Raw genomic sequence first — 119,567 nt, forward strand, 5'->3', positions numbered from 1 at the left:
AGTGTGAGACAGATAGTGCTCTTGATGTGGTTAATTTATTGGCTACTCTCCTCCGAGGCAGAAAATGGGTGCTGGGCCGTAGAGCATCCTGACAGCCACAAGTGGACACCTGTGGTGTGGGGAGGAGGGTGGGGGGAAGAGGAGAGGAGAGGAACAGGAGAGACAAATGCGACCTTCTGGGTCATTATTTTTCCTCTAGTCAGCCCCTGAGGAAAATAATTTGTCATCTAGCCTTCCTTTCAGGAAAACAGACTTCTTAAAAGAAGCTGCCAAGGAGGTAGCATAGAATTGTGGGGCCCAGCGGGCCCTAGTGGGTCCTGCTTTATGCTGGGTACTGGAGGCACTACCGGCTGTGGGTCACCGGGGCAGGGACGGGGGCATTCTCAGGACTGGACGCCTGGACTGTGTCTTCTGGAAATTCCTCCTTTTGTTTTCTTTTTTCTTTTTTTTCTTTCTTTCTTTCTTTTTTTTTTTCCTTTGTTGAGATGGAGTCTCGCTCTGTCACCCAGGCTGGAGTGCAGTGGCAAAATCTCGGCTGACTGCAACCTCCGCCTCCTGGGTTCAAGCAATTCTTCTGCCTCAGCCTCCCGAGTAGCTGGGACTACACGCGCGCGCCACCATGCCTGGCTAATTTTTGTATTTTTAGTAGAGACAGGGTTTTACTGTATTGTCCAGGCTGGTCTCGAACTCATGACCTTGTGATCTGCCCGCCTCAGCCTCCCAAAGTGCTGAGATTACAGGCGTGAGCCACCGCGCCTGGCGGATTCCTCCTCTTCATTGCTTCTGCTGTGGTTCCCTACCCTCTGGAGCCAAGCCCTACCCTACCGCCTGGCTCCTCAAAAGACAAGGGGCCCCTTTAGAACTTACTCCCCGGACAACCCAACCCAGGTCCCCTAGGCACAGGGGCAGTTAACTTCTGTCACAGCTGAGGCCTATGAACAAAGGAAGGGGAGGAGCCCGAAGCAGGCTGGCCTTCCTGTCTCGACCCTGATTCCACTTCCAGGCTCCACTTCTTGTCCATTTCTCATCCCATCTGAAGCTACTGCCCAGAAACCACCTTAAATTTGGAGGCTCTTCCCGCTCCTCTTCCCACTCTCGCCTCTGCCCCCACACCCCAGGAGCATCACACCTCACAGGGCCCCTGCAGGACACAACAAGGGCAGAGTGGGGCAGCTGACCCACCCCCCTGGGTGGACACTGAACCCTCACCTTTCCATGGGCCTATCACCACAGGGCCAAGCTCCCAAGACCCCACTCAGGATGGATGTTTCTTTTCTTTTTCTTTTTTTTTTTTGAAACAGGGTCTTGCCCTGTTGCCCAGGCTAAAGTGCAGTGTTGCAATTATAACTCACTGCAGCCTCAACTTCCCAGGCTCAAGGAATCCTCCCACCTCAGCCTCCTGAGTGGCTGGGACTACAGATGTGCACCACTACGCCCAGCTAATTTTTTCTATTTTTTGTAGAGACAGGGTGTTGCCCAGGCTGGAAGGATCTTTCTTTTTGAACAAGCCCCTGCCTGGCTCTAAAGAGAAAGACTAATAATGAACAGTAACTACTGTGAACTGAGAGTACCCGTCCTGGTGCTTTACATGCGTCGTCCTCTCCATTCTCACAACCCAGCAAGGTAAGTAACATTATTTCCATTTTCTAGATGAGGAAATTGAGCCTAAGTGACTTGCCCAAAGAGATGGCAGGGTTGGGATTAAAAGTCAGCTCCAACTAAGGTTTTTCTTTTTCTATTTTTCTTTCTAACTTTTAGGTTCAGGGGATACACGTGCAGGTTTGTTCCATGGGTAAATTGTGTATTGCAGGGGTTTGATATGCAAATTATTTCACTGCCCAGGTAATGAGCGTAGTACTCACTGGGTAGTTTTTGGATCCTCACTGTCCTCCCACCTTTCACCCTCAAGTGGTCCCAGTGTCCATTGTTTTCTTCTTTGCGGCCATGTATACTCACTGTTTAGCTTCCACTTATAGGTGAGACCATGAAGTATTTGGTTTTCTGTTGCTGGTGTTAATTTGCTTAGAATAATGGCCTCTAGCTCCATCCATGTTGCTGCAAAGGACATGATTTTGCTCTTTTTTATGGCTGTGTAGTTTTCTATGGTGTATATGTACCACATTTTCTTTACCCAATCCACTGTTGTCCATTTAAGGTTTGTTCCCCTCAAAATGAATATGCATTATAAACTACCCAGCTTATTGGATTTGTGATGTGCCTCATGTTCCTGTTCTCTGATTCATGTCCCCTTCTCCAGTCCTCCTTCTGAATACTGCACAAATGATTCTGTTCACAAGTCTCTCCAGCTATTAGAAAATCCCCTAGGTTTGCCTACCTGAAGATCAACTTTCCAGTACTGTTGGACCCAGACCATGAATGTACTAGACTATCAGTTCAGATCCTCTGAGAAGCAGATACAAAGACAGAATTAGATGTGCAAGAGATTTATTGGGGAAAACACCTGTGGAGGATAAAGGAGAAGGGAAGAGCAGGAGGCAGAAAGAGCCTACACTTGTGAAAGGAGAGAAGGAAGGAAGCATTGGGTAGGAAGAGTCTCAGATTACAGTGCAGCTCGAGAAAGTCTCTGAAAGGCCAGTGGAGAATCGCAGGCAAACATTGCCTATTAGAGGGGCTCTCTGTGGGCAGAAATGTTGCAGCGTTAGCACCCCAGGCATGTTCAGGCGTTGGGTAGAAGCAGCCAGGGGAAACCTGAATATTGAGCCAGACAGAAAGGTGTGGCAGCTGGAGGCTCTCAGCCAGCTGCACTTCTCCCAGCAAGTTCTCTTGAAGAACAAGCTGAGCAGTGCACCTCTGCGCAGACCTGGCATGTCTGCTGTGACTTATAGGTGTTGGCCCCCAGGGGTTTTGTTGACACAGTGACCTTTCAAACAACCAGAAAACAGCTGTGGGCCTAGCAAGAGCTCTAGGTGTCCTGGGGGTACTGAACTAAACTCTCCCCCATGGTCATCCCCTGGCTTTATAGCTGGACCACTGCCTCTGCCCTCCTTTTTTTTTTTTGAGACTGTCTTGCTCTGTCGCCCAGGGTGGAGTACAGTGGCATGATCTCGGCTCACTGCAATCTCCGCCTCCTAGGTTCCAGCATTTCTTGTGCCTCAGCCTCCCCAGTAGCTGGGACTACAGGCATGTGCCACCATGCTCGGCTAATTTTTGTATTCTTAGTAGAGATGGGGTTTTGCCATGTTGGCCAGGCTGGTCTTGAACTCCTAACCTCAAGTGATCCACCCACCTTGGCCTCCCAAAGTGCTGGGATTACAGATGTGAGCCACCGCACCCAGCCTCTGCCCTTCATTTGAGCATGGAAGACATGCGCCATCACTGTGCTGAAATGCTCATGCTATAATTTTCAGGACATTTTCTCTGCAATTTACCCAACTCGCTGCAGGTTTTGATTATGTTTGGTTTGTGTCTTTGTCCTTAATTGGTGGATATTGATGCTCGCCTTTGTCTACTTTCCTCTCTCATAGGCTCACATCCTTAGCTGGGGTGGAGGGAGCAGACTCACCCAGAGGCCGAATCTAGATGCTAGTGTCACGGACCTTTCCGGGATATCATCCAGTCTTCCTCTCAATGTGATTATCTGGCTGGACTTAAACTCCAGGGGCAGCCTGAGAGGGAAGGGAAATTCCCTCAAAGAGAGTGTCCAGGGACCTGCATGCATATGAATGCCAGATTTTCTGTAGCATCCTTCTACTGAGCTCTTCAGCTCATCACTGCCTGATCCTTGCTTCAACAGAGGATTCATCTACAGAGGAGAACTCATAGAGGCAAAGGGAATCACAGGATCAGCCCTGATCTGTCATTGTGAGGGGACAAGGAGGACCAATTTCAGGCAAGGTCATTTACTGCCCGCTGAACCCTCTAGCAGGAAAGCTGTGCCAGCCTCAGCCTGGGGGTAGGGCACTGGGGAGCAGAGAGAGATGAGGAGCTTCAAGGGTTCAGGAAGGAGGAGCCTGTGGTGCTATTCCTGCCAGTGGCCCAGCAGTGTCCCCAGACTTGGCTGGGCTGCTGCCTCACTGCTGGGTTGCAGATGGAGAAAAGCAGATATTCAGCCTCACAGCAGCCCAAGGAGCAGGAGCCCACCAAGCATCACCTGATTATTTTTCTGTTCTCAGTGCTGGAGAGATAGAGCTGCCTCTGTGACTCCTGCCAGAGCCCAGGGGCAGCAGAGTCCTCAGAATCCAAGCACCACGGCCAGAAGGGCCACCAGAGCAGAGGAGTCCACGGGAGGTGGAGATCAGGCTGGGCTCTTAATGTGCTGCTTCGAAGGGCCACAGGCTGCCTGGAGGAAGGCACTGGAAGCAGGCCCAAGAATAGTGGGGTTGGTTGGGTGGGGCCAGTCTTTCTGGTTGAGGAGCTAAGCAGAGTTGGGGGTCAGCTGACTCCTGGCAGCACAGGCATCTCTCTCTCCCCCATGAGAATTTATAATAAGCCTCTTCCATAGAAGCTGACAGACACAGTGGCAGGCCAGGCTCCTAGAAGTTCTGCTGCCTAGGTACAGGTGTCCAGTAATAAAAAAAAGAGAGCTGTTCTGACAGATGAAAGAGAATGAGCTGGCCTACCTATGGCAGGAAAGCCAGGAAGGAAAACGCTAGCCCCTGTGCAACTTTTGGGGAGGTGTCTTTGATTTTTGCCCGCTGAGACTATCCTCAGCCCAGGTACCAACAGATAAAAAAATGACTAGATGGAGGACTGGGGGAGCGATGGCCACAGAGGAGGAAGAGAAAAGGAAGGAGACTCATAATTGCAGCTCAGATGCTGGCCCTCCCTGAGACCTTTCTCAGCTACTGACTAGCTAGCCCTTTCTTCCTCTGAAGTCCCACGGTTCCTAGTGCATACTTCTAGGAGAGCTTTCAACCCATGCTGTTACTTGTCTGTCCTACAAACTGAGGCTTTCCAAAGGCAAGAGCCAGGTCTTGTTCCTCTTTGTACTTGGTACTTAGTAGTAGCAGGTGCTTGATAAATGTTGAATCAGTGGAGGGCCTAATGATTGATCAGATGGAGGGAGAGGTATGTGTGTAACATGTGTGAATGGAAGGACAGATGACCAGGTAGATAAGTAGTTGGATGGATAAATGGACGAATGGAATGATGGTTGGGAAGAGGAACTTCTGCAGGAAGAGAAATCGCAAATCTCAATGGACATCTGGCGGTTGGCATATTGCCTCTTAAAATGAGACAACTGGAAGGAAGGAGAGATGTTCCACTAAAGAGGCAATAGCAGAGGCTTGGGGTCCAGGATGGAAGAAGTGGTCAAGGCAGAGCTGGGTCCTGGGCTTGGCCTCTGATGGTTGTTAGAGTCTCTTGGTTATAAAGGAGACAGAGCAAGCAGATTCTGGCATTCTAGTCCAGGCTCTGCCACAAGCTTCTGATGATCTTGAGCAAGTCCCTTCTCTGAGTCTCAGTCTCCTCACTTGTCACCTTCACCACCTTATGTGATCTTGCAGACCACACAAGGAAGGGAGTTTTGCACAGCATAAAACTCCACACACAGAAGAATGGAGTGCAGCAGTGGCATGAGAGCTTAGGAGTCAGGAAGTCCTAGATTCAGATTCTTGCTCTTTTGCTCTGGCACTTATTGGCTGGGCCGGCTGAGCAAGCCTTTAAACCTTCTGTTTCCTCACAAGTGAAATGAGCAAAATAATATCTATCTTGATGAATTGTTGTGAGGTTTCAAAATAAGTCACAGAAAGTGCCTGACATTCAATAAATGGAAGCCAATATTACATACAATGGATTGATCAGGGCTGCTGTGTGTGTCTGTGCAGCCGATACCAGGACACAGGCTGGGTCTCCAGAGGAAGGAAGGAGCACCTCCTCATTCTCACAAAGGTATTATCTGCTCTCTGAATTCTGCACCTAGGGGGCTGCCTCCAACAGGGCTAGGATGCAAAGCATCAGCTTCAGCTCTAATTCCTTACCTTCCACAGAGAAGTCTGAAGGCCAGACTCTGAACTTGGCTGATGACCTAATCTTGTTGGGCTCAGACATCTTCCTCCCACAGTGTGAAGATCATGATGCCGCCATCTGAGGCGGGGGAGCCCTCTGTATCTGGGAGTACTGTTCATACTCCTTAAAGAGCCAGGCATAGTGGGAAGGCTCCAGCACCCAAAATCCTGCCACCATCCCACGCCAGAAGCCTGTCATTCCACTGTTCTACGGCATTGTTCTCTTGGTTTAGGAAATCATCCCCATGTAGATGCAAAAGCCAACTCATCATAGTAAGGAGCCACCACTTGCCAATTACTTCTTTGTGCCAGACCCTGTGCTAAGAGGGGTCAGTACACCTTTTTCCTTTTCTTTATTTTGAAGATGCCCATTGAACTACTTTTATAACTATTTTATGACAGTGAACATCCACGACCTAGATTCACCGTTGAACATTTGCCATATTTGTTTTGTCTCTATATATGTATGGTAGGCTAAACCTTTTGAGACTCCATTATAGACATCATGATGCTTCATCCCAAAAAACTTCTGCATGTGTCTCCTAAGGAAAAGAACACTCTGCTATCTAACTGAATACCGTACTCAAAACTAAGGCATTTTACATTAATACAACAGTATTATATAAGTCCACATTCAAATTTTCCCAATTGCCTGAACAATGTGTGTTATGACTTAAAAAAAAAATCCAGGAATTAGGCGGGGCACGGTGGCTCATACCTGTAATCCCAACACTTGGGGAGGCCAAGGAGGGCAGATTGCTTAAGGCCAGGAGATAGACACCAGCCTGGGCAACTTAGCGACACCTTATCTCTTAAAGAAAAAACAAAATTCGGCTTTCAATCAAGGGTCATGCACTACATTTTGTTGTCATGGCTTTTCAGCCTCTTCTAATCTAAAACAAGCTTTCATCTTATTATTATTTTTTTTTTTTGGTCTTTCATACCATTGCCATTTTGAAGCATTCAAATCTGCTGTTTTGCAGAATATCCCTTAATTTAGATTTTCTGGTGGCTTCCTTGTGTCAGATTCCAGTGGACCTGCACATTTCGTCCTCATAGTAACTCTGATAGGTTTTTTGACTTCATTTTATGGAAATGGGGGCTGAGGCTCAGAGAGGGCTGCCCCATAGCTATTAAGAGGCTGCCCTGGGACTGGATGCTGGTAGTTTGCTTTGTGCACTCATATCTCGTGCAGCTGTAATGTCTTAGCAGATGGGTTCTTTTTATGATGGCTTCATTTATCAGCCCCCTTTAGCACCTTGAACAGCCCCCTTTAGCCACAAACGAGCAGCAGAGCTTGACAGGGTCTGGCTTGGGAGAAAGAAGGGTAATCCAGGGGAAAGGACACCTGCAACATACTATCTGCAGTGAGCCCTGGCCTCCATAGTCAGCCCTGTCTGGAACCCCTCCACCCGAAGTGGTCCTTTTAGGCTATCTTAGAAATATGACTTTTTCTGCCCCTTCTAGACCTCCGGGAAAGTGATGCATCACATCACACACACATACCACACACACAACTTAGGATGTAACAATCCTCTGGGTACAGTCATCACTGAATTCTGTCCCGTTGCCTAGCAACCCTAGGACATTTCCGCCCTTTCCAGCCAGAGAGTGGTGGAGGGGGCATCCACATGGCTGGCTGGTACCTTCTTACTCTGGGGGGGTCTCCTCATGATCAGTTGCATAACAGCCACGGCGGTCCTTGCACTCTGGGGAGTTACCCTCCTATTCCCAGGGGATGAGCAATCTCTTTAAGGTCTTTCCTCCTGGGCTGGGAGCCACACAAGTGTGCCATGGAATGTGGAGCTCCTCCCTGGGCAGAGTGCCTGAGAAGTAAGGGGAGGATGACACCTCCCCCTGCAGTGACTCTTTAAGAGAAAAGGGTAAAAGGAGAAAATCCAGGTAAGAACCTCATCATGCCAGGAGAGTTAAGCTTCTCATAGAATGGTTCCACAGACGTTCAGAGACCTGCTGGCCAGGAGTGCTGGGTTTGGGGCCTGGCCATGCTTCTCCATGAAAGGAGAGAGATGGATGGTCCATATGCCTGGGCAGATCCTAATTATCCAAGCCTGCAGTTACTCTTGCATACATGTATATTACTTTAACCATCTTATTTGGGTAAGGTTTAGGCCAAGCATCATTACCTGGGGTGTTCAGGACCCCTTAGGGGTCTGTGGACAGAATTCAGGGCATTGGTAAAGTTGGGGGAAATGTTACCTATTTTCACTAACCTCTTCTGAAATATATAAAATATTTTATGAAATAGTAAAATCTGTGACTTTGTCATTTATAGAAATCATAGATATTTTTATATCACTTTACAGTTGTTGAAATGTCAATTATTCTCACCACCACTTAGAAAGTATGGAAATTAAAAAAAAAATTTTTTTTTTAATTTTTTAAAAAATTAAAAAAAAAAAGAAAGTATGGAAATTATTAAATCTGTTGCTAGATCCTTAATGCGTTCATAGGTATAGTAGTCCCCCTCTGCCCATGAGGGAAATGGTTCCAACAGCCCCAGTGGAACTGTGACTAGTACCAAACCCTACATATACCATGTTTTTTTCTATACATACATACATAACTATGATAAAGTTTAATTTATATATGAGACATGGTAAGAGACTGACAACTATAACCAATAATAAAATGGAGAAATTTTATTTATATATATATATATATATTTTTTTTTTTTTTTTTTTTTTTTGAGACACAGTCTCGCTCTGTTGCCCAGGCTGGAGTGCAGTGGTGCAATCTTGGCTCACTGCAAGCTCCGCCTCCCAGGTTCATGCCCATTCTCCTGCCTAAGCCTCCCAAGTAGCTGGGACTACAGGTGCCCGCCACCACACCTGGCTAATTTTTTGTATTTTTAGTAGAGACAGGGTTTCACCGTGTTAGCCAGGATGGTCTCGATCTCCTGACCTCATGATCCACCCACCTAGGCCTCCCAAAGTGCTGGGATTACAGGCGTGAGCCACGGTGCCTGGCCCCAGAGAAATTATATTGTAATAAAAGGTATATGAATGTGATATATCTCTCTTATTCTCAGAATATCTTATTGTACTGTATTCTTGTGTACTTTTCTTCTTGTGAAGAGAAAGGGATAGTGTGGGATGGTGCCAGGTTCCATCATGCTACTCAGAATGGTGTGCAATTTAAAATTTATGAATTGTTTATTTCTGGCATTTCTCACTTAATATTTTTGGACCATGGTTGACTGCAAGTAGCTGAAATTGCAGAAAGCAAAACCACAGATAAGGGGACGGGGAATGCTATACATATCAATATTGTATTATATAAAATATTTTTAATATTTTGATAACTCAATTTCAATATAATTAGTTTCATTTCAATATAATTAGTTTCATTTGCAATCTGATGTATTTTTTATGCAAAGCATTTTTCTGAGGCTTCACCAAACCACCAAAGGGGGCTGTGCTATAAAAAAAGGTTAAGAGCCTTGGGTTTAGGCTATGGAAGTTTTTGTTAAACAAGGAATCAAGGAAGTATTTTTGGAGTCTTCTAATTTTGAACTTTAAATATTGATGGTAATTAAACAAATTATTATATAAAATTCCTAGTGGCTGGAATGACTGCCTTATACAGAGCACCGCCACTCCATTGCAGCTTCTGGGTTGACATTTACAACAGAGGTGGTGCACAGCAGCTCCACCCAAATTGTTCCATTCTGATTAGGAAAAAAACAGGCTGACCTAATAAGTAATGGTGATGATATTTTAAAAAATGGTGGAGAAGTTGAGCCCTTAGTAAAATGAAGTTGCTAAACTCAAAAAACCTGTACTCCAGCAGGCGGCACCAGAGTCAGGTGCGTAGAATTCAGTTGCAGAAAACACAGTCGCATTTGCCATATAAAGTTAACGACGTTAATTTGAATTGTTTCTGTTGTAATTTTGTTTGAATTTGTAAGTTTTGGGTTTCTTTTACTTAGCATATGTGTCCTTAGCTTCATGTTTGTGCTTGCTTGAGTACATGCCCAGAGATCTAGGCATTTTTTCTTATTCTTTAATTGGGGGTACTTTACTCACGCACGAGAAATGTTGCGCTCTGTTACTTACTGATAACTCTTTATGTTTTCCTCTTTATTTATTTTTATTATTATTATTTTTTTGAGACGGAGTCTCGCTCTGTCGCCCAGGTTGGAGTGCAGTGGCGCAATCTCGGCTCACTGCAAGCTCCGCCTCCCGGGTTCACGCCATTCTCCTGCCTCAGCCTCCCAAGTAGCTGGGATTACAGGCGCGTGCCACCACGCCCGGCTAATTTTTTTGTATTTTTAATAGAGACGGGGTTTCACTGTGTTAGCCAGGATGGTCTCGATCTCCTGACCTCGTGATCCACCCACCCCAAAGTGCTGGGATTACAGGCGTGAGCTACCACGCCCAGCCCATGTTTCCCTCTTTAGTTCACCCCTGTTTCTTTTGAATGACTGAGTTCAGGTCTCAGACATTAGAGTGACTTGATTTCCAAGTCTTCCCAGATACAGGATTAAGTAGCAAATTACCTAGTAATTTCTGGAGATGTCAAGTGTGTGATTCCTGGGTTTGTCCCAAGTCACTTTTCCACATTATGAGAACAGAAGCATATTGGTGGTTTTATTACAGTAAGCCTTGTTGGACTGCTGTTTGAATTTCTCAAGGTACGGCTTCTTTGTCATGTAAGCACCAAGCAGGAGGTGAAGGGACCACAATGTCATGCTGCCAAGGGGACAAGTTGGGCTGAACATGTTGTACATAAATATTCCCCTTTCCTAGTCTACTTCTGGGAAAGCATTTATGTTTTCTATAATTATATTCATATATATAATATATATAATATATAAATATCTATGTGTGTGTGTGTGTGTGTGTGTGTATATATATATATATATATATATATTTTTTTTTTTTTTTGAGGCAGAGTCTCACTCTGTCACCCAGGTTGGGAGTGCAGTGGCACTATCTCAGCTCACTGCAAGCTCCGCCTCCTGGGTTCAGGCCATTATTCTCCTGCCTCAGCCTCCCGAGTAGCTGGGACTACAGGCGCCTGCCATAACACCTGGCTAATTTTTTGAATTTTTAGTAGAGATGGGGTTTTACTGTGTTAGCCAGGATGGTCTCAATCTCCTGACCTCATGATCTACCCACCTCAGCCTCCCAAAGTGCTGGGATTACAGGCATGAGCTACCACACCCAGCCGATAGATTCTTTCTTAAATCTGTGGCCAGGCCTATAATTGTTATAATGAAAATTAGAAAACCTACAAAATGTCACAGGATTAAACTTTAAAGTCTGTCTCAAAGGACTCACAAAGTAGTGATTCACTTTGACCCCCTCAAAGATCAAATATTAAGCAATTTACCAGTTAATGTTTTTAAATGATGTGTAGCCCTTATTGGACTCCAAGTTCCATTCAAGATGGCATTGTCATTCCCAGAATGGCAGACCTCTCTCTGTCCTGCTCCCCAACTAATCTTTTGAACATCCCAGCTGCTCACATTGCCCCTCCACAACATGATAGCTTTTCCAATTGTTCTGGTGACCTCACTGTATGTTTCCGTGTTACTCAACAGCCTGTGGAGTGGCGGCCAGCCTTGGACAGTGCTCTAGTCCCATGGCTGTGCCCTTCTTTGGGGGCAGCTTCCTCTTGGCATTGCCTCCTCCCTGCCCTCAGGAGACACTCTCTTCTCTGCCATCTTCCTCTGTGGTGTCGTGTCCTTACTCAAAAATACAAGTCCTTGTATCACCACACCTGACTCCTTGATATCGGGTGGTTTCTCTTCTGTCATTCCAGCTCTTGAAGTGTCTAGAAAGCTCAGTTTTACATTCCTTTTCTAGAAGAATCCTGGAAAATAAGTCTTCCAGGACCTGGCTGGAGGATACAGCTTGAGGAACATCACCCAGAGCAGCATTAAAGGATGTTTCTTTTTTTTTCCCCCCAAATCAATAGGTCTTTTATTGCATCATTTAAATATCACAAGTAGGTTTTAGGAGTCATCTGACATCTTGCTTCTGTAGCTGGACAACTCTTAGTCTTAGTCATCAGCCTGCTGAACAGTTCGTTTTTCAGAGACATATATGCCATCCAAAAATTTCCTGATATCCTTGTTTTTAACTGTTGTGGCTTGCTGAATTTGAAACAAGCTCAATGTTATTTTCTTCAAGGATTAATTCACCTTTTTGGGCTTGAGATACTGAACAAGCAACACCTGGTCTCATCTGAACCCTGTGGATGTATTTTTCACCCAAGAAATTTCGGATTTCAACAAGAGACCCATTCTCTTAGATAATGATGTTGATGGGGAAGTGAACATACACAGACCTCATCTTGTAACAGAAGCCCAGTGTCACACCCTTGATCATGTTCTGTATGTGACTACAAATAGTCTGAATGGTAACCAGTTCCTTTCTGTTACTGCACCATTTGTCAACCGGGAGCCTCTTTTTTTTTTTTCTTTCCAAGAAGATTGAGTTCTACATTGATGTGATTGAAGTTCCTCCACAGGGTTCCTCTGGGGCCTTTCACGATAACTGTGTCCTTTCAGAGTAATGTCGACATTTCTGGAATGTCGATAGTCTGATTGCTGAAAATGGTCTTCATTCTCACAGTAGATGCAGCAAAGAAAGAAAGGATGTTTCTAGACCATGGTTTTGTTTTTGTTTTGTGATAAAAAACACGTAACATCAATTTACCCTCTTAACAATTTTTAAATGTACAGCACAGTATTAACTACACACACACTGCTGTACAGTAGAGCTCCATAACCTTTTCATTTTGCATGACTGAAACTCTATTCCCATTGAACAATTCCCCATCTCCCCTCCCTCCCCACCATCCCCTGGCAACTACCACTCTACTTTCTGTTTCTATGAGTATGATTACTTTAGATACCTCATATAAGTGGAATCATACAGTATTTGTCTTTTTGACTGGCTTATTTTGCTTAGCATAATGTCCTCAAGGTTCATCCATGTTGTAATATGTACCTGAATTTCCTTCTTTCTAAGGCTGAATAATACTTCATTATTACACCACATTTTCTTTCTTTCATCCAACAATGGACATTAGGTTGTTTTCACATCTTGGTTATTGTGAATAATGAGGAAATGAATGTGGGCATGCAAATATTTCTTTGAGATCTTTATTTCAAGTCTTTTGGCTATATTCCCAGAAGTGGGATTATTGGATCATATGGTAGCTCTATTTTTAAGTTTTTGAGGAACCTCCATAGTGTTTTCCATAGTAGATGCACTATTTACAATCCTACCAACAGTGTGCAAGGTTTTCAATTTCTCTACATCCTCATCAATACTTGTTTGTGATGGGGTTTCCCTAGGTTGCCCAGGCTTGACTCACATTCTTGGGCTCAAGCAAACCTCCTGCCTCAGCCTCCTGAGTAGCTGGAACTACAGGCATGTGCCACTGTCGCTGACTAACACTGTTTTACAGTTTTGTTTTGTTTTTTATAGTGGCCATCCTAATGGATGTGAGATGATAATTCACTGTGGCTTATGATTTGCATTTCCCTAATTAGCCTTTTATAGGCTTGTAGACCATTTGTATATCTTCTTTGGAGAAATGTCTATTCAAGACCTTTGCCCACTTTTTAATCAGGGTTTTTTGTTTGTTTGTTTGCTACTGAATTGTAGAAATTCTTTATATATTCTGGGTATTAACCCATTATCAGATATATGCTTTGCAAGTATTTTCTCCCATTCCATAGGTTACCACTTCACACTATTGTTTCTTTTGCTGTTCAGAGGTTTTTAAGTTTGATGTAGTCTCATTTTTACTTTTGTGGCCTGTGCTTTTGGTGTTACATCTAAGAAACCATTGCCCATTCCAATGTCATGAAGGCTTCCTCCTATGTTTTCTTCTTGTAGTTTTATACTTTAAGTCCTTATGTTTAGGTCTTTAATCCATTTTGAGTTAATTTTTGTATATGACATAAGGTAAGAGTCCACCTACATTCTTTTACATGTGAATGTTGTTTCTCAGCACCATTTGTTGAAAAGACTGCCCTTTCCCCATTGTGTAGTCTTGGCATCTTTGCTGAAGATCATTTGACCATATATGTGTGGGCTCCCTATTTTGTTCCATTGGTCTATATGACTATCTTTATGCCAGCACCATACTATTTTGTTTACTATAGCTTTGTCATGTTTTGAAATCCAGAAGTGTGAGGCCTCTAGCTTTGTTCTTAGCTCTCAGATTGTTTTTTTACTATTTGGAGTCCTCTTAGATTCCATATAAATTTTTAGATGATCTTTTCTATTTCTGCAGAATATGCCATTGGTAGACCAGGGTTCCTTATCCTGTGGTCTCAGAATCCCTGGATGGCATTCAGGGTGCTGAGCGCCCCTGACACTTTGTGTTTCTACTGCTAAGCATTTTTGTCTGGTCTCTGCTGAGACATATGAGTGTTCCCAGGAGCCTACAGTCTAGGCTCCTAATTCCACACTTCACAAAGTCAAGAGTAATGGCCATGGGCAGTGGATTTGTCATGATGCAAGGGGGATTCACAAATAAGCATCAAATTCAAAGGAGCTCATGGAATACATATCCAGTTTTTTTTTGTTTTTTGTTTTTTTGAGACAGGGTCTCTCTGTCACTTTGGCTGGAGTACAGTGATATGATCATAGCTAATTTCTTTTTCTTTTCTTTTTTTTTTTTTTTTTTTGAGACAGAGTCTTGCTCTGTCACCAGGCTGGAGTGCAGTGGTGCAATCTTGGCTCACTGCAACCTCTGACTCCCTGATTCAAGCAGTCCTCCTACTTGAGCCTCCCAAGCAGCTGGAGTTACAGGCATGCGCTACCACGCCCAGCTAATTTTTGTATTTTTAGTAGAGACAGGGTTTCACCATGTTGGCCAGGATGTTCTCCATCTCCTGACCTCGTGATCCGCCCCCCTCGGTCTCCCAAAGTGCTGGGATTACAGGCGTGAGCCACCGTGCCTGGCTAACACTTGGCTAATTTTTAAAAATTGTTTTGTAGAAGTGGGGGTGTCTCACTGTGTTACCCAGGCTGGTCTTGAACTCCTGGCCTCAAGCATTCCTCCCACCTCAGACACAAAGTGTTGGGATTACAGGCATGAGCCACTATGCCCATTCAGTCTGACTTTATTATTACTTACTATTGTTGCTGTTGGATTCTTCAGTTAGCATTGTGATACTCTGGGGAAAATACTGCTGTCTTAATCTATACACTCATATAAGACTTTATTACATAGAGAACATTAACTGATTATTGCAATGGATAGTAGTTTGCCTAAAATGGATGTCCACTTTTCTCAAAATCTGACCTTCTCTGTTTGGCTCTCTGGTGGTGTATCATCATAGGCTATAAGTCCCACAGGAACTGGACAGTATCATTTTTATTTTTTTGTGTTTGTTTTTGAGACAGGATCTTGCTTTGTTAACAGCCCAGGCTGGAGTGCAGTGGCATAATCACCACTCACTGCAGCCTCAATCTCCCAGGCTCAAGCAATTCTCCCACAGCCTCCCAAGTAGCTGGGACCACAGGCATGCACCACCACACCAAGCTAATTTTTGTATTTTTTGTAGAGGCATGGTCTTGCTATGTTACCGAAGCTGGTCTTGAACTCCTGGACTGAAACAATCCACGTGCCTCGGCCTCCCAGAGCACTGGGATTATAGGTGAGCCACCTCTCTGGACCGCTAGTATCTTTTTTTTTTTTTTTTTTTTTTTAAGACAGGGTCTTGCTCTGTTGCTCAAGCTGGAGTGCAGTGGCATGATCTCAGCTCACTGCAACCTCTGCCTCCCAGGTTCAAGAGATTCTTGTGCCTCAGCCTCCCAAGTAGCTAGGATTACAGGTGTGCATCACCACGTCCACCCAATTTTTGTATTTTTAGTAGAGACAGGGTTTCACCATGTTGGCCAGGCTGGTCTTGAACTCCTGGCCTCAAGTGGATTTACCTGCCTTGGCCTCCTAAAGTGCTGGGATTACAGACATAAGCCACTGCGCCTAGCCCTGACAGTATCTTTTTTTTTTTTTTTTTTTGAGATGGAGTCTTGCTCTGTCGCCCAGGCTGGAGTTCAGTGGTGCAACCTCCACCTCCCGGGTTCAAGAGATTCTCCTGCCTCAGCCTCCTGAGTAGCTGGGACTACAGGTGTGTGCCACTATGCCCAGCTAATGTTTTGTATTTTTTAGTAGAGGTGGGGTTTCACTGTGTTAGCCAGGATGGTCTCAATCTCCTGATCTCATGAGCCGCCCACCTCAGCCTCCCAAAGTGCTGGGATTACAGGCATGAGCCACCGCATCCGGCCTGACAGTATCATTTTTAATTGTCCTTGCTCTAATCTTGTTAAGTGTAGGTGTTTGTGATGAAAATGTTACTTGTGTGTACGTTCCCTGGCCATGTCCAGCAGGTTAGGAAGCAGCTTCACAATGTGTTTACACATTTTGCTCAGTAGCTTGTATTCTTAAACTGCTATTGGAACAGTAACATTTTTTAAATAATTGTTAATTTAATAATTGTTAATGAGACTCTTGCTGGTTAAAACACAAGTGAAATAACAAGATCTTATGCTTTATTTTTCATAATTCAAGGCATCCCTTTCCTCCTGGAAAGCACCACCTGAAACATTAGGATAATGTTGCAAACATTAGGATGATGCCTCCTTGTACCCACAAAGCAAATTTGCCAATCTTGTGTTGGTTTTCCCCCTCTGCCCCTCTCTTTGACTACAGTGCTATGGCTTTGTCCTCATTCCTTTTCCCTCCGGAGCCACAACTTTTCTCAGGGGTGTAGATACTTTACCATTCAGAGTGTGCTGTCATGAGCATCACTGGTCAGAAAACCATTCATGCATTGCCAGGGTCATTAGTGAGTGCCTACCTTGAGCCAGGCAGGTGCTAGCATTTCCCCAGAGGAACAATACAAGTTGCATTCTGGTGACAGGCCTTGTGAAAATTTTGGTGGTCAAATATGTTAGGGAAATCCAGACTTACACAACATTTAAAAGATGACTGCAGAATGTTTATTTTTCCTAATACGTTAATGTGTCTCCTATATTTGCGTGAGAGGTGTAGACAACAGAACATACACTGTTCTTCTTCCCAACTTGTTTGACCAGGTAATCTCTTTTTCACAAGTGTGGAGATCCTCTGAATCCGCTTTGGGAAAGACAAGTTTCTAGCAGACTCACATCAGCTCTTAAACCAGCTTTGTTTATTGTTTCCTGTAGATAAACACATGTACCAAATGTTCTCACATACTTTTTTTTTTTCTTTTTCTGGTGAGACAGGGTCCCTATCTGCCACCCAGACTAGAGTGGCGCAATCACGTGCTCACTGCAGGCTGCGCAGTGGCGCAATCACGGCTCATTGCAGCCTTGACCTCCCGGGCTCAAGCGATACTCCCATCTCAGCCTCCCGAGTAGTTGGGATTACAGACGCGCGCCACCATCTGGTTAATTTTTGTGGAGACAGGGGTCTCTCCACGTTGACCATACTGGTCTCGAACTCCTGCTCTCAGGTGATCCTCCCGCCTAGGCCTCCCACATCGCTGGGATTCCAGGTATGAACCCCGTGGACGCCTCCATCTTCTAATTTCTGGCTGAGCCAGAAGATGACTCAGGAAAAAAAAGGGACTTCCGGTTTTAAAATGGCGACTTTACTTCCCCGCCCCCCAGAAAGCCAAAAACAAATATGCAGCCCCGAGATCTTCCCCAGCAACAATCTGGAGCTCAGATTTGAGGATGAGACAGATCCCGGGGGCACGGAGAAGTGAAAATCTTTCGAAAATCCTTCCGAGCAGGCGGTAGGAAAATCAGGCTTTCACATCCGCCACGCCCCTCCCCACCACTGAGTCCCACACCAGGCGCGGGGAAACTTTCCCTCCGCGCGCGGGTTCCGTGGTGAGAAGAGCGAGACCCAAGTGTCAACCAGGTTTCCCACCATGTTGGGTTTCCTGGCAGGAGCCGTGTCCTTGCCTCAGCCATGGAAAACGTGGTGCCTGCTGAGGGGAGCCACATCCCCAGGACTGGCAGAGACAAAGGGGACGGTGGACGGACCACCATCCCTGGCCCTGGAAATTGCTCTGTAGCCAATCAGAGCGGGTACTCAGCAGCGCCGAACTGGAGGAGGCCAGTCCCCAGGTGCTTGGGCGCCAACCCCTAGGCAGCCTTACCCCCAGGTAGACGGAGCGGGTGGGTACCGGAGCATTTATTGTATTACTCTTCGAACTGTGCGTATATTTTAGGTGTACTCCTTTGAATTTTTTTTTTCCAAAAGTTAGGTTTTCGGCCGGGCACGGTGACTCACGCCTATAATCCCAGCACTTTGGGAGGCTGAGGCGGGCAGATCACCTGAGGTCAGGAGTTGGAGACCAGTCTGGCCAACATGGTACAACCCCGTCTCTACTAAAAATACAAAAATTCGCTGGGCACCATGGCTCACGCCTGTAATCCTTGCACTTTTACTTTGGGAGGCCAAGGCTCGCGGATCGCTTGAATCCAGGACTACAAAGACCAGCTTGGGCAACATGGCGAAACCCCGTCTCTACCAAAAAAAAAAATTAAATTAAAAAAAAAATCCCAACAACAACCACCCAAAACTAAAAATTAGCCAGGCGTGGCTGCCCACACCTGTGGTCCCAGCTACTGGGGAGGAGGAAGGATTATTTGGGTCCGCAAGGTGGAGGGTGCAGTGAGCTGAGATCATACCACTGCATTCCAGCCTGGGTGACAGAGTGTGACCTCGTCTACAAAAAAAAATTGTTGGCTGAGCGCGGTGGCTCACGCCTGCAATCCCAGCACTTTGGGAGGCCGAGGCGGGCAGATCACAAGGTCAGGAGATCGAGACCATCCTGGCTAACACGGTGAAAACGCGTCTCTACTAAAAATATAAAAAATTAGCCGGGCGCGGTGGCGGGCACCTGTAGTCCCAGCTACTCGGGAGGCTGAGGCAGGAGAATGGCGTGAACCCCGGCAGGCAGAGCTTGCAGTGAGCCGAGATCGCGCCACTGCACTCCAGCCTGGGCGACAGAGTGAGACTCCGTCTCAAAAAAAAAAAAAAAAAAAAAATTCTTTTTGTAGAGGTGAGGTCTCGCTATGTTGTTCGGGCTGGTCTCGAACTCCTGAGCTCAAGCCTCCCGAGTAGCCGGGATTACAGACGCGCGCTACCGTCCGACTAATTTTTGTATTTTTTGTAGAGACGGGGTGCGAGGTACGGGGGGGCAGTGGGGTGTCTCTCCATGTTGCCGAGGCTGGTCTCGAACTCCTGCCCTTAGGCGATCCTCCCGCCTGGGCATCCCACATCGCTGGGATTCCATGCATGAACTCAGTGGGCGCCTCAGTTTTCTAACTTCTGGCTGAGCCAGAAGATGATTGAGGGAGAAAGAGGACTTCCGGTTTTAAAATGGCGGCTTGACTTCCCCGCCCCCCAGAAAGCCAAAAACAAATATGCAGCCCCGAGATTTTCCTCAGCGAGAATCTGGAGCTCAGATTTGAGGATGAGACAGATCCCGGGACCACGGAGAAATGAAAATCTTCCGAGCAGGCGGTAAGAAAAATCGGGCTTTCACATCCGCCAAGCCCCTCCCCACCACTGAGCCCTGCAGCAGGCACGGGGAAACTTCCCTCGGCGCGCGGGTTCCGTAGTGGGAAAAGTGAGGCCCAAGTGTCAGCCAGCTTTCCCACCATATTGGGTTTGCTGGTAGGAGGCCTGTCCTTGCCTCAGCCATGGAAAACGTGGTGCCTGCTGAGGGGAGCCACATCCCCAGGACTGGCAGAGACAAAAGGGACGGTGGGCGGACCACCATCCCCGGCCCTGGAAACTGCTCTGTAGCCAATCAGAGCGGGTACTCAGCAGCACCGAACTGGAGGAGGTCAGTCCCCAGGTGCTTGGGCGCCAACCCCTAGGCAGCCTTACCCCCAGGTAGACGGAGCAGGTGGGTACCGGAGCGTTTATTGTATTACTCTTCGAACCTGTGGGTATATTTTATGTGTACTCCTTTGAATGTTTTTTTTCCCCAAATGTTTTTCGGCCGGGCATGGTGACTCACGCCTGTAATCCCAGCACTTTCGGAGGCTGAGGCGGGCGGATCGCCTGAGGTCAGGAGTTCGAGACCAGCCTGGCCAACATGGCGCAACCCCGTCTCTACTAAAAATACAAAAATTTGCTGAGCACCGTGGTTCACACCTGTAATCCTTGCACTTTGGGAGGCCAAAGCTAGTGGATCGCTTGAGTCCAGGACTACAAAGACCAGCCTGGACAACCCGGTGAAACCTCGTCTCTACTCAAAAAAAAAAAAAAAAAAAAAAGAAAAAGAAAAAAAAAGTCCCAACAACAACCCAAAACCAAAAAATTAGCCAGGCGTGGCTGCCCACACCTGTGGTCCCAGCCACTCAGGAGGAGGGAAGATTATTTGAGCCCGCAAGGCGGAGAGTGCAGTGAGCCGAGATCATGCCAGTGTATTCCAGCCCAGGCGAAAGCCCGGGTGACAGACCTTGTCTCCAAAAAAAATTTGTTTTTGTAAGGGTGAGGTCTCGCTATGTTGTTCGGGCTGGTCTCGAACTTCTGGGCTCAAGCAATCCTCCCACCTCAGCCTCCCGAGTAGCTGGGATTACAGACGCGCCACACCATCCGACTAATTTTTGTATTTTTTGTAGAGACGGGGTGGGGGGAGGGGTCTTTCTATGTTGCCGAGGCTGGTCTCGAACTCCTGCCCTCAGGCGATCCTCCCGCCTCGGCATCCCACATCGCTGGGATTCGTCGTGAGCCAGTGCCGCTTCCATCTTCTAACTTCTGGCTGAGCCGAGATGATTCAGGGAGAAAGGGAACTTCCGGTTTTAAAATGGCGGCTTGACTTCCCCGCCCCAGAAAGCCAAAAACACATATGCGGACCCGAGATTTTCCCCAACTACAACCTACAGCTCAGATTTGAGGATGAGACAGATGCCGGCGGCACGGAGAAGTGAAAATCTTCCGAGCAGACAGTAGGAAAATCGGGCTTCCACATCCGCCACGCCCCTCTCCGCCACTGAGCCCTACACCAGGAACCAGGCACAGGGAAACTCTTCCCCGGGCGCTCGGGTTCCGTGGTGAGAAAAGTGAGGCCCAAGAGTCAACCAGGTTTCTCACCATGTTGGGTTTCCTGGCAGGAGGCCTGTCCTTGCCTCAGCCATGGAAAACGTGGTGCCTGCTGAGGGGAGCCACATCCCCAGGACTGGCAGAGACAAAGGGGACGGTGGGCGGACGGCCATCCCCGGCGCTGGAAACTGCTGTTTCCAGGAGAGGCTCCAGGGAGGATCGCCTGAGGGCAGGAGTTCGAGCTCAGCCTGCGGAGAGGCTCAATCGGAGCGGGTACTCAGCAGTGCCTCGCTGGAGGAAGCTGGTCCCCAGGTGCTTGGGCGCCAACCCCTAGGCAGCCTTCCCGCCCAGGTAGAGGGGGTACTTTTACCTCTACCTAAAGTAATACAATACCTTTATTGTACTACTCTTCGAACTGTGCATATATTTTATGTGTACTCCTTTGAATGTATTTTTTCTTTTTTCCAAAAGTTACGGTTTTTGGCCCGGCGCGGTGGCTCACGCTTGTAATCCCAGCGCTTTGGGAGGCTGAGGCGGGCGATCACCTGAGGTCAGGAGTTCGAGACTAGCCTGGCCAAGATGGTGAAAACCCATCTCTACAAAAAATACAAAAATTAGCCGGGCCTGGTGGTGGGCGCCTGTAATCCCAGCTACTCAGGAGCCTGGGGCAGGAGAATCGCTTGAACCCGGGAGGTGGAGGTTGCAGTGAGCCGAGATCGCACCACCGCACCCCAGCCTGGGCGACAAAGCAAGACATCATCTTAATAAAAAAAAAGTTTTGTTTTTGTCTTGCTTTAATATTAAGCATCGCAGCTTTTAGAATCCACATGCTATTGTTTGTGGACTTCAGAAATGTAGAACCAGGAGGGCACGGTGGCTAACGCCTGTAATCCCAACACTTTGAGAGGCCGAGGCGGGCGGATTTCTTGGGCCCCGGAAGTCTCATTTTTTTGTAGAGACATGGCAAAGCCCCATCTCTGCAAAAAATACAAAAATTAGCAGGGAGTGGTGGCGGGCACCTGTAGTCCCAGCAACTCAGGAGGCTGAAGCGGGAGGATTTCTTCAGCCCGGGAGGTCGAGGCTGCAGGGAGCCATGATCGTGCCACTGCACTCCAGCCTGGGCGACAGAGCATGACCGTATCTCAAAAAATAATAATAATAAATAAATAGAAATGGAGAATCAACTTCCTGAAGTTTGTTTTTGTTGTTGTTGTTGTTTTGAGATGGAGTTTCACTCTTGTTGCCCAGGCTGGAGTGTAATGGCGTGATCTCCGCTCATTGCAACCTCCACCTCCCGGGTTCAAGCGATTCTCCTGCCTCAGCCTCCCAAGTAGCTGGGATTAGAGGCATGTGCCCACCACTCCTGGCTAATTTTGTATTTTTAGTAGAGACGTGTTTCTCCATGTTGGTCAAGCTGGTCTCGAATGCCCGACCTCAGGTGATCTGCCTTCCTTGGCTTCCCAAAGTGCTGGGATTACAGGCGTGAGCCACTGCGCCCAGCCTCAAGTTTTAAATTATAATAAACATTGACCATTTTTGGTTTGCGCTAACAAAAAAATCCTTTGTCACTTATCTACTATTTTAAATTTTTTTTCAAACTATGCATAAGAAGATTTTGATGCTTGGAATGCCTGTAAATATTATTCAGTTTAGCTGTGTACCACATAATAGAACACTTCCTTCTCTATCCTTGTAAAGACATAATCTACTTGGGGTGTTTGGCATAGCGATTAAGAGCACAGAGTGGGAAATCAGGCAGACTTGTGTTCAGATTCACAGTTAATGACTTGTCTGTATGACACTAGGTAAATTGGTTCACTTCTTGCAGCCTTGGTTTCTGGATGTGTAGAATGGGGTTTGGAGACTTAGATTGGGATAATGCATGTCATACTCTATAAATTGCAGCCATTTGTATAAAGTACTTACTAGCACTATTGTTGGATGTAATCTTGTGAACTAGCAGGTGGAATGAGTGACTTGGTTTTAGGTGCAGCAGCAGGTCTTCCTGTGCTCTACTTTTGTAATGATTAATTTTGCATGTCCACTTGGCTGGGCCACGAGATGCCCAAATATTTGGCCAAACATTATTCTGGGTGTGTCTGTGAGAATGTTTTGGGAAGAGACTAACATTTGAATGAGTAGACTGAGTAAAGCAGATTGCCTTTCCTAACTTGAGTGAATTTCATTGAATCAGTTTAGAACCTCAGTAAAACCAAAATGCTAACCTTCCTTCCAAAGTAAAGGGGTAACTCCTTCAGCCCGACTGCCTTGAGTGGGATCCTGGTCTTTTCCTGCCTCAGACTTGAACTGAAACATAAGCTCTTATAGGTCTAAAGCCTGCTAGCTTTCAGACTAGAATTTACACTATTGCCTCTCCTGCTTCTCAGGCTTTTGGACTCCAACTGGAGCTATACCTTTGATACTCCTGGGTCCCCAGCTTGCCAACTACAGATCTTGGGACTTCTCTTTAGGATAAATCTTTCTATGTTATGTATATATCCCATTTGTCCTGTTTCTCTGGAGAACTGTGACTAAAACAAACTGGCTCCCACTCTGTCACCCAGGCTGGAGTGCAGTGACACAGTCTCGACTCCCCTGACCTCTTAGGCTCAAGCAGTCCTCCCACCTCAAGCAGTCCTCCCACCTCATCCTCCCAAGTAGCTGGGATCACAGGTACATGCCACCATGCCTGGCTTAGTATTATTATTATTATTATTATTATTATTATTATTATTATTTAATTTGTGGCCAGGCATGGTGGCTCATGCCTGTAATCCCAGCACTTTGGGAGGCTGAAGCAGGCAGATCACTTGAGTCCAGGAGTTCGAGACCAGCCTAGGAAATATGGCAAAACCCGGTCTCTATCAAAAAAAAAAAAAATATATATATATATATATATTCAGACGTGTTGGCTGGAATATGTGGTCCCAGCTAGCTACTAAGGAGACTGAGGTGGGAGGATTGTTTGAGCCTGGGAAATGGAGGTTCCAGTGAGCCAAGATCACCATTGTACTCCAGCCTGGGTGACAATGAGAAGACCTTTGCTCAAAAAAAATTTTTTTTTGTAGAGAAAAGGTCTTGCTATGTTGCTTGGGTGGGTCTCGAACTCCTGGGTTCAAGTATCCTCCCACCTCGGCCTCCCAAAGTTGAGATCACATGTGTGAGCCACCCCTGGTGTGTTTCTTAAACCCAAAGAGGAGCTTACAGATAGGGAGAAGCAAATACCTGATGTATGAATATAGATAGCTGTCACTGTCAAATAACTGTCTCTGAAAACCTTTCCCTTCAATATATGCTCAGTCTATGAGTAAATGTGTTTCAAGCATGCCCAAAGCCGTTTTTAAGTACCAACGCTCTTAATGCAAGGCATTGCTGCTGTCAATATGATGTACCAGTGAGATACTTGCCTTAATGAAACCAATTTGAAAGTTTCAAACACTCTCTATTCTCCTGACATGTATTTCAACGTTTCAGGATCTGCTTTCTAGGTTAAAAGGATAAAATAAAAGGAGGGGTGCCTGCCGCCAAAACAGAAACTTCAGATATCAGAAATTAGGGTTAGGAGATTTTTGCTGTATGCACACAGATCAGAAAAGTGTGCTGATGCCTATTCAGTACCAAGTGAATGTTGTCAGTGTCTTCAAATGGGTCAAAATGTCTCAAGTATTGAGATCCAGAATGACTGAAATAATCTGCTTCTGGCATGATCAGGTATCAAAGTGTGGGTTTTAGTGTGTGTTTCTGTCCCCAAATCTCCCATTCCCTCGTAGTTCTCATTTGTGGATTGAATGAATGCCGCATGCTTGTGTTTCCATAGCAGACCTTGCCTCTTGGTTTTGAAGTGGTCTCCATGCTGTTTGAAGTGCTACAGGCAATGGTGGCAAGAACTGGGTGCTGATACATGCTGTGAGTCAGTAGTTCTGATGAAACATCCATCACTGTGATTAGTCTCTTTTTCTGCCACTTCCTGTTCCTAGTAGATCAAAGGGCTAAAAATGCCCCTGTATCAGTAATTATCTACCAAACCATCTGTACACATAGATCATGCTGTTTAGGTTTACAGGTACGTACCCAAAATGAAGAATATTTGTCTTGTTGTTGTCAGGATATATGTAGCAGTCCTACCGGAATCAGTGCTCCACAGATTCATCAAGAGGGGCACCAATTCTATTTTAGTATGTGGGTTTCCTATTGACAAACAGTGGCTCTTTTTCCATTGAAATATGTTATTCGCCTCAGTGAATCCTAATACAGTGGTTTCAACGTCACAATTGCATGTGCTAATAGAATACCCAAGCTTCTAGAAAGAGTTATTTATATGCATTGTCTCCATTTCTGAACTTCCTATTCATTCCTCCACTCCAGCCCCCATCACTCCATAGAATCATTTTCCCCACAGTCACCAGTGACCTCTGTCTCACTAGATTCAATGGGCATCCTCAGGCTTCTTTCTTGACCTCCCAGCAGGATTCAGTCCTGAGAATCACACTCTCTCTGCTGAAACACCCTCCTCCCTTAGCTTTCTGGACAGCCCTCTCTGCTAGTGTTACTCTTCACTCTCTGACCCCTGCCTACTCTTCTAGCTCTTTTGTGGGTTATTTCCTACATTCAGTCACTGAATGTTGAGGCTTGTCAAGGTCTTCCCCAGTCCTCTTTCTCTTACTGTATGTTTTCTCCCAACTCTCTCATTCTTGCCCAATGTTTCCTTTTTCTTCTCTTTTTTAGAGATGGGGTCTCACTTTGCCACCCAGGCTGGAGTGCAGAGGTACAATAATAGCTCACTGGAGTCTCCAACTCCTGGCCTCAAGCAGTCCTTCCTTGGCCTCCTGAGTATTGGGACCACAGGTGTGCATCACCACACCCGGCTAATTTTCTTTTTCTTTCTTTCTTTTTTTTTTTTAAGAAATGGGGTCTTGTTTGGTTTCCCAGGCTGGTGTCAAACTCCTGGCTTCAACCAATCCTCCTGCCTCAGCTTCCCACAAAGTGTTGGAATTACAAGTGTGAGCCACCATGCCTGGCCAAATGCCTGATGTTTCAAGTACCATATATGCCAATGATCTCAAATACAGATCCCTAGCCCAGGGCTCACCCTCTGTGTTACCGAGTCATGTATCCAGATGCTAATTAGCACCACCATTTAGGCATCTCAAAGGTACTTACAATTAGACATGTTCAAAATTCATGCTTTTCTCCCCAGTAAAAAGGAGGAGAGGAAGAAGTGTGTTAGTCTGTTTTGCATTGCTTATAAAGGAACACCGGAGACTGGGTAATTTACAAAGAAAGGAGGTTTATTTGGGTCACAGTTCTGCAGGCTCTACAAGCGTGGCACCAGAATCTGCTCAGCTTCTGGTGAGGTCTCAGGAAGGTTTTACTCAGAGTAGAAGATGGAGGGGGAACACGCATGTCACATGGTGAGAGGGAGCAAGGGAGAGAGGAGGAGGTGCCAGATTCTTTTTTTTTTTTTTTTTTTTTGATATGGAGTCTTGCTCTGTCACCAGGGTGGAGTACAGTAGCACGTGATCTCGGCTCACTGCATCCTCCACCTCCTGGGTTCAAGCAGTTCCCCTGCTTCAGCCTCCCGAGTAGCTGGGACTACAGGCATGCGCCACCACACCTGGCTGATTTTTGTATTTTAGTAGAGACGGGGTTTCACCATGTTGGCCAAGATGGTCTCGACCTCCTGACCTCATGATCCACCCGCCTTGGCCTCCCAAAGTGTTGGGATTATAGGCATGAGCCACTGCACACAGCCCAAGCCTTGCTTTTGTACTCTATTCCTGTCATGATGAACAAGACCTCTATTCATGCAGTTCCACAGGCCACACACCTGAGAATCTTGCTTAACCCCTTTTTCTCCCCATGTTCCAGTCAGTCGTCAATCTTGTTTTATCTTCAAGATGCCTCCACTTCTCTGTATCTCTACTCCTTCTCTAGTGCCACAATTAAGGTGATGACTAATACTGTCTTGTGTCTGAACTATTGCAATACCCTCCTTTCTAGCTTCCCAAATCTCCATTGTCCCATTCCAGCCCAATTCCACTTACATCCTTCAGTAGCTTCCCTCCACTCTTAGGATAAGGACCCATATACTCAGCACAGCCATAGAATAAAGACCTACATACTCAGCACAGCCATAGACCATGCATGGTCCACCCTGTCTTCCTTTCTCACCTCCACTTCCCAGAACACTTTTTCTAGCCACATAGGTCTTTCAGGTGTCAGTTACACCTGCTTCCCTGCCTACCACAGAGCCTCTGCACATGCCGTTCCCTCTTAAATGCTTTCCCTCCTCTGCGTCTACCTTGCATTGCCTGTCATCCTTCAGACCTTCCCAGTTGTCACTTCCTCAGGGGAGCCTCCTTGACCCCCTCCAGTAGATAAGTTGGCCTGCTATAAGCTTTCACAGTGAGATGCACCTCATCTTTATGGCCCTCCTGTCTATGTGTGATTATGTATCTCCTAGGGCAATTATTTAATTAATGGCTGGCTCCCAATTAGCCAATGAATTTCAAGCAGATAGACACCATGTATCTACTTGTGCTTACCTTTGTGCCTTCAGCTTAGCTGTTGCAAATACTAAGAATGTTAAACTGTTGAACAATAAAAGCAGTTTTTCAATTTTGTTTTAAAGTATTTTAGTGGCTGTGCAAGGTGACTCATGCCTGTAATCTCAGCACTTTGGGAGGCAAGGTAGGAGGATCGCTTGAGTCCAGGAGTTCAAGACCAGCCTGGGCAACATAGTGAGCCCTTCTCTCTACAAAAAAAAATTAAAAAATTAGCCAGGTGTGATGGCATGTACCTGTAGTCCTGGCTACTCGGAAGGCTGAGGAGGGAGGATGGCTTGAGCCCAGGAGTTAGAGGCTGCAGTGAGCTATGATTGCACCACTGCACTCCAGCCTGGATGACAGAGCAAGACCTTGTCTCTAAAAAAAAATAAATAAAAAATGTTTTAGTGGGTTTGTATTTCCATTTCCTTAAGTAACTATAAATATAAAGGTTTTCTACTTGCCTCTTTTGATATATTTCTCAATCATGAATGGATCTACAAAAAGGGAGGAAGTGGTAGGCACCCAAAGAGCCAGAGCCTGCAGTAAATGAGGTTTTTGATGTCCCAGGTCTTATTTAAATCCTGAATGTCGGCCAGGCGCCGTGGCTCATACCTGTAATCCCAGCACTTTGGGTGGCCAAGGCGGACGGATCACGAGGTCAGGAGATCGAGCCCATACTGGCTAACACAGTGAAACCCTGTCTCTACTAAAAATACAAAAAATTAGCCAGGTGTGGTGGTGGGTGCCTATAGTCCCAGCTACTCGGGAGGCTGAGGCAGGAGAATGGCGTGAACCCAGGAGGCAGAGCTTGCAGTGAGCCGAGATCGTGCCACTGCACTCCAGCCTGGGCGACAGAGCGAGACTCCGTCTCAAAAAAAAAAAAAAAAAATCCTGAATGTCATGGGTGTTATTGCACTTCTGACTCAGTGCTGCTGAAAATGTCCCCCGGGAGACTGCCGCTTGTTTCAAGGGACTATGAGCCATGTTACCTCCCAATTCTGGACATTTTCTAAGCTGTATCATCATGTTTTCATAATCTGACAACCTGCAGCTCAGTTAATGACATAAAACAATTCCATGATCTCTAAGACAAGCCCCCAGCACATTGAAGTCACTGGATGAGACCTCAGCACCATGGGCCCCTCCTCTCCACTGGGTTGACTCTGCCAGCTCACTCTCAGCTGAAGCTGCCCTTGCTGCTCCTGCCTCTGCCATGTCTACCACTTTGTATAGCTGCCCTTTTCTTACTGCTCTGGCCACTGGCTGCCAAAAAGAGACACGGCCACTACCCTGGCCCTCGTGACATTCAACTGCAGCTGCCATCTCTGCTAATGCGAGGGGAGGGATGGTTTCTCCACTGACATCAAGCCCAGCTCTCTTGAGTCTGGGCCAGACCTTGAATAGTCTGGCTTGTGAACGAGACACCAGCTAGTTCTTCCAGATGGTGTTCATGTGGCCCAGCGCTCTCCTACCTTAGGACGAGTTCCTGCCCACCCAGCTTGCTTCTCTCAGAAGTTTGGGGCAGCATTTTTCTACCTTTCTTATTTAGGAGCCCAATCTTTTTTTTTGAGATGGAGTCTTGCTCTGTCACCCAGGCCGGAGTGCAGTGGTGTGATCTTGGCTCACTGGAACCTCCACATCCCAGGTTGAAGTGATTCTCCTGCCTCAGCCTCGCAAGTAGCTGGGACTCCAGGGGTGTGTTACCACACCTGGCTAATTTTTGTATTTTCAGTAGAGACGGGGTTTCACCGTGTTGGCCAGGCTGGTCTCGAACTCCTGACCTCAGGTGATCCACCTGCCTCGGCCTCCCAAAATGCTGGGATTACAGGCGTGAGCCACTGGGCCCGGCCCCCAGAGCCCAACCTTGAATCCCAGCATCCTCTCTGCCATTTCCTAAGACACCCAGTGGGCCTCTGGATAAAAGATGTTTTTGATAGAGAGTTCTGTTATCCCAGACCCCGAGGTGACCCTAGCATAATCCCTGAACACTTTCCCCTATGCTGAGGCTTCTCCCCTAGACCCCCATTCTATTACATAGTCTGTGCCCCCTCAGCTCAGTCATTAATTTTCTGGGCAGCCTCCTTTGACCTGCAGACCAGATCAGATCTCCATGGTTTGCTCCCTGATCACTGTGTCCCTCTCTTCTGTAGCTCTTACCACAGCTTGTAATTCTATATTTGATGCATGTCTATATCTCCCTCTATAAGGTGAGGTCATCAAAGGCAGCAGTTCTGTCTTTCTTGCCTACCACTCCATCTCCAGCATGCTGCTCATCTGGTCCATGGTAGGGCTCAGTATTTGTTGAAGGAGTGAATGAACTATGATTCACTTCATTATGTGTCGGTCTTTTAAAAACATTTATCTTCAATAAACCCGTTTCTCTGTGATGGCAAGTAAAACATTTTTGGAGGCAGTCACTAACCAGCATGCATTGCATGTGTGAGCACCACAATATTTTTATACTTGTGGGTTTGATAATCCAACCACATGCTTTATTAAAGTATTTCTTTCAGGGTTATAAAAAACATTTCATTACTGGCTTGTGGGCAACCTGGCTCTGGGGGAAAAGGGTCGTGTTACCACACTGCGGATAGGTGAGGATACCAGTGCCAGGCAGGGAGGAGGCTGTGAGGATGCCCAGCCCCTGCTTAGGGATACTGCTTCTCCCCCTTCACTTTTGCAGATTGCAGAGGGCTTGAAGAAGGGATGCAAGCAGTTTGAGCACTGAGTGGCACGTATTCCTGCAATCCCCAAAGTCATGAGGGGGCTCTTTGGAGGGGGTCTCAGAATTGGACTGTATGGTTTGACTTCACATATTTCTGGGTTTGCTTTGTAGTTTGTCAAGTCACCATACTATATGCTACTGGCAGATGATAATATGTTAACCAAAAACGACAACAAAGCAGTTGTGATGTGAAGGATGAGGCTAGACTTGGAGCCAGAACCATCATCCAGTACATTGGTTCTTGGCACATAGTGAGAAAGAACCCTTGTGGAATGGAAGGAGAAGCTCCTGGGAAGCAGTGTGTGAAGGTGGAAAGGGTCTTGTTGCCAAGGCAATAACCATTCACTTCCATGGAGCACTGGCCAGGGGCAGGTGCTGTGCTGAGCACTTTGCATGCATGATCTCATTTAACCCCACAGTAATCTATGAGGGGTTTTTTTTCTTTCTCTTTTTTCTTTTTTAGAGACAGGGTCTTTGCCACCCAAGCTGGAATGCAGTGGTGTGATGATAGCTCATGTGGTCTCAATCTCCTGGGCTCAAATCATCCTCCCACCTCAGCCTCCCGAATAACTGGGACTACATGTGTATGTCATCATGTCCAGCTAAGTTTTTTTGTTTTTGTTTTTGTTTTTTTTTCTGAGACAGAGTCTTACTCTGTCACCCAGGCTAGAGTGAAGTGGTGTGATCTCGGCTCACTGCAACCTCCACCTCCTGGGTTCAAGCGATTCTTCTGTCTCAGCCTCACAAAAAGCTGGAATTACAGGCGTGCACCACCACACCTGGCTAATTTTTTAATTTTTAGTAGAGACAGGGTTTCACCATGTTGGCCAGGCTGGTCTGCAATTCCTGACCTCAGGTGATCGCCCGCCTCGGCCTCCCAAAGTGCTGGGATTACAGGCATGAGCCACCGCGCCCGGCCTTTTTTAAAAAATTCTTGTAGAGACAGGTCTTGCTATGTTGCCCAGGCTGGTCTCAAACTCCTGGGCACAAGTGATTCTCCTGCCTCAGCCTTCTGAGTCCCTGGGATTACAGATGAGAGCCACTCACCTGGCCAGTTAGGGTTCTTATTATCAACATTTTCCGTAATGAAAGCAAGTGTCAGAGTGAAAAAATGTGCCTGAGGTAACACAGCTAATAAATGTCAGAGCCAGGATTTGAAGCTAGTTCTGTTGGACTAGACATCAATCCACTTAACCTTGGGATACACTGGTTATCAGGTAAGTTGGGTTCAAGCCCTTGCTCTTCCATTATGGCTGTGTGTCTTTACCTTATTTCTGTGAAAACATTATGTGCAAAATGTGAATAATAATACCTATGGCAGAATATTTCTGCAAAGATTAAGTGAAACTGTGGATGAATGCTTTAGAACTATACTGTCTGATACAGCAGCCATTAGCCACGTGTAGCTATTGAACTTGGAATATGGCTAGTCTGAATTGAGATGTTTTATAAGTGTAAAAAATACACTGGATTTTGAATACTTAGTGGGAAAAAATGTAAAATTTCTCAATAATTTTTCTGTATTGAATACATGTTGAAATGATAATATTTTGGATATACTGGGTTAAATAAAATACATTACTAAAATTAATTTCACCTGTTCCTTTTTACTTTTTAAATGTGATTACTAGAAATTTAAAATTACATATGTGACTCACATTACATTTCTATTGTACAGCACAGCTCTGGAGCCCTATAAATATGATTTATTATTGTTATGGTAATTTCACTCAGAACGATATTCTGTTTCGTCACTGAGGTCATCACCTAGACTGAGTCTCCCATAGAATGAGTCCCCATTTTTCTATAAATGTGAGTTTTAGTATATAAAAAGATTATAAGTATTCATCTTTTGAATCTAGTCTTTCTCGTATGTATTTTATTGTCGTTTTTCAAATACACAGAATCTTCCAAGGAGACAGAAGTCCCTATGTCTGGAGAAATTAACCCGTTCAAATATATAAATGACAATTTAAAACATTCTGACCCACATACTTTATTCAGGTAACTAGAGAATAACCTTCATCTTGTGGAGCACAGAATCACTTTTCCCTTGCACATGGTGGAAATAATTCCCTCCCTCCCCCCACATTACTCATCAAATGTTGCATCTTCCAATTCAAAACAATGCCTGAATCATTACTGTTTCAAACCACTATCTGTGAAAGCATATCATTTTAAGGCATGCATAAAGTTTGTGTTCTTACTTGACCCATCATTCCAGCCTGGATACTTTTGGATCCTGATTTTCTCAATGAACATAATACTGTCCCTTTCTACCTTATGTTTTTATGCAAATTTCATTTTAGACTTTCTGTAATTCCTTCAGGTCACTAAATGATAAAAGATGACACGGCTAAAGATAGACTAATTAACTAAATTATAATCTCCATGAGGACAGAAGGCCCAAATTTACATACCTGAAATAGAGGACTGGTCTACATTCCATATTGAAGTTAAATTCCAAGAAAATGCAATTTACAATGAAAGGATTTTTTGTTTTCTTTTGTGGGTAACACTAGCTATTGTAACACATAATCCCAACATATAACAGGTTTAATATAACAAGCTTATTTCTACTGCCCGTAACAATCCAGTGCTAATATTCCTGGTCAGTTGGGTGCCTTTCCTCCTCTGGTGATTCATGCCCAGGTGATTCCTCATCACACAGCTTCATTATCCCCTTGGCTTTGTCATCCATGCAGCCAGTCAGCAAAGAGAGAACTTGGAGAAGATACACATATTCCTTTTTTTTTTTTTTTTTTTTTTTGAGATGGAGTTTTGCTCTGTTGCCCAGGCTGGAGTGCAGTGGCATGATCTCGGCTCACTGCAACCTTTGCCTTCTGGGTTCAAGCGATTCTCCTGCCTCAGCCTCCCGAGTAGCTGGGACTACAGGCTCCCGCCACCACGCCAGGCTAATTTTTGTATTTTTAGTAAAGATGGGGTTTCACCATATTGGCTAGGCTGGTCTCGAACTCCTGACCTTGTGATCCGCCTGCCTTGGTCTCCCAAAATGCTGGGATTACAGGGGTGAGCCACCACGCCTGGCCCATATTTCTTTAAACTGGCCTGCAAGTGGTACACAATTACTTCTGTTCATATTCCATCATGCGAATTTATCACTTGGTCCCACCTAGACACAAAGGGAGCTGGAAAGACAGTTCCTGGATGGGAAGCTTTTTCCTAGCAATACACTACACTACAAAGAGGAGCATGAAGTCTGGTAAACAGCTCTCCATCCCTGCTACAACTTTTTTTTTTTTTTTTTTTTGAGTTGAAGTCTCACTCTGTTGCCTATGCTGGAGTGCAGTGGCATGATCTCGGCTCACCGCAGCCTCTGTCTCCTGGGTTCAAGCAATTCTCCTGCCTCAGCCTTCTGAGCAGCGGGGACCACAGACATTTGCCACTGCGTCTGGCTAATTTTTTATATTTTTAGTAGAGACGGGGTTTCACCATGTTGGCCAGGCTGGTCTTGAACTCCTGACCTCAGGTGGTCCGCCCACCTCGGCCTCCCAAAGTGCTGGCTTTATAGGTGTGAGCCACCGCGTCTGTCCTCTGCTACAACTTATACATGGAAATTATTTCTATAAGGATGAATGCAAAATGTTGAGATGTATTCCAGACTTCACCATCCAACTTACCTATCATTACTGCCCCTAAACACATTAAATAACACTTAAAATGCATTGCATAAAATAGGGATAATAAAAGATTGTGTAATCATTTATTGCACCAAAGGCAGTGGTCATAAAAGTGTACCCCCAAGATGGAATGAGGAGGCATAGGAGGATGAAGGAGTGGCAAGATGACCAATCTCCACATCCATTCACTGAATTGGGGGGCAGATGCAAAGACAGGGCAAGAGGATTCTATATGAGGGAGGCTGTAGTCTGGTCTCCTTATTGCTCTTAAAATTAGTAAAGAAGTATCAACTGTTTTCCTCTCAATTTTATTAACAAAAATCATATGGTTATTCGTATTTGCTCTCTCCTGGCCAAAGTTTCTAGATGACCAAAGTTGCTAGCTGAAAACCTTGGAAAGATGGCTTAACACCCACACTGTCATATGTCATATGATTATGTGCAAATTTACTTAAAATGAGAAAGGGTAAACGTGAACAATGACCTCTCATTTCTTTATATTCCCCACAGTGCCTAGCAGTGCCTTACCACAGCAGGCACCTGCTAGATATGTATTGATTTTTGATGGATTTAAGTGGATCCAGTTTGTTATGATTGTGCTTTGAGTCTTCTGTTCTAAAATATTCAAGTTTTGCATATGTTATAGGCATCAATCCTCTTCATGGATACTTCTTTCTTTGATGTAAAATGAGTGCATTCAATAAAAATGTCCTCTAAATTGAGGTGTCCCCATGTCTTTAGTTCTGAATCTGCTATCCAGCTCTGAATCTGGTGATTGGCTAAGGAATTAAATTTGTTTTTTATGTTAATTAGAACATAATAAAGAAAAGTATCTTTTAAAAATCTGAAGATGGACATTTGTTTAAAAAGGCAGTAACAGCCGGCTCATGCCTGTAATCTCAACACTTTGGGAGGCTGAGGTGGGCAGATTGCTTTGGGCACAGGAGTTTGAGACCAACCTGGGCAACATTGCAAAACCCTATCTCTACAAAAAACAAAAAAATTAGCCAGGCGTGGTGGCATGTGCCTATAGTCCCAGTTACTCCACCTACTTTGGAGGCTGAGGCAGGAGGATCACCTGAGCCTGGGAAGGTCAAGGCTGCAGTAAGCCATGATCATGCCACTGCACTGCAGCCTGAGTGACGGAGTAAGACCCTGTCTCAAAAAAAAAGTCACCTTGGATCATATTATCATATCATATGCTTATTTATTGTATGTACGAATGTAGGGCATGAAAAGTTTGGCAAACATCCAAACCTTTGATAACACTCTGTAGGTTAGGGCATAGGAGGGCGATGTGGGACAGCCTCTGCAGAGAGCAATTTGACATCTCAAAACTGCAAATGCACTTCCTTCTATCCAGCAGACTCCACTTTAGAAATTTACCTTAAAGATAAACTTATGTTTAAAATGACATGTATAATAGGTTATTCACTGCATTATTGTTTGTAATGGCAAAACATTGGAAACAACCTAAATGCCCACAGATAAAAGGACTGGATAATTAATTTATGGTACATTCATACAGTGAGATAATATCATATTATTTGAAAAATATTTTTTAATGAGAAGGCTCTCTGTAAGCTGATATGTAAAGATTTTCAGCTGGGCAAGGTGGCTAACACCTATAATCTCAGCACTTTGGGAGGCCGAGGTGAGAAGACTGCTTGAAGCCAGGAGTTTGAGACCAGCCTGGGCAACAAAGTGAGCCCCATCTCTACGAAAAAATAAAAATAGCTGGACGTGGTGGCACATTTCTGTAGTCTCAGCTACTCAGGAGGATGAGGTGAGAGGATCTCTGGAGTCCAGGAGTTTAAGGTTTAGGTGAGCTATGATTGCGCCACTGCACTCCAGCCTGGGCAACAGAGTGAGACCTTGTCTCTAAATAAATTTTAAAAATAAATAAATGAGAAGATCTTTAAAATATATTAAGGGGAAAAAGCAAGATATAGAGCAGTGTGAAGAGTATGCTATATTTTGTGTAAAAAGGAGGGGAGCTTATTCCTATGTGTGTATTGGTGCGTAAAGCAACTCTGGGATCAGATTAATAAAGTAGAAGGAAAACAGATGGGAAGGGTGGCTAAGAGATGCCATAGGAGGGAGACTTTGTGAAAATGTTTTAAATATCTCCTGACAGTTGAATCTTGTTAACATATTGCCTATGCAAAAAGTTAAATGTAAAAAAATTCACATGATTTCAGTGAACTTTTTTTGAGACGGAGTCTCACTCTTGTCACCAGGCTGGAGTGCAGTGGTGCAATCTCGGCTCACTGCAACCTCCGCCTCCCGGGTTCAAGCCATTCTCCTGCGTCAGCCTCTTGAGTAGCTGGGATTACAGGCATGCGCCACCGCGTCCAGCTAATTTTTGTATTTTTACTAGAGATGGGGTTTTACCATGTTGGCCAGCATGGTCTCGATCTCTTGACCTCGTGATCCGCCCATCTTGGCCTCCCAAAATGCTGGGATTACAGGCATGAGCCACTGTGCCCGGCTCAGTGAACTTTTAATTCTACTTTGGTAGGATGATGGTGGTCTTAGGAAAATTTGAATCTTCATGACTAGTGACATAATTACATGGTACAGACCATCCTGTATAGCTAATTGCTTCTTGTGCCTAAGTCTTGTCTTCCCAGTGAAATCAATCGCTGGCCCTCCTCACCTCTTTTGGAACCTCTGCAGTGTTTAACCTGGGAACCCAGTGAATATCTGAGGACAGACAACTGGTTGATTAGGCCTCTCAGACTTTCATTCCATTTCATCATGAACACTTCTCATATATTTACAACTTTTCCTTTCAAGTAAATCAAAATATTAACGTACAAGGACAAGGCAGACAGAAAGGCACATAGTTGCCAGGTAAATTGGGCCTCCTCAGAGTGTATCTTCAGGTTTTTAACAAAAGGCAGTTTCCATCTTATTGATGAAAATGTGTTTGCTTTCTATTTAATTACCCATTGTATGTTAGATGGTATTTCGTGGTTCAAATGGCTGTCTGTATAAAATGCCAACATTTAAAATCTATTTCCTCCACTCCTGTTTCAATGTCGACAACTCTATTGTTAGAATCTGCGAGTTGATGTCTTTGGAACCAAAGGAATATTCAGCTGAGATGTTTGATTTTACGATTCGATGCCATCTCACTTCTCCATGTAAGCAGCTTCCAACAAAATCACTTACTGGAGAAAAGAGAAAAGACCTAACAGTCCAGCGCGCTGTGTAGACCGCGGGGGCTGTGTCAGGGGAGCAGGCTCTGGAACACTCCCGCCAAGGCCAAGGGGGCTCCCGCCTCCCCTCCAAGCGGTGGAAACCCGCCCTCCGCCAGCCTCTGGCGGTGGGAGTGGCTCCCCCTGCAGGATCTGCGGAGACGCCTCCTGGGCTTTCTGTTCGGGCCTCGAGTTTCCCGGGCGCCTCGGTGTGAAGGCAGCTTAGTGCTGTGCCCGCCGGCCCACTGCTTCCCAGTGGGGGAGTTTGGGTGAGCAATGGCAAGCCAGGGGGCCCGAGAAGCTGGGGAGGAGTGATGTTGCCGGCCAACCCCCAGGCAGGACCCCAGAGCTCAGCCGGGACAGCCCTGTCTCCTACCTGTACCCGGGGCTCCTCCCCCAGCACACAGGACGGATGGTTCGAGGCTGGCTCTCCTGGGTTAGCATCTCCTCACTCCCACCTCACAACCTTTTCTTTTCCCAGCCCCAGGTAGAGAGACTCCAGAACACATATGCTTGGGCGAATTATTCTGAGGCAATTAACGTGGCTGGGTCTCAGCTTCCTTTTTTTGTGTAATAATACCAAATTGACGATCCCTTTAGAAAACTATTTGGTAGTTTCTTATAAAGTTAGCCTGGGTGCGGTGGCTCACGCCTGTAATCCCAGCACTTTGGGAGGCCAAGGCAATAGAATCGCTTGAGCCCAGGAGTTCGAGACCAGAGAGAGAGAGAGAAAAAGAGAGAAAGAAATTAAAATTTATGTCCACCGAAACACTTGCCCACAAATGTTCATAGCAGGTTTATTCATAATAGCCAAAGACTACAAACAACCAAACGTCCATAAACAAGTAAAGTCATAATACTTTGTGATGTATTCATATGATGGAATACTAAGCATAAGAGGAACAAACTACTGATACATACTACAGCATGAACGAATCTCAAAAGCACTGGATTAAATAAACCGCTCTACAATTCTGTATGAAGGTCTGAAAACACTAAGCTAATCTGTCGTATTAGAAATCAGAACAGTGGCTTCTTTGCATAGTACAGACTGAGAAGGGCACAGGGAACTTTCTGGAGTAATGGAAATGTTCTATATCTTGACTGAGGTGATGGTTACATGAGTACATACATTTGTCAAAACTCAGAATTGTACTTTAAAATTTGTACATTTTACTGTATGTAAATTAAGCCTCAAATTTAAAGTACATTTATTTATTGATTGATTGATTGATTGATTGATTGATTGATTGATTGCAGAGTCTTGCTTTGTTGCCCAGGCAGGAATGCAGTGGTGCAATCACGGCTCACTGCAGCCTCTACCTCCTAGGCTCAAGCAATCCTCAGCCTCCTGAGAGTAGCTGGGACTACAGGTATGTGTCACCACACCCAGCTAATTTTTTCATTTTGTTGTAGAGATAAGGTCTTGCTTAAAATACCTTTATAAGCCAGGCACAAAAACACATACTTGCATGTTCTCATTTGTGGGAGCTAAAAATTCAAATAATTGAACAACTCATGGAGCTAGAGAGTAGAACCATGGTAAGGGAGGTTAGGAAGGGTAGTGGGGAGGGTAGTGGGGTTAATGAGTATAACAATATACTTGGATAGAATGGATAAGATGTAGCATTTGACAGTACAACAGGGTAACTACAGTCAACAATAATTTATTGTACATTTAAAAATAGCTAAAAGAGGCTGGGCGCAGTGGCTCACGCCTGTAATCCTGGCATTTTGGGAGACCGAGGCAGGTGGATCACCTGAGGTCAGGAGTTCGAGACCAGCCTGGCCAACATGGTGAAACCCCATCTCTACAAAAATTAGGCCGGGCGCGGTGGCTCACGCCTGTAATCCCAGCACTTTTGGAGGCCGAGGTGGGCGGAACAGGAAGTCAGGAGATCCAGACCATCCTGGCTAACATGGTGAAACCCTGTCTCTACTAAAAATACAAAAAAAATTAGCTGGGTGTGGTGGCGTGCGCCTGTAGTCCCAGCTACTCAGGAGGCTGAGGCAGGAGAATCGCTTGAACCTGGGAGGTGGAGGTTGCAGTGAGGATCAAATGAGGCCATATACCTCAGCTACATTTGTATTTGATTAATAAAAGAAAATACGGGTGTAGATAGTTGTCATCCAACTTAACTTGCCAACATAATTTCTGTATCTGAGAAATGCTGCTTCAAGTCCAAAGCAGCATAAAATGATGCAAGAACATCACACATTCTCATGACCTGCACATCACATATGCAACAATTCCATGAATGCTCATAGATGCACCAGAAGATATCACGCAGACATGGTTCTTTAAACTGCTGCTCTGTGAGACTCTTTGGGGAGGGGAAAGAGCTTGACTGCCTGGGTTTGAATGCTGGTTCTGTCACTTATTACATGTGATATTGGAGGAGTTACTTAACCTCCCCAGGCTTCTGTTTCCCCATCTGTAAAATGGGAATGATATCTACCTCCTGGATTTCTGGGCAAGTTGGATGAGAAAAGCTATGTGTTTCAGAAATAAAAACTGTTGCTGACCTCTGCAGACTGTGGATGCTGGTGATGCAAGTACTCTTTGAGCAGGCTGTCTCCTGTGGGTGACAGTGTGTATTCCCACGAGCAGTCTTGGAGAGGCAGGACCTGGGTGATCTTCTTAGGGAAAGGGGAGAGATGGAAAGTCCAGAGGAAGATCCTGGAGGGAGCACTTGGGGCTGGGCAAGATTCAGAGACTGCTCAGAGAAAGGGTCCATGAGAAACAGCCAAAAAGGAAAACAAGGGAAGAGATGTTTAATGGAAAGAAATGCTTCACCCTACTGTATGTATGAAAAATCTCCTCTTTCCTTGGTCTCCTCTATAAGCCTTCAATAAAATCCACCTGTGTAGGTGGCGTCTTCTGGGAGGGGTGAGAGAATTGGTAAACCCTGCTTCGAGGATTCCTTAGGGAGGAAAGGTGTGCAAAACACTCACATCTGAGTTACTTCTGTAATGTGCCTTGCACAGTCCTAGGTTCAGGGTATGTGCGTAATAAGTGACAGACATTTTACGTCGTGTTATGTGTGTGCACACATTCTGGTAAAAACTTGCCTCACTCCACGCCGCAGGCTCATGTCAGCGGCCCAGCAGGAGTGTTTCTATGGCAACCATGGCGTCTCTGCGCCTTCAAGGTGAGCGCTCGTGAATGGGGATGTGGGTCTAGTGGGTTCCAGTTCCGCCAGTAGACCAGCAAATCCTCCCTCTTTTGGCAAATTATTCTCTTCCACTCGCCACTTAGCTTCACGCTGGTCGTAGGCGCCGGGCAGTGAACCGCGTCTCCGCTCTTCTGTCCCGCAGCGACCGCGCAGGTCCAGGGCCCGCTCCAGGGGACCTGGCCACGGTAGCTCCTAACCCGGGCAGATAACAGGCCTCTGTGCGCTCCGCTTGACCCCAGCGCGGCCCCAAGCTCCGAGGCGGGCTGGGGGCGTCCTCACTGCGCGCCCTCTGATCATGGCTCTGGCCTCACGCCTCTAGCCGCCGCGTAAGAGCCGAGGAGCGCACAGGGGCAGGTTCCCTGGCCGGACGCTCCCTCCCCAGGGCCCGGGTCAGGGTCAAGGTCTCGGCTCTGCCGGTACGCAGCACCGCCCCTTGGCGCAGAGCCCGCGGGAATGTGCGGGCCGCCCCAGCGCCGACCTCGCGCAGCCGGTTCCGCCGCCGCCGCCAGGGCGGAGACTGGCTGCCCGCTTGGACCCGGCGGCGGGGCGGAGCCAAGGCCGCGGGCTGGGCAGCCGCCCGGTGCGGACTGTATGTGCCTCCCACGATGGCCCGTGGGGCCTGCGCTCTGCCCGATCAGATGGAAAAGAACGTTTTAGATTGGAGTTTTAAGACGACTCTCCCGATGCCGCTTGAACTGGGTACAGGTGTGTGTAAAAACAGGGTCACGGGCTCAGTGCATTCAGTGGTGATGCAACTGTGACTGAACGCCAAGCCCTCCGGCAGGCAGCGCCGGACAGGCAGCCCTCCAAACCCACAGAGGAGCGCGACCCCTCCTCATGTCTGAACCCCACCCGCCTCTGTCCTCCTCTCTGCTCTCCAAACCTCTACTTTGGGGATAAGTGTTAACTCTCCTGGCTCTGACATCCCACCTGATGAATGTCCCTCTGCAAGGATCTGGGGTTGCCCTACACGTGTTTGGGCCCTCTTTTTTCGGGCCTCTGGCTTTAGCCATAGACCTTGGTCTTTGTCCTGCTTTCTCCTCCGCCTCACCATCACCCTGTTTTCCCTATGACCCAATCTCCTTCCAACACCCCCCGTCCCTTCATCAGCAGCCCCAATCCTGATGCCTGAGCAACTTCATTAAAAGTAACTACCATCCACCATCAGCCCAGGATCACTCAGCTCCTTCGACTGTAACCCTAGAATTCAACTCTCATAGCTATCCTTGCCTTCATTTCTTAGACTTCACAATTCTGTGGTTATTTCTGGCTCTCTATTCCCCATGCGCACTAATCTCCACCCTTAACATGCCCCCACATGCTGCCCTCCAGCTTTTTTGTCTCCATGGTCCCTGACTCAGACCTTCCCTCCTGAGTGGGGCCCCCACCTCTCTTGAATCTGGGATCACTGGCCCAGCCCAGCACAGAATCTTCTCCGGATGTTGGCCTGATGGAGTTTGTGTGTCCTGCTGGTGTCCGCATGTTGAGACTCCAGCTGCTGCCCTGCTCCAGGCCCCAATCCCAGCCTGCATCCTCATATGTGCTCCCAAACCTGTCAGTGGAGTCCGGAGCCTTGGCAGGACCCTCTTCTGTCCAGCAGGCCTGCCACAGTCCACAGAACAAATTCCAGCTCCTGCTGCTTCTGCTGAAGGAATTGGAATCCCATTTCTTTTTCTTTTTCTTCTGTGTTTGTTTGTTGTTGTTGTTGTTTTTGAGACAGAGTCTTGCTCTGACACCCAGGCTGGAGTGCAGTGGTACCATCTAGGCTCACTGCAACCTCTGCCAGCTGGGTTCAAGCAATTCTCATGCCTTAGCCTCCCGAGTAGCTGGAATTACAGGCGGGTGCCACCTTGGCCGGCTAAATTTTTTTGTATTTTTAGTAGAGACGAGGTTTCACCATGTTGGATAGGCTGGTCTCAAACTCCTGGCCTCAAGTAATCAGGCCACCTCAGTCCCCCAAAGTGCTAGGATTACAGGCGTGAGCCACCATGCCTAGCTGGAACCCCATTTCTTAATCTCACCTGCCATTAAAGGTCCTGCATCCTCCTGGGTCCTCCTGGAACAGAAGTTATACTAGCCTTCATGGTGAAGGAGGAGCAGTGCTTAGCCTCATCCTTCCTCCCGGCACACCCAGGGATGCTATTGGGTCAGCCAAACATTACCACCAGGAATTGGTAAAGGAAACAAAGGCTGGTTTGATCTTCAGAGTCTTGGCTGCTCCTGTTTCCTAAAATTGATAGTGACTACATCGTTACTCTCTGAGTACCAGCTGAGTATAGTAAGGGACTCCCAGAAGGGGAAAGCATCGTCCTCTCCCCTGGCTTAACTAAATCCTACCCCTTCCATCAAGTCCCAAGTCCTACACAGCTGAGGGCTTAATTAGAGCCTGCCTTTATCACTCGCTGTGGTCTTCTCTGTCATTGCTGTTTCCAGAAAGAGACAGTGATGTCAACTCCGTCCCTCTGGTCAGCTCTGGAGCATCCGCCACATCTTAAGCTGGACAGCCAATCACATGCCAAGGGAGGCTGGGCTCCCCCTTCCAGGGGTTCTCAGGGTATGTGCTGTGGATGTGTGCCCAAGAAGGTGTGTGCTCATGGGTCTCTCCTGCCCCAGGAGGCCTCTGCGGAGTTGTTCTTGGCCCATCACTGAGGACACGCTCTGTCCTGCCTCTGGATTCTGGATGAGAGCAGGAGTCCATCCTGTTGGGGATTCACACTAAAATACTGCTTCCCACATTTGAGGATTTCTTGCACCATGAAAGACTTCGTGGGGAGGGGCCAACAGGGGATGGCTAACTTTTTACTTTGCCAAGCAAGTTCATTCAAAATAATTACTATTGGCTGGGTGCAGTGGCTCACGCCTATAATCCCAGCACTTTGGGAGGCCAAGGTGGGCGGATCACTTGAGGTCAGGAGTTCGAGACCAGCCTGGGCAACATGGTGAAACCCTGTCTCTACTAAAAATACAAAAATTAGCTGGGCGTGGTGGCGTGTGCCTGAAATCCCAGCTACTTGGGAGGCTGAGGCACCAAGAATCGTTTGAACTGGGGAGGCGGAAGTTGCAGTGAGCTGAGATCCTGCCACTGCACTCCAGCCTGGGCAACAGAGCGAGACTCCATCTCAAAAAAAAAAAAAAAAAAAAAACCCAACAAAACAAAAAACCACCATCTACTATCCCATCAGTTCATAAATAAAGACTTTCTAATTCCCAAAATATGGAAATGACATCATTTTAGATTAATATCCATTTGTTTAACTTTTTGTTTTAGAATAATTTCACACATAAAATTTGCTACAATAGTACGATGAACTCCTATATACTCTTCACCCAGATTCACCAGTTGCTAATGTTTTGCTATATTAGGTTTATGAGTTTCTTTTTTTAAAAAAATTTTTTTAAGACGGAGTCTCACTGTGTCACCCAGGCTGGAGTGCAGTGGCTCAATCTCGGCTCACTGCAACCTTTGTCTCCTGAGTTCAAGCAATTCTCCTGCTTCAGCCTCCCAAGTAGCTGGGATTACAGGTGTATACCACCATGCCCAGCTAATTTTTGTATTCTGAGTAGAAACATGGTTTCACCATGTTGGCCAAGCTGTTCTGGAACTCCTGACCTCAAATGATCCACCACCTCGGCCTCCAAAAGTGCAGGGATTACAGGCATGAGCTACTGTGCACAGCCTTGGTTTATGATTCTCTCTCTCTACATTCATACACACAGAGAAAGAGAACACGTGCACAAGACAGAATACTCTCTGTTTATATAAATTTCTTTACTGAATTATTTGAAAGTAAATTATAAACATTGCACCTCTTTACCCTGAAATACTTATGTACTATCACCAAAACCAGGAAACTTAACATCATTGATATAATATTATAATCTACATAATTAAAATTTTGCCAATTATCCTAATAATGTCCCCTCTCCCTCCCCCTGCTGCTACTTCTCTCTCTTCTCCCCTTCTCCTCCTCCCCACCCTCCTTTTCTTCCTCCTTCTCTACACCCTCTTCCTCCTCTTTTTCTTTTCTTTTTCCTCTTCTAGGCATTGCTTTCTCTGGCCCAGGATCCACTCTAGGATCACACGTTGTTTTTGGTTGTCATGTCTCTTCAGTTTCCTTCAATCCGTTGACAGTTTCCTCAGGCTTTTTTTTGTCTTTCATGACATTGACATTTGTGTGTATGAAAAGTACAGGCCTGTTATTGAGTAGAAGGTCCCTCAGTTGGAGTTTGTCTGATGTTTGTTCATGGTTACACTCAAGTAATGCATTTTTGCCAAAATACCACAGAAATGATACGTCCTTTCTCAGTGCGTGACATCAGAAGGCATATGAAATTGGTTTGTCCTATTTAAGAGATGTTAACTTTGCTCTCTTAGTTAAAAGGGTGGCCACCAGATTTCTCCACTGTCAAATTACTATTTTCCCCTTTGTAATTAGTAAATAATTTGTTAAGTGGATTAATAAGTCTTTTAAAGGAAATAAAATCTTCATTTTACATCTTCCTAAATGAGTCTTTTTTTTTTTTTTTGAGATGGAGTCTCGCACTGTTGCCCGGGCTAGAGTGCGATGGTGTGATCTCGGCTCACTGCAACCTCTGCTTCCTGGGTTCATGCGATTCTCCTGCCTCAGCCTCCCGAGTAGCTGGGATTACAGGCACACCCCACCACACCCAACTAATTTTTTGTACTTTTAGTAGAGATGGGTTTTCACTCTGTTGGCGAAACTGGTCTCGAACTCCTGACCTTGTGATCTGCCCGCCTCAGCCTCCCAAAGTGTTAGGATTACAGGCGTGAGCCACCACGCCTGGCCAATAAGTCTTTTAAAGGAAAAAAGGCTTTTTGAAAAATTCATAACATAATCCTTATTTTGGACTGACTCTTAAAAACCCTGGCACAAGGATGCAAGCAAATTACTCATTTATCTATCAAATCCTTGAGTACTGCACGTGCCAGGTACTGCTCCAGACCCTGCCTTCTCCATCTAACTCCCTCTTTAGTCATCTTGGACAGAGTGGCCCCAGGCTTGGGTCCCCAAAGCCATTTCTTGAGCCGCTTGAAGGCAGGAGCTGATACAGAGACACAGTAGGTAGTGGTTCTGGAATCTAGGGTACCCAAAGTGTAACAAGGAGACCTGCTCTCAACTCTATGGATACAGCAAGGCTCTTCTGTGATGAAAGAAGTAATATTGCTGACATATGTGTTTATATTTTAATTAGCTTTCTCCGAGTTACACTGTAGTAACAAATAACCCAAAACTCTTAGAGGCTTACAGTAAGAAGGGTTTATTTCTTATGCACATTTTATGTCGGCTGTGGTCATTGGTGGTTCTGCTCTGTGTTGTCCTCTCCATTCTGAGATCTGGGCAGAAGATGTAGCCTCTGTTTGAAATATATCATCCTCATGGCAGAGGGAAAAGGAAAGTGATGGAAGTCTGCCATAGTTCTTAAACCTTCTGCAGGAAAAAGCATAGTCATTTCCACTTACATTTATTGGCCAACGCAAGTCGTGTGACCATGCCCGCCATTAATGGGGCAGTGAAGTGTATTCCTCCTAAAAAGGAGTGCCGCAAGTCATATAGCAAAAGGAGAGGACGTATAATCACCTCACAGGAAAGGATAGAATAAATCAGAACCAATAATGCAACCAACTATGGTAGAATTCTTTTTTTTTTTTTAATTGAAACAGAGTTTCACTCTTGTTGTCCAGGCTGGAGTGCAGTGGTGCGATCTCGGCTCACTGCAACTTCCGCCTCCCAGGTTCAAGCAATTCCCCTGCCTTAGCCTTCCGAGTAGCTAGGATTACAGGCACCCGCCACCACGCCCAGCTAATTTTTTGTATTTTTAGTAGAGACGGGGTTTCACCATGTTGGCCATGCTGGTCTTGAACTCCTGACGTCAGGCGATCCACCCGCCTCGGCATCCCAAAGTGCTGGGATAACAGGCGTCAGCCACCGCACCGAGCCAGTAGAATTATTTTATACAAGTTCTCTGCACCAACCTTCCAATTTACAGGAAACAGAGAGGGCCAGAGGAACAAGTTAAACAACACCGTGAAGAAACACTCACTCAATCCAAAATGTGGAACATTCTGTAAGAAAGCCGGCCTGGAGTCTTCAAAAAGACAATGTTATAGAAAAAGAAAGAAGTGACTCTTCCAGCTTAAAGGATACAACAATTCATAAGCTTGGATTGAATCTGATTTTTAAAAATCTATAATTAGGGACAATTGGGTAAAATGTTATATAAACTAAATATTAGATGATATTAGAGAATTATTGTTAACTTTTTAGGCATGATAATGGTTTTGTAGTTATGTAGGGGAATGTCCCTCTTTTAGGAGAGACATGCAAATATATTCAGAGGTGAAGTGACATAACATTTGCAATTTACTTTCAAAAGGTTAAGCAAAAACGTATTCATGGCTGGGCATGGTGGCTCATGCCTATAATCCCAGCACTTTGAGAGGCCAAGGTGGGCAGATCACCTGAGGTCAGGAGTTCAAGACCAGCCTGACCAACATGGAGAAACCCTGTCTCTACTAAAAATACAAAATCAGCTGGGCGTGGTGGCGCATGCCTGAAATCCCAGCTCCTCAGGAGGCTGAGGCAGGAGAATCGTCTGAACCCAGGAGGCGGAGGTTGCGGTGAGCCGAGATTGCGCCATTGCACTCCAGCCTGGGCAACAAGAGAGAAACTCCGTCTCAAAAAATATATATATATATTCATATATATATATTAAGAGAGAGAGCAAAGTTGTATAATGCTTAAAATGTTGAAGGTTGGTGGAGAGTGGAGGGGTGTTAATACTATTCTTTCAAATTTGCTGTTTTTGAAATTCGTAAAAATAAAAAAATAGGAGAAGTATATAGTTGTAGTTGTGATTAATAAAAATAAAGCGGCTGAGTGCAGTGGCCTCACACCTTGTAATCCCAGCAGTTTGGGAGTCTGAGGCGGGTGGATCACGAGGTGAGGAGTTTAATACCAGCCTGACCAACATGGTGAAACCCCGTCTCTATTAAAATTAGAAAAATTAGCCAGTCATGGTGGTGGGTGCCATTAATCTCACTACTTAGGAGGCTGAGGCAGGAGAATCCCTTGAACCCGGGAGGCGGAGGTTGCAGTGAGCCGAGAATGCACCACTGCACTCCAGCCTGGGCAAAAGAGCGAGACTTGGTATCAAAAAATAAATACATAAATGAAGCTCACTTTAAAATGTTTCTGAATTTATCTTAAAGTAACATGAGGAGAAAAAGAAAAATTATTTTAAAAAAGAATAAAATGTTTCTGAACTTATAGTATTTTTAAAATCATTATAAATTTCTCTATTGGTTTAATCTCCACTAACATATGAGGAGAAAGCCCTTAATTTTTATTTTATTTTATCTTAATTTTTTTAGAGACAGGGTCTCAGTCTGTCAACCAGGCTGGAGTGCAGTGCCACAATCATAGCTCACTGTAGCCTCAAACTCCCAGCACTTTGGGAGGCTGAGGCAGGAGGATCGCTTGAGCCCAGGAATTTGAAGCTGTAGTGAGCTATGATCACACTACTGTACAAAGTGAGACCCTGTCTCAAAAAAATTAAAAATAAATAAATAAGATAGAAAGCCTCCTAATTCAGCCTTTCTGGAAAGTCTTAAGTAATATACTGTATTATATGAAACACCTTACAAACTTCATATCCACTTTGTCTTGGGAATTTAACTAAGAAAATAACCGTGGATTTCTGTAAAGATTCAGCAACAAGGAAGTTCATCCCAGCATTATTTACTTCAGTGAAAAAAAATGGGTATAATTTAAAGTTCCAACAATAATTGGTTAAATAAACTATGGCCCAGTCACCCAAAGAAAGGAATACAATACAGCCATCAAAAATGATGCTGTGGGCCGGGCGTGGTGGCTTATTCCTGTAATCCCAGCATTTTGGGAGGCTGAGGTGGATCATTTGAGGCCAGGAGTTTGAGACCAGCCTGAGCAATATGCGAAATCCCGTCTCTACAAAAAATACAAAAATTAACTAGGTGTGGTGGTACATGTCTGTAATCCCAGCTAACTCAGGAGGCTGAGGTGGGAGGATTGCTTGAATCCAGAAGGCTAAGGCTGCAGTGACCAGAGACTGCACCACTGTACTCCAGCCTGGGTAATAAAGCGAGACCATGTCTCCAAATAATAAAATAAAATAAAAGGTATTGCAGAACAACAAGTGAAAGATACTCGTACAATGTATTTAACAAGTGGAAAGATACTCGTATAATATATTTAGTTTATGAAACAACAGTATGTACTGTATAATCCTGTTTTTGTTGAAAAAGAAAAAAAAAACTTAGAAAAAAGACTGGAAGAATATACACTCAAGTGCCTAATCTTGGTTATCTCTGGAGACTGGATTTACAGATAATTTTTATTATTTTATTTTTCCTTATATCTACTTTAAAAATGTTATAAAGTGAACATGAATTACTTTTAAATTAAAAAAAACATAAAAATGATATTTGAAGGAAGGCTACTGAATTGCCAAATATTTTCTTCTGAAGAACATGAAGGAGCCCCCTTGTGGGTCCCTGGACCCTTAATCAGAGCTGAGACCAACCCGAGCCGCAAGGTGGCAGTGCTGTTCGCTGAGGCTGCCCTGGGGCTGAGCACTGTTGGGCCACACCCTCGAGAGTTTCCCCTCCCCCAGCTTCCCTTTTACCCCAACACACATGGGCACCCCCTGAAAGAAGAGACAACTTGGTGTGCACAGCTGCTCTGCCTCTCTTTGCACCTAAGTCCAGGGTGACAGGGGAGCGGAGACGACAAATCGAGAATGTCCTTTCCTTGGAGGAAACTGGGAGGCTTCCCCCAACAACCATTGCCTCTAGATGTGGCTCCAGCTGCCAGATATTTTGTGTGTGTGTGTGTGTGTGTGTGTGTGTGTGTGTGTGTGTGTGTGTGTGTGTGTGTGTGTGTGTGTATTCTGCATGTTTTGCTTATTGTATCATTTTTCTTGGATGTTGTGTATTTGTTTTAATGTTTAGAACTTGTTCTTTTATTTCAGGACAATATGAACAGAACACAATGTTGAAGAAAATACATTTACTGTGTACCCAATTCTATGCATATTTTCTTCTGCTTTTCACTCCACACGTTGTTCATCATATTGGAAATCCTTTCTATACCTGCTTTGAAGCAGGATCAATGCACTATACTGATATAATTTCACCAAATAACTACTGACATGAATTCATAAATGGTATCATTTTGCATTCTGCTCTGTAGGCTTATAATAAAAGTACTTCGTCTACAAAGCAATAGTGCAACTTTATTTATAAAATCATTTTCCAATTAAGAAAATTTGCAATGATTTATAAAAGTGGACATTTGCACAATCTTTTTCATAATTCATGAAATTGTTTAAAGTGTAAAATTCAGTATTTTTTAGTATATTCACAGAATTCTGCAACATCACCACAATCAATTTTAGAATATAATTGAATCTTGAACAACGTGGAGGTTACGGGTACCAGCCTCCCTGCAGCTGAAAATCCATGTATAACTTTTGACTCCCCCAGAGCTTAACTATTAATAGCCTTCTGTTTACCAGAAGCCTCACTGATAACATAAACAGTTGATTAACACATATTTTGTATGCTATATGTATTATACTTTTACAATAAATTAAGCTAGAGAAAAGGAATGCTATCAGGAAAATCATAAGAAAGAAAAAACTATGTTTACTATTCATTAAGTGGAAGTGGATCATCATAAAGATCTTCATCCTTGTCATCTTCACGTTGAGTAGGCTGAGGAGGAGGAGGAAAAGGGGTTGGTCTTGCTGTCTTGGGGTGGCACAGTCAAAAGAAACTTTGTCCATCAGTGGACCAGTGCAGTTCAAACCTGTGTTGTTCAAGAGTCAACTGTATTTTCATCACCCGCGAAAAAGAAACCCTATATCCATTAGCAGTCACTCCTCATTTCCCCTATATATTTGCCTATTCTAGACATTGCATATAGATGGTGTGTCCGGAATTGGTGGGTTCTTGGTCTCACTGACTTCAAGAATGAAGCCGCAGACCCTTGCGGTGAGCGTTAGAGCTCTTAAGGTGGCGCGTCTGGAGTTTGTTCCTTCTGATGTTTGCTTGTGTCCGGAGTTTCTTCCTTCTGGTGGGTGGCGGCGTGTCTGGAGTTGTTCGTTCCTCCCTGTGGGCTCGTGGGCTCGCTGGCTTCAGGAGTAAAGCTGCAGACATTCGCGGTGAGTGTTACAGCTCATAAAAGCAGTGTGGACCCAAAGAGTGAGCACTAGCAAGATTTATTGCAAAGAGCGAAAGAACAAAGCTTCCACGGTGGGGAGGGAGACCCCAGCGGGTTGCCACTGCTGGCTCGGGCAGCCTGCTTTTATTCTCTTATCTGGCCCCACCCACGTCCTGCTGATTGGTAGAGCCAGTGGTCTGTTTTGACAGGGCGCTGATTGGTGCGTTTACAATCCCTGAGCTAGACACAAAGACTCTCCACGTCCCCACCAGACTCAGGAGCCCAGCTGGCTTCACCTAGTGGATCCTGCACCGGGGCTGCAGGTGGAGCTGCCTGCCAGTCCCGCACCATGCGCTCGCACTCCTCAGCCCTTCGGTGGTCGATGGGACTGGGCGCCCTGGAGCAGGGGATGGTGCTCGTCAGGGAGGCTCGGGCTGCACAGGAGCCCTTGGAGTGGGTGGGAGGCTCAGGCATGACGGGCTGCAGGTCCCGAGCCCCGCCCGGCGGGAAGGCAGCTAAGGCTCGGTGAGAAATCGAGCACAGCGCCGGTGGGCTGGCACTGCTGGGGGACCCAGTACACCCTCCGCAGCCGCTGGTCCGGCTGCTAAGTCCCTCATGCCCGGGGCCAGCAGGGCCGGCCTGCTGCTCCGAGTGCGGGGCCCGCCAAGCCCACGCCCACCCGGAACTCCAGCTGGCCGGCAAGCACCGCCCGCAGCCCCGGTTCCCTCTCGCGCCTCTCCCTCCGCACCTCCCTGCAAGCTGAGGGAGTGGGCTCCAGCCTTGACCAGCCCAGAAAGGGGCTCCCACAGTGCAGTGGTGGGCTGAAGGGCTCCTCAAGTGCCGTCAAAGTGGGAGCCCAGGCAGAGGAGGTGCCCAGAGCAAGCGAGGGCTCTGAGGACTGCCAGCACGCTGTCTCCTCTCAGTGGGATTATACAACGCGTGTCTTTTGTGACACTTTTCTCACTCGGCATAACGTTTTCAAGGTTCGTCCATGTTGTAGCATGTATTAGTACTTCATTCCTTTGTAGTGCCAAACAATATTCCATTGTATGGAATTTTATTTATCCATCCATCAATGGATGGATATTTGGGTTATTTCCACTTTGGGCTACTATGAATAATGCTGCTATGAATATTCATATACAAGTTTTTGTGTGGGATATACCTAGGAGTGAAATTGCTGCATCATATGACTGTTTTCCAAAGTGGGTGCACCATTGTACGTTCCCACTAACAATGTATGAGAGGGTTCCGGTTTCTCTACATCCTCGCAGACTCTTGTTACTGTCTGTCTTTTTGATAATAGCCATCCTAATGAGTGTTAAGTGGTATCTCATTGTAGTTTTGATTTGCCTTTCCATGATGGCTAGTGGCCATTTCCGTATCTTCTTTGGAGCTATGTCTACTCAGATCCTTTGCCCATTGTTTAATTGGGTTATTTGTCATTTTATGATTGAGTTGTTAAAGTTCTTCATAAATTCTAGATAGCAGTCCCTTATCAGGTATCTGATTTGCAGATATTTTATGCCATTCTGTGAATTGTCTTTTCACCTTCCTGGTGGTGTTCTTTGAAGCACCAAAATTTATAATTGTGATAAAGTCCAGTTTTTCTATTTTTTTCTTTTGTCACTTGTGCTTTGGCCAATCCCAAGGTCACAAATATTATCCCTATATTTTCTTCCTATATTTCTTCTAAGAAATATATGGTTTCTCCAAAGTAATGCAGATTATTAAAAAAAGAGAAGAAAAGAAATATATGGCATGTAGGGTGTCAGATAGGGCTCCGATTTCATTCCTTTGCAATTGGATATCCAGTTGTCCCAGCATCATTTGTTAAAAATACTATTTTTTTCTCCATTCAACTGTCTTGGCACTCTTGTTGAAAATCAATTAATCATAAATATAAGGGTATATTTCTGGACTCACAATTCTATTCTATTGCTTTATGTCTGTCCTTATGGCAGTACCACACTGTCTTGATTACCACGGTTTTATAGGAAGTTTTGAAATTAGGAAGTATGAGCCCTCCAACTTTGTTCTTCTTTTTCAAGACTGTTTTGGCTATTCTGGATTCCTGGAATTTCTATATGATTTTAGAATCAGCTTGTCAATTTCTACCAAAAAATCCAGCTGTGATTTTACTGTAGATTGCAATGAATCTGTAGATCATTTTGGGGAAAACTGGCATCTTAACCATGTTAAGTTTTCTGATAAATGAACATAAAACGTCTTTCCATTAATTTAGGTGTACATCTGCTTTTTAAATGTTACTGGGCAGGGAGCTAAAATATCAGAGGGTTCTAGTTTATTCTCAAACACTTGGGTACCTTGAGTAAAGCCCATTAAGCATGTAGATGTCACCCAGCAAAGCCTGAGGAGGACAGTCCCTACCTTTGCAGTACAGACAGTTGCTCAGCATAACTCAGAGTTGCTGCCACAAGCTGCTGATTTTCTTTTCTTTCTTTCTTTTTTTTTTTTTTTTTTTTGAAACAGTTTTGCTCTTGTTGCCCAGACTGAAGGGCAGTGGCGCAGTCTCACTCACTGCAACTTCTGTCTCCAGGGTTCAAGTGATTCTCCCGCCTCAGCCTCCCAAGTAGTGGGGATTATAGGCGTATGCCACCACGCCTGGCTAATTTTTGTATTTTTAGTAGAGATGGAGTTTTCGCCATGTTAGTCAGGCTGGTCTTGAACTCCTGAACTCACTTAGGTGATCCACCCACCTCGGCCTCCCAAAGTGCTGGGATTACAGGAGTGAGCCACTGTACCTGGCCAGCTGCTGGTTATCTGTTACAAGAAAAGGTGGATAAGGGCTGGGCACGGTGGCTCATGCCTGTAATCCCAGCACTTTGGGAGGCTGAGGCAGGCGGATCACCTGAGGTCAGAAGTTCAAGACCAGCCTGACCAACATGGAGAAACCCTGTCTCCAGTAAAAATACAAAATTAGCCAGGCATAGTGGCGCATGCCTGTAATCCTAGCTACTCAGGAGGCTGAGGCAGGAGAATTGCCTGAACCTGGGAGGCGGAGGTTGTGGTGAGCCAAAATCCCGCCATTGCACTCTAGCCTGGGCAACAAGAGCAAAACTCCATCTCAAAAAAAAAAAAAAAAAAAAAAGGAAAAGATGGATAAGTCTCTCTGGATTTATTTTCCTTACCTGTAAAAAGAAAACAACCATAATTACCTCAACTACTTCAGTAAAATTGTGTTGAACAAATTTTTTGAATTATAAAAATAAATAGGTAAAAGATAGTTTATTAAATAGGATATAAAAAGGGTCAATAAACAAATGAAAATATGCTCAATATCAACAGCCAACTGAGAAATGCAAATTAAAGCCACAGTGAAATACACACCCACCAGAATGGCTAAAATTAAAAAGACTGATACTACCAAGTCCTGATGAACACATGGAACAATTAGAACTCTCATTCATTGCTGGTGGGAGTGTTAAATGGGACAACCACTTTAGAAAACATATTGGCATTTTTCAAAAATAAAACGAACAGACATAACAGTAGTTCCATTTTGTGGTATTTACCCAAGATAAATGAAAACGTATATTCACAGAAAAGCTGTACATGAATGTTCATAGCTGTTTTATTCACAACAGCCAAAAACTGGAGACAAATATCAGTTGATGGGAGAATGGATAAGTAAATTGTGGTATATCCAGAACAATTAAAGACAAGTCAGTAATTTAAAAGAACAAATTATTGATACACACAACATGCATAATATTTTTTTTTTTTTTTTTTTTTTTTTTAGACGGGAGTCTCACTCTGTTGCCCAGGCTGGAGTGTGATGGCGCGATCTCGGCTCTGCAAGCTCCAGCCTCCCGGGTTCATGCCATTCTCCTGCCTCAGCCTCCCAAGTAGCTGGGACTATAGGCACCCGCCTCCATGTCCAGCTAATTTTTTGTATTTTTAGTAGAGATGGGGTTTCACCGTATTAGCCAGGATGATCTCGATCTCCTGACCTCATGATCCGCCCACCTCAGCCTCCCCAAAGTGCTGGGATTACAGGCGTGAGCCACCGCGCCCAGCCACAACATGCATAATCTTAAAAATATTATGTTGAGTGAAAGAAGCCAGACACAAAAGAATATGTACTGTATAACTGGATTTATGTAAAATTCTAGAATGGACAAAACTAAGCTATAGGGACAGCAGATCAGTGGTTGCCTGGGGCTTATGGGGGTTGGGGCAATTGGCTACAAAGATGCATGAGAGAACTTTCTGGAATGATGGAAAGGCTCTGTCTTCATTGGGGTGGTGGTTACATGGGTGTATACCTTTGGAAAAATTCATCAAGCTGTTCTTTTTCTTTCTTTTTTTTTTTGGAGACTGGGTCTTGTTCTGTTGCCCAGGTTTTCTACAGCCTCGACCTCCTGGGGTCAAGCAATCCTCCTGCCTCAGCCTCCTGTGTAGCTATGATTACAGGCCTATGCCACTATGCCCAGCTAATTTTTTAATTTTTTGTAGAGGCAGAGTCTCGCTATGTTGCCCAGGCTGGTCTCCAACTCCTGGGGCTCAAGCATTCCCGTCACTCAGCCTCCCAAAGTGCTGGGATTATAGGCATGAGCCGCCATGCCCAGCCAAGCTGTTCTTTTTGTTTTTTTGAGATGGAGTCTCACTCTGTCGCCCAGGCTGGAGTGCAGTGGCACGATCTCGACTCACTGCAACCTCTGCCACCCAGGTTCAAGCAATTCTTCTGCCTCAGCCTCCCGAGTAGCTCGGATTAACAGCCGCCTGCCACTGTGCCTGGCTAATTTTGTTGTATTTTTAGTTGAGATGGGGTTTTACCATCTTGGCCGGGCTGGTCTCGAACTCCTGACCTCGTGATCCACTCACCTTCGACTCCCAAATTGGTGGGATTACAGGCGTGAGCCACTGCACCCAGCCAATTTTTGTATTTTTAGTAGAGACGGGGTTCACTATGTTGGCCAGGCTAGTCTCAAACTCCTGACCTTAGGTAATCCGCCCACCTCAGCCTCCCAAAGTGGTGGGATTACAGGCATGAGCCACTATGTATGGCTGAGCCCTCTTCTTCTAAAGTCTCGCCAAACTATGTTATGTCTCCTAAATATTCAAAAAGTCCTTCTAAATATTCTAAAGCCACACTCTTTTAGACTTATTTCCAAGACCTCAGGGAGGCCTGCCAGTCCTTCTCAGGCTACTGTAACTGACCTGAAGTGTCCTCTTACCCAGACCTCAGCTCCTTTGACCTCACCCTGGCAGGCCACTGGGACCTCGCCTGCTCCTCAGAGCTGACCCTGCCTGACACCCCTTGTTTCTCCCTTAAGCTTTGAGTGCAGAGACCCAGGACATTCAGGATTCAGCCACAGGTGCTCAGGGAATACTGGGTGGCCACTGGCCTGGGTTCTCCAAGCCTTAGAAGTCACCTGCCCACAATGTCTGGTCCACCCAACGCCCTGGCCCTTGGGAGCTCATACTTTGGTGTCTCTCCTTAGGTATAAATAAAATAGTGTCAATAATTACATATCTTTGTCCTTGGCCTTTTTTTTTTTTTTCTCTCCATGACCTGCAAGTCACCATGGATGGTGGCTGGGGTGGTTGGGCTTTACTGTTCTTTCCCACTGAGAGTGCAGACGAAAGACCTCTGCGGCAACACCTGTGAACTGCCTGGTGCCTGCGTGGGCCCACTGCGGACTCACCTCACATAATGTGGGCTGTGTAGACCAGAGCCAGAGAAAGTTAAAGCTGCTCATGCACTAGGGATAAACACAATTGACAGTGGTCACTGTCCTTCCAGAACATTTTTTTCATGAAAATATGTGGACTTGTTTATAAGTGTGTGTTGGGGGGTCATTTGTTTTTAACAGGCTGGGCTCATGCTCTTTCAGCTCAATAAATATTTATTGATTAGCTACTGTATGCCAGGTACTGTTTTATATAACTGAAAATAATACTGTAACTTGCTGTTTTTTCTTAAAAGCATAAAATCTTTCCACATCAGTACATAATGATCTCCGTCATTATTATTGACAGTCACATGGTATTCTGTAGCATGGCAGTTTCACAACTCTAGAATTTAACTAATTTTAGACATTCAGATTGTCTCCATATACTTTTCCATTACAAATAATGCTGCCGTGAATGCCTTTGTCATATGACCTTGTACACATTTGTAAATATTTCTAATAGACTCCTATAAGGGAAACTGCTTAATTAGAACAAATGTGCTGGCTGGGCGCATTGGCTCACACCTGTAATCCCAGCATTTTCGGAGGCTAAGGCGGGCAGATCACCTAAGGTCAGGAGTTCAAAACCAGCCTGGCTAACATGGCAAAAACCCATCTCTACTAAAGATACAAAAATTAGCTGGGCATGGTGGCATGTGCCCGTAGTCTTGGCTTCTCAGGATGCTGAGGCAAGAGAATCGCTTGAACCTGGGAGGCGGAGGTTGCAGTGAGCACCACTGCACTCCAGCCTGGGCGATAAAGCGAGACTCTGACTCATAAAAATAATAATAATAAAGTAAATATACTGAATTTTTTATTTTACTTTATTTTTTGAGACAGGGTCTTGCCAGAGCAGCAGTACACCGAGACAGCAGTACAGTGATGTGATCTCAGCTCACTGCAACCTCTGCCTCCCAGGTTCAAATGATCCTCCCGTCTCAGCCTTCCAAGTAGCTGGGATTATAGGCGCAGGCCACCATGCTCGGCTAATTTTTGTATTTTTAGTAGAGACAGGCTTTCACTGTGTTACCTAGGCTGGTCTCGAACTGCTTTTTTTTTTTTTTTTTTTTTTGCGACATAGTCTCACTCTGTCACCTAGGCTAGAGTGCAGTGGCATGATCTCAGCTCACTGCAACCTCCGCCTCCCGGGTTCAAGCATTTCTCCTGCCTCAGCCTCCCGAGTAGCTGGGACTACAGATGTGGGCCACCATGCCTATCTAATTTTTGTATTTTTAGTAGAGACAGAGTTTCACCATGTTGCCCAGGCTGATCTCGAACTCCTGATCTCAAGCGATCCACCCGCCTCAGCCTCCCAAGGTGCTGGGATTACAGGCGAGAGCCACCGCATCCCACTGCATGTTCTTAATTGTTGTACATAGGTGCTATGGTTTGAATATTTGTACCCTCCAAAACTCTTGTTGAAACTTAATCCCCAGTGTGGCAGTATTGGGAGGTGGGGCCTTTAAGAGGTGATTGGATAATGAGGGCTCTGCTCTCTCACAGATGGGTTATTTCATTCATAAATTCGTGGATTAATGGGTTACTATGGGAGGGGAGCTGGTGGCTTTATAAGAAGAGGAAGAGAGACCTGAGCTGGCACATTAGCACATTCAGCCCCCTCACCATGTGGTGCTGTCCTCTGCCTTGGGACGCTGCAGAGAGTTCCCACCGGCAAGAAGCCTCTCACCAGATACAGCCCCTTGACCTTGGGCTTCTCAGCCTCCGTAAGAGTAAGAAACACACTTCTTTTCTTTATCAGTTGCTCAGTTTTAGATATTCTGTTATAAGCAACAGAAAACAGACTAAGATACCCGGTATCAAGATTGTACCCATTCATTCCGCTACTACTAGTGTACAAGAAGGCCCTTTCCCCTACTCCCTGTGGCCTATCTTCAGTAATTTTGTCAATTTGATAGATAAAAATGGGCAATAATCTTTTCAACAGAAATCAGCCTCAGCGGTCGATACTGACTGAGCAGTTTACAACCTTCAGCACAGGGCACTTCTAGAGTGTAAACTGAGAGAGGCGAAGCTCTGGCCACTTTCATGGGGAAGATTCGGATTTGGCTAACACTTGCACGGTCAGTCATGTACGTTCACACACTTGGTCTTCTTTCTCCCTCACCACCACCCTCTAAGGTAAATATCATTATCTCATTTTTTCAGATGAGGAAACAGGCCCAGAGAGACTAACTTCTCTAAATCAAAAAGTTAAGAAGTAACAGCCCAGGGGGTAGGGGAGTCTGAGAGTGAAGGGAAGAGTAGCAGGGGCAAGGCCATCATTAACCCTGGAGCTTGCGTGGAGCCAGGGCTGGGTCTCAAGGCAAGGCCAGACCAAGGGAGGAGTGGAGGATGGAATGACATGAAATTCTTTGCCATGGGCTGCAGACTGTGGAATCTGTTTTGCCTGTGCTCAAGGCTTGTTCTGGTTGGGCATGAGGTAGAGGCTGCAAAGAGTCCAGGGCCCTCAAATCCAGGGAGGGGAAGACCCCAGGTCTGGTAATGCAGAAGGCCTGAGGAGAGAGTGGGCAGGGATGTTACCCTGGTGATGTCGGAGGTGGGTTGGAGTTGATTATATGGGCGCAGGCCTTGTCCACAAGCGAATGGGAAACTTCTATCCTCCTAGCTGGCCTGCCCAAAGCCCTTAGCACAGATCCCATTTCTCAAAAAAACTATTAAAAAAGAAAAAGAAAAGTAAAAGAAAACCCGTCAACAGTCCTCTTTGCATAATGGTGGCTCAGAGCCTGGGAGTTCCAAGGACAGACTCGTGTGTAACCACCTCTGGCTCCAGCACGTGCTGAGTGGTATTCAGCGCTCAGCATTCTGAAGAAATATTTTCAGCAGTCTTTGGGTGGAGACCCAGTAGGCAGCTAAGTGCCTTTCTCTGGAGATTCTGTTCCCCGGTGAAGGTCAGCTCAGCTGGACAGCCTTCCAGGGTCACAGAAACCTCTGTGGACCCACATGTACACGAGAAGCAGCCGCTCTACAGGGGTGGCTTCATCTCAGCCCCTTTTCCCACACAACCTTGGTGCACAATATGCTACTCTCTGCCAGGGGTCTTAAGGGGAAGCTTAACACATTGCAGCATCACTGGAGTGGTGGTTTGCCAGTGTTTTCAGATGACAGAGGTCCGAAGAATACAGAAAAGGGCCTTGCATCCTGAACCTGGTGAAATTGTGGCCCAGGATCACAGGAAAAGGACACACATTTCCTTGGCCTTTTTATTTGTGAAAATAGTACAAATAATAGAAACTCTATTATTTGGTTGGTTATGTGTTTATTCTTAGGAAATGCATTTATATGCAGAGAGAAAAAGCAGAGGGAGAGAGAGCAAGCACATGCAAATGTGGTAACATCAGTGAATCTGGGGAAAAGGTATTTGGAAATTCCTTGTACATTCAACTTTTCTGTAAGTTTGAAATTGTATCAAAATAAAAAGTGAGTACTCTCTTCCGCAGTGCATATACTAAAATTGGAACATACAGAGATTAGCATGGCCCCTGCGCAAGGATGATCAGATGGTTTGGATGTTTTTTTTTTTTTGAGACGGAGTCTCGCTCTGTCACCCAGGCTGGAGTGCAGTGGCGCGATCTCGGCTCACTGCAAACTCCGCCTCCTGGGTTCACGCCATTCTCCTGCCTCAGCCTCCCAAGTAGCTGGGACTACAGGCACCCGCCACTGCGCCTGGCTAATTTTTTGTATTTTTAGTAGAGACGGGGTTTCACTGTGTTAGCCAGGATGGTCTCGATCTCCTGATCTCATGATCTGCCTGCCTTGGCCTCCCAAAGTGCTGGGATTACAGGCGTGAGCCACCACGCCCAGCCGGTTGGGATGGTTTGTCCCTTCCAAATCTCATGTTAAAATGTGACCTCAGGCCGGGCGTGGTGGCTCATGCCGGAAATCCCAGCGCTTTGGGAGACCAAGGTGGGTGAATCACCTGAGGTCAGGAGTTCGAGACCAGCCTGGCCAACATGGTGAAACCCCATCTGTACTAAAAATACAAAAAGTGAGCCAGATGTGGTGGCACATGCCTGTAATCCCAGCTACTCGGGAGGCTGAGGCAGGAGAATTACTTGAACCTGGGAGGTGGAGGTCGCAGTGAGCTGAGATCATACCACTGCACTCCAGCCTGGGCAACAAGAGCGAAACTACATCTCAAAAAAAAAAAAAAAAAAAGTGACCTCCAGTGTTGGAGGTGGGCCTAATGGGAGATGTTTGGATCATGGGAGCAGATGCCTTATGAATGGCTTGGTGCTGTCCTTATGGTAGTGAGTGAGCTCTCACTCTGAGTTCATGTGAGATCTGGTTGTTTAAAAGAGCCTGGCACCTCCTCTCTCTCTTTCTTTCTCTCTGTCTCTCTCTCTGGTTGTTTAAAAGAGCCTGGCACCTCCTCTCTCTCTCTCTCTTGCTTTGTCCCTTTCTTGCCATGTGACACACTGGCTCCGCTTTGCCTTCCACCATGATTGTAAGCTTCCTGAGGCCTCACCAGCAGCAGATGCTGGTGCCATGCTTCTCATACAGCCTGTAGAACCGTAAGCCAAATAAACCACTTTTCTTTGTAAATTACCCAGTCTCAGGTATTCCTTTTTTTTTTTTTTTTTTTGAGACAGGATCTCGCTCTGTCACCCAGGCTGGAGTGCAGTGGCACAATCTTGGAACTGACTCCCGGGCTCAAGTGATAACTCCCATCTTAGTTAGCTTCCTGGGTAGCTGGGATTACAGGTGTGCGCCACCACCCGGCTAATTTTTGTATTTTTTGTAGAGACAGGGTTTTGCCATGTTGCCCAGGCTGGTCTTGAACTCCTGAGCTCAAGCAATCCACCCATCTCAGCCTTCAAAAGTGCTGGGTTTACAGGCATGGGCCACTGCACCTGGCCAGATATTCCTTTAGAGCAATGCAAAGTGGACTGATACAGATGATATGCAAATTTGTGACGTGTTCCATATTTTTTACTGCATGTTCTCATTTATAAGTGGGAGCTAAATGTGTACACATGAACACAGAGTGTGGAATAGTAGACACTGGAGACTTGGGAGGGTAGGAGGGTGGGAGGTGGGTGAAGGATGGGAAATCAGGGGGTACAATGTGCATTATTTAGATGATGGTTACACTAAAAGCCCAGACTTCACCACTGTGTAATATATCTATGTAACAAAACTTCACCTGTACCCCTTAAATTTATATTTATATTTTTTATCTTTTTTTGAGACAGAGTCTCACTCTGTCACCCAGGCTGGAGTGCAGTGGCGGGATCTCGGCTCACTGTAACCTCTGCCTCCCAGATTCAAGCGATTCTCCTGCCTCAGCTTCCCGAGTAGCTGATATTACAGGCGTGAGCCACCATGCCTGGCCAAATTTATATTTTTAAAAAGTAACAAAAAGAATTACAAAAACCAGAGGAGCATTTTTAGGTAAATTAATCTTCATTCCCACAAGACTAGCGCAAGACTGGGTTTAAATTTTGCATAGATTTTGATTTTTGTTGTTGTTGTTTGAGACATGGTCTTGCTCTGTCACCAAGGCTGGAATGCAGAGGCATGATCACCGCTCACTGCAGCCTCAACCTCCTGAGCTCAAGCAATCCTCCTACCTCAGCCTTCCAAGTAGCTGGCACCACAGACACACATCACCACACTTGGCTAATTTTTTTTAGAGATGGGGTCTATGTTGCTCAGGCTGCTCTCAAACTCCTGACTCAAGCAATCCACCCACCTCAGCCTCCTAAAGATTTTGTGGGTTTTTTTTTAATATGAAAAGACATGTTATTATTATTATTAGTGCATACACCATATTGCACTTTCTCCAATGGCAAATGAGGCAGAGGATAATATTTCTCTTTAATTCCCCAAGAACCTCAATATCATCTGTCTTCTGGAGCATCCAGTTTCTTCTGACATCTGTGCTAATGTCCACGAAGATGCCAACCGTACTTAGTATAAAGAACATTTTGCTAAGTTGTTCTATTATGGGTTCTTGCTCAAGGTGTTCACTTTTTTCTTCTCTAGTTTTCAGCACTTGACCATGTGTTTCTTCATTATTATACACAGGATCTGGTCAAGGGATAGGTTTTGTGCGTTCATATGGAATGTCTATAGAAGGATGGTAACATACTATTGTCCTGGTATCAGGTGTCAAAGCAAAGTCTACTTTGCAATTGTAGTCACCTGGAAAAGAAGAGTACGGAGATTTATGACAAACATAAGGCTCCATTTTGGATTGAAGATAAATGTTTCCAGATAGTTCTCTTTGATACCACCCATCTTACTGCTGCTACTTCCATGTAGCAAGATGCTTATCAGGTAGTATGAAAAAAGACGCTTCAAAGAGAATCTGCTTTTAAAATCTGGTTCTGGGCACATCAATTTTCATCCCTGCTTAACAGCTGCTCACCATGAGCCCATCATCTTGTCTCCTTATTTTTGTATAGATCTTAAATTATTTTTACCCAGTTGCAATCATAGACAAATTTGTAGTCTGCTTTCCATACTGCTGCATATTCTTTGTAATTATCATTTTAATGATTTATAATTTAATTGTTTTACTTGAATTTGTTTTCTTTTTTTTTTTTTTTTTGAGAGAGAGAATCTCACTCTGTCACCCAGGCTGGAATGCAGTGGCGTGATCACAGATCACTGCAGCCTCAATCTCCCGGGTTCAGTTGATCCTTCCACCTCAGGCTGGCGTGTGCCACCAGGCCTGGCTAATTTTTTTGTATTTTTTATAGAAGGGATGTTTCACCATGTTGCCCAGGCTGGTCTCAAACTCCTGTGCTCAAGCAATCCTCCTGCCTCAGCCTCTCAAAGTGTTGGGATTACAGGCATGAGCCATTGCACCTGGCCAATTTATATTATATATCATAATTTCTATTCTCCTGTTGGTGGACATGTAAGAGGAATAGGATACTGGTTCATCATGAGCTCTGTACCAGGTGCTGCCCATCGCAGGCTACATACAGGCATTATCTTGTTTGACCCTCATGATCCTGCTATGCCCCAGGCTCTGTTCTAGTCTTGGGAACACATCAGCAAATTAAATAGACAAAATGGAACTTACATTCTAGTTGGGGTCAGGGTCAGGGGGAGATGTGCAATTAAAAGTATACATAATGCTGAAGAATTAAATGTTGAAGGAGTTTAAATTTTGAAAGTGTTTGCTATACATAATTGTCCTGCATTATTATTATTTTATTTATTTACTTATTTTGAGATGGAGTTTCCCTCTGTTGCCCAGGCTGGAGTGCAGTGACGTGATCTCAGCTCACTGCAACCTCTGCCTCCTGGGTTCAAGCGATTCTCCTGCCTCAGTAGGAGTAGCTGGGACTACAGGCGTGCACCACCATGCCCAGCTAATTTTTGTATTTTTAGTAGAGACAGAGTTTCACCATATTGGCCAGGCTGGTCTCGAACTGCTGACCTTGTAATCCACCCACCTCAGCCTCCCAAAGTGCTGGGATTACAGGCGTGAGCCACCGTGCCTGGCCATTGTCCTGCATTGTTATAAAGAGTTTTCAGCATGTTTTTAAAAAAAGGATATACATAATAAATAAGAAAAGTATGTGTTATAAGATGCCAAATAATGTGGAAAAATAGCAGAGTAAGGAGAGTAACGGGTGTAGGAGGAGGGAGTGTTTTCATTTGAAATAGAGTAGTTGGGGTAGACCACACCGAGAACATTTGAGCAAAGACTTGGAGGAGATGAGAGCAATCCCTGAATAACACATGAAGAAATCAAATGACTTTTACAGTATGTTCTCACTATGCCATTAGAAAGCAGGCATTAGAAGGGCTAAGATCCCAAGAGGGGCTGGTGAAACTTGTATATATCTACATCATTGGCTAAAATATAAATCAGCCCAGTTCTTTTGTGAAGCATTATGTTAATTCACACAGCCATTTAAAATATTAATGACTTTTGACCTGGTAATCCCACTCCTGGGAATTTGTCCTAAGGAAATTTTTGCAAAGAAGAGAAAAAGCTCTATGTGGAAAAATCACTGCAGCAGTATCCATTTCTCTTAGTCAGGTCTAACCTTAGTCAGGTTTATTTCTCACAGTTGGAGAAATAAACTGTGAGAGGTTGGAGTCTGAGATTTGGGGGCCAGCAGGGTCCAGTTCTGGGAGAAAGCCCTCTTCTGGGTCTCCAACTGTATTAGTCCATTCTCACACTGCTATAAGAACATACCGGAGACTGGGTAATTTGTAAAGGAAAGAGGTTTAATTGGCTCACAGTTTGGCATGGCTGGGGAGGCCTCAGGAAACTTACATTCATGGCAGAAGGGGAAGCAAATATGTTCTTCTTCACAGGGTGGCAGGAAGGAGAATGAGATCCAAGTGAAGGGGGAAACCCCTTCTAAAACCATCAGATCTCGTGAGAACTTACTATCACAAGAATAGCATGAGGGAAACCGCCCCCATGATTCAGTTACCTCCCACTGGGTCCCTCCCACCACACGTGGGGATTGTGGGAACTACAATTCAAGATGAGACTTGGGTTGGGACACAGCCAAACCATATCACCAGCTGTCCACTTCCCATTGTATCCTCACAATGGGAGAAGAGAACTAGCTAGGTCTCTGGCCCCTTTTTGTAAGGGCACTAATCCCATTGATAAAGGGCCCACTCTCATGACCTAATTACCTCCCCAAAGTTCCATCTCTATATACCATCACATCAGGATTAGTGTTTCAACATGTATATTTTAGAGGGACACAAACAGACAGTCCATTGCACCATCAAAGTGAGGAAGTGATGGGCTCAGAATGGTCTTGGAGTCAGATGTCGGGGTCTGAAGGCTTGGCTGTATGACCTGCCACTTGGTATCTGTGTGGTCTTGGGTTTAGTGACTTGATCTTCCCGAGCCCATGCCTGCCGTGATGGAAGGAAGGAAATCAGTTTGGGAAAGTCCGGGGGGACCAGACTGTGGAGGGTCTTGACTGCTAAGCCAGTGACTCCAGGCTCTGTGTAGTCAGCAGGAGAATCATTACAGGTATTTGATCAGAGCTGTGCATCAGGAAGATTAACGTGACGGTGGCATATAAGATGAATGGAACGGGGGAGAATGCAGAGGTGGGGAGGCCACTTAGGAGGCTTCTGCAGTAGTCTACATGAGAGGCAATGACTAATTAAATGAAACAGCCCAAATTGTATGAGCACCTCATAGGTGATGAGCCATTATCATAAATCTCCAGCCTCCCCATAGCATCTGTTTTAAAGTCTGCACTGAACAGAAATATTACAGAATAATGCTTTATATTTCTAACACTTTGCAGTTCAAAAAGTGCTTTCATGAGCATACTCTCATTTGATCTATGGTGTTTACAAATTGATATTTTGAAGGAGTTTTTCCAGATATTGAAATTGGGCCTATAGATTTATGGTTTTCAGGGCCCACCCCTTCTGTCCTCCTCCACTTAGCTTCCTTTCATTCAGTCTTAAGGCACTTCATGGTTCTTAATTCCTTTTCACAACCAAAAAAAAAAAAAAAAATAGTGCATGCTGAACAACACACCAGGCTCCTTGCTAAGTCCCTCCAAAAGCAGGGAAGTCATCAGTGTGCGGGATTTGAGCACATGTGGTTTATTTAATCATTCCTTCATCTTTCTCTGATTGCAGTGGAGTTTCACATGTTCCACCATATGCTGTCCCTGAAATGCTCTGCACACACTAGTGAGAGCCCACGACGGGGCCTAGCCTTTGCCTTCCCTCCTTGTCTGCCAGGATTGAAGGAGGAAATCTGGTTGGGAAAGTCCTGTGGGACCAGATTGTGGAGGAGCTTGACTGCTAAGCCAAGGACTCCAGGCTCTATGCTGTCAGCAAGAGAAACATAGGTATTTGATCAGAGCTGCCCATGAGGAAGGTTAATCCAGCAGCGACTCCCTTAATCCAGCAGTGACTCCCTCCAGCTTCAGCCCTTCCCCAGTCTCAGGGTTCGGGGGAGTGTCTTTTGCTGGAGTCCTCCAAAGGGGTCCCAAGTCACACAGACACAATTCAGGAGACACAGGACTAGCGATCACCCAGGAGGCCTGCAGCCTGGGTCTCCACTGTGATTAAGGCTTCCTAACTCTGGCTTCTTGGGCTTCCAGAGGCACTAATGAGCAGGGCTGAGCAGTAATTAAGACTGTGCTGTGTTCCACATCATCACGCAGCACAGCTGCAACTGCTGGGAGGAAGGGGAAGGAGAGAAGACCGGGAAGAGGCCTTTAGCCCTGTCTTACCACTCTGAACCTATTTGCTCTCCAGGCTCTCCAGTGCAGCAAGGGGGGTTGGTAAAGCCATGGGATGAGGGAACAGCTACAGGAGATCGCTGCCCAGGGCTGGGGAAATAGCGTTCAGACACCAGCCAGCTGTTGCTGCTCCATTCTGCATCCCAGGTGGGGTGCCAATGGACCAAGCCATGATTTTCTCAGAGGTGAGGACCCCCGTTTTGCAACCAGCCTGGCACTACAGGCCCTGCAGCAGGAGGGGGCTGTGATCTGGCCAGGGGGAGCTGGGTGGAGGACGAGTAGGACACATGCAGTTATGAGTCTCGGACCTTCTCTGGCTCACATCCCCGAACAGGGGCCTCTCTTGGTGAGGGCCCACTGCAAGAACAAGTACTCAATGAGCAACACAGAGCCACGCTCTGGAGATTCACAGGTCACACTACAAGCCAGTTCATTCCACAGAACACACTCTCCAGTGGAGAAGTGGAGGTCAAAACAGAGTCATGACTGCTACGACGGTGATGAGAAAAAGTTCCATGGGGCCACAGAGTCGCCTAGGGTAGACTGAGGACAGCTTCACTTATATGGTGGCACTTGAGCTGAACCTTGAAGTAGAAGAGGCATTCACCAGAAAATATGGTTTTGGCAAAGGGAATAGAGAACAAAGGCAGGTGGCATGAGATAGTCGGCTACCAGGAGACGTGGTGGGCCTGGCCCAGAGCATGAGTGGAGCGAGAAGGGAAGGATTCTGGAGAAAGGAACCTAGAGAATCTAGAATTCTAAAGGACCACCAGGGGCTCCAGGCCTGGCAGGAGCGACTAACAGGATGACCCACCTTCCCCAACTTACACCACCTCAGGCGCTGGGCAGATGCTCTGTGACTTTATCAGGATCCCTGTGGGGTGGTGCCAGCCCCAGGTGCTGAGCTGGAGCGGGGATCACAGAGAAATCAAGGGACTCAAGGAGGGAAGGCAGCTGGAGGGAAGGGGCTTGGCCCTGGGCTCTCATCCACTCCTGAAGCCCATGCAGGGAAACAGTGAATGATGCAGTGTGTATGTCCCGAGGTCCCAGCCTCGTGTGGGGCCATCGGGGCACCAGCAGCCTTCCTGTCTCCTGCCCATTGAGGTTTCCAGAACCCAGGGAAGAGGCCAGAGATTCAGTAATAGCTCTATAGGAGCACAACTAGAGAGTGATGACCAACTCCCAAAATATAGAACGTTTATTTTGAGCTCCACAATACATGTCAGTCAGTGAAAGAAAGGTTCGAGTCTCAAAAATGCTGGATCTTGGCCAGGCGCAGTGGCTCACGCCTGTAATCCCAGCACTTTGGGAGGCTGAGGTGGGCGGATCACTTGAGGTCAGGAGTTTGAGACCAACCTGGCCAACATGGTGAAACCCCGTCTCTACTAAAAATAGAAAAATTAGCCAGGCATGGTGGTGGGCACCTGTAATTTCAACTACTGGGGAGGCTGAGGCAGGAGAATTTCTTGAACCTGGGAGGTGGAGGTTGCAGTGAGCCGAGATGGTGCCACTGCATTCCAGCCTGGGTGATAGAGTAAGACTTCACCTCAAAAAAAAAAAAGCTGGAGCTTCAGTAATGCTGACCACTTTCAAATATATGTAATCAGCACTCATTTCAAATAGTCTTTTAGCAGCATGCTAACTTATGACTACAAGGTCTGTAGTCCCCTCTCCTGCCAAGTGTCCCCTTCCCCTGTACAAGTGGCCCAGAGGCAGTTCTCCAAGGGGATTTGGAGATTGTACTCCTGTATAAAAGAAAGCCTGTGGTGCTGCTGTGTTAAGTTACCCACCTATTGGCTAGTGAGTGCCCCCTTCATGTCTTTCCTGAAGGTGGATTTTCAGTAAATAAGAAGACCACATTTTTTATTCTGAGGCTGTGGTCTTGTTTTCCATAGCAGTGTGTCCCAGAAAGCTCGAGATCTCTTGCATGGCCATGATTTGAAAGTCTGGAAATGGGATCCACCGGTAAGCTGTGTTCTCCATGGAGCTCACCCGAGGCTGCCCTGCACCCCTCGCCTCTCCCTCAAGGGGTCACAGGGCACCTGTGGGCACCTCTTTCTGTTGCCTGTATGTCTGCCCCAATAGGAGAAAGAGGAGGCATAGAGGGAAATGAGTCTCCTTCACTGGTTCGAATTAGGGGGAAGCCTGTTAGTCCAAGCCCCCCTCAAATTCAGGCAACGACCAATCCGGCTTCCCTTCCTGTGTCCTTGTCAGAGAAGAGGCCGCTGGGCCCAGGCCTGTCCCTTTCCTCTAACCTGGCAGGCATGGGAAGCAACTGTGGAGGAATTTTAGAGCTGGGAGAAGCAGAGGGAGGATAGGAATGCCTTTTATTTTGTTTGAACTTTTCCATTTATAATATTTCTATTTTCAAAAGAATAATTTGGTACTTTTTAATTTAGCATATTTTCCTTAGAGCAATAAAGGCGTTTGCAATATGGCAAAGGTGACATTTGATCTGAAGGAGTCTGGGGGAGCTCTGAGTATAGGGAACTGACCTTTAATACCCACCCATGAGCGCTGCCAGCTGGGGGCCTGAGGTCTAGTGCTTGCCACAGGTCGGCTCACCGCAGGAGCCTGCCGGTGACCAGCCTGGCCCTCTTCCCATGGGTTCTCTAGCTGGCTCTGACTAAAGCCCCGTCTCTCTCGGCTCTCTCGCCAACTGTCCCACTTCTCAGCTTCTCCCTTTCTTCATTCAGCCCAGCCCAGAAGCCCTGAGGGCTGGGCCAGAGGGAAGCAGTTGTTGCTGTTTTTCCCCAGCTCCCGCTCAAACCTGACACCCACAGAAAGGTCAAGCCCACGTGGTTCTGCACATCCCTGCCTGGCCCGCCCTGGCTGTTACCATGACGACTGCTGGGCTGGAAATGTCCTTCGCCACCTCTACTCAGCACACTGGTGGCTGTCCCACGCTCCATCCTCAGAAAAGCTGCTCCTGCCAGGGGTTCTGGAGTTACAGGGCCTTTGGGAATAAGACAGACCGACAGACACCAGGAAGATAGACGGATACAGTCAGAGGCACACACTAACAGAGTCAAAGAGAGACAGACATACGTAGGAGCACGGAGAGTGCGAAGGTGCGAGGAAATGAGGTGGCGACACAGCCTCAGCCGTGCAGGACTGCAGGAAAAATAGAGCAAAGCGGAGCCTGAGACAGAGACAAGAGACAAAGGGAGGCACAGGGGACACGGGGGCCCGTGGCACCACAGCAAGAGGCCAGGCAGAGGAAGAGAGGAAAGGCAGAGACCAGGGCAGTCAGCTCTCCGCTGCCCCTGCTCCCATCCCAGGAAATTTCCTTGCCCAATAGGTCTCTCTTGGCCTCATCCTCTCTGAGATGTCAGGCAGGGCCTGTCTGAGTTGATTTGCTGGCCAGGCTGTTCTTCTGGCTGGACAACATTTGCCACCTTAAGAGGGGCCCTCCCCTAATAACAGTGATCAAACTGTTGCCACCCTGACACACACACACACACACACACACACACATCCCGCTCCTTGCCCTTGATTCCATGTCACCCCAAACTCATCATAAATACCTACTCAGCCTCACTTCGCCCAGGTGGTGAAATGGGCACTGGAACAGTGTGAAGGGCTGATTTTCAAATTGCGGCAAACTCTAGGGAATAAGTGTGAACCTCAGAGATGATGAAGCCCCTGGAGGTAATGAATGGGCAAGAGGAGGGAAAAGACAGACTGAACAGTGAGTACCAGACAAGAGTGTGGGGGCAGCAGGGTGGGAGAACGGATCAGGGAAGAGAGAGACGGGCTCAGAGCTCTGACTAGGGCAAGCCAGAGGAGCGGTAACAGGAGGGCTGGGCCAACTGGATTGGCCTTCAGGGCCTGGCAGGGAACCCTGCCTCCAACATCAGTGCCATGATTTCCCATCTTTGAAGTGTCTCCAAGGCTTTGAGGGAGGCTTCTCAGGGTCTTGGAATTCTTTGTCGTTCTTCTTAGCATTTTTTTTCTTTTTCTTTTTCTTTTTTTTTTTTTTTGAGGTGGCGTCTCGCTCTGTTGCCCGTGCTGGAGTGCAATGGCGTGATCGCGCCTCCCAGCTTCAAGCTATTCTCCTCCTTCAGCCTCCCGAGTAGCTGGGATTACAGGTGCCTGCCACCATGCCTGGCTAATTTTTTTGTATTTTTAGTAGAGACAGGGTTTCACCGTGCTGACTAGGCTGGCCTCCAACTCCTGACTGCAGGTGATCCGCCTGCCTTGGCCTCCCAAAGTGCTGGGATTACAGGTGTGAGCCACCGCACCCAGCCCAGCATTTTCTTCGTAGAAAATGATTAGGCTGTCAACACAGGAAACTCTGGGGCCGGGCCAGTCTCTCACATGTCCCAACCTTGACCACAGTGTGGAAGGATAGTAGAGTCAGTGCCCCTAATGTCACCATGTTCCAAGGTCACATATGAGTGTTGAACAGGTGCCAGCCTGGAGCATCCATTGCCCTGGTGCCCTCAGTCCAGAGAGCCCAGTGAGAAGCTGGGCCAAGAAGGAAGACTTGAACCCAAGAGAGCAGTGGGTGGACATTCAGACTAGGCTGGGCTGAACTCGCCCCCAGGGAGAACCACTTCCCACACTAGGCCACAGAGACCGAAATGTCAAAACCAAGGGTCCCGCACAGCCCTGGAAGGCGGATCCTGGCCTGGGCGGGAAAGGGACTGTGCCGGATGCTCACGCGCTGCCTCACATCCCTCCAGCCCATTTCTGTGACCAGCTGCAGCTGCAGCGGATGCTTCTGGTACATGCTCAGTTTCCCACCTCTCTCCTCTGCATGAGGCTTTTCTCAGCCCCTGCAGGGCTGCCTGAAAGTGGCAGGGGCTTAATACCTCCAAAGAGCAAACCTCAACCAGTGAAGGATGGGCATTGGTGGAACTGCAACCCAGATGTGCCCCGTCAGTCAGTGGTAAAATTCTGAGCTGTAATCTTTTTTTTTTTTTTTTTTTTTTTTGAGATGGAGTCTCGCTCTGTCACCCAGGCTGGAGTGCAGTGGCTTCATCTAGGCTCACTGCAACCTCCACCTCCCGGGTTCAAGCAATTCTCCTGTCTCATCCTCCCAAGTAGCTGGGACTATGGGCACAACCACCACACCCAGCTAATTTTTGTATTTTTAGTAGAGACATGGTTTTGCCATGTTGGCCAGGCTGGTCTTGAACTCCCGACCTCAGGTGATCCACCCGCCTCAGCCTCCCACAGTGTTGGGATTACAGGCCACCGCGCTCAGCCTCAGCCATGATCTTTATGTCTCCTCAGAGTGATCCCAGGGAGACAGCCCTAACTACCCACAGTGGACCTACTCAACACAGGGAGCTGTCTCATTCTCCTCACTCCCTCACTCCTGCTCACCCCCTAAAATCAGCCACCTACATACAGGTCCTTGTCTCATGGTACACGTTCAGAGTAACATAAAACAGCACAAGAGCGACCTTTTTGTGATCTTCCAGCCCAAGAGTCTGTCCCTCAGGGTTGAGCTAAGATAAGAACTGTTGGAGGGCTCCGCCTCTGACCACTGATTGGTAGGTGATCAGGTGTTTGTCATTATTATCTAGGGAGGAGAAAGAAGAACTCACCAGCTCTCCCTCCCAAATGCTGGGGAGACCAGGGCTGACTTACCAGCAGCAAGCCCCCATAGGTCTCCAGTGGCCAACCACAGATTTTCATAACTGGAAAGGACCTTAGGGGTGATCTGATCCAACTTTCTACACAATGCAGGAATCCCCTTTACAACCTCTCTGACATCTGCTTACACACCTCCAGTGACAGGGAATTACTATCTTCTACAAGGCCACCCTATTGTTGAACAGCTATTAGAAAGTTCTTAACACTGAATGGTAATTGGTCTTCCTGAAACTCCCTGCCATTGGTCCTAGTTTGTCCTTTGTACTTCAGTGTCTCAGCTTTCTACCCAATAATCCTCCAAATATTTTAAAGCCAACCGGGTCTCTCTTAAATCTTCTCTTTTCTATGGAAAACAATCTTATTGTCTTGTCCTGTCTTCAAATGACTCGATCTTCTGAGCCTGCTCATCCTGGACCCCTCCTCTAGGGAGCATTGCAGTTTGTCAATGTTCCTCTGTAGGAAAAGACCCTGTTGCATGGCAAGAATGGCACCATCTTGAAGCAAAACTGCCATAATGACTGATGTTTGACTCCTGCATACCAAGGCATTCCTGTGGCAAGAAACAATGCCTGAGCCGGGCGCGGTGGCTCACGCCTGTAATCCCAGCACTTTGGGAGGCCGAGGCGGGAGGATCACGACGTCAGGAGATCGAGACCATCCTGGCTAACACGGTGAAACCCCATCTCTACTAAAAGATACAAAAAATTAGCCGGGCGTGGTGGCGGGCGCCTGTAGTCCCAGCTATTCGGGAGGCTGAGGCAGGAGAATGGCGTGAACCCAGGAGCAGAGGTTGCCACTGCACTCCAGCCTGGGGGACACAGTGAGACACAGAGTGAGACTCCGTCTTAAAAAAAAAAAAAGAAAGATGCCTGGCCGGGTGGGGTGACTCATGCCTGTAATCCCAACACTCTGGAAGGCAAAGGTAGGAGGATTGTTTGAGCCCAGGAGTATGAGACCAGCCTGGGCAACATACTGAGATTTCTTTTCTTAAAAAAAAAAAAAAAAAAAATTAGCCAAGGGTGTAGTCCCAGCAAACTCAGGAGGCTGAGGAGGGAGGACAGCTTGAGCCCGGGAGGTTGAGGCTGCAGTAAGCTGTGATAATGCCACTACACTCTAGCCTGGGTGACAGAGCCAGACTCTGTCTAAAAAAAAACAAAATGGAAAAGAAAGAGAAAAAAGAAAAGAAAGAATGCCTGTAGCATAAATAACCCCTCATAAAGATGCTTATCTAACCCCCCCCAGTGGTCATGAAACTTGCAATAAAGTCTGAGGTGTGACCAGCTGCACATGTTTTCCCCTAAAAGCTTGTTATATAAAGGATACTTTCTGGAGGGCAGGCATGGAAAGCACCATCTCGTGATCACCCAAGGTATCGCTTCTGTGCATAAGTTTCTATTAAGTATTTCTCTCTGAGAAACTAGATTCGTCAGCCTCTCTCTCTGTTTTGTTTGTTGTTGTTGTTGTTGTTGTTGTTTTGAGACAGAGTCTCACTCTGTTGCCCAGGCTGGAGTGCAGTGGCATGATCTTGGCTTACTGCAACCTCTGCCTCCTGGGTTCAAGAGATTCTTCTGCCTCAGCCTCCTAAGTAGCTGGGAGTACAGGTGCACGCCACCATGCCCAGCTAATTTTTGTATTTTTAGTAGAAATGGAGTTTCACCACATTGGCCAGGATGGTCTTGAACTCCTGACCTCGTGATCCACCCACTTCAGCCTCCCAAAGTGCTGGGATTACAGGTATGAGCCACTACGCCTGGCCTTGTCAGCCTGTTTCTTTGGCCCCTCAGCTTGGCCTTTAGGGGTAGGTTTGCATAGACCCGCTCACTGCAGAACATCCTCTTACAACGTGGTGCCCAGACGATGCTTTCAGAGAGGCATGACCACTGCAGAATATATTTTTACACTACTATGTCCCCAGTACATTTCCACTGTTTATTCCTAGAATTATAACTTTTTTTTAGCAGCACATAACACTGCTGACTCCATTGAACTGTTAAGACACTGAACACCTGTTTGGGGTTTTCCATACCACTTTCCCCTTTCTTCAGCCAACAGCAATCCTCTTTCACTTCCCATTCTCATATGGTTCTGGTGGGACTGTTTACCACAGTATCCTGTACCCCTAAACCATAGATCTTGCCCTTGTCATAGTCAGTGCTCCAATGATGAGCATGTGACCCAGGCCAAGCCAATCTGAGTCCCTCCCCTGGAATGTATTTATTTATTTGAGACAGGATCTTGCTCTCTCGCCCAGGATAGAGTGCAGTAGGGCAATCATAGCTCACTGCAGCATCGACCTCCTGGGCTCAAGCAATCCTCCCACCTCAGCATCCCGAGTAGCTGGACTACAGGCATGCAGTACCACGCCAGGCTAATTTTTAATTTTTTTTTGTAGAGACGGGGTCTCTTTCTGTTGCCCAGGCTGGTCTCAAACTCCTGGGGTCAAGTGATCCTCCCACCTTGGCCTCCCAAAGTGCTGGGATTGTTAAGCCTAAACCACTGTGCCGAGCCCCCTGGGTATCTATTATATGGGGTTGGAAAGTGTTATCTTTCCTCTGGAGTTCCTAAACTGGAATGATGTCAGCCCAGAGCTCCCTGTGCTATACTAGCACAAAGAAAAAGTCAACAGTGGGAGGATGAGAGGCTAAAGATACTGCTGGAGTCCTGCGCTCCAGCTAGCTGAAGCCAGCTCTATATGTCTTAGGCTAGAATTGAGTCTGGCTTGGATTTTTTTTTTTTTTCAATAGCCTTGGAAAACTTTCCAGAGTCTGGCTTCTTGGCTTCTGTCACTAGAACAAACTAATAAATACTCTGTTCTTCTCTGTCCTCCAGTTGTGTAGTTAATTTCTGATCCCAAATGAAAGATTTCACGTTTATCTGTATTATGTTTCATACTTTGTCCCATCACTCTAGTCTAAGAAAAATTTTAGAATTGTTATTCTTTTATTCAATTACCTACTCCCTCACTTTTGATAAGGTTACCTTCTATTCACTCAGCCAAATCATTGATAAAAATGTTGAGCTGAACAGAGGAAAAAGAAACCAACAACATGTCAGTTTATCAATAAAAGAGTTTACCTTAGGGATGATTGTTCAAACAACTGTGAGTCTCCCCATCATACTCTTACCCAACGTACACTCCGCATCCTGTCTGACTTGATCAGGCACCATGCTGAAGACCACACTGTACCTTGGCATTCTGCTAAGCCAATATTTGATGGTCTCATCCCCAAAGGATGTAAGATTAAAGAACCAAAACTGGTCCTGGAGATATCTATTCTTTAAAATGCTCATAAACTCTCAGTAACCTATCTGCTTTCTTCTACACACACACACACACACACACACACACACACACACACAGTCCCTCTCACCTTTGCCTCCTCCCTTTCTACTTATCTGCTAAAGAAGTAATTTTTAAAAGTGGATTAGGTCAACATGAAGGGAGGAGAGAGTCAGTTTGTTTGGGAAAAGAAAACCTTTACTTTAGAGCAATGTGTGACAAAACACTTGAGACAGAGGAGGTGGAGAGAATGGGGGGAGATGAACATCTCTCTGCCACACATTGACAAATGGGAATAGTACATTGAGGGCTTAGGAAAGGCTGGGGCTGGAGGCTAGGGAATCCAGGAGCAGAGGCCCACTACCATTCCACTTTGGCCTGTAGGAGGTGGTGTGGGGTACCAGCAGAGAGCACAGGCGCTGGAGAGCTAGGCTTGGCTCTCCATCCTCTGGCACCACCACCTGCTAACCACCCACTACTACCTGCTGAGAGCCTGCAGCTCCCAAGACAGACACTCAGGTGCCACACTTTCCTCCACTCAGTGACCAAGCCTCTTGCAAATGCTCCCATATCCACTTCCCTCCAGCCTTGCCGCCACACCTCATTCATGTAACTATCATCTCTTCAAAGATTTATTCTGCCTCATTCTCTCTCTCTTCACCTTCTGAGACTGGAATCACACGTATATTAGACTGTTATTGTCCCACGGCTCTTAAAGGTTTTGCTTTGTTTTGCTTTTCCCCCATCACAGTTTCTCTTTGTGTTTTAGTTCAGAGAATTTTTATTGACCAGTTCAAGTTCACTGGTTCTTCACCTATGCCTACCTACTGAAAAGCCTGTGGAAGCAATTCATCTCTAATATCATGTTTATTTCTAGCATTTCCATTTGACTTTATTTTTCTTTTTCTTTACTTTTTTTTTTTCTGAGACAGGGTCTCACCCTGTCACCCAGGCTGGAGGGCAGTGGCATGATCTTGGCTCACTGCAACCTCTGCCTTCTGGGTTCAAGCGATTCTCTTGCCTCAGCCTCCCAAGTAGCTGGGACCACAGGCACGAGCCACCATGCCTGGCTAATTTCTGTATTTTTTGGTGAGATGGGGTCTCATGTTGCCCAGGCTGGTCTCAAACTCCTGTGCTCATGTGCTCCTCCTGCCTTGGCCTCCCAAAGTGCTGGTATTACAGGCATGAGCCACCACACCCAGCCCCATTTCACTTTCTCTTAGTTTCCATGTTTCTGCCAAAATTCCCTATCTGTTCATGCAAGTTGCCCACCCTTCCCCACTAGACCCCATAGTAATTATAATTATTTTAAGTCCCTCTGTGATAGTTCCAACATCTGTGTCATCTGTGAGTCTGGTTCTGTTGATTCATCTTCTGATAATGGATTGGGTTGTTTTCTTCTTGTCTTTTTGTGTGTTTTGCAATTTTTTTTTTTTTTTTTTTGAGACAGAGTCTTGCTCTGTTGCCCAGGCTGGAGTGTAGTGGGGCCATCTCAGCTCACTGCAACCTCACCCTGCCAGGTTCAAGTGATTCTCCGGCCTCAGCCTCTGGAGTAGCTGGGACTACAGGCACACACCACCAACACCTGGCTAATTTTTATATTTTTAGTAGAGATGGGGGTTCGCCATGTTGACCAGGCTGGTCTGAAACTCCTGACCTCAGGTGATCCACCTGTCTCGGCCTCCCAAAGTGCTAGGATTACAAGTGTGAGCCATAGCGCCCGACCTGTGTTTTGCCGTGTTTTAACTGAGTGCCCATGGTGTATAAAACAGCAGAGACTGTGGTAAATAGTATCTGTATCTGGGAGTGGGGCTGCCTCTTCTGTCAGCCTGTTGGTCTGGGGGGTTGGGTCAGTCTTGTTAGGAATTGGACAGGGTTTGGGTTTGGTTGTGCTCTCATTACCTTCAGTGCACCCCAGGTTTCAAATTCCTCTAGTGGTGGGCTGCTTAGAGTGGGGACTGGGATGTCAGGGCTTCCTCAGTGCTGCTGTCCCACACTCAGCTTTTCAGCTGGCAGAAGACTTCTGTTGCTTGTGATCTGGTGCCAGGCTCAGGCGGGGCAGGGCAGGGTTGATTCTGTTACCCTGGCCCAGCTTCAGTCTTAAATAGGTCCTAGGCACCTGAGCTTCAGCAGTGGGACTTTCTCAGTGTTTCTGTCCCTCTTCCCTATGGCAGCCAAACTCTGCCTTATATGTGGTTCATCTGGGATTAGCCAAAGTTCTTGCCCTCCCCACAACAGAGTGGACCTTCGCTTGAATCTTCAGCCCAGGACAGTTTCCTGCTTCTGCCCCTGGGTAGGGGGTTTCTGCTTCTAGTCCTAGGAGCAATGGGTCTTTGCCTGTTCAAGAAGGGCAAGAAGGTTTTGACGCCTTACCAGAAGCAGATAAGTTTTGCTTTTATTCCCCCAACTGAAGCAAAAGTTTGTTACTCCTCCTGCCGTGGCTTAAGGCTTTTGCTTAAAGGAGAGGGTTGTGGAAGTTGAGGCTTTTGCTTAAAGGAGAGGGTTGTGGAAGTTGAGGCTTTTGCTTAAAGGAGAGGGTTGTGGAAGTTGAGGCTTTTTGCCTTCCACCAGCAGCCGCCTTGATCAACCTCTGCATGCATGCATCACCAAGGAAGAACAGTCCCTCCCTTTCCTGACCTGTTCCCACTTTTCCCCATGAACCCCAGGGGAGGCCTGTAGAAAAAAGGTTGCCTTTGCATGCACTCTCGTGTCTAGAATCCTATTCAGCTATTCTAAACTGACGTGCTAGGCCACACGTGGACTTTACACATTTGTTAACATTTTTATTGTTTTTTTCTTACCCACTTGTAAGACAGCCACATCTTTGCCAAAGTTGAAACAGTTGATGGGTCACTATCTCTCCTTCTATTTCCTCTCACTCCTATTCATTTCTATGGACACAGCTCCCCTAATACTATCTCTCCTTTATTTGGTTGCCTTGTGGCCTTGGCTATCTGATGGGCTCAAGAAAAGTTATGATTTTGTACCTGCTTTTTCACATTGTTAGGACGGAAGGGACATTTTCTTGCAGTATTCTACATCCTAAGTGGAAAAAGTCCTGAAGTACTATCATCTCTTTCTTAGACAACTGCAACCACCTCACAGCTGGTCTCCTGCGTCCAATTTTGCCCCTCTCCCTACAGTAGCCAGCATAAGTATTAAATTCTGCAACCATCGCAGACTAGAGGGGGCTGCAAAATAAAATACTTAAAAATTAGCTACTTAAAACCTGAAGCTTAGCTTATGGTGCATTGGTTATCTATTGCTGAGTAACAAATCAACCCAAAACTTAGTGGTTTAAACCATGACATTTATTGAATCTGCAGGGCTTTGCAGGGACAGCTTGTCTCTGTACCACTTGGTGTCACCTGGGACAGCTAAAAAACTGGGGGATGAAATCATTTGAATTACTTACTTATATGTCTGATACCTGGGGTGGGAAGACTCAAACAGCTGGGACTCCCTGGGCTTCTCTACCTCTCTGGGGCTGACTTCTTACATGCCGGCCCAGAACTACCAAGGAGCATGCTGAGAGACAGAGAGAGACCCCAGGTGGAGTGCTTTTATGACCTTGCCTCAGAAGTCCCATTATTTGTGCTGTACTCTATTAGCAAGGCAGTTACATAGGTCTGCCCAGGTTCAAATGGAGGGAATATTGACCGAAGATCTCAGGGGAGGAGTGTCCACATCACACTGGAACATGAATAAGTGGGATGGGATACACTGATTTGGCCATCTTTGGAAAATACAATCTGCCATACATGATTCTACTTGTTCTGTAATAGTGAAAAAATAACAATAAAAATTGAAGTAGAAAATAAAAACAAAGAAAAACCATTTCACATAGACATGTATCACTGCCAAGTGTGAATAACTTGTCCACCCTCAATCACTTTAATTATGGCAAACCCATGGCAGCCATAACCTTCTAGATGTACATCTTATCTTGTCACTGCCCCTCTTAAAATTAGCCATTAGCTCCCTGTTCTCCCACAATAAACTCCAAACTCCTTAACATGGTTTATAAAACCCTTCACACCTGGCCTTGTTTAGTAATTTCCACTCTCACCTCTCGTCTGTCCCTCCTATGTTCTTTGTGCTCCAGCTACACTGAACTACCTTCCATCCTCCAAGTTCCCTTTTGCCTTTAGGCCTTTGCACATGCTGTTTTCCTCTTCCAGGACTCCTCTTGGTCCCCATGCTCTTACTCTTCTATTTCCTCTCATTCCTATTCATTTCTATGGACTCAGCTCCCCTAACACAGCCTCTCTCCTACCCCACTCCAACTAGTCTAGGGCTCTCATATCTCCTTCCCACGTGCTCTCAAAGCACCTTGTGCTTACAACGTCCACAGAATTAATGAGGTAGGCTCTATTCCCCCCTCCATCATTCTATGTGGGAAGATGCCGTTCTGCTTTATTTCACACCATGCACAGTGCCTGGAACATGGCAGGGGCTCAACAAATATTGGTTAGATGAATGAATCTCTGCCTTAAATAACCTATTTCTGGGTTCAAGTAAACAGCCCTCGCACAAACCTAACATCCCAATGGCAGTATCCTATCTTGAGTCTTATAACTGACGTAGGGCCAAAGCTGGTTGGGATAATTTAGAATTTTCAAGAAAACCTTGCCTGCTTCATGTGGCTGGGGCTGTTCTCAGCCTTGGAAGACTCCTTCCAAAACAGAGCCAGGGAGAGGCTCCAGGGCTTCCGTCTTCCAGCAATGGTCCTGGTGGGCAGGTCTGCCTGGAAGGGTGCACCTCGGCCACAGCTGGCGGGATGTTTGTTTACTTACTGTGCCTACAGCCAGGGCCTATTTCTGGATCAGGTATTGGATGCATGCCTGTGTCACTCCAGCCCTGATCTCGCCAGGCGCTGAGTGATGAGCATGTGTGCGCGCCAGGAGAGAACAGCGGCAGTCCCTTAGGTTATCTGCCTGGCTGCAGCCCAGCCTTCTCTGGGTGTACCAAGTCATTACGGCTTGGCCCCTGTTGGTGATTACCCTCCCCTGGCTCTAAGGCTTAGCACTAAATATTGCTCCTTTTGCTCTAACTTGCTGTCTGTTTCACTAAGGAGGAAGAAGGAAGAAAGTCAGGGGTGATAAATAAGATTCTACCAACTTACAAATCTTACTAGGTTGAGGAAGCCCTAACTAGAGTTCCTTGGAGTTTTCAGGGTCAAAGGAAACAGATCAGCATTTTGGGCCAATACTATTTTTTCCTATGGTTAGTCCCATTACTAAAAAGGAACTGGAACATGAAGAGGTCACTTGACTTATTTATGACCATTCAGTAAACCACAAGACAGATAAAAGACAGCACCCAAGACTCTCAGTTTCAAATTTAGTGCCACTTCACTAGCCTAAGATAAATCTATATTAACAAGTTAGCTTTGGGAGCTAGTGTCAAATTTGGTTTTGGTAAATGGAGTTTCACCTTTTTTTAGAGCCATTGTTTACACTGTCACCTCTAAATCAATTAAGAAACTATAGCTACAACTCACTGGGTTCCCTTCCGTGGAGTCGTGCAGAGCTCCTCTCACACCGCACCCAGGTTTACACATGGGCTAGAAACCGTTCAACTTACAACCCTGTTTCAGTTCCTCTAAAGCGATTCTCCACCCTCTCATATTCCAATTTCTGTTTCTGAGGTAGAAAATGGGAAGTAGGGAAAAGGCAAAGCTAGAATCTTGCCTGAATGACAGAAACACTATTTTCGGGTACAGAAACATTCTCTTACCGTCCCATGATCTGCACTTTGGGAGCGTGTTTTGGGACCTCATTGGTTTTTTCTTAAACTGTTGTTTCTGAGGAAGAATAATTTTTGTTTGTTTATCATGCAGGGAGAATAAAAATTTTAGTTTTTCTTTCTTTAAAAAATCTATCCTGGCAGGGCACGGTGGCTCACGCCTGTAATCCCAGCACTTTGGGAGGCCGAGGCGGGCGGATCACAAGGTCAGGAGATGCAGACCATCCTGTCTAACACGGTGAAACCCCGTCTCTACTAAAAATACAAAAAATTAGCCGGGAGTGGTGGTGGGCACCTGTAGTCCCAGCTACTTGGGAGGCTGAGGGAGGAGAATGGCACGAACCCGGGAGGCGGAGCTTGCAGTGAGCCGAGATGGCGCCACTGCACTCCAGCCTGGGCAAGAGACTGAGACTCCATCTCAAAAAAAAAAAAAAAATCCATCCTGAAAGCCATCGGATGGCCCTGGAGAGGAGTGAGGCCTGGCATCTGAACTCCAGGCGGAGATGGCAGCCTGCAAGCCTGGACCAGGGCTGGATGACCGTCAATATTCTGGCTTCCTCAACGTACCCAGGGGCCACAGAGAGCCACTCTCTGTGTCACATGTATCCTGCCAATAAAATACAGTAGGAATAAAGCGACTAAATCTACTAATAAAGGTGTTAACCCAGCCCGGACAACATGGCGAAATCCCGTCTCTACAAAAAATATAAAAAATTAGCCGGGCATGGTGGTATGCACCTGTAGTCCCAGATACTCGGGAGCCTGAGGCAGGATCACCTGAGCCTGGGAGGTCAAGACTGCGGTGAGCTGAGACCGTGCCACTGCCCTCCAGTCCACCTGGTGATAGAGTGAGACCCTGTCTCAAAAAAAAAAAAAAAAAAAAAAAGGTTAACCATTAGTCAATAAAAAGAGAGGAAAGGGCCAGGCATGGTGGCTTGCACCTGTAATCCCAGCACTTTGAGAGGCCAGGGTGGAAGGATAGCTTGAGCCCAGAGGTTCGAGACTAACCTGGGCAAAATAATGCAACCCTGTCTCCACAAAAAAAAATTTTTTTTTAAATTAGCCAGGCATAGTGGCACATGCCTGTAGTCCCAGCTACTCAGGGGAAGCTGAGGCAGAAGGATGGATTGAGCCTGGGAGGTTGAGGCTGTAGTGAGCCATGATTGTCACTACACTCCAGCTTGGGTGACAGAGTGAGGAGACCTTGTCTCAAAAAAACAAAAAAACAAAAAAAAAGGAAAAAAGAGGAGCAGCCAGACGCGGTGGCTCATGCCTGTAATCCTTGCACTTTGGGAGGCTGAGGTGGGCAGATCACCTGAGGTCAGGAGTTCGAGACCAGCCTCAACATGGAGAAACCCCAAATCTACTAAAAAAAAAATACAAAATTAGCCGGGCGTGGTGGTGCATGCCTGTAATCCCAGCTACTCGGGAGGCTGAGGCAGGAGAATTGCTTGAACCTGGGAGGTTCAAGCAAGAGGCTGCGGTGAGCCAAGATCGTGCCATTGCACTCGAGCCTGGGCAACAAGGGCGAAACTCCATCTCAAAAAAAAAAAAAAAAAAAAAGAGGAAAGTATATTTGAATACTACAATAAAAATATTTGTATCACTAAGCAAGTATATGGAACCACCTAATTGGTTCCTATCCTTTTAGGCAAGACAAATACTTGATTTAGAAATGAGGAAACAACAGCCGGGTGTAGTGGTTTGCACCTGTAATTCCAACTACTCAGGAGGCTGAGGTGGGAGGATCACCTGAGCTCAGGAGTTTGCGGTTACAGTGAACTATATGATTGTAACACCGCACTCCAGCCTGGGCAACAAAGTGAGACCTCAAAAAAAAAAAAAAAAGCAAATGTTCTCAGAAGATTTATTTATTCTATTTTTTCTTTTAGCTCCTCTCTCGATCGGAAGATTTTTACAGCCACCCTACTGATCATTAGGGATTTGTAAACTATTACCCAGGAAGAAGGCCCATGGAGCTAAGGCCTCAGAACACCGAAGTCTGGACTGTCTGAGGGCACATGCTAATAACAGGAGGCTGGCAAAGTGGCCAGCTCCCGTGCCTTTGCATGCATTTGTCTTTACCTCCTGCTGCCTGGGAAAATCCCTCCAGGAGCAATCGAGTCAACAGCACCACAGACACTGCTATTCCGTTGAGAAAAGTTTTATATGGAAACACATACTGATCATGAACATGATAAACAGGGAGGGAAGCTTGGGCTCAGCCAGGAAAGCTGCCACAAGGAAGACGTTTGGAACTATCCAGGAGTAGTGTCAAACACTAACACCATATTTACAAGTTTAATTTGGAACCTGGCCCTTTTTAAGTGCAGGAGGAAGTTGGAGGAGAAGCCGTGCATGAAGTAAAAAATATATATACACAGACATAAACACCCACATTTTCACACTTCTTTTGCCCATTTTCTCCACAAGGAACAAATGAGGGAAAGAAGCCCAGCCTCTCTCCCTGGAGTCCGTATACTTACTACAGATTCGTTAGAGAAGCCCCAGGTGGGGCTTGGATTCAAGGAGCAGACTTCACTCTTACTGGCCCCATTCACGTGACAATTCACCAAGGGAATGCTTGGGACACAAGCATGAATGTCCAGAAGAGGCAAGAAAATATATGGCTCACTTAACTTACACATTACACATAAGAGGCCTCAGTTTCTCCAAGTACTTTCACATTCGATCCTTAGCAGACTTCTAACCTGCAGTGACAGAGCTCAGCCAAGCTGTGAGACACAGAGGAAAGCAGCATTTTGATCCAGTGTGCACTGGGTCAGTCACTTCATCCAAGACAGTCACACATGCCAGCCCCAAGTAAGTCCCTGGGGGCTTGCAGCTGTTTTCTTCGTGGAGTGGAAATTTGGGTTTTTTCCTTCAGTGGATTTCTCCCTGCTGCTGTCACTGAGCTCCACGCTGCTCCCTCTGGACCCAAGACAGTTGCTCGGCGTGTGTGTGTGTGTGTGTGTGTGTGTGTGTGTGTGTGTAATTTACTGTTCTGCTGCTGCTGGCTTGTCCCCGGCTGCTGGCTCGTCCTCAGCCACTGGCTTCTCAACCTGTGACTCTGGAGGAATCAGATACTGGACCTCCTCTGTGCTGATGGCTACTTTATCTGGCTGGAGCCACCTCTTGAAATGTTCCAAGGTGCTATGAAAGGGCAGAATAAAAGGGTGGCTGTGTCAGACCTCACTGATTAATTACTTAATGATTATCTCAGTTACTCAAACACTACTTTCCCGCCCACCAGCAATTTCTTCCTACAATTGTTTTTCACTGCTAACCTGGGGAGTACAAGGATACTCCTATGGCAGCTGTGCATCCTGGCAGCTCTGCACATAATTTACCCCATAGTGGGCACTTTGGCTACAGGCAGCAGCAGGCCCCCTTCAAATGCAGAGCCTCTGAAGGCTTGATGAGAACCGCTGAAGAGTTTACGCCTCATTCCTAAAGACCTAAAGATAGGTCTTTTTTCACTCAAAACAGGAGAGGAGAGAAATTGTCAAGGGGAAGAAACACTCAAATAAATACCAAATTATTACTGAGGCAGAAATCTGAGTATCTTTTGCCTCTTATAGCTGAAGCAGTCTGGGACTCAATTATAGCACTTACTTGCACTAAGTGATTTTTTTTTGTGGGGTTTTTTGTCTGTTTATTTCATCCTATAGCAAGTCCCTAAGATCAAAACATCTGAGCAGCAAATATTCCCCACAAGAGAATGACCACTATGCCAGAAGGCTCTCTTTTTGTCTGGATCTGTAGGGAGAGGGGAGATGTAATTGTCAAGCTCAAGGTCCCCTACCCGCCTTCCTTACAGGACCCTATACCCTAAAGCTATTAGATATTCACAGTAAAATATAAATGACTAGAAATATTGTAAACCTTATTCTATGCTCCTCAATAGCACAAAATCTTAACCCAAGAAAGAATACCATAACAGCAGATTTTAGGCATCTCTTGGTGTATGGGGGAATTTATGTTTTGGATAGTTGGATTTCTCAGCCCATTACTCCCTTGCCAAAAGCATACCACAAGGAGGATCACCTACCTGGCCCTCACATACGTGAAGACCTATACAACCCCACTGTAAAATGGCCTCTGTTTAAAAGATAAACTTTGAAGAACTAGTGTTTCCTGATGTTTGTTCTGGATAATGATAGAAAAAAACATTCCCACAGATGTAGGCTCTGGGGAAAAATCTAAATGTCAGAGGGCAATGAGAGCAGCTGATTGACTGTAGTGCTCACAGCTCGGGGAATCAGGTGTGACACAGCATTTAATCTTCATTTACCACACTTTTCATCAAATTGTTCAAATTATTTCCATAGAGAAGGGAAATCCACATTATTTTACATATTGATAAATACATAGGAATATGCTGATCTGATTTCAGAGAAAGAGGATTTCTACTTGAAAATGACACAGGAGAAAGTTTTGTGTTTTCTTCTCAGAGCTGGAGAGAAGAGAGGTATTCAGGGGGAGAGAATATAAGTAAATACCAAATTATCAGTGGGTCAGGAGTCTGCATCTTCAAATCTCCTATGTTTGGAGCAATTTAAGACTTAATTAGGTTGGACCTTTAGAGATAGAAAAGAGCAAAATGTATATAATTTCCTGAACCCTCAGAGGAGAGTTGGCCTGACCTTAGATGCTACGCTGATTTCTGAAGCATCTAGAGGCATGCTGATTGAGCATTTGAGATAATGTAAGTGAAAGTATTTTACACATTTGCAAGTAAATGTACCTATGAAGTTTTATTCACATACTGTCCTGATTTCGGCAGCAGTACTTCTTCTGACATGATGGGACTCTCAACACCAATGTCCATATGTTGGAAACTCAAGTTAAATCACATTCCCCTAAGACCTTTTGTTAAAATTCAATTTTTTACTCCCCCCGTTGATTTTTACTTTGAATAATTTCTTACCAAACTCTAAAATTCTGTAGGAAGGATAATATTAGTAACAGCCAACACTTCTGTAGTGCTTACCATGTGCTAGGCATTGTTCTATACCCTTTACAAATAGTAACTCATTTAACCCTCATAACAACTTATGAGGTAAAAGCTGATTGCTCCCATTTCACAGATCAGGAAACTGAGGCACACACAGGTTACTTACTTACCCAAGAACATACAACCAGTAAGTGGCAGAGCCGATTTCCTGTGTCGAGCCCCATTCCTGCTCATTGTGGCAGAGTAGTATGCCCTCTCTATCTTTCTGGATCTAAACTACTTGCAGGTACTGTTCAAGTCCTGCCTCCCTCTATGGCAAAACACCAAAGCCAGGAGGGAGCTCAGCGGCCTCTCAATTCCCAAAGCACATTCTGTCACTTCTACTCAACTGGCCCTTCTCTTATTACTGCCTGGTATTGTTAGGTATGTCTTTATATATATTTGTCATCTGCCCTCAAGTAGTTTTGAGGACAAAAACAAATGGGTTTAAAACTTCCTTATACCATTCCCTCCATGACACCAAGCACAGTGCTATCACACAGTGGATGCTTAATAAATTCATTAATTTAGTCTACATAAATTCATTGAGTGGCTACAATCTGACAAAAATTCTGTAAGGCAGGCCGGGTGCAGTGGCTCACGCTTGTAATCCTAGCACTTTGTGAGGCTGAGGCAGGCAGATCACCTGAGGTCAGAAGTTTGAGACCAGCCTGGCCAACATGGTAAAACCCCATCTCTACTAAAAATACAAAAATTAGTCGGGTGTGGTGGCACACACCTGTAGTCCCAGCTACTCAGGAAGCTGAGGCACAAGAATCACTGGAACCCAGGAGGCAGAGATTGCAGTAAGCCAAGATCGTGCCACTGCACTCCAGCCTGGGCAACAGAGCGAGATTCCATCTCAAAAAAAAAAAAAAAAATCTGTAAGGCAGTGGAAATTCAGAGGTAAGAAGAGACGAAGAGATAGTTCCAGAAAATAATCTCTCTGAGGAGTAAATGGTTTTTCCTTTTGTTACAGTAACATGGTTTCCAAACCTCATGAGAAAGAATTCAAGAACATAAGAGCGATTGATTAGTTACTACTTTCTCAAGTTCATTGCATACTTAAAAATGAACACAATGGTTTATCCTTAACTCTATTCAATCTGTGACCAACATGTAGCTGCAGTATTTGCCTTTTGGCAAAAAAGTCTGTTCTTAAAAATCTACTGCTGGGCTAAAAACAAATAGAACAACTACATATAAAGGATGATTTCAGCTGGAACTAGACGGGGAATCGATTACCTCTCATCAGAATCAAGTCCATCCACAAAGAACTCTGAAGCTAACTTCTCCTGGAGGAACCGATCCCAGCATTCCTTCTTGGCTTGGGCCAGAGTTCGAAGCATGTCCTTGGAAGTCACTTCCTGATTTAAACCTTTGATTCTTCTTAGCTTCTTCTCTAGAGAGAGAAGTAGAGCTTAATAAGGAAAATGAGCATGACATGAAATTTTAACTAAATCTAAAACTCAAAATACCAACTTAAAAAATCTCTCACTGATGAGGACATCCACACTCCCTGCCAAAGAGGTCATTTTTTAAGGACAGATAAAAGGGAATTGAACATTCTTCCTTTTTCCTTCACAAAGTCCTCACCCTGCATTGTATCAAATAAATGTTTAACCCGAGAAAAGGGAAAAGCCATAGGTTCTCATAAATAAATCAATGGCATGTTTTCTTTGAAATCACGTCAGCCCAGCAGGTATCTCTCTAAGGAATGCTTGTTTTCCCTGGTTTGACATGTGTATACTACCGTCTTTTTTCAACTCCTTGAAAATAATCTCTCTGAGGAGTAAGTGGTTTTTTCTTTTTGTTACAGTAACATGAAGTGGTTTCCAAATCTCATGAGAAAGAATTAGAGAAAATGATGAAAGATCCAACGGTTCATTAGATATTAAAATTGACTTGATGAGAACTCAATAAGAGACCTTTAAAATCTCTATGTGTGATTAAATTCTTAATAAAAAGAATCTCCCAACATTTTTTAAAGTTGCTCAACTTGTGGCCTGGATGTTGGAGTCTAATAAAAACAAACGTCTTCTAATCCCATGACAGTGCTCCATATGGCTTCTTGATGACAGAGGTTACATTACTCTTGTTTGCATTTTAACTCTAATTGTTTAACAGATTTCCCCTTTCGAAGAATACAAGAAAGGACATCACCATTTACCGTCTGCCTTAATTTAGTTTGCCTTCAACCATAAGTACATAGGTAAATGATGGCATGGTGGGGTGGTGAACGTTAAGCTTACAGCCAATAGAAACTATGATTTGCAGTTCTGTTTTCATTTCTAAAAAAGTCACATCAGCTAACACCCACTGATCAAAACAAATACCTTTTGTTCCTGTTATTACTATCATGAGCTCACCCATGTAAAAAACCTTCAGTTGATAAGTGTTAAATATTTGCAGTGTTTGTTTTCTCCTTGAGGATATAAAAAGGGTTATCCATAGCATACATTTAAGTTTTTAATTATTGCTGTTATCAGTGGATTCTCTTTGATATAGGTTATTTAGCAATAAAAACAATCTTCATATTGTCTGGCCTCAGTTGTCAAAGAGGAAGGTACTCTTTTGGGCCGGAAAAGGTCTTTCTCTGTCTAAGTATGCTGAGTCCCTGGTCAGGTGTGATTTCAATAGGGCAGGCAGAAATAGGCACTAACGCGTCCTTGTCTGCCGCTGTCTCCCAGTCCGTGCCATAGGCAACAGAAATGACTCTTATTTTCTTCAGAGATGAAAACTTCTTAACTGACTTTAGAAAAGATCATTAACTTTCCAAGCCAGTCTTCACTAATCAAAATCATCACTGTCTTCATTAAACTTTTTCTTTCTTTTTTTTTTTGAGACGGAGTCTCGCTCTGTCACCCAGGCTGGAGTGCAGTGGCACAATCTCACTCAGCTCACTGCAAGCTCCGCCTCCTGGGTTCAAGCGATTCTCCTGCCTCAGCCTCCCAAGTAGCTGGGATTACAGGCGCACACCATCACACCTGGCTAATTTTTGTATTTTTAGTAGAAACAGGGTTTTGTCATGTTGGCCAGGATGGTCTTGAACTCCTGACCTCATGTGATCTGCCCGCCTCAGCCTCCCAAAGTGCTCTCTCTCTTTCTCTTCCTTTCTCTCTCTCTTTTTCTTCCTTCCTCTCTCTCTTTTTCAACAAGGTCTTGCTCTGTCACCCAGGCTGGAGTGCAATGGCATGATCACAGCTCACTGTAACCTCGAACAACTGCTAGGCTCAAGCAATCCTCCCATCTCAGCCCCCTGAGTAGCTGAGATTACAGGCATCTACCACTTCAGGCTAATTTTAAAAAATATATTTGTAAAGACAGTCTCACTATGTCGCCCAGGCTGGTCTCAAACTCTTGGCCTAAACGTGACCCTCCCACATCGGCCTCTCAGAGCGCTGGGATTATAGGTGTGAGCCACCATGCCTGACTTTCATGAAAGTTTCTTAGAAGCCCTTGTCATACAGCACCAACAAGCCAAGGGATCTGGTTCTGTAGCTTTATCCGATTGTTGCCTCTTCTCCTTATCATCATTAAACAGATGCTTTGGCTACCACATGCAGAATTTTCATCCCCTAGGCCATGGCTGCAAGCATTGCTATCCTATCTTTTGTGGCTTCCTGGCAAATTTCACATTACTCCCTATCTTTCTATCACTCCACCTATGTTTGTCTCATATCTTTTTCCTCCAGTACATCATTAACAAAATCCTTTTTGTTTTTGCAAGATATTTCTTAGCTATCATGCAAGCTCTCTTCTGACTCTTCTTTCCGTCTTTCCTCAGAAGCTCCTTCTACCTGAATTGCCTTTCCTTCCTCAAAAAATTATTCCCAGGTTTGTAGCTGATCTTCGACAAAGCATACAACAACACAAATTGGGGAAAGGACACCCTATGTAATAAATGGTTCTGGGAAAACTGGCTAGCCACCTGTAGAAGAATAAAACTAGATCCCTATCTCTCACCTTATACAAAAATCAACTCAAGATGGATATAAGACTTGAAATCTTCAAAATTCTAAAAGAAAACCTAGGAAAAACTCTTCCAGACATTGGCCTAGGCAATTTTTATTTTAAGATGGAGTCTCGCTCTGTCTCCCAGGCTAGAGTGCAGTGGTGCGATTTCGGCTCACTGCAACCTCCAACTCCTGGGTTCATGCGATTCTCCTGTCTCAGCCTCCCGAGTAGCTGGGACTACAGGTGTGCACCACCACGCCCAGCTAATTTTTGTATTGTTATTAGAGATGGGGTTTCACCATGTTGGCCAGGATGGTCTCGATCTCTTGACCTTGTGATCTGCCTGCCTCGGTCTCCCAAAGTGCTGGGATTACAGGCGTGAGCCACCGCGCCCGACTTAGGCAAAGAATTTATGACTAAGATCCCAAAAGTAAATGCAACAAAAACAAAAATAAATAAATGAGATCTAATTAAACTAAAAAGCTTCTGTACAGCAAAAGAAATAATCAGAGTAAACAGACAACCCACGGAATGGGAGAAAGTATTTACAAACTATGTATCTAACAAAGGACTAATATCTAGAATCTACAAGGTGCTCAAACAAATCAGAAAGAAAAAAACAATCCCATCAAAAAGTGTGCAAATGACATGAATAGACATTTCTCAATGGGATTTGAGAAGATATACAAATGGCTAACAAACATATGAAAAAATGCTAAAAATCACTAATCATCAGGGAAATGCAAGTCAAAACGGTGAGCTACCACCTTACCCCAGCCAGATTGGCCACTATTAAAAAGTCAAAAGACAATAGATGTTGGCATGGATGTGGTAAAAAGAGAATCCTTATACACTGCTGATGGGAATGTAAATCAGTACAACCTCTGTGGAAAACATATGGAGATTTCTCAAAGAACTAAGAGTAAATCTACCATTTGATCCAGCAATCCCACTACGAGGTGTTTACCCAAAGGAAAAGAAGTCATTATATCAAAAAGACACCTGCACGCATGTTTCACAATTCATAATTGCAAAGATATGGAACCAACCTAAGTGCCCATCGAGCAATGAGTGGATAAAGAAAATATGGAATATATACACCATAGAACACTACTCAGCCATAAGAAAGAATAAAATAATGTCTTCTGCAGCAACTTAGATGGAGCTGGAGGCCATTATCCTCTAAATGAAGTAACTCAGGAATGGAAAACAAAATGCCGTACGTTCTCACTTATAAGTGGGAGCTAAGCTATGGATACACAAAGGTATACAAAGTGGTATATTGGCCGGGCACGGTGGCTCACACCTGTAATCCCAGCACTCTGGGAGGCCGAGGCGGGTGGATCACGAGGTCAGGAGTTCGAGACCACTCTGACCAACATGGTGAAACTCTACTAAAAATACAAAAATTAGCCAGGCGTGGTGGTGGGTGACTGTAATCCCAGCTACTCAGGAGGCTGAGGCAGCAGAATTGCTTGAACCCGTGAGGCGGAGGTTGCACTGAGTCGAGATCGTGCCACTGTATTCCAGCCTGGGCAACAGAATGAGACTCCGTCTCAAAAAAAAAAAAAAAAAAACACAAAGTGGTATACTGGACTTTGGAGATTCAGAAGTGGGGAGGTTTGGAGAGGGGTGAGAGATAAAAAACTACACATTGGGTACAATGTCCACTACTTGGGTGATGGGTGCACTAAAATCTCAGACTTCACCACTATACAATTAATCCATGTAGCCAAAAACCGCTTGTACACCAAAAGCTATTGAAATAAAAAAATTAGGGCCAAGCGCGGTGGCTCACGCCTGTAATCCCAGCACTTTGGGAGTTCAAGGTGGGCCTTATTCCCAGGTTTGGTTTTGTGAAACATGGATGAATCTCATGGTTGTTCCACAATAAAAGGATATTACAATTCTAAAGACTGCCCATCACCGCCCTAGACTGATATTTATTTTTCCCCTAGCATGGGACAAGTTGAATCTCTTTCCTGTGTTTGGAATCTCTCTAGATACTTATACTATGGCCACAGGACAGGGTACTGAAAATGTGTTCAGGAAATATTTTTAAAATAAAATGGCTCACAAAAGGCAGAATGAATCTTATGTCAATATGCTCCCATTCTCAACAATCAATCTATTTATGTAAGTTTTTCAAACTCCAGCATCAGAAATCCACATGTAGCCCTGGGGCCATCACATTTTCTTGCAGGATGGCATAAGGTTTAACACTTTTGAGTTATTTGAATATATGGGCAACCAACAGTAGGCAAGAGGGTTCTACAGAATGCCAAGAAATCAAACACAGAATTTAGATGAACTGGTCAGAGGCAGGAAGTGACAAAAACTGTTTTAAGAGCTGTTTGGGTAGTCATGGCGGCTCATGCCTGTAATCCCAGCACTTTGGGATGCCGAGGTGGGTGGATCACCTGAGGTCAGGCATTCGAGACCAGCCTAGACAGCATGGTGAAATGAAAGCCCGTCTCTACTAAAAATACAAAAAATTAGCCGGGCGTTGTGCCAGGCGCCTGTAATCTCAGCTACTCGGTAGGCTGAGGCAGGAAAATCGCTTGAACCTGGGAGGCAGAGGTTGCCATGAGCTAAGATTGCACCACTGCACTCCAGCCTGGGCAACAAGAGTGAAAGTCTCAAAAAATTTAAAAAAATAAATAAATAAAGATCTGTTCAAGTAAAAGGGGGCTGCTTCCCAACAGCCAGCTTGAAACATCCCTTGGAATTATATCTGACAGATACATGTGACAGGAATAACAACAACACAAAAGAATAGGAAACCAAGTTTGAAGTAACAGAACTTCAATATGCTTCCCTAGAGCCGTCAAACTTACCTAGAGATGCTAAATACACTTCTGAATCCTGCAAGGGAGCCCAAGGCTTTACAGTTGGCTGGACAGCAAAGTCAGCCACCTCCCTCTGGCCTTCACCTTCAGGGCAAGAATCCACAAAGGAGTCTGAGAAGGCATTGTTGACACCATCTTCTTGGTCAGGATTTGGCAGACAGGAACAAATTTCAGCCCAGAGATCCTGGCCAGATCTTGTGGCTGCAGAGTCAGCGCTCTCAAACATTTTCATTTGGAATCTGAGCTATAAAACAGAAGTTCAAGTGAGTAAGAACTGGCTTTAAGAATACAGCATAAGGTTGGGCACAGTGGCTCACGACTGTAATCCCAACACTTTGGGAAGCCGAAGCAGTCAGATCATTTGAGGCCAGCAGTTCGAGACCAGCCTGGGAAACGTGGCAAAATCCCATCTCTACTAAAAATACAAAAATTAAACAGGTGTGGTGGCACGTGCCTGTAGTCCCAGCTACTCCAGAGGCTGAGGTAGGAGGATCACCTTAGCCCAGGAGATAGAGGCTGCAGTGAGTGGTGATCACGCCACTGCACTCCAGCCTGGGTGACATTGCGAGGCCCTGTCTCATAAATAAATAAACAAAATAAAAATAAAAATGGAATTCCTACAAGCCATACACAAAAGGCAGATACTGTGATTCCACTTATATAAGGTACCTGAGTAGTCAAATTCATAGATACAGAAAATAGGATGGTGGGAGCTGGGAGCTGGGAGGTAGAAAGAATGGGGAGTTACTGTTTAATGGGTACACAGTTTCAGTTTGGGAAAATGAAAAAGTTCTGGAGGTGGATGGTAGTTACAGTTGCACAACAATGTGAACACCACTGAATCATACACACAAAAATAGTTAAAATGGTCAATTTTATGCTACATATATTTTCACACACACACACACACACACACGAATCTCTAGGGCATTTCCAGGTTGGACAACCAGCCTGCACTTTTCTCCAAAGATCTCCAAAAGGCAACAGTTCTATCTCCAGTCAATTAAATTCTGGTTTTTTTTCTTTCTTTCTTTTTTTTTTTTTTGAGACGGAGTCTCGCTTTGTCGCCCAGGCTGGAGTGCAGTGGCGCTAACTCGGCTCACTGCAACCTCCGCCTCCCGGGTTCACGCCATTCTCCTGCCTCAGCCTCCCAAATAGCTGGGACTACAGGCGCTCGCCACCACGCCCGGCTAATTTTTTGTATTTTTTAGTAAAGACGGGGTTTCACCGTTTAGCCGGGGTGGTCTCGATCTCCTGACCTCGTGATCCGCCCGCCTCGGCCTCCCAAAGTGCTGGGATTACAGGCGTGAGCCACCGCGCCCCACCCCTAAATTCTGTTTTCAACAGAACACAGACTAAAGGTCTTCCACAGTTCCATATACATGAAGATCCTGCTTGGTAAAAAGTGTCTGTCAGAGAGTACTGTCACAATGAAAGGGCTATGTGCTCAGCGCATGCAGTTCAGCCATGTCTCATGTTCTTATTTTAATACAATCACTGAAAGGTAGGTATTTTCACCATTTTACAGCTGAAAAAACAAGTTCAGTAGGGTAACTTGCTCTAGGGCACATTACTGATATGTGGGGAATCCTTGACTGGAAACCAGATCTGTGCTGCTCCAGAATCCATGTTTTTATCAAATACCATCCTGCTTGTTTGGAAAATATAACGAAAGCAGCCCAAGCACGAGCAGGTAGGAAAAGCTACGCAAAGAGCCTGGAGGCTTTTATAACTATCTAGGCATATAAGATAGGCTGACACCTTCTTTCAAGAGGAGACTTAGAAATCAGGAAGGCTGCCTGAGGCAAGGTCTGAATAATGCCAGGAGACAGAGCCCAGCCAGCGTAAAGGCCGGAAGTAAAAGGGACAGATATGCGACGGCGGTCCTGGGTGAACTGATGTCTAGCGCTACAGTGAACCCCCAACCCGAATTCGTCTGAAGCCACCCAAAACCAAAACTTTGCTCACACAAGAGCCCCGCACGGCCCCTTACCCCAGGGCAGGGCGTCCAGAACCGCGCAGCAAATTCCGGCGTCCAGATCCCAGGCCTCAGTCGCTCAGGTCTCTAGGGCTGTCTGGACAGGATGAATCAAGTCCCAAGGCCTCTATGTGGTATTCCGGGGCCGGGCCAGAGTGGGAGATCCAAAACGCTGGGCACCCCAGACCCTCCTCACTTACCGCAACAGCTGCCCAGTAAACGCTTGGCTCAGCTCTGTCGCCTGCAGCCCGGAGGAAATCGGGAGGGGCGGAGTCCCCTAGTGACGGAGCCCAGGAGTCCTCCAACTACCTTCCCACCCGACGATGTTCTGTGCGTCGATTGGTCGAGAGGAGCTCAGCGTGGTGAAGAAGTGAGGAGCAGCAAGAGGCGAACGGTGGACGGGGCTCTGGTTGCCGGGAAACGATAGAGTCACGTGCCCTGAGCATTGCCCCTCCCCTCCCGAGGGCCGGGTTGATTCCTTGAAGATCCAGGGTTCCAGTCCCTGCTTGGATAGGGAAGTCGTTTCCAAGACTTGACTTTTCCTAGTCGCCGGAGCCAGTTCACCTCCTCCACAATTCTCTCTGTCGGTGTTTGTCTTCTAAAAATTTCACCCCTTCGTTACCCAAGTTACAGCACTTCCGCGGCTTCTTTCCTTACTCTCCCAGTAGACCCATGTCTCATTCATCAAATTATGAAGCTTTCCTTCATTCATTTAGTAAATAGATACCAAGCTCCTGCCGTGTTCTAAGCATTGTGTTAAGAGTGAATTTAAGACACATATGACTTGATATAAGTCCTGGAGATCCTTACAGCTTAATAGTGTAGGAAGGGGGTCCGCCATGGAGGCATAAAAGTTTACAAATAACAGTAAACAGTGATAGCCGGGCGCGGTGACTCACGCCTGTAATCCCAGTACTCTAGAAGGCCGAGGCGGGTGGATCACCTGAGGTCAGGAGTTCGAGACCAGCCTGGGTGAAACATGGTGAAACTCTGCCTCTACTAAAAATACAAAAGTTAGCTGAGCGTGGTGGCACATGCCTGGAATCCTAGCTATTCAGGAGGCTGAGGCAGGAGAATCGCTTGAACCCGGAAGGCAGAGGTTGCAGTGAGCCAAGATCGCACCACTGCATTCCAGCCTGGGCAACAGAGCAAGACTGTCTCAAAAAAAAAAAAGGGGGGGGGGAGATCATAGAGTATATGATGGAAGTGTGGCCAGAGTACATAAAGGAGAGAGTGGTCATAAGAAGTGTGTGTCAGAATGCTTTGTTGTTGTAGTTGTTAAAGGAGATGACCTTTGATATCCTTCAGGGGATAGATACCAGCTTGTTCATTGAGATCAACACCTCCCCATCACCAACTTCCAGGATCAACACCAGTTACTCTCTCCCAAGAAACACGTGATGAAAGACATCAGCCAACCATCAGTAGCCAAGTAACTTGGCTGAGGAAATAGTTTTCACTCCAGCCTGGGTGACAGAGCAAGACTCCGTCTCAAAAGAAAAAGAAAAAGAAAACAACAACAACAAAAAAACACAGTTTTAGGATTACAGATGTGAGCCACTGCGCCCAGCTAAAATACAATTTAAAATTCAGTTCCTTGCCGGGCTCGGTGGCTCATGCTTGTAATCCCAGAATTTTGGGAGGCTGAGGGGGGTGTGGATCACCTGAGGTCAGCAGTTTGAGACCAGCCTGGCCAACATGGTGAAACCCTGTCTCTACTAAAAATACAAAAACTAACTGGGCGTGGAGGCGCATGCCTGTAATCCCAGCTACTCAGGAGGCTGAGGCGGGAGAACTACTTGAACCCAGGAGGCGGAGGTTGCACCGCCACATCCGGCCTGTAATCCTAACACTTTGGGAGGCCAAAGTGGATGGATTGTTTGAGCCCAGTTTGAGACCACCCTAGGCAATGTGGCAAAACCTCGTCTCTACTAAAAATACAAAAAATTAGCCCGTCATGGTGGCACATGTCTGTCGTCTCAGCTACTAGGGAGGCTGAGGTGGGAGGATCACTTCAGTTTGGGAAGTCAGGGCTGCAGTGAGCCAAGATCGTGCCACTGCACTCCAGCCTGGGTGATGGGAGTGAGATCTTGTCTCAAAACTTGTTAAAATTTTAATTAATTTAAATTTAATTAGCCACATGTAGCTATGGTACAACACATGGCTAACGGTGACCCTATTGTATAGCACAGGATTGGAGAATATTACTTAGTTCACAGAACCTCAAGGTGGGTGGAGAGTCAGGCTTTAGGTCTATACAGCCAGGAACAGTATCTGAATCTCACTGAGAGACTGCTCAGGGAACACCCCACGGCCACTGAACATCTATAGCTGGCATTATTCGTCGATTGGGTACTTGACACAAGAACCTCCCCGACTGTTGTCCTCCCAGATTAGATGCCTCCAATGCTACCTTGTTAGACACGGATTTCACACTGGGCCTGCTTCCGCGGCTGTGTGCCTCTGAACCAAAGCCTCTGTCTAAGAGATAGAGCCCAGGTCAAATGCCTATGTCCAAGCTGCAAGAGAGTGTGGGAAGGCTCTGGCTTCTACCTCTTGGGGGCAGTAATGTAATGTGAGAAATTCTCTACCCAAAAGAAGGGTGTTTGGAAGATGCTGGATGTTTATAGAATATGACAAATGTCTACTCTACATGGTCTATGCCAGTGCTTCTCAAACTTTAATATGCAGAAGAATCATCTGAGGATCATATTAAAGTGCAGATTCTCATTTAGTAGGTCAGAAGGGGAGGAGGAACAAGATTCTGCTGTTTTCTGTCTCCACAGTTTTGCCAGGCACTAGTCCAGGTATTTTACTGGAATTAACTAATTTAATTCTCCCACCCCAATCCTATGGAGCAAAGAGGCTAGCTAAGAATACATACTTTTCTTTTGGATAAGGTTCTGCTCTCACTGTAAATATCTTAATGAAATGACACACTTGAGAGATGATGTCCCTCCTGTGAAGTAGTTTGGTTCTAACATACCCCACAATCAACGGAAAATTCTACCTCTTATTTCTGGAGGTAGTCAGGAATCAGACTTTTCAGCATACGGAGTTCTGCAGCTGTGGATACCTCAGCTGCAGTCCCTCAGTTAGTTTGGTGAGACTAATGACTTGAAGAAGGAAATTAGCTAAAAAAGATTTCCCTTTCTCCTCTCCAGAATACAAATGCCTAGGATAAGAATTAGACTGTCTTTTTTTTTTTTTTTTTTTTTTGGCAAACTAACATTGAAATACCTCCTTATTTGGAAGAATCCCACTCTGGATACCAAAGAGGGTTAGATTCTTGGCCAGGCGCGGTGGCTCACGCCTGTAATCCCAGCACTCATAATATAAAAATTAGCCAGGAGTGGTGGTGCGTGCCTGTAGTCCCAGCCACTCAGGAGGCTGAGGCAGAAGAATCACTTGAACTCAGGAGGCGGAGGTTGCAGTGAGGCGAAATCGCGCCACTGCACTCCAGCCTGGGCGACAGAGCAAGACTCCGTCTCAAAAAAAAAAAAAAAAAAAAAAAGAGGTTAAATTCTTCCATCTCCAGGCACCCTGGAAGTGAGGGCTCAGACCAATGAAGTGTGGCTGATGGAAGTCCTCCCCTGCAGGACTCTTAACCTTGGGAGAGGGACACAGAGACACAGGGAGATTTAGGGGTTTCCAAGGGGTGGCAGGGCTGCAGGAAAAAGGGTCCTTTGGCACAACATAGTGTCTTGTGTCTACTGCATCCCAACTGGGTTTCTTCCCTGACATGCCTGAAGCCAGGCTCTCAAAAGGCTTGGTTTCCCTTGATTTGGCCCTTTTTCTGAGCCTATTCTCCAGTTGTCTTGTGAATTCTGAGGCACTAATATTCTTTCCATAATTCCATCTCTGATGAAATTAACCAGAGTTGGTTTATTTTGCACTTAAGAACCCTCGCAATATATTCTCTGATCTATTTGCAGTTTTAATCTCAGGATGGAAGCATATGGGAGGCGAATGGGGATCCCTAATCCTTCTCATGCTATTAGGGGGAAACACAGGTGTGAACACATTGCTTCTGGGGTGCTTGTGTGTGTTTTAAATACATATATAACAATCTTACTGAGATATAAGTCACATACTATAATATTGACCCTTTTAAAATATACAATACAGTGGGTTTTCGTATATTCGCAGAGTTTAGCAATCTTTATTCTGGTTGTTAGTTTTTGTTTTGTCTTAAATAAAGCTCCTTTCAAGCGTTTCTTCAGACCCAAGGGACTACTCGGAATTTACACGACCTACTCCTGTCATGGCCTTTACACGGAGCAATTCCAAGGGTTTCCTTTATAAATAACGTCGTATCTCCCTAATAGGAAGACGTCTGAGTAAGGTCACTTTTGGTGAGACATTTACAGTCTCTCATCTCTACGCTCACTCAATTCACCTAATTTAACTCGAGCAGCTCACTCATTGGCTCACTCACCGCAGACCCCGCCTCGGGACTGGGCCTCCCTGATTCGCTGGGGCCGAGCGACGTCCTCAGATCGCGACCCTGGGAGAGGAGTGGGGGCCGCGTGGTCATGTGGCTGGGCGGCCGCGCATGGCTCAGGGTTCTCGGACATCGGCGCTGCGACCTTCGGCGCCCTAGCTTTACCAGGACTTGGAGTGGCTATAAGGGCCCAATGGCAGAAACACTGTCTACCCAGGTTGGGACAGCGGGCGGGCTGAGGGCTCCGCATCAGCAAAACGGTGATGCCGGTGGCGACGCGAGGGTTGAGCCGTCCCTCGGGCCCCCGAAGCCGGCTGGCCGGGAAGTGGAGCCGGCCCCAGTAGGCGAGGAGCATCCCTCGGCTGCAGCCCCGGGCCCGGGCAAACATAAGAAGCGGCGGGGCGCAACCAGGGAGCGTGTCGTGCCGCCCCCGAAGAAGCGGCGGACCGGGGTGAGCTTTGGAGATGAGCACTTTGCAGAAACCAGTTATTACTTAGAGGGCGGCCTGCGTAAGGTGCGGCCCTATTACTTTGACTTCCGGACCTACTGCAAAGGTCGCTGGGTGGGCCACAGCTTGCTGCACGTCTTCAGTACCGAGTTCCGAGCTCAGCCCCTGGCCTACTATGAGGCCGCGATCCGGGCGGGCCGCCTGCACCTCAACGAGAAGCCGGTGCAGGACCTCAACATCGTGCTCAAGGTGGAGTTCTGATGGGGCTGGCCAGAAGCGGGCGAGGAAAAGGGGCAGGGTTTTGTTTTGTTTTGTTTTTTAGGCTTAGTAAAGCATAGGTACTGGATTAAAATCATGGCAATTCTAAAGCGTTCTCGCTTTCATTTGGAACACTGTTTTAGCCCCTGTTTCCCACCTCCGCAAGTGGCCAGCGTGTCTGTGCTTCAGGACTCAGCCTGTTTATCCTCTTCCTCAAGGCAGCTTCCTTGTTTCCAAAGGACAGAAGTTGGAATTCTCATAATTCCTTTAAACACCGTCTTGTGGCAAGGGCACTGATCACTTTACCCTGCGTTGTAGATCTCTGTACAAATAGTAATAATAGGGGCTATCATTTATGCCTCTTTACTGTGTGCTGGGCACAAAGTTAAACATTGTATGTCCACTAATTGTAATGACAACCTTGTGAAGTAGGTATTGCCACTCCATTTTACCTCTGAGGAAACTAAGGAAACTCACAGGGGTAAGGCCATAAACAGTGCCACTAGCAAAGCCTATGTTCCTATAACTACTACTTAAACTATTTAACATAGAGTTGTGAGATGTCAGGGATAGAGACTAGAATTGTTTAGCCCAGTGCTTTGACTCCTTTAAAATTCCATCACAGGTATGAGGTACCAGACACCCCTGTCAGAAGTAACACTGTTTACCTGTCAGTAACACTGGTTTACCATGGTTGTGAGTGGAGAAAAGGCGATTACAGCATTTGGGGAATGGATGGTTTTGGAGTAACTTGTTCCATTGATCAAGCGATTTGGGTCAATATATCATAGATTGACGAATTCCCTCTCCTATCCCAATTTCTAAAGCACAGATCTGGTCTAACCCTCACATTCCACAGGAAACAGAGACCCAGAAAAGACAAATGACTTGCCCAAGAGCATGTAGTGAGCCTGTGGCAAATCCTGGTCTAGAGCCCATATCCCTGGACTTAAGCCTTAGTTTTGTTTGTTCAAGATCGTAGTAAGTGATGATTTACGGAGGTTTTTTCCTCCATTAAAAAAATTGTACCTTGATTTTTTTTTTTTTTTTTTGAGACAGAGTCTTGCTCTGTTGCCCAGGCTGGTGTGTAGTGGCGCGATCTCGGCTCACTGCAACCTCCGCCTCCCAGGTTCAAGCGATTCTCCTGCCTCAGTCTCCCAAGTAGCTGGGATTACAGGCACGTGCCACCACACCTGGCTAATTTTTGTATTTTTAGTAGAGACAGGGTTTGACTGTGTTAGCCAGGATGGTCACTTGATCTCTTGACCTCGTGATCCACCCACCTCAGCCTCCCAAAGTGCTGGGCTTACGGGCGTGAGCCACTGCGCCTGGCTAAAAAATTTTACCTTTAAAATACCTTTATTGTAGAGAAAATACAATTAGCAAAACCAAAAAACATTCATAATCTAACCACCCAGAGATAACATAGTTAACATTTTTGCATATGTCCTTCCAGTGCTTTTTCAGTGCCAGCTATCTGCCTGTGTCTGTCTGTATTTTTACAAAATGAGATCACACTCTGCACACTGCTTTTTTAGCCCAAGATGTGCTTTCACCATTTTTCCATGTCAGTAAGGAACAGGGGAAGCTGGGTATGAAGTTGACTGATTATAGGCTGCGATCCCTAGGCTGACTTACTACCTATGTCTTTGACAGGACAATGATTTCTTGCGGAACACAGTGCACAGGCATGAGCCACCAGTCACAGCAGAGCCCATTCGCCTGCTAGCCGAGAACGAAGATGTGGTGGTTGTAGACAAGCCTTCCTCCATTCCCGTTCACCCCTGTGGCCGCTTCCGTCACAACACAGTTATCTTCATCCTAGGCAAGGAGCACCAACTCAAGGAGCTACACCCCTTGCATCGGCTTGACCGCCTTACCTCAGGGGTGCTTATGTTTGCCAAGACAGCTGCAGTCTCTGAGAGGATTCATGAGCAGGTTCGGGACCGGCAGGTGAGTCAGGCTTTTGTCTCCTACAGGCCACTTCTTGGGCTCACGAATGCTGTGTGTCAAAAGGGCATCATGGAGTTCCGAAGTGGTCCTTCATATTTATCTGGCCATCCTTCCTACCTTCCTACCTTAAGGCAGGTCAACACCTAGTGCCAAATGCAGGATATCTCATATGTTTCCAAAAAAATCTTTAGAGATGGCATACACTGCCTCTCTTAGTAGTTTGCTATTTTGAAGCTTTAAAATGCTGACAAGGCCAGGCTCACACCTGTAATCCCAGCATTTTGGGAGGCTGAGGTGGGAGGATAGCTTGAGCCCAGGAGGTAGAGACCAGCCTGGGCAAAATAGGGAGGCCCTGTCTCTACAAAAAAAAAAAAAAAAAAAAAAGGCCAGGCGCAGTGGCTCACGCCTGTAATCCCAGCACTTTGAGAGGCCGAGGCGGGCGGATCACGAGGTCAGGAGATCGAGATCATCCTGGCTAACACGGTGAAATGCCATCTCTACTAAAAAAAATACAAAAAATCAGCCAGGCGTGGTGGCGGGCACCTGTAGTCCCAGCTACTCGGGAGGCTGAGGCAGGAGAATGGTGTGAACCCAGGAGGTGGAGCTTGCAGTGAGCCAAGATCGCGCCACCACACTCCAGCCTGGGTGACAGAGTGAGACTCCGTCTCAAAAAAAAAAAAAAAACTTATCCTGGCATGGTGGCACATGCCTGTGGTCCCAGCTACTTGGGAGGCTGAGGTAGGAGGATCACTTGGCCATGGGAGGTTGAGGCTGCAGTGAGCCATGAGCATGTCACTGCATTCCAGCCTGAGCTGTAGAGCAAGACTCTGTCTCAAAGAAATAAATTAACATAAGAAAATAAAGTGCTGACAGGCTGAGCAAGGCTTTTAAGATTATGGGGAGAGCCTGCTTGGTGAAAAGATTCTAGATGTAGTTAGAAAAGGCTTGGGTAGAAGAGTTTAATGGTAATGATTGTTGTCCTGAGACTTGTAATTCTGGATCTGAATCATAATACATTTATTGAGTGCATACTGTATACCAGGCTTAGTATCAAGCACATTAGAGCCTAACTTACTGAATGCTTATCACAGCCCAATGAGGTAAATGGTTTTCTTTTCTTTTCTTTTCTTTTTTTTTTTTTTTTTGAGATGGAATTTCGCTCTTGTTGCCCAGTCTGGAGTGCAATGATGTGATCCTGGCTCACTGCAACCTCCGCCTCCTGGGTTCAAGCAGTTATCCTGCCTCAGCCTCCCAGGTAGCTGGGATTACTGGCATGCGCCACCATGCCTGGCTAATTTTGTATTTTTTAGTAGAGACGGGGTTTCTTCATGTTGGTCAGGCTGGTCTCGAACTTTTGACCTCAGGTGATCCACCCGCCTGAGCCTCCCAAAGTGCTGGGATTACAGGCATGAGCCACCACACCCAGCTGGTAAATGCTTTTCTAATTTCACATTTTCTAGATGAGTTAGTAGGATTTAGAGGTTAAGTAATGTACCCAAGGTCGCAAAACTGGCAAATGGTAGAGCTGGAGTTTGAATCTTCTGACACTGGTCCTTATCACTCCACAAAGAGTTTGGACTCCATGAATTTAGGCTTTGTACTGACTTTCTCCCTCTTCCCTCCTATGTAGCTGGAGAAGGAGTACGTGTGCCGGGTGGAAGGGGAGTTCCCCACTGAGGAAGTGACCTGTAAAGAACCCATCTTAGTGGTGTCTTACAAAGTAGGGGTGTGCCGTGTAGATCCCCGGGGCAAGCCCTGTGAGACAGTGTTCCAGAGGCTAAGCTACAATGGCCAGTCCAGTGTGGTACGGTGCCGGCCACTCACAGGCCGCACACATCAGATTCGAGTCCACCTTCAGTTCTTGGGCCATCCCATTCTCAACGACCCCATCTACAACTCAGTTGCCTGGGGTCCTTCCCGAGGCCGAGGCGGCTATATTCCCAAGACAAATGAGGAGTTGCTACGGGACCTAGTAGCAGAGCACCAGGCCAAACAGAGCCTGGATGTGCTAGATCTCTGTGAGGGTGACCTGTCCCCAGGACTCACAGACCCTACGGCCCCCTCCTCAGAGTTGGGCAAGGACAACCTGGAAGAGTTGGCTGCAGCTGCCCAGAAGATGGAGGAAGTAGCTGAGGCAGCCCCTCAGGAGTTGGACACAATAGCCTTGGCACCAGAGAAGGCAGTTGAAACAGATGTCATGAATCAAGAGACAGACCCACTCTGTGCAGAGTGCCGGCTGGTGCGACAGGATCCCTTGCCCCAAGACCTTGTGATGTTCCTACATGCCCTACGCTATAAAGGGCCAGGCTTTGAGTACTTTTCACCAATGCCTGCCTGGGCACAGGATGACTGGCAAAAAGACTGAGGGGTGTGGCCAATAGAGGGATTGCTTCTTGGGTTGTGACAAGGATGGGCTATAGGGCAAGGGCTGACCCCATGGGCTAGTACTTGGGGTTTCTATAGGAGTGAGGTCGGGCTTATAAAGAGACCTGCTCATACTTGCTACCTCCTTCCAGTAGGAATTTGGAGACTTTTTGGTTTGTAAATATATCCCTTTTTCTAACATCTTTTGTGTCTGGTTTTCTTCCTGCTTTTTTTTTATTATTGATGTAAAATTCACATAACATAAAATTAACCACTTTAACTGGCCAGGCACAGTAGCTCATGGCTATAATCCTAGTACTTTGGGAGGTAGAAGTGAAAGGATCACTGGAGGCCAAGAGTTGAAGGTTAAAGTGAACTGTGATTGTGCTGCTGCACTCCAGAGCCTGGGTGACAGAGTGAGACCCTGTCTCTTAAAAAAAAAAAAAATTAACCAATTTAAGATGTACAGCGTAGTCACATTTAGTACATTCACAGTGTTGTACAACCATAACCTCATGTATTTTCAAAACATTTTCATCACCCCAAAAGGAAACCTGTACCCATTAAGTAAGTGGTCACTTTCCACTCCCCTTCCGCCAGCCTCTGGCAACCACTAATCTACTTTCTATCTGTATGGATTTGCCTATTTATTCTGGACATTTTATATAAATGGAATGATAAAACATGTCACCTATGTCTCTGTTTCCCTTGGCATAATGTTTTCAAGGTTTATTCAACTTGTAGCATGTATCAGTACTTCATTCTTTTTTTTATGGCAGAATAAGCTGTTGTATGGATATACCATGATTTGTCTATCTGTTCATCAGTTGATGGACATTTGGGTTGTTTCCACCTTTTCATTATTGTGAATAGTGCTGCTGTGAACATTAAATATGTTTTCAGTTCTTTTGGGTATATACCTCACAGTGGAATTGCTGGGTCATATGGTAATTCTATGTTTAAATTTTTGAGAATCCACCAAACTTTTCCACAGCAGCTGAACCATTTTACATTGCCACCAGCAAGCATAGGGGTTTCAGTTTCTCTACATCTTCACCAATATTTGTTTTGTTTTGATTATAGTCATCCTAGTAGGAGTGAAGTGGCATCTCATTCTGGGTTGTTAGTCTTTTTGTTGTGGAGTGTAAGTATTCTTTATATATTCTGGATGTCAGAGTCTTAGCAAAAAGACTAACAGCCCAACTTAAAAATGGGCAAAGGATTTGAATAGACATTTTTCCAAAGAAGTTATACAAATGACCAGATAGCATATGGAAAAAAAAAAAGCTCAATATTATTAATTATCAGGGAATGCAAATCAAAACTGTGGCATTAGTATAAGAATAGACATAGAGTGATGGAATAAAATCAAGAGTCAAGAAATAAACCCATCCATCTAAGGTCAATTGGTTTTTGACAAAAGTGCTAAGACTGTTCAGTGGGGAGAGAATAGTCTTAAACAAATGTCTTTTTTCTTAAACAGTTCATGCTGGGAAAACTGGGTATTCACATAAAAAAGAATAAAGTTAGACCCCCACCTCACATATACAAAAATCAACTGAAAATAGGCCAAGGGCAGTGGCTTACACCTACAATCCCAACAATTTGGGAGGCCAAGGCAGGAGGATCCCTTGAGGCCAGAAGTTTGAGAACACCCTGGGCAACATAGCAAGACCTTATCTCTACAATAAATCAATAAATTAGCTGCGTGCGATGGTGTGCGCCTGTAGCCCTAGGTACTCGGAAGGCTGAGGCAAGAGGATTAGTCGAGCCCAGGAATTTGAAGCTGCAATGAGCTATAATGGTGCCACTGCGTTCTAGCTTGGGTAACAGAGTGAGAGCACTTCTGTAAAAACAAACAAACAGAAATGAAACAGCAGAAAACAGATCAAAGACCTAAAGAGAGCTAAAACTGTATAAGTCTTAGAAGAAAATACTGGGGTAAATCTTCAAGACCTTAGATTTGGCAATGGGTTCTTAGATACAACACCAAAATAATAATGAAATACAAAATAAACAAATTGCACTTTATCAAAATTAGAAATTTTGCAAATCAAAAGACACTATCAAAAAAGTGAAAAGACAGCCTACAGGATGGGAGGAAATTCCAAAAGAGGAATAGTTGGGTATCTGGTAATACTAATTTATATTTTTGGAGGAGACTCCATACTGTTTTTCATAGTGGTTGCAGCATTTTACAATCCTACAAACAGTGCACAAGGGTCCGATTTCTTCACATCCTCACTAACATTTGTAATATTTCATTTTTTGATAGTGTCCATCCTAATGGATGTGAGATTATATCTCATTGTGGTTTTAATGTACATTTCTCTGATGATTACTGAGAACATCTTTTCATATGCTTGTTGGCAATTTTTATATCATCTTTGGAGAAATGTCTATCCAAGTTCTTTGCTCATTTTTTGATTTACAATTGTCTTTCATTATCCATGCATGATTGGTTCTAGGATACCTCCACCTTCATCCCAAGATACCAGAATTCACAGATGCTTAAGTCTCATATAAAATGACATATTATTTGCATATAAACATCCTCTCATATACTTTAAATCATCTCTAGTTTACTTACTATACATAGTAAATGCTATATAAATAGCTGTTATACTGTGCTGTTTAGGGAATAATAAGGAAAAAAAGTCTGTACATGTTCAGTACAGATGCAACCATCCATTTTTTTCCAAATGTTTTCAATCTAGGATTTGTTGAATCCACAGATGCAGACTCTATGGACATGGAGGGCCAACCATATTTGATTTTTTTGTTGTTGAGCTGCAGGAGCCCTTTATGTATTCTAGGTATTAACTCATTATCAGATATATGCTTAGCACATATTTTCTCTTATTCCATAGGTTGCCTTTTCACTTTCTTGATTGTGTTCTTTGATGCACAGAAGTTTTAAAGTTTAATACAGTCCCATTTGTCTGTTTTTGTTTTTATTTATTTTATTTTATTTTTTTGAGACAGAATCTCATTCTGTCGCCCAGGCTGGAGTGCGGTGGCACAATCTCGGCTCACTGCAACCTCCACCTTCCGAGCTCAAGCATTTCTCCTTCCTCAGCCTCCCGAGTAGCTGGGACTACAGATGCACACCACGCCCAGCTAATTTTTGTATTTTTAGTAGAGACAGGGTTTCACCATGTTCGTCAGGCTGGTCCCAAACTCCCAACCTCAGGTGATCCGCCCACCTCGGCCTCCAAAAATGTAGGGATTACAGGCGTGGGCCACCGCACCTGGCCTATTGAAGCCTTTCAGTGGCTTGTATATCACACCAGTGATATGGGATTCTCATGGATCTGAGTATTTGCTCAGCTTCAAAAAAACCCTATCTCCATTCCATGAGCCAGCCAACTCTCCTTATCACTGAGACCCTCCATAACTCAGGAGCTGTGGGCTCCTAGGACTGGGAAGAATCAGATATCCAATAAAATGAATACATATGGCAGATGTTTGAGAGCCAGCTATGTGTTGGATTCACACTAGGCTCTGGGTATATAATGGTGAGTAAGTCAGATATGGTCTCCACTCTTATGAAGTATACAGTCTGTCCAGCACAATGTGGGAAAGTAAACAGTAAACAATGTGATAAATGTTTTGTGTGACAGGAGAAGGAGGGAGGCACACCTAGTGTGATTCCTTCCAGGATCCCAGGGTTCTGAATGGGAGCATTAGCATTTGCCCATTTTCCATCTCACCTCTTCAGTTCTGAATTTTACCCTCTCTAGTGCTGTTTATCCTATTCTCATTATTTCAGAGGTTCTTGAGCTAGAGACACACGGATGGGCTTGAGAGGATCCCTGGATCTCTTGAAATTTTATGTAAGATTTTGTATATGTGTATACTTTTCTGAGGAGAGTCTATATATTAATTTCTCAACAGATCTTTTAAAGCTGCATTGTCCAATGCTAGCCACATATGACTATTTAATTAAAATTAAATAAAATTTAAAATGCATGGGAAGCCGAGGCGGGTGGATCACTTGAGTCCCAGAGTTCAAGACCAGCCTGGCCAATATGGTAAAACCCCGCCTCTACGAAAAATACAAAAATTAGCCAGGCATGGTTGCATGTGCCTGTAATCCCAGCTACTCAGGAGGCTGAGCCAGGAGAATCGCTTGAAGCTGGGAGGTGGAGGTTGCAGTGAGCCGAGATTGTGCCACTGCACTCCAGTCTGGACAACAGAGTGACACTCTGTCTCATAAAATAAAATAAACTGCAGGCCAGGCATGGTGGCACATGCCTGTAATCGTAGCACTTTGGGAGACTGAGGCAGGTGGAATGCCTCAGCTCAGGAGTTCGAAACCAGCATAGGCAATATGGTGAAACCCTGTCTCTACTAAAAATACAAAAAATTAGCCGGGCGTGGTGGCGGGTGCCTGTAATCCCAACTACTTGGGAGGCTGAGGTAGGAGAATCGCTGGAACCCGGGAGGCAGAGGTTGCCATGAGCTGAGATCATGCCACTGCACTCCAGCCTGGGCTACAGAGCAAGACTCTGTCTCAAAAAAAAATAAAAATTAAAAATAAAAATAAGCCAGGTGTGGTGGCTCACACCTGTAATCCCAGCGCTTTGGAAGGCCAAGGCGGGTGGATCACGAGGCCAGGAGTTCACGACCAGCCTGGCCAAGAGGGTGAAATCTGGTCTCTACTAAAAATACAAAAATTAGCCGGGCGTGGTGACAGGTGCCTGTAATCCCAGCTACTCGGGAGGTTGAGGCAGAGAATTGCTTGAATCCGGGAGGCAGAGGTTGCAGTGAGCCGAGATTGCGCCACTGCACTCCAGCCTGGGGACAGAGTGAGACTCCGTCTCAAAATAAATAAAAATAAAAATGAAACAAAATGCAGTTTTTCTGCTGTATTTGCCCCGTTCCCAATGTTCAAAGCCACTTGGTCCAGTGACCACCATATTGGACAGCACAGATATAGAATAGTTCCATCACCTAGCAAAGTTCTATTGGCTGCCCTTGCTTCAAAGGATCGCTACACAAAACAAGAGTTCCTAACTACAATTACTCCACTAGTCTGCAGATGCCTAAAAAACAGGGTGTGTGTGTGTGTGTGTGTGTGTGTGTGTGTGTGTGTGTTCTTCTATCTTGCACATACTAATCAAGTAATTGGTCTCTCTGTGTTAATTAAATGCTGTGCTAGGTGCCAGTGTGTCCGTTCCTTCGGGTGGGTTCTTGGTCTCCCTGACTTCAAAAATGAAGCCACAGACCTTCGAGTGAGTGTTACAGCTCTCAAAGGTGGCACGGACCCAAAGAGTGAGCAGCAGCAAGACTTATTGTGAAGAGCGAAAGAACACAGCTTCCACAGCCTGGAAGGGAACCTCCGTCTGTGGAAGCAAACCTCTGTGGATTGCCGCTGCTGGCTTTTGGAGGGGGTGGCGGGGGTGGCCAGCTTTTATTCCCTTATTTGTCCCTGCCCATGTCTTGCTGATTGGTCCATGTTACAGAGTGCTGATTGGTCCATTTTACAGAGTGCTGATTGGTTCATTTTACAGAGGGCTGATTGGTGCGTTTACAATCCTTTAGCTAGACACGGAGGGCTGATGGGTGCGTTTTTACAGAGTGCTGATTGGTGTGTTTACAATCTTCTAGCTAGACAGAAAAGTTCTCCAAGTCCCCACTGACCCAGGAAGTCCTCCTGACTTCACCTCTCACTAGGATGTTAATACAAAACCTGTGACAAAGGTACTACTATGAGGAGCTCAGGTTGAATCTAGTTGGCCTTTGCTATGCTTAACAGCTGGCTGTCCTTGAATGTGTTTTTTATCCTTATAAAACGGTATCCTTTTGGCCGGGTCCGGTGGCTCATGCCTATAATCCTAGCACTTTGGGAAGCCAAGGCGGGCAGATTGCCTGAGCTCAGGAGTTCCAGACTAGCTTGGGCAACATGGTGAAACCCCGTATCTACTAAAACAGAAAATAAATTAGCTGGGCGTGGCAGCGTGCGCCCGTTGTCCCAGCTACTCAGGAGGCTGAGGCAGAAGAATTGCTTGAATCCGGGAGGCAGAGGTTGCAGTGAGACGAGATCGCGCCACTGCACTCCAGCCTGGGCGGGAGAGCAAGACTCGCTCTACAAAAAAAAAAAAAAAAAAGTATCCTTTTAAAACTTTTATTATAGCCCCCTTCCCTCACCCCTACTCTGGAGGTAACCACTATTAATAACTAAGGGGTCCCAAAGGGGTGGGGGTGAGGCAGAACAGGGTCTGGAGGCAGGGAACCTAAGGCCATTTCACACTGACTTCCTAGAACTAAATTGATAGGAAAGCCCTAACTTTCCACTCCTAAGTAACAAAAGGACCAGAGGTTACTCCCTTTGCAAACCCCCAACTTTCTGCCCCGGAGATGGGAAATTGAAAGTACCTCTGATCCGTTGCTTCTTGCAACCGATCAGATGTTTCCATGGGAGTGTGACCTTTGTAACATCACTTCAGCCTCTGATTGGTTGCTGTCTGCAACCAATCAAACTGATTGCTGGCCAAGTCTTCCTTTGCATAGAAGTGCAACTTGTAACTTCACTTTAGCCTCTGATTGGTTGCCTTTGCAACCATGAGGTGAACACCAAGTGGCCAACGGGAAACCTCTAGGGGCTATTTGGACCCCAGAAGATTCTGTATTGGGGGCCCTTGAGCCACTGCTTGGCCCACTCCCGCACTGTGGAATGTACTTCCATTTTCAAAAAATCCCTGCCTTCATTTGGTTCCTTTCCTTGCTTCATTCTTTCCTTGCGTTGCTGTGCATTTTGTCCAATTCTTTGCTCAAAACGCCAAGAACCTGGACAATTTGCAGTCAAGACCCTCTAGCGGTAATGGGGAGGGGGGAAAATAATGATAAAAATTAAGGGTTCTCCTGCCTGTTTTCTATTCATAGATACACAAATCTATATGTATTTCCCTTAATAAAAATAAAAATGAGCTCATGCCATGCAAATTGTTCTGCAACTTGATTTTTTGGATTTTTTTTTTTTTTTTTTAATGCGACGGAGTCTCTGTCACCCAGGCTGGAGTGCAGTGGCGCAATCTTGGGTCACTGCAACTTCCAACTTCCGCCTCCCGTGTTCAAGCAATTTTCCTGCCTCAGCCTCCGGAGTAGCTGGGACTACAGGCGCACGCCGCCATGCCCGGCTAATTTTTTTTTTTTTTTTTTTTTTTTTTGCATTTTTAGTACAGACGGGGTTTCACCATATTGGCCAGGCTGGTCTCGAACTCCTGACCTCGTGATCTGCCCGCCTCAGTCTCCCAAAGTGCTGGGATTACAGGCGTGAGCCATGGTGCCCAGCCTTGATTTTTTTTTTTTTTTTTTTGAGACGGAGTCTCGCTCTGTCGCCCAGGCTGGAGTGCAGTGGCGCGATCTCAGCTCACGGCAAGCTCCGCCTCCCGGGTTCACGCCATTCTCCTGCCTCAGCCTCTTGGAGTAGCTGGGACTACAGGCGCCCGCCACCAACCCCGGCTAATTTTTTAAAAAATAGTTTTAGTAGAGACGGGGTTTCACCGTGGTCTCGATCTCCTGACCTCGTGATCCGCCCGCCTCGGCCTCTCAAAGTGCTGGAATTACAAGCGTGAGCCACCGCGCCCAGCCGATTTTTTTTTTTTTTATAGCTGCATTGTGTTCCATTATACTACAATCTATCTCCTGTTGCTGGAATTTTAGGTGTTTGCAGTTTTTCACTACTCTCAGGCCACAGTAAACATCCTTATATAGCCTTCCACACTTGTAGCATAGTTTCTACAGGACAGTTTTTTAGTGTAATTATGGGGTCAATGGCTTTAAATATAAATAGGTAATAGGAAACTGCCCTCCAAAAAGATTATACCAATTTTAATTCTGTCCAGTCATGTGAGAGGCTGAGGCAGCTGAATGCAGCAACTGAAAATGCAGCTGGTCCAGCAGCTGCATTTTTCAAAGTTGGCATTGTTTCCAGTCAGGGATTGGAACCATGGGTTTCCTTGAATGTCTGTATCTTTTCATGGATGACCTAGACTTGCTTGAGTCAATCTTGCTTCCGAAGACTTTAGAGAAAATGGACTGATTTCAAAGCCTTTTCGAGGTTTGGATGATTGATCCTCAAGACTCACATATTCTAGAACATAGGATTATTGAAAACCAAAGATAGAAGCAGAGCAGCCATGGAATGTGACCAGTTTTTAGTTGGCTAAGTTTACTGTGGTCCTGATGAGGTATCATCACCAAAGGCACTCATTCTGCTTAGAACACTGTCTTGTATATGGTGAACAATATTGTTTATGATTATAATTATTGTTTTCTTCCCCTCCAAGTCCTCTGTCACCCTCTTCTTTTCATTTGAAACTTGTCCACGTTTTCAAAACTGCAACATTTTTGTCAACCATTAACTAGGTGAAAACAGCTAAGAATTGCCTACTAAAGTTGAACACACGCATAACCAATGACTCTACTTCTAGCTATCTACCTACAGAAACACTTGTACACGTGCCCCAAGAGACATATAAAAACAGTCACAGCAGTGTTCTTGCAGCAAAAAACTGGAGATAACAAAAATATCCATCAATAAGAGAATGGATACCTAATTGTATGTTCAGACAATTGCAAACTAATCAGCAGTGAAAATGAATGAATTATATGGTTAAAACAGTGTCCAGTGACAGAAGTTACAGATGAATACATTATATAAAATGAACAGATTATATAAAATTAAAAAACAGACAAAACATATTTAAGACTACGAATATGTATAAATATGTATATTTGGTAAGAAAAACAAGAGAATGATTAACATGAAATTCAGAAAAGTAGCTATCTTTGCCGGACACGGTGGCTCATGCCTGTAATCCCAGCACTTTGGGAGGCCAAGGCAGGTGGATCACGAGGTCAGGAGATCGAGACCATCTTGGCTAACACGGTGAAACCCGTCTCTAGTAAAAATAGAAAAAATTAGCCAGGCGTGGTGACATGCGCCGCAATCTCAGCTACTTGGGAGGCTGAGGCAGGAGAATCGCATGAACCCGGGAGGCGGAGTTTGCAGTGAGCCGAGATCGCACCACTGCACTCCAGCGGGGGGCGACAGAGTGAGACTCCGTCTCAAACAAACAAACAAAACAAACAAAAAGTAGTTACCTTTTTTTTTTTTTTTTTGAAATGGAGTCTCACTCTGTCTCCCTGGCTGGAGTGCAGTGGCGGGATCTTGGCTCACTGCAACCTCCGCCTCCCAGGTTCAAGCGATTCTCCTGCCTCAGCCTCCCGAGTAGCTGGGATTATAGGCGCCCGCCACCACTCCCGGCTAATTTTTTGTATTTTTTTTTTTTTTTAGTAGAGACAGGGTTTCACCATATTGGTGAGGCTGGTCTCAAACTCCTGACCTCGTGGTCTGCCTGCCTCGGCCTCCCAAAGTGCTGAGATTACAGGCGTGAGCCACTGTGCCCGGCCAAACTAGTTATCTTTTTGGTGGGAGGATGCCTCCAGGAAGGGACACACAGGAAGCATCAAAGGTGCTAGTAATCTGCCACCTGCCAAGAGGGTAGGAAAAAAAAAATTAAAATAACTAAAAATAATTTTTTAAAAAAGAAACAAAGAGGCTGGTTATGTTCTATTTCTCAAGCTGGGTTGTGTATATACAGCATTGCTTTTTCTTTCTTTCTTTTTTTTTTTTTTTTCGGAGACAAGGTCCTGCTCTGTCGCCCAGGCTGGATTGCAGTGGCACGATCATGGCTCACTATAGAGTCTCGACCTCCCAGGTTCAAGTGATCCTCCCGCTTCAGCCTCCTGAGTAGCTGGGACCACAGGCAAACACCAGCATGCCCAGCTAATTTTTGCATTTTTGGTAGAGACAGGGTTTTGCCCTGTTTCCCAGGCCTGTCTGGAACTCTTGGGCTCAAGTGATTCACCCATTTGAGCCTCTTGAGTAGCTGAGAATATGGGTGCATACCACCACACCTGGCTAATTTTTAATTTTTTGTAGAGACAGAGTCTCACTGTGTTACCTAGGCTGGTCTCGAACTACTGGCCTCAAGCAATCCTCCCCAGCCTTGGCCTCCCAAAGTGCTGGGATTACATGTGTCAACCACTGCACCTGGCCTTATTATTGTTATTTTTAAACTGTACATGCATATTACATTACATATGTATGTATTATATAATTGTGTAATACTATCAAAATAAAACTTTTAAACAACAAATATTAAAATATCTCACTTCTTTTTTTAACATTTGGTTATCTCTGAAATAGTGACTCTCCTCTTTCAGTCCCACTGCACAACTCTTTAAGATCCATTTGACCTTCACACAGCTGGTGGGTGCTACTCCAAAGTGCCTAGACCATGGGTCGTTTTCACTAGTGATGGAAAGATAACACCATACACCTAGTACTTTGGAGACTATAATGATAAGCAATAATTAATAATTTGCAAAAATGGGCCAGGCGTGGTGGCTCACACCTGTAATCCCAGCATTTTGGGAGGCTGAGGTGGGCGGATCACGAGGTCAGGAGATCGAGACCATCCTGGCTAACACAGTGAAACCCTGTCTCTACTAAAAATACAAAAAAAAATTAGCCAGGCATGGTGGCAGGCGCCTGTAGTCCAGCTACTCGGGAGGCTGAGGCAGGAGAATGGCGTGAACCCAGGAGGTGGAGGTTGCAGTGAGCTGAGATCGCGCCAGTGCACTCCAGCCGGGCGACAGAGCACTCCAGCCGGGCGACAGAGCAAGACTCCGTTTCAAAAATAATAATAATAATAATAATTTGCAAAAATGACTAACTGCTTTAATTTGCCTTGGCAGATTCAAATACGACTCCTCTATCATAAAAGAACTGAGGGATCTAAAAGCAGTTCATGGCTTTGGAATTCTAGACCCGGCATGCTCTCCAACACAGAGAGCCCAAGAACTTGCATCTTCTATCTCTTCATTACCAAGACATCTAGACAAAAGGTTCTTGAAAATGTTTTAGTAATTCAAGTAAATAATAAGTGATGCAATTATTCTGGTTCTTTTTTCTTTCCAACATTCCAAATGTTGAAGTTAAAGTAGGTTAGGAATTTTAAAAGGAAAGCTTTATATCTGATCTAAATGCCAAATCTTCCAGAATCACAGTTGAAGCAAAATTGCAAGGATTAGTAATTTTATAAGCCAAGATACGCCAGAAACTGCCAGTAAACTACAGAAGCTAGATGAGAGATATGAAATAGATTCTCCCTCACACCCCTCCTAAGGAACCAACCCTGTTGACACCTTGATCTCAGACTTTAGCCTCCAGAACTTGGAGACAATACATTTTTGTTGTTTAAGCAAAATTTTTTGGATTTTTTTGAGACAGCCTGTCACCCAGGCTGAAGTACAGTAGCATGATCATGGCTCACTGCAGCCTGGAACTCCTGGGTTCAAATGATCCTCCTGCCTCAGCCTCCCGAGTAGCTGGGCCCACAAGTGTGCACACCCATGCCTGGCTAATTTTTTTTTTTTTTTTTTTTGAGGTAGAGTCTCACTCTGTCTCCCAGGCTGGAGTGCAGTGGCACAATCTTGGCTCACTGCAACCTCCATCTCCTGGGTTTAAGTGATTGTCCTGCCTCAGCCTCCTGGGTAGCTGGGACTACAGGCGCATGCCACCATGACTGGCTAATTTCTGTATTTTTAGTAGAGACGGGTTTTTTGCCACATTGGCCAGGCTGGTCTCGAACTCCTGACCTCAGGTGATCCGCCCGCCTAGACCTCCCAAAGTGCTGGGATTACAGGCGTGAACCACCGTGCCCAGCCGCCTGGCTAATTTTTTTAATTTTAATTTCATTTTTTGTAGAGACAGGGTCTCACTGTATTACCCAGGCTGGTCTCGACCTCTTGGCCTCAAGCAATCCTTCCGCCTTGGCCTGTCAACATGCTGGGATTACAGGAATAAGTCCTGGCACCTGGCCTCAAAAAAGAATTTTAAAGCCTTGCATCTTGGGCTGAAATAAAGGCCACCTCTGATACTTCCTAGGTTATATAAAAAATGACTACTGACAGTCATTGAAAGGAGAGTTGATTGGAAGTGATCCTTTCAGTGAGTTCCCAGAAACCGACATTAAGGAACTATTTCAGTTTTTTTAAAGCTAAAAAATCAAAACAAAAACAAAACATTTTTTCAGATGTGAAGTTTCTGTGTTATTCAATAATTTAAAAATCAGAATTCTAGGCCAGGCACAGTGGCTCACACCTGTAATTCCAGCACTTTGGGAGGCTAAGGGGGGCAGATCACCTGAGGTCGGGAGTTTGAGACTAGCCTGGCCAACATGATGAAACTCCATCTCTACTAAAAATACAAAAATTAGCTGGGTGTGGTGTGGTGTGAACCTGTAATCCCAGCTACTCGGGAAGCTGAGATGAGAGAATCGCTTGAACCTGGGTGGTGGAGGTTGCAGTGAGCCAAGGTCGCGCTACTGCACTCCAGCCTGAGCGACAGAGTGAGACTCTGTCTCACAAAAAAAAAAAAAAAAGGAAAAAAGAAAACGATCAGAATAAACAACTGGCTAACTATCCATTACTACCTCAGCTTGGGATATACCATAAAGTGTTATTCCCTATTTCCCCGAGTCTTTGGCATTTACTCATTCATCTTGGCTTTCCTAAACAACGTTACTAAAACTGGATTTCCGTTTTGCTCTACTGATCTTCAATATGAAAATGTTATTTAGTTTTCAGTTCACTAGACATTCCTAGAAGCTGTTGTAGTATTTTCACATGATAGAGTACATCTCAGGGAATGATTTTAGCAAGGAAAAACGTTTGGGTCGGTGTTGCAGACTCAGAGTAGAATGAATGGATTCACTTTGGAACCTCTCCAGACCCTGTCATCACTGTGTTCCCAGAGATGGTTCTCCAGTGGGAGAACCTAATGGTAAGGAACAAATTGACTTCACTTCTGTCATTGCCTGCCTCTCAAAACCAGTCTTTGCAAGTCTTAGAGCCTGAGGTCTGGGTTTTTCTTGCAAGAGTTAAGAAATAAACTTTAGATGTGTCAAAAAAAAAAAAAAAAGCCAAACCAAACAAAAACAAAGCATTGATTTCAATTCTTCCTTCAGAGCTATGTCATATAAGGGCTGCTGCTGACACACATAGCCTGTCTGGGCTGTGGAACAGTTTATTATTTCATAATAAACATTGGCCATTGATTCCCAGAGAACCTCATTTTCAAAAGAGGGAATTGGTCCTCTTAAAGCTGGGCCCAGATAATGAAGACCCATTACCTAACACTCCAATGGTAAAAGAGCTGGAATATCTTGGTAAGATATTTATGCAACAGTCCTTTCCTGTGGTCTTCCAGAGGTTGAGGTGTCCTGCAATAGTTGAGGATAGTACTTGCAAGGAAGAACGTTGGTGTTGGTAGAGAACGGTTTCTTTGAGCTGTGGTTTGTTGAAGAATTTGGGGAGTTAATGGAGATCTCTGTAGACGAGAGCAACCATCTCTGTAGACGAGAGCATCCATCTTTGTAGACGAGAGCATCCATCCCGGTAGATAAGAGAATCTTGTCTGAGTCTTGCAGTTGCAGCTGCTCCAGTAGATGGCGCCTCTAACTCTTTTCCTGTCAGCTTCTTACAAGCTTCTCTTTCCGTTTCTAATTGAAGTATTTCTTTTTCTTTCCCTTGACTTTTTTTTTTTTTTTTTGAGACGGAGTCTCGCTCTGTCGCCCAGGCTGGAGTGCAGTGGAGCGATCACGCCTCACCGCAGCCTCAACCTCCGGGGCTCAAGCGATCCTCCCACCTCAGCCTCGCAGGACTACGGGCGCTAGCGACCACACCAGCCTGTTTTTTTTTTCTTTCTTTTTTCTTTCTTGTCTTTCTTTCTTTCTTTTTCTCTTTCTTTCTTTCTGTCTTTCTTTTTTTTTTCTCTCTCTCTCTCTCTTTCTTGAGACAGATTCTCCCTATGTTGCTTGGGCTGGTCTCGAACTCCGGGACTCAAGCAATCCTCCCACCTCAGCCTTCCAGGGAGCTGGAATTACAGGTGTGAGCCACTGTACTCAGCCTAAAAAAGTGAGTTTTCAACTCACAATTTTTTTCTTTTTTTTTCCCCCTCTATATTCTGCCAGTACATCTCATTTTCATAACTTCTACAGCTGAAGATTTTCCTTTGAAAAAATAATCTTCCCAGCCCATGCAGCAGGCTGTCCCATCCAGCATGGCCAACATGGTGATGTTGCGGGACAATCAAAAGATGGGAGAAACCGAACAGAGTGAGTTCAAGAAAGGTCTTTATTAAAAGGTGATCACTTGGCCCAGTAGGACTAGCCTCCAGGAAAGTCTGAGCCCCAGACAAAGAAAGTAGCCATGTTTTAAGCAGTCAGTGGCCGGGAGCAACGTGATGCAGGAAGGGTACTTACAGAAGCTAGAACAAAGACAGTTGATCAGTCTTTTACATTTATCTATACTACACATTCCACATCCCTGGGAAACCATGTTTCTGTATCAACCTTGTAACTTTGCACCTAGGGAGGTGAAGCAGGAACTCGCTGAGCCTCAAGGAATGTGAAACTAGCAAGTACAGATAAGGCTCGCCGAGCACAGAAGGCAAAACAGGCAGTTAGTTAGTATTCTTCTCTAACTTGGCCGGGGGTCTTCTCTAACTTGGCTGGGGGCGGGGGTGGGGGAGGAGGTGGCTACACTACACTTAGCTTTTGAAGGAAAAAGTAAAAATGTTTGGTTGTCTTTGATTATACTTGTAAAATTCATGAATTCCTTCTTCAGTGAAACCCAGTCTCTCCTAAAAATACAAAAATTAACAGGGCGTGGTGGCACACACCTGTAATCCCAGCTACTGGGAAGGCTGAGGCAGGAGCACTGCTTGAACCTGGGAGGTGGAGGTTGCAGTGAGCGGAGATAGTGCCACTGCACTCCAGCCTGGGCGACAGAGCAAGACCCTGTCTCAAAAAAAAAAAAAAAAAAAAAAAAAATCTACCCATGCTCTGCACAGACATTGATAGACCTATAGTCATCACTGCAAGAAGCTGGCAAACCTCAGGAAAATGATGCAGCGCTGGCATCTCTAGAGAAGTTGCAGCACTAATGGGCAATGTAAATAAAAATGTATTTACAAATGCATTCCCAGCACTTCCCTGGCAAGTGCTGGGAAAAGCCTAGCAGGCCACAGAAGCGTCTAGGAGGGTTACAAAGGTCCAGAAGCAAGAGAGAGCGCACGGGCTAGTTGAAATGGAAGAGGGAGCTGCAGGTTGCAGGGCTTGTTGATGGGGGTGACCTCTAAGCTGAGATTCGAAGGA

At 45.6% G+C, this 119,567-nt stretch overlaps 2 protein-coding genes, 1 long non-coding RNA gene and 3 pseudogenes across 7 annotated transcripts; 3 read left to right on the plus strand and 3 right to left on the minus strand.

Moving 5' to 3' along the window:
- The first annotated feature begins 7,539 nt into the window (after positions 1 to 7,539).
- Positions 7,540 to 85,274, plus strand: LOC129050089 (uncharacterized). The gene is made up of 3 exons (XR_010137150.1): positions 7,540 to 7,868; positions 15,523 to 15,615; positions 82,980 to 85,274. It is a non-coding gene; the product is annotated as an uncharacterized LOC129050089 (long non-coding RNA).
- Positions 11,973 to 12,560, minus strand: LOC100460932 (large ribosomal subunit protein uL6-like; annotated as a pseudogene).
- Positions 59,672 to 59,771, plus strand: LOC112129141 (U6 spliceosomal RNA; annotated as a pseudogene).
- On the minus strand, positions 61,635 to 62,513 carry LOC112129089 (large ribosomal subunit protein mL42-like; annotated as a pseudogene).
- CCDC32 (coiled-coil domain containing 32) lies at positions 61,635 to 95,216 on the minus strand. 4 transcript variants are annotated; one of them, XM_054531394.2, is made up of 4 exons: positions 95,068 to 95,211; positions 92,878 to 93,133; positions 87,329 to 87,485; positions 61,635 to 62,394 (listed from the first exon to the last, which is right to left on the minus strand). In XM_054531394.2, the coding sequence occupies exons 2-4, from the start codon at positions 93,119 to 93,121 to the stop codon at positions 62,391 to 62,393; spliced, it is 405 nt and encodes a 134-aa protein (XP_054387369.1). In that variant the 5' UTR covers positions 93,122 to 93,133; positions 95,068 to 95,211; the 3' UTR covers positions 61,635 to 62,390. The 4 variants fall into 4 exon arrangements, with proteins under 4 accessions (XP_054387369.1, XP_063572206.1, XP_063572207.1 ...); XM_063716136.1 differs by lacking the exon at positions 61,635 to 62,394 and adding an exon at positions 62,787 to 65,094 and having other exon boundaries at positions 95,068 to 95,216; XM_063716137.1 differs by lacking the exon at positions 61,635 to 62,394 and adding an exon at positions 65,107 to 69,408 and having other exon boundaries at positions 95,068 to 95,216.
- Positions 95,217 to 99,342: 4,126 nt separating this feature from the next.
- On the plus strand, positions 99,343 to 105,024 carry RPUSD2 (RNA pseudouridine synthase domain containing 2). 2 transcript variants are annotated; one of them, XM_003778425.5, is made up of 3 exons: positions 99,343 to 100,008; positions 101,674 to 101,970; positions 103,601 to 105,024. In XM_003778425.5, exons 1-3 carry the CDS (start codon positions 99,403 to 99,405, stop codon positions 104,333 to 104,335), a joined length of 1,638 nt encoding a protein of 545 aa, XP_003778473.1. In that variant the 5' UTR covers positions 99,343 to 99,402; the 3' UTR covers positions 104,336 to 105,024. The 2 variants fall into 2 exon arrangements, with proteins under 2 accessions (XP_003778473.1, XP_009247988.1); XM_009249713.4 differs by having other exon boundaries at positions 99,364 to 99,762.
- The last annotated feature ends 14,543 nt before the right edge of the window (positions 105,025 to 119,567 follow it).

Source organism: Pongo abelii, chromosome 16 (assembly GCF_028885655.2).
Source record: "Pongo abelii isolate AG06213 chromosome 16, NHGRI_mPonAbe1-v2.0_pri, whole genome shotgun sequence".
NCBI classification, from domain to species: domain Eukaryota; kingdom Metazoa; phylum Chordata; class Mammalia; order Primates; family Hominidae; genus Pongo; species Pongo abelii.

Excerpts from the sequence above, each read along its gene's own strand:
- CCDC32 (XM_002825299.6), bottom strand. The coding sequence starts at position 93,121 with ATGAAAATGTTTGAGAGCGCTGACTCTGCAGCCACAAGATCTGGCCAG. Across the intron at positions 87,486-92,877 it reads AGTGTATTTAGCATCTCTAG|AGAAGAAGCTAAGAAGAATC; the intron begins GTAAGTTTGACG and ends TTCTCTCTCTAG. Across the intron at positions 84,241-87,328 it reads GGACTTGATTCTGATGAGAG|CACCTTGGAACATTTCAAGA; the intron begins GTAATCGATTCC and ends GCCCTTTCATAG.
- RPUSD2 (XM_003778425.5), top strand. The coding sequence starts at position 99,403 with ATGTGGCTGGGCGGCCGCGCATGGCTCAGGGTTCTCGGACATCGGCGC. Across the intron at positions 100,009-101,673 it reads ACCTCAACATCGTGCTCAAG|GACAATGATTTCTTGCGGAA; the intron begins GTGGAGTTCTGA and ends TGTCTTTGACAG. Across the intron at positions 101,971-103,600 it reads AGCAGGTTCGGGACCGGCAG|CTGGAGAAGGAGTACGTGTG; the intron begins GTGAGTCAGGCT and ends CCTCCTATGTAG.